General features: G+C 43.0%; 5 protein-coding genes and 2 long non-coding RNA genes across 10 annotated transcripts in view; 3 read left to right on the forward strand and 4 right to left on the reverse strand.

Moving 5' to 3' along the window:
- Positions 1 to 33,156, reverse strand: part of LOC138973178 (coiled-coil domain-containing protein 191-like) — a 34,280-nt gene extending 1,124 nt beyond the window's left edge. The window contains exons 1-19 of the mRNA XM_070345867.1: positions 33,021 to 33,156; positions 25,842 to 25,880; positions 25,543 to 25,690; positions 24,905 to 25,123; positions 24,229 to 24,503; positions 23,503 to 23,621; positions 22,879 to 23,053; positions 21,031 to 21,221; positions 16,857 to 17,124; positions 15,870 to 16,139; positions 7,479 to 7,698; positions 6,928 to 7,087; positions 6,412 to 6,524; positions 5,592 to 5,674; positions 5,059 to 5,160; positions 4,160 to 4,338; positions 3,868 to 3,985; positions 3,333 to 3,487; positions 1 to 3,021 (exon numbers count right to left, since the gene is read on the reverse strand). The exon at positions 1 to 3,021 is cut by the window's left edge and continues 1,124 nt beyond it. Coding sequence (XP_070201968.1) covers positions 2,853 to 3,021; positions 3,333 to 3,487; positions 3,868 to 3,985; positions 4,160 to 4,338; positions 5,059 to 5,160; positions 5,592 to 5,674; positions 6,412 to 6,524; positions 6,928 to 7,087; positions 7,479 to 7,698; positions 15,870 to 16,139; positions 16,857 to 17,124; positions 21,031 to 21,221; positions 22,879 to 23,053; positions 23,503 to 23,621; positions 24,229 to 24,503; positions 24,905 to 25,123; positions 25,543 to 25,690; positions 25,842 to 25,880; positions 33,021 to 33,098 — 3,081 coding nt within the window. The 5' untranslated portion in view covers positions 33,099 to 33,156 and the 3' untranslated portion in view covers positions 1 to 2,852. The remainder of the gene's footprint in view (positions 3,022 to 3,332; positions 3,488 to 3,867; positions 3,986 to 4,159; positions 4,339 to 5,058; positions 5,161 to 5,591; positions 5,675 to 6,411; positions 6,525 to 6,927; positions 7,088 to 7,478; positions 7,699 to 15,869; positions 16,140 to 16,856; positions 17,125 to 21,030; positions 21,222 to 22,878; positions 23,054 to 23,502; positions 23,622 to 24,228; positions 24,504 to 24,904; positions 25,124 to 25,542; positions 25,691 to 25,841; positions 25,881 to 33,020) is intronic.
- Positions 26,748 to 28,664, reverse strand: LOC138973169 (uncharacterized). Its single transcript, XR_011457904.1, has 3 exons — positions 28,532 to 28,664; positions 27,772 to 27,897; positions 26,748 to 27,423 (listed from the first exon to the last, which is right to left on the reverse strand). It is a non-coding gene; the product is annotated as an uncharacterized lncRNA (long non-coding RNA).
- Positions 33,157 to 33,728: 572 nt separating the features above from the next.
- On the reverse strand, positions 33,729 to 42,161 carry LOC138973180 (out at first protein-like). The gene is made up of 4 exons (XM_070345869.1): positions 41,875 to 42,161; positions 38,528 to 38,662; positions 37,476 to 37,653; positions 33,729 to 36,837 (listed from the first exon to the last, which is right to left on the reverse strand). Exons 1-4 carry the CDS (start codon positions 42,121 to 42,123, stop codon positions 36,563 to 36,565), a joined length of 837 nt encoding a protein of 278 aa, XP_070201970.1. The 5' UTR covers positions 42,124 to 42,161; the 3' UTR covers positions 33,729 to 36,562.
- Positions 42,162 to 56,554: 14,393 nt separating this feature from the next.
- LOC138973191 (uncharacterized) lies at positions 56,555 to 65,586 on the forward strand. 2 transcript variants are annotated; one of them, XR_011457913.1, is made up of 5 exons: positions 56,555 to 56,788; positions 57,597 to 57,747; positions 58,549 to 58,778; positions 59,693 to 59,857; positions 61,759 to 65,586. It is a non-coding gene; the product is annotated as an uncharacterized lncRNA (long non-coding RNA). The 2 variants fall into 2 exon arrangements; XR_011457912.1 differs by lacking the exons at positions 56,555 to 56,788; positions 57,597 to 57,747 and having other exon boundaries at positions 58,153 to 58,778.
- A 1,012-nt stretch (positions 65,587 to 66,598) lies between these two features.
- On the forward strand, positions 66,599 to 82,316 carry LOC138973182 (uncharacterized). 2 transcript variants are annotated; one of them, XM_070345871.1, is made up of 3 exons: positions 74,809 to 75,272; positions 78,120 to 78,524; positions 81,485 to 82,316. In XM_070345871.1, exons 2-3 carry the CDS (start codon positions 78,476 to 78,478, stop codon positions 81,916 to 81,918), a joined length of 483 nt encoding a protein of 160 aa, XP_070201972.1. In that variant the 5' UTR covers positions 74,809 to 75,272; positions 78,120 to 78,475; the 3' UTR covers positions 81,919 to 82,316. The 2 variants fall into 2 exon arrangements, with proteins under 2 accessions (XP_070201973.1, XP_070201972.1); XM_070345872.1 differs by lacking the exons at positions 74,809 to 75,272; positions 78,120 to 78,524 and adding an exon at positions 66,599 to 66,733.
- Positions 82,317 to 83,070: 754 nt separating this feature from the next.
- Positions 83,071 to 87,386, forward strand: LOC138973181 (uncharacterized). Its single transcript, XM_070345870.1, has 7 exons — positions 83,071 to 83,452; positions 84,283 to 84,458; positions 84,809 to 85,036; positions 85,496 to 85,731; positions 86,247 to 86,398; positions 86,660 to 86,767; positions 87,089 to 87,386. Exons 1-7 carry the CDS (start codon positions 83,313 to 83,315, stop codon positions 87,303 to 87,305), a joined length of 1,257 nt encoding a protein of 418 aa, XP_070201971.1. The 5' UTR covers positions 83,071 to 83,312; the 3' UTR covers positions 87,306 to 87,386.
- A 314-nt stretch (positions 87,387 to 87,700) lies between these two features.
- Positions 87,701 to 121,321, reverse strand: LOC138973183 (hemicentin-1-like). 2 transcript variants are annotated; one of them, XM_070345873.1, is made up of 21 exons: positions 120,697 to 121,321; positions 119,707 to 119,828; positions 118,853 to 118,988; positions 117,899 to 118,021; positions 117,149 to 117,307; positions 116,216 to 116,488; positions 115,134 to 115,268; positions 113,652 to 113,786; positions 111,114 to 111,358; positions 110,058 to 110,151; positions 107,631 to 107,906; positions 106,950 to 107,192; positions 106,342 to 106,554; positions 105,501 to 105,716; positions 104,916 to 105,008; positions 104,289 to 104,489; positions 103,929 to 103,999; positions 103,319 to 103,547; positions 102,728 to 102,938; positions 102,321 to 102,378; positions 99,334 to 99,473 (listed from the first exon to the last, which is right to left on the reverse strand). In XM_070345873.1, exons 1-20 carry the CDS (start codon positions 120,791 to 120,793, stop codon positions 102,336 to 102,338), a joined length of 3,315 nt encoding a protein of 1,104 aa, XP_070201974.1. In that variant the 5' UTR covers positions 120,794 to 121,321; the 3' UTR covers positions 99,334 to 99,473; positions 102,321 to 102,335. The 2 variants fall into 2 exon arrangements, with proteins under 2 accessions (XP_070201975.1, XP_070201974.1); XM_070345874.1 differs by lacking the exons at positions 103,319 to 103,547; positions 103,929 to 103,999; positions 104,289 to 104,489; ... (13 more) ...; positions 119,707 to 119,828; positions 120,697 to 121,321 and adding exons at positions 87,701 to 89,266; positions 92,850 to 95,288 and having other exon boundaries at positions 99,180 to 99,473; positions 102,728 to 102,919.
- Positions 121,322 to 144,179: the final 22,858 nt, after the last annotated feature.

Genomic DNA, 144,179 nt, shown 5'->3' on the forward strand with positions numbered 1-144,179 from the left:
CTTTAAAGAGCATAAAGCGGTTTCATACACTGTTTTCCCCCAGAAAACCGGACTTCATATAGTATTCAACATTGGAACACGGGTGCAAAAGTTCGTCTGCTATAAAATTCGACGAAAGAAAATGTCCTTAGCGATACCAAAAAATGAACTGAACACACACTATCTGCCTTTACCTCAACAGCAGAATAATAACATGACTGTGTACCTGATTTTAGTCCAAAACAGGGAAACTGACATGAAGTGTTAACAGAATTGAATGATTTTCACGGAACTATACAACCGCGCATTTATCAGTCACCTGCGCAGGTAGGCTGGTTGAGTGAATAGGATTCGATCAAACAGTAGCACAAAAACACCTTTTTTTCCTCGAAAAACTGGAGAAAGGAGGAATAAAGAGGTTACATACCTTGTCTCAGTGAATATTAAACAAGTCGCGTGAGGCGAAAATACAACATTTAGTCAAGCTATCGAACTCACAGAATGAAACTGAACGCACTGCAATTTTTCACCAAGAACAGTATAATTATACTCGTAGCATCGTCAGTCCACCGCTCGTGGCAAAGGCAGTGACATTAACAAGCCAGAATAGCGCGGTAGTGGTTGCGCTGAGCAGGATAGCACGCTTTATTCTTTTTAACTTTCTGAGCTTGTTTTTAATCCAAACATATCATATCTACATGTTTTTGGAATCAGGAACCGACAAGAAATAATATGAAATTGTTTTTAAATCGATTTAGAAAATGTAATTTTAATCATAAGTTTCATACTTTTAATTTTCAGAGCTTGTTTTTCATCCGAATATAACATATTTATATGTTTTTTGAATCAGAAAATAATGAAGAATAAGATAAAATTGTTTTTGGATCGTTTTATAAAAAAATTATTTTAATTACAATTTTCAGATTTTTAATGACCAAACTCATTAATCAATTTCTAAGCCTCCAAGCTGAAATGCAATACCAAAGTCCGGCCTTCATCGAAGATCGCTTGGCCAAAATTTCAAACAATTTTATCGAAAAATTTTACAACTAGCCGGATATGACGTCATCAAAGACATTTATCCAAAAAATGAAAAAAACGTCTGGGGATATCATACCCAGACACTCTCTTGTAAAGTTTCATGAAGATCGGTCTAGTAGTTTTCTCTGTACCGCTCTACACACACACACAGACACACAAACACACACACACACACAGACACCATGACTCTCTTCTCGATTCCCCGTCTATGTAAAAACATTGTCAAAACTTGACTAAATGTAAAAAAAAAAAGTCTCAGTTCGCGGTCATGAAAAAGCTCGCTGAAGCTCGCAATTTTTCATGATCCACGAACTATGACCATTATTTTTGATATTCACTGAGACTCGGCATGTAACCTCTACGTATTAGTATGTACATTGTACAACCTTGCATCTTTGGTGACTTTTAGAGACACAATCAGCTTTGAACTTGATACAGTCTTCTTTTTGCTTTACCTAAATCCAGTTGAAAATATAATTCTTGCATTAACTTCTTTTTTTTATAAACATTTTTACAGTCAAGTGCATGCAATGATGGCTTTAAAGCTTTGAAAAAAACTTGTAAACTACTAATTAAATATGTATGTCACGTCAAAACCATATTTGCCTTCTTCTCCACACACACACTAATTAACTAACTCATACATAATTTAAGTGAAACAAGCTAAAGCAAGGAAACTATCAAACATGTTGATGAACAAACCATTTTGGACGGATCAAACCACTGAGATCAACCACAATTGATAAGATTCGGCAGACATTTGAAATGCAACTAGACTTACCAAAGCATTTTTAGTGTAACATTACACAGCGAAGAATGCGGCCTTATGCACAACGTTTACCCCTCCTCATTGCATATGTACTATGCCGAACCAGATTCAACACTCACACTCATTATATACATGCGCACCATTCCATGCTGCAAACGGTTTTTCATGCGGACGGTATTGGATGGTATTAACAAAACTACTAAATTTCGACAATAAATGCCATCTTATGGTGAAGTCACAACTAGTGGAACAGTGAATACTGCAACAGTTCCATGCTTAAAAAGTGAAATAAATACAAGATTCAGCTTTTACATAAAAAATGAGTTAAAAGAATTAAGGAAAGAAAAGGTGTTCTGTACAAATGAGCAATAAGGCCTTGTCACAGGAGATTCATGTGTGACATGTCAAAAAGGTGTAGGTTAATCGCACAGCGTTGCTGTAAATGTACTGTTCATGACATAGACAACCCTTGTCAGTCCATGGCCCGGGTAGACAACCCCTGTCAGTCCATGGCCCGGGGAGACAACCCTTGTCAGTCCATGGCCCGGGTAGACAACCCCTGTCAGTCCATAGCCCGGGTAGACAATTCCTGGAAGTCCATAGCCAGTAGTCCTCATCACAATCTGCTGTTTGCTGGGATGCTCTCTGGCAAAGTTGATTTTTCTCTCCCACATACTACACATCTCACTATTGGTCGTAAAACACTGTGATGTGCAGTTCGCCATTTTCTTGCTTTCTCAATGTCGCCAAAACTAGGTAACACAGCCGTGATTTGATCGCACAAACCAATAATGCCCATTAAAGAAACCCTATCCTTAAAAGCAGGAATTTGTGTTGTCCAGATGAGTGAAAGGCACAATATCACTGGGCCATGACCCATGTAATGATTGGTGGAGCTGGCAAAAACCACTGCAGCTGAAGGATCCTACTGCGGCATTTAGAACAGGCTCTATGTGATGGCATCATATGAAATTTCATCACAATGTAGGTGTGACACATAACTGTGACCAAACCGAGATGTGTGACAGGGTAAATGGCAACAACATGGCAGCGCCTGACACCCTCATGGTACAGAGTCAGTGCTATGTGACACACTGACAGTGGGCTTGAAGTCTGGCAGCAGGTCGGCCACTTTCTTCCTCATCTCGCTGCGCAGCTTTTCACGCTCGGCTTCACGCTTCAGCTCCTGGGGTAGTCTGCGCCACGCGTGAAACACTTTCCTCTGCACACTCCTGCAAAACAGACAAGGACTTCGCTGGCAACAGTCATACAATTAGAAACAAACAATGCTTCTTCCTCTAACCATAACAGGGATGAAAGTTCCCATCAGGAAACCAGGGATTCCTAAATCACAAGATGATTTCACTGTAGAAATCATGACATGAACAGCATCCAAGAGGGAAAGAAAAACAAAAACTAAAAAGCTCAGGACTGCTTTAAATCCGGACAGGTTTTACTGATATTGAGAAGTCTCAAATTGCTACCTGCCATAATTCTTACATCAGCTTTTTTTTTCTCCAGATTAATGACAAAGAAGACTGACCTTGGATAAAAGTGATCAGCAACACGCCGTCTCTCCTGGTCCTGTGTCTTTTCTTCAGCAGTGTGCCGGGACCAGGCCTGGAACAGCTGGGGCAGAATCACATCTCTGTGGTGTCGCTCGGCACGCCTCTCCAGGAACACCATGCGGTATTTGAACTGAAAAACATCAACACCCAATACCCTGTGTAATCACTCACAACAGTGTAACCTTCAAACATAGGCAACCAAGTGGTATAGATCGCCTGTCTAAGACAACAAACTCAGCATGTTAAGATACATGCCTACTAGTAAAATAAAAACAATCATAAAAACAAAAAGCACAGAAAAAATGATACTACTTTCTCTAATCACAGAGAAAAACACAAGTCAAATTCTACAAAGCTAGATACACAGTTTGTCCCAAACGCCTCACTTCCACCTCCCTGGCCCATCTGACAACCACCACCAGAGCCTGACACACTAACATAATGACAGACAGACAGACACACACACACACACACACACACACACACACACACACACAAAGATAAACGTACGTTTTTCCATGACTGGAAGCAGCGTCGCACCACAATGTAACCATGGAGATCATCGGCTAGCTGTTTCTTTTCTGCTGTCAGCTCGTCAGTGTGACTCTTCCACGCCCTCATCACTTGTCTGCACACACAAAGTATCACAGTCTTCAACCTAAGACCTAAGATAAAGCACTGGCCGAACAAGAGACTGTCATCCTCTTTCCTGAATCAAGAGAATTTAGTGTAGGCAAGAAACAATAGTAAAGACCTTAGAATGTGGTGATTGTGATGTTGTTCAGAGAAATAGAGTGAAGACCTTAGAATGTGGTGATTGTGATGTTGTTCAGCTCTGTGCGTCTCTTCCTTAGCCATGTGGATCATCTTCTTCATGGGGAACAAGACACGGAACTTCATGAGCGCCTTGAGGTAATGGTCGTCTGCCTTCATGGTTAGCTCCCTCTCTCGCTCCTGCCCTTTCTTCTTCTCTTCTTCTTTCTGCAAAGCAAATCTTACTTCAATGTCTACAACATGTGCAGGAATAAAACAGCACAAAGCAAATCTTACTTCAATGTCTACAACATGTGCAGGAATGAAACAGCACAAAGCAAATCTTACTTCAATGTCTACAACATGTGCAGGAATAAAACAGCACAAAGCAAATCTTACTTCAATGTCTACAACATGTGCAGGAATAAAACAGCACAAAGCAAATCTTACTTCAATGTCTACAACATGTGCAGGAATGAAACAGCACAAAGCAAATCTTACTTCAATGTCTACAACATGTGCAGGAATGAAACAGCACAAAGCAAATCTTACTTCAATGTCTACAACATGTGCAGGAATGAAACAGCACTATGCAAATAAGCGTACTTAGAAGAACTGTACTGGGGAATCTACCCATGCAGACATTGCACTAGCAAAACTAAAATCAAACACCATTAGTTGCCCAAAAGTTCCCTTAATTTCCTTAATGGAAACAGTTACAGCATTTTATCATTTGTAAAACTGCCAGCAAATCTCCTGAAACTGAGTGTTGAAATTCACTACACCTATATCATCCTGTGACTTGAAAAACTAAAATTACTGTTAACAAATTTAAGAAAACTCAACTCGCTGAAGAAAAGTTTCAATTTAAAGTGCCCATCCTCCAAGCATCTCCACCCCCATCTCTCCCTCTGCTTACCATGCCCAACAAAGAAGTGATGGGTTTACCTGTTTCTCAAGCCGTTTCCTATCTCGGTACGCCTGCACTCTAGCTTGTTTTTCTTCCTCTGCTTTCCTCTTTAGCTCTTCTTCCTCTGCCTTCAGCCTTTCCTGAAAGTGCAGAAAAAGAAAAAAGGGTAAAAAAAAAGCTCGCTACATCCATCTCTGATACTTTTGTATCTTAGGTTATACAAAAAAGAAAGGTTAATGATGTTGTTTTTGTACTTTGCAAGATCTGAAAAACCAAGGGATGTAACCACTCTAAACATGGACAACATTAAGTGAGAGTAATGCTGAAACCATGCAGTCTCCTGGCACCCGAAAGAATCAGAAGAATTGAAATAAACACATAACTTTCATCCTTTTCTTTATTTTTTGTGAAAATCAACCTTTTATTTACCAACAAGATTTGTTCAGATATAATCAGGTCTGTAGGCCAAAGTAGGAATAAAAACAGTCAGTTATATCACGACAGAATGCATCTTCTATTCTGCAATTCCCCCAGACACACACACATGTAGATAATTTAGTGCTGGAATTACCAGTCTTTCGTCTTCAGCTTGTCTGCGTTTCTCGTCTCTCTCTGCCTTCAGCCTTGTTCGTTCAGCAGCCCTGTCATCCATATCTGTGGGACAACCAGGTCTCCTTTGATTACACATGTACCAGACAAACATCTGTGGGACAACCAGGTCTCCTTTGATTACACATGTACCAGACAGACATCTGTGGGACAACCAGGTCTCCTTTGATTACACATGTACCAGACAGACATCTGTGGGACAACCAGGTCTCTTTTGATTACACATGTACCAGACAAACATCTGTGGGACAACCAGGTCTCTTTTGATTACACATGTACCAGACAGACATCTGTGGGACAACCAGGTCTCTTTTGATTACACATGTACCAGACAAACATCTGTGGGACAACCAGGTCTCCTTTGATTACACATGTACCAGACAGACACCTGCAGGACAACCAGGTCTCCTTTGAATATAAATGTACCAGACAGACATCTGTGGGACAACCAGGTCTCCTTTGATTATACCAGACATATACCAGACAGACAATAAATATGGGAGTTGAAACAGTGGTCACGTGAGGACTAACAATTTCCCTCATGCACCCACTCTTTGTAAGACAATTCTTATTTTTCCACTTGTTTTTTTCCAGACCTTTTCTAAAATCTGCCATTAAACTGCCTGTATTTAAGAACCACCAGCTCTGTACGTTTCACCAGTCCATTCATTTTCTTTCTCCTTTAAACATACCGCTTACAATGTAATTCCTCCGTGGAAATTAAGATGCCCAAAAGAGAGATGTGAATAACATATAAAAATGCCCCTGGAGTTACTACTCACTCTTGAGAACCTGCAAGTACTTGGTGTTCTGCGTCTTGGATGTGGCGGCTGATGCGGCAGTGGATGTCGAGGTGACCTCACTGTGGCCTGACCTTGCTGTGGATGAATCTGTCCTGTAGACAAGGAAACCAACATCAAATGCTTCGTAAGCACACTTTGAAAACTCAGTTGACATCTCAATGCATGTCTGTACAAGGGCATTAATGTGTCATCTGAAAAAAGAACAATACCAGTGCCTGCTTTTGTAACAGGAAATCACTATTTCTCAAAGTGCATACTTTTGGAAACTGAACAGAAAAGAAACTTGAACATGGAGCAGAACTAAAAAGCTTTTTTCCTTGTAACATTTGACTGCAGTAAGCATGAATGTATTCACCTGCATGTAAAAGTGGAATTTAAGCCAACCACTAACTAAGCTACAGTAAAGTCAAAACTAATATAATGCCAACAACAGCAATCAACCATCAGTAATAGTTTTATAGTTGTCCTATGCTGTGGAGAGCTTTGCGTAAGTACCTATGTGTGTCTCCTCCATCAGAGAGAGGGTGACGTGAGGCAGGTTGAGCAGAGGCCTGTGCTGGCGCAGCACTGCTGGGTCTGGCCTTGTCGCCGCTGGCTTTCCCCTGCTCCCCTCTCTCCGTCTGCTGCACTGCTTGCTGGAAAGGACCGTCACTTCCTGCAACGATGCAATACAGCAATCACCTCAACAGCGCACATTTTGATTTCACCTAGCACACTCTCTAAACACCTAATCTCTGGGACTGGGTTGCAGACAGTTCCGTCATTCTATTGACTGGGGCCGTCATTTCTTGGGGCATGCTATGACATTTGTTATAGCCTGTGCTCCATGCTCACTCCTTATGCTCTGAAATAAGTCATCCTAGCTATGCATGCTTCAAAACACTGAGGTTGCATTCTAAACACATTTTCAAATCTTAGCTTCCTGCCAGCTTTGGTCTGACCTGTGCAATGCCAGGATGTGAATATACCCAGATCATAAGGCTAAATATTTTCACAACAGCAGTTCATTGTCTTACTGCAACATAAAAGGGTCTAAATAAACCCACCAGTAACTGCTGGCTGTTTGTCAGGTGAAATTTGCTGGAGCTGTTCTTGATGTTCCTGTGTCTGTTGTGTAAACACCAAGTCCTGTATCATACGTTTCTGTTCCTTGATGGCAGCCTGCTGCTCTTTCAGCAACTTCTGCTGCGCATTGAAGCGATGCTCCATGTTGTTGACTGTGTAATGACGGTTCATCCACGGCTGTGTGCCAAACCGACGACGAATCTGTCACGCACACATCAATTAAGAATGTCGCACAGATACGGCTGAGATAGAAAATACCTCATTTTCATATTCACATGGCATAGATGTGTGAAGAATTGTCACAAAGATGTGAGTAGCATAATTTGTGATGTGAACAACGTCGTGATTTTAACCTCCCTAAATGTTGTAGCGCGAGGCGTAGAGACTGGAGAGCGTTATTCTCGTGTTTTGTGCGTTCCACGCAAAACTGGCTTTAGCTTGAGATGAGCTGTGTTTTGAGACATGTAGCTGGTCTGGGGTTAATAACGTCACAGCGTTTGAGATTTTCAACCGGGAAGGTTGTCGGCGCGTGTCGGTCTTGTTCTGGGAACAAGTACTCTTTCAAGAGACGGGTCTCTTAAGGTAAATGATTTACTATGTTGTATATTAGTGACGTTGGAATACATAGCTGGAGTGTAAAGGTTAGTGTATACAAAGGGCACTGAATCTTAGTGTGAAGCTTTGAGAGAATTCTTGATGTAATTGTATCACGGTTTTTCATGGGGAATTTCTTGAACATAAATGTTATGCATTTATGTTATGTTTAAGACGGTGATGCTTTGTATGGTAGTGTTATTCATAGATTAAGTATTAGTTTGGATATTGAATGTGGACGGAATGTGAACGTAGAATGAACGAGAATGTATGAGTTGGTACATGAACGTTTGGAAGAAGAGATGGTTTTAGAGAATGTTGTATTAAGACTTGGTTAAATTCTTTAGGAGTTTCCATGAGGGTTTTCCATGGCGTGTACAAGGGAGGGACCTTACACGGAAGAGCGCGGGACGATGGTGGCGAGCAAGGGACCACATCGGCGCAGGATGACTAGACGAAGGAGTCTTCATCGTTACCGGTCGTAGCTGACGACGGTTGCTTTCGCTAATGGCGGAAGGGTTTCTCGGGGAGAAACGTGAAAGGTGTGTGTTGGCATCTACAGTGAGAGTTTTTGGGAATTCATTATTCTACGAGGATTCAGCGACACAAGGAAGTGAAACTGGCGACATGCAGTGAGCCGTGATTCGAACTCGTGAGTGTCTGTCAGTACCTTCTTGTGTGCGTTAATCTATATTTGAGAAAGTATCTTTATAATCGAAAATTTCTTAATAAATTTTCATTTAATTAATATACTTACCCAACTCACATAAATAGCATTAACTTCAGTTTGATGCGTAAGACTTGAAGTACTAACCCTGGAAACAGGGGGAGGTAACTCCCAAAACAAAACAAAACCTTGACAACAAGGTCCTGGTAGTTACCTCCCCTCACCGGCCGCCCGCGCATGCGCGGCACATATCGCCGGTATACTCATTCCCAATGAAACACCACCTTCAACCATAAAAAACGATTGCGGGGTAGGTTGGGAGGGTATTTACTATGTGAGTTGGGTAAGTATATTAATTAAATGAAAATTTATTAAGAAATTTTCGATTAAATCACATATTCTTACTCCAACTCACATAAATAGCAGATTGCTACATAAGGTGGCGGGAAACTCACTTAAATCTGATAAGAAACCGGCCTGCTTCAACCATGACTGGAAAGCAACTACTACCATTGTAGTGGGTACTAAACAAGAAGAGCAAACGCTCGATCGAGTCACTTTCGCAGTTCTGAATATTATATGAGGCATCAGATGGACAGGAAGAAATTGCTATTCACAACACAATACAGATGTAAATAATTTGATGTAAAGAATAATCCTATAAAGTTTGAATCAAATCCGATGAATAGTTTCAGAGATATGATATTTCAATTTTTTTCCTTCAAGACATACCTGTGACCTTGAAAAAGGTCAAAGGTCACCAAAGCAGACGTCAAAGTGTAGAGGTCACTGGGAGTCACGTTCACATAAAATTTGAGCCCGGTCACTTTTATAGTTTCCGAGAAAAGCCCAACGTTAAGTTGTGTGTTGCCGAACAGAAAAGGCTAGTTATCTCCCTTGTTTTTCTGATAACGTTCGTAAAAGGCTACAGATGTAAATACTTTGATGTAAAGAATAATCCTACAAAGTTTCAATCACATCCGATGAACTTTGTCAAAGATATAAAATGTCTAATTTTTCCTTTGACGCTGACCTGTGACCTTGAAAAAGGTCAAAGGTCAACGAAACCATCGTTAAAGTGTAGAGGTCATTGGAGGTCACGACTAAACAAAATATGAGCCCGATCGCTTTGATAGTTTCCGAGAAAAGTCCAACGTTAAGGTGGTGTCTACGGACGGCCGGCCGGACTAACACTGACCGATTACATAGAGTCACTTTTTCTCAAGTGACTCAAAAACCCACAAAAAGTAGTTAAAGAAAGACGTTTTAACATAACGTCCAAACACCACTGAGGTGCCATACCAGAATTGTCTGGTAGCAGAACCGCCGAATAAAGGGTCCAAGCTCAGGCCCCATGAATTCTAGACAACGCAGAGGAAGGAAAGAATGCTCCCCCCCCCCCCCCCCATTTGACTGCCGCACTCATAAGCTTGTTAATGAGTGTGAAAGCCCATCTAGCCAGGGCTGCTTAGCAATAATTTGATTCTATCCGTCTAAACGCAAGAACCAAAAGGAGCCATGCAAGATGAGTATGTCAAAATACTCAATATCTTGCGTGAGACCCAGAAAGTATGAAAAATGCTGCCCCTTCAAGGGGAAGTGAACACCGACAAAAAAGAGTCTGAGAGCCTTCCTATAAAGAAAGGATAGCATGTCTCAAAATCTATGGCTCTTAAAAAAGAGCTTAAAAGAAAAAGAAATCCCAAGCTGGAATTAATATTCAAAAGACAAAAGTTTTGACGACAGGGCCCTTTCCACGCAGGGCGTAGAAAGAGAAAAGTCTTGTCAAGACCTGACGACGTTTCTCCAGACTAACGAAACATAGTCTTCCGACAACAACAAAGTTCGTGGAACCTCTTAGCATCCTCCTGAACTGGAGAATGCTAAAGCCGATGCCCAGAACCTAGAACTTGCACTAATGCAGGTGCTGGAGGAAGGGCTGACTGCCCCCCCCCCCCCTTTTGTTTGCACTCATGGATTGTTAATGATGGCAAAAAAACCACCAGGTAAGATCAACTTAGATAAATAACCCTTTTCACGTCAAGCCTGTTGAGACCTAGGCTAAGTGAAAAAGATTAAGATACGCTGTCTTGATCGTGACTGACGAAAAGAGAGAACAATCTCTTACAAACAGCTAGACCAGAAAGACAGCTCTAACTCAAAAGAGAGCCGTGCAAGTTCGGAAGACAACCAGATATGTCCTCCGAGGCGAGCGAGTAATAAAAAACGAACCTTTGCGTCTCCCACTTGAAGAGAACACGGAGTTCCAAAAGACCACAAGTGAAACACCCTCCGCGGAGTGAAGCACTAAAAGATTATGGCTTGAGTAAACCACAGCACCATAGTCCATGAGGAAAACGCTAAATGTTCGCAATGAACCAGAGGCAAGAACTTGTCCCTTGTTCAATGAATAGAGCAAGACAAATGTCGGAAAACATCTGGCCTTACTAGACTCTTACACAAAAGAGTCGAAAGACTTAAAGCCGAAAACAAAGGAAACAATTTGCAGATCGGCGAGAATGCAACCTCTTATCAAAAGATGAACCGAGATTGCTCATCAAGAACCAATGCGGCTTTGATCAAAAGCGGCAAAAGTCTTAACTCAATTCTCACTAGCAAGAAGCTATGAAATTTAATCGACAAGTAAGGAAGCAAGCATCAAGTGGGAGCTTGCTGTAGTGCCGAACGTGGAACGATCAGAGCCTAAGGTTGTCCACACAGAACTGATTAGGACGAACCCTGTAGCGACCGTTAAAGCATAATGTCACTATGTTACACCTTGGGAGGGCGTGAAGCCCGCCAGGCTTAGGAGATGACGTCAGTTCGTGACCGATCTCCTCCCGATAAACGAGTGATGCCTGAGAAAAAGATATCAAGCCCTCATCGGTGAGAGAAAGCTCAAGAAAGAGCATACGTGTTCCTGAAGTACCCAAACTACCAGGAACACTCACCCTCCAATGAACCAAGCTGTGAACCCAGCTTGATTCAAACGGTTAGCCAAAGTAAACAAGACCGAGCGGATGACGCAGTAAAACATCCTGCGTTAGGAGTCCAAGTCTAGCAAAGACAAGTACTCATAACTTCGTGGGTCGTGGCAGAAAGTACCAATGAATGACTAAGACTAAGAACTGGACTGTCGTTATCCGTAGGTAAGACAAGGTCGCCGTAACCGGCAGTCATGTTGCCCCCAAACTGACTTCAGACACTTCTTGTCAAAACAGAGGAAGTTAAAAGAAAGTCCGAACAACCTCCTCGAGAGGACAAAAAGATGAATGCTCATAGACCGACAGCTGTCGTGAATGACCTCGCCACTCGAAAGAAAGTCTGTTAACCGATTCTAACGTAAGTAGAATGCTGATCAGATTCGTAGTCATCCTGAGTAGCAGCAGGAAAAGACCAGAAAGATCCTGACAAAAGGAGATGTACGGTGTGCCCAGTGAACGGAAAACAATAAGTACACCTGACCCAGTAATCTTCTCCAGCCCCTGCAAGAGCAGATGGAGATAGCACGAGAAAGCCGCGATTCTGGTCGTACGTTAGCAACCGAAAGAGCGGAAAAACAATGGCCGAAGCCTGGAGTGGCATGAACAAAGGAGCAACCTCAAGAAAAATCCGGAATTAATTTCGCCGCCAATCAAGAAACACCCTGAGTATGGCCGAAAATCCAGAACGCGTCTGTTCCGCTGAGAGACCAAAAGTCAGACGCGAGGACCGACGCAAGCAGTAATCATAGATGCCATCACGTACAAAACCTTACCATCCTAAACAGCCGCAGCGGAACAGGAAGTAAGATACATGGCATCACTGCCCCCAACAACCTGGACCCCAAAGGGTTGACATCAGAAGTTGCGGACAGGCAAGAACAAAGTGCTACGATTACCTGGAACGTCGAAAGACGAACCAGAATTAGCCGAAATCCCTAGTGCAAAACACCCGCAACACCGTGGCAGTGTGAGATGATGCTAATGCGTACAGTCCTTCACTCCGAAAACAGAAGTGAGAGACAGGATACCAATACCACCGACAACCTGAAACCCAAAGGGTTGACATTGGAAGTCTACTTGGCAAAGAGTCATTGTTCCCAGAACCATCATTGGCCGAAGCCGGAAATGATTGTCCCCCAGTACCGGAACCCCGTGCAGCCACACTGTGCGGAACCGGTAAAGAAAGAACGCTACCGCAGCCCGAAACCGACTAAGCGGAAACGGAGGTGGCCGGCAATGTGACAAATGCAGAAGACGGTGGAGCTGCAAGTGAGAAGCAGCCATCACACCTTCCACAAATCAAAGTAACCCCAGCGGCCAAAACCAATGGCCGAGGAAGTCTCTTCTAGACTCGAAAGGTAGACTCGACCTAAGAAGAGTCGACCCGATCTTCGTCAAAGTCTGTACCGTCTGAAACAACAAAGTCATCCGACGTAGACTGACCAATCCCGGAACCACCATTGATCCGCACCGGAAATGATGATCCCCAGTACCGAAACCTCATGCAGCTGCACTATGAGGAACCAGTAAGGAAAGGTAGCTGGCAATCCCGAGTGAAAGCAACCGGAAACGCAGCAGTGTTCTGCCCGGAAGCTGACACGTTCAGTCCCCCACCATCCGACCGAACGAGCGAAAGCGGCAGTGAGAGACAGATTGACGTTGCCACCAACCACCGGAAACCCCGTAGGAACGAAGCCGGAAGCTGATGGCAACAAACGGAAAGTGCCACGATCACATGCAAGTGATATTGTGGCCGGAAACCCTTTGCCGAAGCAGTAGAACCTGTCACGAGAAGCCGAGCTCATCGACCCCAAATAGACAGGTAGGGTTTCCGTCGAGACGAACTACAACCTTAGTGTGCAGACACATCGAACTTTCCAAAATTCTACCCCGGAACCGGCGAACCGGAACCGGGGTAGCGGGCAATCCGGACGGGAAAGCGACCGGAAACACACCGTGTTCTGACCGGAAGCTGACACATCCAGTCCCCCACCGTCCGCAACCGCCTGAGCGGAAGCGTAGGCAGGAAACGGATTGCCCTTACCACCAACGACCGGAACCCCCGCAGGATTCGAACCGGAAGTCGATGGTAACGAAATGAAAGTGCCACGATCCCTCGAAAGTGATCCTGTGGCCGGAAACCCCTTTGCCGAAGCAGTAGAACCCATGTACGAGGAGCCGGACTGACCGACCCCCACGCCACAGGTGGGGTTTCCGTCGAGACGAGCACCACTCCTGGTGCCGAACGCAACGAACTTTCAAAAGTACGTACCTCGTCGGCAGAACCCGACGGTAGAGGGAAAGCCACATCCGCAGAGAACACGGCAGCTGACGGCGTAAAACCCCGACAGCGTCAGCAGAATAGCCGACACCGGGTGGAACGCCGCGAAGACGGCACAACCAAGCCTTCCCTGACCTACTGACCAGGAGCAAAGTAGGCAATAACACAACAAAAGGGTCGAACGACCATAACGATTCTATGCTAACCCGGTCAAAAGATCTCGACCAGATAAAAGGCAAGGAACCCCTTAATAGAGTGTTATAAATTAGCATAGCTAAAAGAAGATCTCTACAGAAAAATCATTTCGGCCTAAGCAAAATAAAGACGAACTGCTCAGCAGGTAACAAAGTACCTGCCTGGCACGTCACAACTCATGCCCGCCATGTTGAAGACTAGAACTCCGTGAATACGGAGACATCCAGTAAACAACACAATACCAAAACGCAAAAGGCGGTACAGCTAAAGCCAAACATAATCTGTAAAAGATAAGTCATTAGACCTAAGCTTTACACAACAGAACGAACTGCTCAGCAGGTAAACAAGGTCACCTGTCTAACAGCGCTACAGCTTATGTCCGCCATGTTGAAACTACAACTCCGTGAACGGAGAACAAGCTTTAACATAAATTAGGAAAACCAAGGCGGCGCAAGCTCAACCAAAAACCTGTAAAAGATAAGTCACTAGACTTAAGCTTAAACAACAGAACAAACCGCTCAGCAGGAAAACAAATGTCGCCTGCCTGGCAGCACTACAGTAATGTCGCCATGTTAAAAGTACAACTCCGTAAGACGGAGCACAAAGTACAACACCATTTACCAACAAATGCAAATGGCGGCACAAACTATAACAAGAAAAACGTTACAGATAAGTCACTAGACTTAAGCTTGAACAACAAAGTAACTGCTCGGCGGGGAAGACAAAACTCGACGGAGTGAGCAACTGCTCTCTCCCGCCATAGTGAAAATGAAACGAACTCCGTGAAAACGGAGAGAGACATTTTCACCCGTGAACAGTGACAATAAACAAACGTTGTAAACAAGAAAGATCTCACCAACAGCTAGCAAGATGTACCAGGGTCAAAGGTTCTCCTCACAGGAGACCAAAGGCTGAAAAGCCTAGCAAGTACAAACACGTCTGAACACAACCGTGTTGAAGAAGGGAATGAGTATACCGGCGATATGTGCCGCGCATGCGCGGGCGGCCGGTGAGGGGAGGTAACTACCAGGACCTTGTTGTCAAGGTTTTGTTTTGTTTTGGGAGTTACCTCCCCCTGTTTCCAGGGTTAGTACTTCAAGTCTTACGCATCAAACTGAAGTTAATGCTATTTATGTGAGTTGGAGTAAGAATATGTGATTTAATATGTATTTACATGCATTGAGTGAAAGCTAAAAGATTGTGCGAACTGTGTGTCGAAAAGTTGATTCGTATTGATGTATTTGAAGTGAAGAAGTATGTTGTTTTTGGTTGAGGAAATAATGAGCCTGTATCCTCCCAAATTCTGTTGTTGAAGTGTTTGGTGTGAAAAGGGTAGAGACAGTGCAATAGGGCAGAACACGTACATATGAAAGTAATTTCATTTATTTCACATGCAAACCACTTTATGACATATGGTTATCGCAGAGACATGTTACATTCTTCTTTTCTACTAAAATGTGCCAGTCTGTGCAAAAGTAATTATACAAAAGAATGGTGCAGCACTGGTGCCACTACAAAAAGTGGCAAGTTTTGGGAAACGAAACAGCCTTGAGAAATGTTGGGACACGAAACAGCCATCAGGAAAAAATGGGACACAAACCAGCCGTCAAAAATGTTCAGACACGAAACAGCGGACAGTGTTAATACTGACCTTGGTGTCTGAGTGTTGACTGGTGACCTCTGACCCCTCCTCCCCTAGCTGTGGAGATCCTGCGTGCATCAGTCTGGCCATCTCCTCCTTGCTGAGCTGGGCGTGTTTGCGTGTGATCTGCCACGGTTCCATGGGGATTCTCTGCCCCTGGCCCATTCTGCTGGCACTGGCACTGCTGAGGGAGGACTGGGGGCGGGAGGAGGAGAAGGGGGACGTGTCGCTGTCCTCTTCCCACGCCGTGCGGCGTGCCGGCTGCTTGAACAGTTCATGCTTCACAGAGAAATACACGAGTGCAGTGAAACCCCTTTTTCAAGAGAGAGAAAATGTTTTACGCTCTCACAGCAGAGCCATTTGCGGCATGCGACCCCCCCCCCCCCCTGGCCATTATTTAATACTTCTGTCCTTTTAAGATCTTGTTTAAGATTTTCTGTTGTAATCTCTCTGTACTCTCTCCTTTTTCAGACCTGATTTCTCAAATTTGTAAAGTTCCATGGAGGTTCCAGTCTGTACTTGAGCTGAGGTGAACTGAGTGTTTTGAGTATCCCCAGATGTTGTCTTGAATTAACAAAACTTCTGCCCAACCAAGAACAAAATCTACTATGTTCTTACTAACGCCCAGCTCAGAACAAAATCTAATAGTTTTTCACTAACATTATCACGTCAGTGGGAAACTATCAAAGAAATGATAAGAAATCTTGCAGGAACAATGCCTGGGACAAAATCAGTCTTCAGGAACAGATTTGAAAGAAATAATTAAAATGATAACCAAGTGAGACAGAGCGCTATGATGACAAGATCTAAGCAAACAATGGGCTCACTGTGGACACTGAAAACACACAACAGTGCTGGCACCCGATGCTTCTTATTTTCTCAGGTGCCAGGTGACCAGTTTTACTTTACTTTCACTTACTGTTGTTGTCTATATATATTCAGAGAGCTTAGGTGCATTCGTTGATTAGTACACGTAACAAAATTCAAAAGACTCACCAACTCATCCACCACTTTGTGAGCACCACCATGAGCAGTAGTCTTCTCTTTTCTATCGCTCTCCATTATTCCGGTTTCCCCCTGTCTTCCTTCCCCCAAAGATCCATCGGCCACGGCAGACAGCAGCTTCATCATCTTGGAGCGCGTGGCTTCCTGGGCTTGCTCCAGGCGCTGCTTCTCCTCCTGCTGACTGACAAAGTCTCGCCACGCACAGAAATGCTTGCGCAGCTGGTACAGGTAGTGGTGCTTCTTGGCCACCATGGCTTTTCTGAGAACAAATGTTCAAAACGTCTTGCTGGACATTTTCTAAACACACAACAAAACAAGTTGTGTGAAGAGATATAACAACATTTAGTCAATATGTCGGCTTGAAACTAAAAGATCAACACTTACAAAAAACAGCCATCACCGAGACTACATGTACTAAGGCTTCGCTAGGCTTCGCTAGGCTTAACCCGAAGACTGAGACGGGTCTAGCTTGTCTCCACGAAGCATGCAAACTTAGTGCCTAATTAACCTATTTTCTTCAATTGTGAGTACGTTTTCTGAGTAACATGGCATATTAAGGGCAGAGGTGGCACGGAATTTTGATCCAAAATAGTACCATGATGTGATTTGGGTTTTCAGCATATTTAGGTACTTTGAACACCCTAGAATAACTGCATGTTGTTTCTTTTGTCAATTGCATCCCCTTTTTTTTTCAATAAAGTGATGATTTGCAAAGTGAATGAATGCTAAAAATCTGCAAACTTTGTGAAAAATCGATTTTTTCACGGCAGAGCAGCAGCAACATATTGATGAGTTTGTCAGATTTATTGCATGCACCGTACTCAGCGAGAAATCCCGTTTTTTTGACGATGTCACAGTCATGAAAATAAAGTCTGTTTATACCGCTCAACGGACACAATACAGAGCTAGCGAAGGATACTTTCACAGGCAAAATGTTCCATGTTTGGAAAAGTGACCTTCACCTTTTAAAATCTATTCGCTGATTGGTCATTACCAATAACTTTTAGCCGGGAAGTCGTTCTGCGCATGCGCGCGCACCATATCCGCATAAACACGCGAACGTTATTTTGAATCGGTTCGACGTCTCGGACAGCAATGTTTCTCTCAACTCGGCCTCTAAAAGATAAATTCGGCGGGTATCCATCATGCAAGAGGCAGAGGAAGTTACAAAGTGCGGCAGATCGAGCAGCGAAGAAGAATAAGCTTAGCGGTCGGTGTGAATGTTGAGTCCGCGATGTCTGAATAACAGGTAGGACGTCAGGCCTTGTTTATCTCACATAAACTCCACCCTGACTGTCCCAGTTACACCCTAAAGTACTGCTAATCGAACTTCGGACCCATCTTCCACTCATGTATCTAATTCTTGGTGAGACAATGATATTTTGACTTAGATATTTGCTTCGTTGCAAAATCCAACTTTTCTCATTCAAGGAACGCAACAACTGATAGGTGCATTTTAAAATCTGTCGGATTTCATCCCGAATCTATTTTACTAATAAGAACTTGATATTCTTTTCTCCCTCTAGATCATTGAATCCCTTGAACTTGTCAGGGAAGCATTCTGTCTAGAGTTTATTTTGGCAGAAGCTCGACTTAACCTATAGCTGCATGAGTTTTGGAAAAAAATAATGCTTACTTTGAAGCAATTTCCGATCAAAACTCGACCAGTTTTTGTGTGATGGAAACAAGAATTAGCAGAAACCATATGCCTGCTCCTGCGATAAAACTGAGAACATCGAGAGTTGCAAATAAAATTCCAAACGCCTTATTTCCAGCTGATCATAATCACTGTACTTGATGTTTTATTGAGTGTAGCATCAGTCTGATGTCCATAAGTGCAACTTTGGACTGATAGGGGATTGTGAAGAGTACTTGGAGAATGGTTTGTTTGTTTGCTTAACGCCCAGCCGACCACGAAGGGCCATATCAGGGCGGTGCTGCTTTGACATTTAACGTGCGCCACACACAAGACAGAAGTCGCAACACAGGCTTCATGTCTCACCCAGTCACATTATTCTGACACCGGACCAACCAGTACTTGGAGAATGGGAAAATGTCAGTGAAAAGTACCCGAATGCACACAATCATACTCTTGGTTTGTCAATCTGTCTTCACTGTGCGCAGCAAAACACTTCACAAACTTTCAAATGCAATTTCCTCAGAATGTGAATGATTTTCAAGGACGTTAACCACACGATGATGGTCTTCATTTCCCATCTACTTGTGGTAGACTACTAATTTTTTCCCCCCAATCATTGTTAATGAATTATTCCAGTAGTTACAGGAGCGCTTTTTGAAAAAAACATTACCAATATTTTTTTATGAATTTAGAATGAAAGCCTGACATACCATTTTCATGCAAAAATATAATGTCGCCCAATATTTTTTCCTAACTGAGAACTAAGGCTGATATTCATTAAAAAAAAGAAGAAAAAGCTCTGCAACTACTGGTAATAGCTACTTGTCAACACATTATGACATTTTTTGAACCTGCAGCTTCAACTATTTTTTTACAAAGAGTTGCAGCAAAACGTCTATTTTGGGGACCTTTTTGAAAATGTATGAAAGATGATAATAGCTCATCATAAGTATCAACCTTCACAGAAATCAAATGACACATGTTCACTTCTCCCTTCACTCTCTCTTGAAATGATTTTAGGTAATGTATTCTTAACTAAATCAAGAGGAAATCAAACAAAGACAAAATGACCAGTATTGGTATCTGGTGACTGTTCTTTACAGTACAGCAGACTTCCACTAACTCGCGGTCCACTAAATCGCGAATTCGGCTATATCGCGGAGACCTCTTGGACCCCGAAAAAACCAGGACCGACCTTTTAAAAAAAAATTTACAAAATTAGTCACGTAAGGGCCAAAAAATAGTACAGATCATGAAAAAATGTTCTAAATTAGTCACGTAAAGGCCAAAAAATAGTACAGATCATGAAAATTTTTCTATCATAACCACCACTTCTGCCCGATGGGTCCGATGGCCTTTCATCATGCAGTAAATTGTCATTTCATCTTATCAGTCTCTCTCTCTTTCTCTCCCTCAGTCTCTGCAAATAGTGTTCTACGTGTGTACGTGTGTGTTTTCAGGTTGTGTACATTACGGGTTGATCTAGACCTGCGAACAAAAGAAAAACAAACCTTTCACGCGCACGTGCCCCACTCAGTCAAGAACTTTCATGCCACGATCGGTATCGTCAAATTGGCCACGTGCCTATAGAGGTTAGTATCTGACCAGTCAGTATGGCCAGTCAGGCGTGCAGTTGAACACTCGAGTCCAGCTAATTGCGATCTCTGCTAGACGGTCCGGGTGGCCACAGGCGCCAATCAAGTCCTTAAACTGCGCTTCAGTCTTCTGCAATCTAGTCAGGCATGCAATTTAACACTCGAGTCCCGCTAATCGCGATCTCAGCTAGACGCCCCGGATTTTCTACAGGCGCCATGAAGTGCTTCAGCTTCTTGCGTTTCCAAACGAAATAAAAAAATGTGGTAATTCACTATGGCTTGCGTTCTGTTCATTGTCAGTTAGTGTGTGTGTGTGCAGCAGTGAGTCGCTATACGCGTACAGTGTACACACACGCACGCACATACACACATGCACGCACACACACACATGCACTTACACGGCAAACGCACACACGCCAACGTGACGCTCACAGGCTTTTTGTGACCAACAAGGGAAATAACCGCGGTTTCTTCCCTTTAATTGGACCCCAAACTGCATCGCGAATCGGATATATCGCGATCAAAAATCTTTGGACCCCAAAGACCGCGAGTTAGTGGAAGTCTGCTGTATTATTATCTTACTCTAGGATAAATAGACATTTTCCCCAAATAGCTCTGCCAATCACATGGCTGCCAAATCAAAAGTTGCCATGTGTGTTGATCATTCATTAGTCATCGTTTCAATCGGCAGCCAAGTGATCATCGAGGCAGTGATCATGAGCTCCGATTTGCTTATTTTTGAATAAAAAGTGCATTATATCAATTAGACACCCCATAAAATAAATACACATCAGAGCTTATTTTTCACTGTGATGATCACGGTTGTTAGACTAAACATAATTGTAAGTTTACCTCATTTTTAAGGCACACCACAAAAAATAAAACGAACTCAACAGAACTATTTCTGAACATTGACTATTGACAGCAGTACCTGTTCTCTTCCACAACATTGTGTTCATGTTGTTTTGTTTCAATGGTGATGCGCTGTGATCGTGTGTAAGAGTGCCAAGCATTAAACATCCGGAGGGTCAGTTTCCAGTCAGCCATGGCCCGTGCCTTGCCATAACACAACCGTCGGTACAACACCACGTCATACCATGCGGTGAAGTTCTTATGAAGTATCTGTAACAAACAGAACGAACATTAGAGAACATAATTTACTTGTGACTTCAGCTTAAATTAATAGAATAGAAAGGATGTTTTGAGAGTCAAAACATTACCTAAACTCATGGCATACTGTTGAAAGACACCAAAGACCATTCTCATGTTTACTGGACTCTCTGTGTGCTTACCATCCTAGTAGCAATACATAGGTAAAGGGAAATGGTATAGGTAGTCCTGTAACAAGTCAGTAAAGGCACACTCCTTCCCGTGAAAACAGTTTGGCTGACCATCTCAGATGTAGCCAGGATTTAACATAGACCGTCCTTCCACTTGGACACATGCCAACAGTCAACACCCTGACTGCTTGCTGTGGCGAGTTGACATTTTTGTTGAAATACTAGTTTCTTCCAAAATATTACAAACTTAACTCTGTGCACAGTAAGATTCAAGGCTGTTGATTTTTGCATTTAGTCAAGTTTTGACTAAATGTTTTAACATAGAGGGGGAATCGAGACGAGGGTCGTGGTGTATGTGTGTGTGTGTGTGTGTGTGTGTGTGTGTGTCTGTCTGTGTGTCTGTCTGTCTGTGCGTGTGTGTGTGTAGAGCGATTCAGACTAAACTACTGGACCGATCTTTATGAAATTTTACATGAGAGTTCCTGGGAATGATATCCCCGGACGTTTTTTTCTTTTTTTCGATAAATGTCTTTCATGACGTCATATCCGACTTTTTGTAAAAGTTGAGGCGGCACTGTCACATCCTCATTTTTCAATCAAATTGATTGAAATTTTTGTAAAGCAATCTTCGACGAAGGCCGGACTTCGGTATTGCATTTCAGCTTGGTGGCTTAAAAATTAATTAATGACTTTGGTCATTAAAAATCTGAAAATTGTAAAAAAAAAATTTTTTTTATAAAACGATCCAAATTTATGTTCATCTTATTCTTCATCATTTCCTGATTCCAAAAACATATAAATATGTCATATTTGGATTAGAAACAAGCTCTGAAAATTAAAAATATAAAAATTATGATCAAAATTAAATTTTCGAAATCAATTTAAAAACACTTTCATCTTATTCCTTGTCGGTTCCTGATTCCAAAAACATATAGATATGATATGTTTGGATTAAAAACACTCTCAGAAAGTTAAAACGAAGAGAGGTACAGAAAAGCGTGCTATCCTTCTCAGCACAACTACTACCCCGCTCTTCTTGTCAATTTCACTGCCTTTGCCACAAGTGGTGGACTGACGATGCTACGAGTATACGGTCTTGCTGAAAAATTGCAGTGCGTTCAGTTTCATTCTGTGAGTTCGACAGCTTGACTAAATGTTGTATTTTCGCCTTACGCGACTTGTTTTATATGTGACCAAGATGACTGGTCTTATCCCAATGTAAAATCCTGGCAAGATCTGAAAAGTGTTCCTTTTAAAGGGAAGCAAGATGTCAGAGACTTCTCCTGAGCAAATGTTACAAGGCGTTGTCCGCTTCTCTTCTTTACAGCCTGAACTTTCCCCCTCCCTCAACACCACCAGATACCCACTCTCAGCTGAGTACACTGGAGTGACCAAACAAGTTAGTGGGGACCGAACCCAGTCCACATGTGTGAGAAGTATGTGCTCTATTCATTGCACAGTGAACTCCCTGATTCAGCTCTCTTAGCACCACTACTCACCCTCAACTTGTGTGCTGCCTGCCTCGCCTTTTCCAGCTCTCTCTGGGCAAGCTTGGCCTGCTTTCTCTCTTTCATCTCGTGTGCTCTGTGAAACATTTCTTGCCTTTCGGCCGCCTCTTGACGCTCCACCTCTTCTCTGGCCCGTCGCGCTTTCTCCTCTGCCTCCTGCTGGCTCCTACAATGACAACAACCCCTAGAGACGTTATGACATGCCTGGCTGACATTGAAGGCACATTTCAAAAGAAGAAAACAACCAAAGACAGAGAATCAAATGGAATTAAAATTTTTTTACACGTTTAAACAGTAGTTTGTTCACAGGGTACTAACATTTCTCATTAGAACAAAGTACTTATTCACAAAATCATTTCTGCAAAATGCGTTTTGTTCAGTAAATTACAGCGGACAAAGAAACTTCAGAACTATAGAGCTTGAACACTTTCTGTACATATTCAAACTTCAACTCCACTTATATGAAAATAAAGTAAGAGATTAGTTTACAAATGCCTTGACAAAACAGATATCCCTTGCTGCTGGAAACAGAAACACCTAGACACAGACAACCACACACACACACACACATAACTCATTCATAACATGGTTGCAGCAGAAAAATAAGCGCCTTGCCTGAGTCTTTCCTCAGCCTCCTGTCTGCGTGTCTCTTGCATCTCTTTGCGTATCTGGGTCATCTGCTTGCGCACCTCATGTTCTTCTCTCTTCACTTTTATCTCTTTCACTTTCTCCTCCTAAGCACAGAAAACCAACCATTTCCTGAAATATACCCAATACACAAAAGACCAAATACATCTGGAAAGAAAAACTGACAAGAGTCAACATATTTCTCTTATTTAACCCCAATTATCCACTACTAGATGAATACCCGCTTTGCCGGGTAGCCGGCTTCGCCGGAAAGAAGTAGAGCACGTGTTGAAAATTCTCATCGACCAGGTTGTGTCCGGGGTCTACTTGAATATGCCCACCAAATTTGAAGCAGATCCATCGAGAACTTTGGCCGTGCATCGCGAACAGACACACACACACACACACACACACACACACACACACACACAGACAGACACAAGTCGTATATATATATAGAAGCAGCAAAACATATGAGGAATTCCCTCCCGATTTCCTCAATACATACATTGCTGTTTAAACATCAGCCAATTTACCTCAAGATAACACGCCCACACACACAGAGTGTCAGTTTAACTCATTGGTTAAATGGTTGCATGGTTGCATCAAGTAAATAACTCCTGACCCAAGTCTTTTCTCAGCTGAAAGTAACAAGAAAACATACACTCAATCAAAGACCCGACTACCTACAACACCCTCCGCTGATCTCCTGACCTTCATGACAATGTGTCTGGCAGCCAGCCTGGCTTGTTTCTTGGTCTCGGCATCATTGCGCTGTCTTTTCAGCTCCTTCTCTCGCTTCTCTCGGTTCTCCTTCACCCTCTGGTGTCGCAGGGCCATCTTGGTGCGAGGATCATGGGCCTTGGTGTCGTGGTCAAAACCCAGGTCTCGGCGCACCGAATCCTTGACCAGGTCCTTGTCCAGCATGGTCCTTAGCACCGTGGACACCGCTTCGTCGTCTTCAAGGTCATACAGGTTGGCGTACGGGTCTGAAACATTTACCAACAATTGTCTCAAACATTGATAAACAATTCTTTTGATTTAAAAAGGAAACATAAACAAAACATTGAGAAAAATGGCCTGGATCAAGCATTTAGACACATACACATGTACAAAAGACTTTGATCACAGATGGCAGAAAAAAACCTGTGCTGTAATATTTGTGGAACTTGATGAAATTATTGAAATTGCCCATAAATGTCTCCAAAACCAATCACATGCTGAAAAGTATGTTAACTTAAAGCTGGAAATGATTTACAATGTCTATATCCATTTCTCATTAGCTTTAGCAATATAACCAGTAACAATGCCACTCCTTTTTTTCAAATGACTCACGCAAAAGACCAAATGTACACTATCGTTTAGCATGGTAGCCTAGACGGATGCTTACCGCCTTCATCTGTGTGTGTCAAGGTAAACCTTGGTGTGGGCTGATCAGTTCCCAGTTCATCAAGGTTCCCATTCAACAGCTGATCCCATTCCCGCCGTGCCTTTGACCCCAATTCTTCTTTCCTCCATGGATCATGCTCTGCAAGGTCAGGGTCATCCTCAAGGTCATCATCATGCAGACTGACCTTCTGCGTAATCCACTCATTCAGCAAATCTTGGGCTAGTCAACACAAAGAAAATGACAAAATGACAATTAATAATAACAAAAATAGAGACTGTCACTGCTAGTGCTAATCTACTCCCTAAATGTACCTTTTGTATGAAAATCTCAATGTTTACATTTAATTGAAATGAGGGGAGCTCTATTTAGGAAAATAAATGTAAGACTAATCATTTAATTTTTTTTCTGGACAAAATAATGGTCTAACCCCCATAGTTTTTGTGTGTGTGTGTATGTAAATGATGGAGACTATATTCTCTGCTATGATGACTCAATGGATATATATCTATATATATATATATATACATGTATATATGTAACAAGAATGCCCTGCATCTGTTTTGGTTTAAGGTATCAAATTTACACTAGCAAGAATCAATACACACACACACACACACACGCACACACACAAAACCAACCTTCACTGTAAGCTTCGTCCTGGATCCTGGCATGGTCAGACGCCCCTTTCACTCTTGCGTGACCCCTGTGTCGACCAGCTGTGTAGGGGGAAACACCTTCACAGCCTAACACTGTCTCTGCTGCCTTACTGGAGGCCTGCTCCACTTTCTGTACCAGGAATTAGAAAAACATTAGGGATAGATAAACTCGTCCTTACCATCGGTTATGTGTATGAGATAAATTAATGCAAATAAAGACCAGTTTTAAAATTTTATTTTTTTTTACAAATTGTGACAAATATAAATACGTACAAACTTACCTGCAACCAGTCTTGAATATCATCTGTCGTTGCAACTTTCTAAAACAAAGAAAATATCAGAATTAGTATGTTCATGTTAAACTTCTTCTTCTTCTGCGTTCGTGGGCTGAAACTCCCACGTATACTACGTGTTTTTTGCACGAGTGGAATTTTACGTGTATGACCGTTTTTACCCCGCCATTTAGGCAGCCATACGCCGCTTTCGGGGGAAGCATGCTGGGTATTTTCGTGTTTCTATAACTAGGTGCCAGCAGTGAAAATTTTCATTTATGTGAGCACTGTTGAAATGTGTTTTTTTGAAAACTACACACAAATACAAGAAACACAAACAAAACAGTAAGTGTCTAGCTTTATTAGGTCCTGAGATATTGCCCATCAAAGTCGGGACCCAGCGCCCATGTCACGATCGACAAATATTTCATCATATTTACACCCCTGTCATTTCATACAATAACAAAGTACAGTACAGAGAATGGCATATTTGTAAAATATAAGTACATGACAGCACACATCAGAAAAAACAGTAGTGTCAGCGTGAAGGTATTGGGAGAAATGCCATGCTAAAGTGGCTTCAAAATCAATTGGAAAGCGTGTAAAAATTGTTCAGGGTACCATGTTGGCAGGTCTGCAGTTCAAAATGTATGGGACACAAATGTCTCACAATAAATTTCCTTGCACAGTAGTACATATTAACTTAGCCTATTTTTTTTCAGGCCCTACACTTCATTTGAAAAAAAGTTACAGAGCTTCAAACTTGGCAAAAACATCAATTTGCACAATGGAAAAAACGCTATTTTACCCAAATGTACACTTGGTGGACCAATATCTTCAAATCTATTGCAGATAGAGATTTCAAAATGGGCCTGCAGTTTCCATACATACTAAGCAACACATATTCATGCTTAAACAGTGCTTAGTGTCAGTATTTTACAAAGTATTTGCTTCTGAAGACAATTTTTAGTCAATTTTCAGTGGCCGCACAGTATAAAAAGTCAACTTTGAAAATCAGTATCTTCAAATCTATTGCACGCAGAGCTTTCATTTTTGGTCAACAGCTTGTGTACAACCTAAGCAACATATACACATGCTAAAATAAGACAAAATGTCAATTATTAAAACAAAATTCCTTCTGAAGGCGATTTAGTCATGATATCTAGTCGCCTCATGGTAAAAAAAAAGTCAACTTTAAATACGCATATCTTCAGAACTTTTGTAGATGGAATTTTCACATTAGGCCTCCAGTCTCTGTTCATCATAAGGAACACATACTGTTAGTCATGAATAAAATGCCTCTGAAGGTTACTTGTATAATATATTTTTCCAGTAGACGCTTTGTTCAGGCTCCAAGCTTCAGGAGACGATCGTTCACTTTCAGTGTACAATACGCAAACATTTTTCATTCCTGCCTTCAATACAGGTCGCTAAGCTTGTCTGAAGAAACGCAGGAAAATCTTCATCTGTACTCCGTGTTGCATCCTTCACCACTCCTTCAATTTCACTTTTCAGCTGCAAACCTCCCAGCAGATTTCTGTCAGCCACTTTTTCGAAAACCTCATCAACAGCTTGCCAGCTAAGCTCCAGCCTGCAACATATATTGATTGCCTTATAAGTTGTAAGCTGGTGTGTTACAAAATGTTGACAAAACAAAACACTTGGTACTTTGGAAGGCCAGCTTTCAGTAAATACACACTTGATGACTTTTAAAATGACAGGTTTTACACATTACAGAATTTGATCATGAAATATACTTACTCGTGACGCAGTAGTCCCAAGTTGTAACAACAACTTCAATGACAGGTTTTACACATTGCAGAATTTGATAATGAAATATACTTACTCGTGACGCAGTACGCCAGTAGTTCAAGTTGTAACAACTACACTGACAGGTTTTACACATTGCAGAATTTGATCATAAAAATAATTTACTTACTCGTGACGCAGTAGTTCAAGTTGTAACAACTTCACTGTGAGTGGCTGCTTGTCGACAACTTGGGGCGTCGACCTCTCCCAGTACAGCTCAAGTACTTTCTCATTATGTCCAGCTCAGCATCATTCTCTTGAAAACAAAGCAAATTCAAGGTTTAAAAACAAATCAATATGCAGATAGTGTGACTAAAACAGCATGGGGAACTCTTAAGTTTGTAAAACATGTTAAGTTTCAACAGCTCGAAGTAACATGAACTTACTGTATTCTTTTGATCGTTAATCAAATGAAGACAGCTTGATTTCTATTAATGAAATCCAAAACATGAGAGAGGACGCTAAATAGGCTTCACGGCCTAAGCAAGTCCTTCGCCAAAAACTAAACCTAACCTTGAGTGTCAGTTCGAATGCAGTAGCAGACGACACAGACGAGTAACAACTTACGACACACCACTTCCGGTATTTCATCGTTACGTTTTATATCAATATTTTAGGCAGCAAATCCACAAAATGAACTGCATCGAAGTTAGAACTCTTCCTAATGCATCTGCCTTTCAATTTCAATAATTTTTTAACAGGTTTTATGAAACAAAACAAAAAAAATCTCCGAAGTTGGAAACAAGCACATCGGGATTTCTAGAAGCCTCTGTTCTAAAATTGAGAGCGTCTTCGATTTGCTTTTTCTTGATTTTTTCAGCAAATAACCACAAATCCTTCGACAATAATAATCATATGCCAATTCTTTATGAAATAATTGTTATGCTTACCGAAAAACCTTTCAATTTTCTGGAGAAATGACGCTGAATGAGGGTCAGGTGGATCGCGTGAATGTTCGGTAGACGCCATGCTTGCACATTCAGCTTTTGAGGTGGTCGACGTTGGTTGGCTGGCTGGCGTTTTGTGCGCATGCGTCCCACACATTAGTTTCGCATCTCATTAAATTCAGTGAAAAACAAGCTTTCCGACGCTACCCGTAATGTATAGGTTATCTTTTGTAAATAATGACAAAAAGTTCTTTAAAGTTAGATGTTTTCTGAGCGTTACTTTTAATCGACAATCTTTCTTACTGGAAATAATTGTTGATGAAAGAAAAAATACGAAAATACGGCTCAATCATTACTCTTTGAACTGCGCACATTTGCATAGCATGAATGGAACTTTTAGGCGGTGAAACCGGAGTTTTTCGATGACACCCGACTGCGTCCCGAGTGCAAACATATGGCGGCCATTGCAGCGTGCGCTTTGTTCACGGCGCATCGATGGTATATCTATTTAATTTTTACACTCACATTCTCGCACAATATGGACAAACGAACACTGCAATCGACAGATAAATGTTCAATCTTTATTTCTCAAGAAGTTTTAAACACGGGGGTGAACAATGAAGGGAGAAATCTCGTCTCAAACAAACACATTTTTTCAGGAGTTTTGTCAGTTTCCCGCATAGCTGTATAGAGTAGTGCTGGCACCTACTATAACCCACCGAACTCTGACATGGATTACAGGATCTTTTTCGTGCGCACTTGGTCTTGTGATTGCGTGTACACACGGGGGTGTTCGGACACCGAGGAGAGTCTGCACACAAAGTTGACTCTGAGAAATAAATCTCTCGCCGAACGTGGGGACGAACTCACGCCGACAGCGGCCAACTGGATACAAATCCAGCGCGCTACCGACTGAGCTATATCCCCGCCCCGGTTCATGTTAAACAACAAGTGAGGGAAAACTAACAAAAACAAACTTAAAAGAAAAACCAGAAATGAAACCAAAATTAATTCACAGTTTTAAAAGTGACAAAATCAGGGTACTACTTGACTCCGAAAATCCCTGAAAACCCCATCTAAAATGACTAAATCTAACTTTAAATTGAGGTTTTTGACATGTCTATTAGAACTAGAAGTCATGTCTGATTCAAGCTATTTGCATATCGGGCCAACCGTTCTGTGGACGACGCAGTAGCCTTAGGTCTACATCATATTGTTGAGCACCTGGAGAAGGCTGGTAGCTATGCTAGAGTTCTTTTCATTGACTATAGCTCTGCCTCTAACACCATTGTTCCACATAAACTGTTCTCCAAGCTCACTGGCATGTGCGTCGAGGAATCCCTTTGTAAGTGGGTTCTAGATTTTTTGTTGGATAGGCCTCAGGTTGTAAGAGTAGGCAGCAGTACTTCTAGCTCAATCACCTTGAACATTGGTGCCCCACAGGGGTGTGTTCTCTCCCCACTGTTGTTCTCCCTCTTCACCAACGACAACGTGAGCCATGACCCCTCAGTAGTCATCCTGAAGTTCTCCGATGACACTACTCTGGAAGGCCTGATCAGTGTCGGTGATGAGTCGGGGTACCGAGCGGAGGTTGCGAGAGTGTCGGGCTGGTGTGTGGCTAATGACCTTGACCTGAACGTCACCAAAACCAAGGAGATGGTCTTTGACCGTAGGAAGAAAAAGACTCCCCTCTTACCACTCACCATCAGCGGCGAGAACGTAGAGCAGGTTGATTCCTTCAAATTTCTAGGGGTGACCATCTCCAATGACCTTAGCTGGGCTGTTCATACTGACCTTTCAGTAAAGAAGGCCCATCAGCGTCTCTACTTCCTAAGACAGCTGAGGAAGTTCAAAGTGTCCTCCTCCATCATGTCCCAGTTCTACAGGGCTGCTGTAGAGAGTCTCCTTACCTTTTCTATCACGGTTTGGTACAGCAGCTCCTGCCAGTTTGAGAAAGAAAAACTGGAGAAGGTCGTTAGGGCTGCCAGCAGGATCATTGGCAGAGATCTCCCCTCTATAGACTCCCTTCACATCCTGCGCATGATGAGGAAATGTAGGTCCATCATGCAGGATCCCACACACCCGGCTGGTCATCTCTTCCAGCCTCTGCTCTCGGGGCGCAGGCTCAGAACCCTCAGATGCCGTACGGCAAGACTCAGAAACAGTTTCTACCCCCAGGCTGTCCTGGCTTTTAATAACCGGTAAATGAACTCTACAGATTGTGACACGTTGTAGGATGTTCTAGGAGTATGCTTTTAGTAGCTGACATTACATACTGTGATCTATAGAGTGGGTTTTAGTATGGTGACCCCACTGTGACGCGATGAAGCCAGACTATGTTTTAGCAGCTGGTTATATTACCGGAATACACATCTAGTATGTTAGTAGTTTTAGTCGTTTTTTAACCACTGTGATGTGTTGGAAGAGTTTATTTTTATGTGCTGTTTTAGAGGTACATTTTATCAGTATGGAACATGTTCAGTTCTTACAGCAGTTGATAGTGGGGGGGGGGGGGGGGACCCTATCTTATTCTGCGTACTTTTATTGTGGGACGGCGGGGGGAGGGGAGGGGGGGGAGGGATGTATGTTACCAGTGCGGGAACAGGGGTTGGAGAGGGGGGGGGGGGGGAGTGGTGGGGGGGTCCTAGGGGTTCCGATAGCTCTTAGAGTTTCATAGTTTTCATCATGTCTGTATAGTGTACGTATTAGTTACTGTGATACCAAATTGTCTTACCCATGTATGTATGATGCTATGCGCCAGTGATGTATGAATGCTATTTATTTTTGTTTTTATCACACAGCAAGCTGCTTTCCTCGTGTATTTTTTATGTTCATTCATGTATTGTACACTTGGCAATAAATTATCTATCTATCTATCTACCCTTGTTTGTGTGTTTTTAGAGACAGATGTTTGACAAAGTCGATTTGAATGCAAGGGAGGTTACTCTGAAGCACAAGTATTGATGATGTCATACACACATGGATACATACACGCGGGTGCACGCACATGGATATCTTTCATCAGTGATAAAACAAAAGATTCTCTTTTTTTCTGTCGAAAACCATGCTCAAATCATAAACGAAATCAGCAATGACGCTCACAACGTCTGTTTTAAGTGTTTCCGTGCATTAGAATTTAATTCCTTTGCGAGATACGGAAAAGGTCTATTACTTCTGCTCCTTTGTAAATCCTCACACAAACACAAAATAATTCCATGAACGGTGGAAGTTGCAGATGTAAGTTATGATTTCATACAAACATGTCAACGAAACAATATCTAAGGATTAATTTTGTTCATTACTGATGAGGTTTTCTGGGGTTTTCTGAGTCAAAATTGAGCATCTAGCGCTCATACTTTCCTAATCATTTGTTCATTACCATTATGCCAACTTGAGTAAATACTCTATTAATTGATACACCCTCTGTGATGCAGATGTGAGAAATTTCAAGAAATCTTTTTATTTTTTTATTTTAACCAGTTGGTTATTCCCTTTGGAACACGACCCCACTGGTAAGCCCAAAAAAAAAAAATTGTCTGTTTCTGGTAACATGGCTAAAAAAAATAGGGTCGGTCGGGAGGGATTTTTTTTTTATTTTTTTTTATTTTTATTTTTTTTACCCCAAATGTAGACCAATAAAACTAACTTTAAAAATCGCGCAAAGAGACTGGATTCACTATACATAGAGACAAGACACTCAACACATTTACAAATCGTCAGCGGACTTTCGTTTTCACACGTTTTTGTTGTTCATTTTCTCACCCTGTCCTTTACCACCAAAAAAAATTGTAAAAAAATTTGAGTTTGGAAAAAAAAAGTTTAGGGTCGGCGCCGAAATTTAGGGTCGGTCGGGTGACCAGAAACAGACAATTTTTGTTTGTTGCCTAATCTTGAACTTTAGCGTGTTAAATTCATAGCTCATAATTCATAGGCATTTAAGTCTCCAAATGTGTAGAACCTGCACTTGTAATCATAACAAGTCATTTTAGATCCCTTTGAAGTTACGGAATGAACTCCGATGAACTGTACGAATGCATTTCGTTTACATGGGTCAAAGAAGGAATTATCCGTATGAGCGGACAAGGGAGACAACTCTTTCGTGTAAATGATGTCCCATGGTTGACAACGTATGCCATTTTCGGTGCATTTTCGTCGATTGAACAACCAAATTAATTAATTATGCTTAAGTTTGGAGCTCAATCCGTCAATTAATTTCACGACAAATGTTCTTTGGCTTGCTTGCTTACATGGACTTGTAAAAGTTGTATCAAAAATAAGTAAAGAATGTCACTGGATTCTGAGCTATGAATTTAACACGCTAAAGTTCAAGATTACCCCACTCTAATATTGACGAAACAGTAGCTTCCTTGTGTACTTGAGCCACTAATGGGAAGCCTCTTCAAATTTCAATCTTCCGTTTGTTTAATGCGTCAGTCAAAGACTTAAGAGGCTTTTTTTGCCGCAATACGGATACACCTGACCGGCGACTCACCTGCGCTCTAGAGTACACTCTCGGCTTGGCCTGTCTTTGCCATCTGTACAGCCCTGGCTTGTGGATATCGTCCTCCATTATGACAGATTGTGTGGTGAAGCTGAGAGTCACTAAAACACCGTAACATGGGACGCCATCTTTGAAATTCACCCAGCTAAACCAAGGCTAAAGCATTTGGAGATATTTTGTACATTTTGCGGATTTTGCCATTTAAGAATAATGCCATGCGCACTACCAGCCGTACACTGTCACTTACATACTGATCAGGCCATACAGATACAATGCATATGTGTGTGTGTGTGTGTGTGTGTGTGTGTGTGTGTGTGTGTGTGTGCATCGTTGTCTGTGTGCAGGGTAGACTACTTATTTTGAGTGGATGTAGCCCATGTTTTTGTATTGCAATGCACATTGATGACCAGCTGACAATGTTAGCTGAGTGGATGCCAGGTGACATCAGGCATTAATTGCTTCCTGACTAAATGGTCTGTCGATTCCTGTCCTGCTTTTATGAGGGCATTGCATCTACCCCACATCATACTCAATGCCCACTGGCCCAAACGCACCACACACATGCGTACACTCACACAACGTATCTTTATACATACATCCACCGGTACCCACATAAGCATACACACACATGCAAACACACACACATGCATTATAAACACACATATGCAATTACACACGTACACAACACACACACAGACAGACAGATTTTGACACAATTGGTTGTGTAATTCTTGAGGATACATTTCAGAGACTGTTATATACATCTGAACTGATATACCTAAGACAATCTCAAAAATTTCTTAACTTGAATGTTCTATTTTGTTTTCAATCTGAACAGGAAACATTTAGCTGATTTGCTACACCAACAGAATCCACACAGTCATGATGAACACAAGTGAAAGTTGCGGCTCTAATAGTTTGTAGTCCACATTTTTTCAGAATTTGCGTTTCACTAAGTAACAAAGTGAACAAGTTACTTTTTTCTAATCCACAAGCTGTTTACCTTAAGCTGGTAATGCATGCCTCAAGTTGTGCAATGCCTGTGCCAGAAATAAGTCTTCGACCAAATTGATCAGTCCATGACACAGTTTCAGCTGACTCAACTCTTTCCTAATATGGTACAAGTCATGGACATAATTGTATAAACACATTTAATCCAATGTTTCACTATCAGAAATGGCCAAATCGTTTTGAATATATAAAGATAAAAAAGTCGATGAATATACATGTGTTGATGAAGCCATAGGATATCAGTAAAAGAGTCCACATGGAAACTCATGTAGAACAGCATACATCATGATTGCATAGATCACTTTACAAATGCTTAGAATAAAATGTATTATTGCCATAAGATATACTATATACACATGAACAAATGCTGTACATGTACCAAAGAGACAAATGATAAAAGAATGCCACAGTGCATGATCATACACAATACTGCAAATACATACATGTACATGTACCAACATGAAGATAATGACATCAAACTCCAACATTTTTGTTAGTCAGTGTTCTCCTGTAAACAACCCATATCATACAGAAGTTTACTTTCAATTCATTCACCTCTCTTCAATCTAACACTGAACACAACCAAGCACTTATGCATGTACATCTCTTTCTCACGCATGCAAACACACACACGAATGCATGTACAGACACAAGAACACACACACACACACACACACACACACAAACACTAACACACACAAACACACTAACACACACCGTGGCTCAATTCCACAGCACACCCATTTCACACATTTCTTTCACCTTTTACCTTGTTGGATAAACCGCACTAACTACTCATTTGGCACAGAGCATAATGATTATAAATACAAGAAATATATACAATGCACCACTATTTTTCTTTTCAAAGCTGCATGTGATCTGAATCTGTCCATGCTCAAAATTGTATGAGATAACATGACGGGCGCAGTGACGTGGTGGTAAGACGTCGGCCTCTTAATCGGAAGGTCGTGTGTTCGAATCCCGGTCACTGCCGCCTGGTAGGTTAAAAGTGGAGATTTTTCCGATCTCCCAGGTCAACTTATGTGCAGACCTGCTAGTGACTTAACCCACTTTGTGTGCGCACGGAAAAGATCCTGTAATCCATGTCAGAGTTCGGTGGGTTATAGAAACACGAAAATACCCAGCATGCTTCCCCCGAAATATAGAGTGCTGTCCCATCTGCGCCGAGCGGCTGCATTTCAGGGCTCTCTCATATTTCGTACTGTGCGCCTTGAGTCGCCTTGTGGTGAGATATGTGCGCGATATAAATTCTCGTATTATTATTATTATAACAATGACTTATTTTCTTAAAATTTTGGAAGATGAAAGTCATCTGTTCATTTTAATGCTTTTAAATGTACGCACTGGCTATATGCACTCGGAGTGTATACAAGATTCTGCCCCCCTGTATACATTCCGACGCTAACTTCCGCGAAGCGAATTTGCCATCCGGCACCACTTAGTGATAGGAACGCAGAGCAGTTGATTATAAGAGTACAAAAAAAACAAACTGTCTGATTCTGCACAGCCTTTGCTGAAATGTAGAAATACATTCTTGGAGTGTACATAAAAGACCAGATAACTGCATTAACACTCGGAGTGTCTTTCAACACCATTTAGCAAAGGAACGCTGTGTGTTTTTGATTCATAGTATCAAAGTGTGCTGGGGACAAACACACGCACACACAACTGATGCTGCACAGCAGTTTATTGTTGAAGTTTGGAACACACTTGGAGTGTGTATCGACCTACAAGTGGCTGAATACTATGTGATTGTACATTATCGCCAGCCCTGTATACACTCCAAAAAAGATATGGCACAAGTCAATACGTCAGATTGATTTTCATTGGCTACTTCCTAATGACTTGTAAGGGGGCATTTCATTGGCTTATTAGATTTGTAACAGAGCTTTTCATTGTCGGAGTGTATACATTGCCTTTAATTTATTCTCTCATGTACCAGGAGACTGGTTCTACATAACTCTCTGACTTAATACTCTTGTTGCACATATGTCTTGTGCACTTAGAGGGCCTACCTCACTCTGTTTCTCAGATCTTGTTCTCTTGACTCTAGAGGCATGACATGAGGGAGGGGGGGGGGGGGGGGGGGCAAATGCTGTGTCTGACATCTTCTGACATCTTATTTTTATGACCTCTGAAACCTGGCAGTCCCAACTGAAACTGAAAAACTTCACATCAATATGCTGGCTCTATTTGCTATAATACCACAATCTGGGCATGTCAATTGTCATGGAAGAACAAAAACAAAACATAAACATGGATACCATGATTAGCTTATTTATTGTGCACTGTACACTGTGTCAAAAATGGGGAGTGTTAGACATTTAAATTGAAAATGTCTGTTAACCAGCCAAACCATACAATTCAGTCACCAAACATCAGAATGAAGAAATTATCTCAACAGACAACAAAGGTCAATAGATCAACCTCTTCCAAGCACTGTAATCTTTTCACTGTGTCCTGTGCAGATAAGACAGAATGCAGTGAGTAATGCTGTTCTGCTACACGTCCCACAAGCACCCTCGCTTGGTGTCCACGACATGGAAGAAAGTCAGACATCGCTTGCAGGTCTTGATTCCACACCTGTAACTGACCACCTTGCCAACAGTGTCTTTGCCCCGGCAGTACTTGAGGCCACACGGGTACCAACCAATACACAGGTCGAAACGACACAAACATGGCCTGTCGATCTCCTGAGTGTCCATACAGCGAGCGTACTTGGTAGGTTCATGTTTCTCCATTGCAGACATCATTGTGGCGTAGTCCTTGGACAGTGCTATAATTACAGCAAATGTGACAAGATGTTATTACACAAGATTACATGCTGCACAGATATTGAGCATATACTACAAAAAAGTCACTCCTTGGTCAGAAATTGTACAGAACACTAATTTATATGTTTTTGGAATCAGGAAATGATGTAGAATAAGATGAACGTAAATTTGGATCGTTTTATATATAAAAAAAAAAAATTATTACAATTTTCAGATTTTTAATGACCAAAATCATTAACTAACTTTTAAGCCACCAAACTGAAATGCAATACCGAAGTCCAGCCTTCGTAGAAGATTGCTTTACAAAAATTTCAATCAATTTGATTGAAAAATGAGGGTGTGACAGTGCCGCCTCAACTTTTACAAAAAGTCGGATATGACGTCATCAAAAGTATTTATCGAAAAAAAGAAAAAAACGTCCGGGGATATCATTCCCAGGAACTCTCATGTCAAATTTCATAAAGATCGGTTCAGTAGTTTGGTCTGAATCGCTCTACACACACACACGCACAGACAGACAGACACACACACACATACACCACGACCCTCGTCTCGATTCCCCCTCTATGTTAAAACATTTAGTCAAAACTTGACTAAATGTAAAAAGGCTGGAGGAAAATGACAGAACCTTAAAACTTACATCTCGAAATGGTGCGCAGGTCCGACTCCGTAAAGTGAATGGAATCCACCGCATCCTGACACACATTGTAAATGTGAGGACTAATCACATGGCTCTTCACAAGGTCAACTCGAAGGTCATGAGTGTAGGTGCCTGGCGCTTTCTCCTCCTCTGGTGTGCGAATTGCAGTGGGATTTTTCTAATAACAGGGAACAGGGAGGAAAACATTATCGTTACACAAATATTTTCTGAATTATGGGCAAGCCAAAACTGAGTATGATGCCGAGAGATCAATTTAACACTTTCCTAGATGTATTTTTCAAGGTACATGTATAACTTAAATAAATTATTCAATTTCTTTAAATTAAAAATGGTGATGACGCTGCATTATTGATCATGAATAATTCAACATTCAGCATAACTGTGGACTGGGTGGCCGAGTGGTAACGCACTTGCGCTCGGAAGCGAGAGGTTGCGAGTTCGACCCTGGGTCAGGGCGTTAGCAATTTTCTCCTCCCTTTCCTAACCTAGGTGGTGGGTTCAAGTGCTAGTCTTTCGGATGAGACGAAAAACCGAGGTCCCTTCGTGTACACTACATTGGGGTGTGCACGTTAAAGATCCCACAATTGACAAAAGGGTCTTTCCTGGCAAAATTGTATAGGCATAAATAAAAATGTCCACCAAAATACCCGTGTGACTTGGAATAATAGGACGTGAAAAGTAGGATATGCGCCGAAATGGCTGCGATCTGCTGGCCGATGTGAATGCGTGATGTATTGTGTAAAAAAATTCCATCTCACACGGCATAAATAAATCCCTGCGCCTTGAATATGTGCACGATATAAATTGCATAAAAACTAAAAAATAAAAAAATAAAAAATAAAAAAATCCCTGCGCTTAGAACTGTACCCACGGAATACGCGCGATATAAGCCTCATATTGATTGATTGATTGATTGATAACTGCAAAATGCGTCATTAAGAAAAGGTCTCAAAGAAAGCATGACAATGTGATACAAAAGATGAAACCTCCAGATTATGTTGAAAATAAGGAAAGACTGCCTGGGTGTATACCTGTCTGAGTTTGGACATAGCATCAGATGAGATGAAGTCGCTGTGACTGAAGCGTGTGATGAAACAGATGGTCTGTGGCTGAGTGTCTCCTAACTCCTCCTCTCCTGGCATGATCACTTTGAACAATTGTGCCTCCTGAAATCATGATAAAAGTGCACATGAACACCATTTCTTTTTTTGTTGCTTTTTCAATCTACAAGTATAACTGCCCTAAAATCAAAACTCGAAGTTGCAAAGAAAAGTATGCTGGGTAGAATAAATGTGTGAAGGAAAATCTATCCATAATCAAGGTCTTTCTGACCACAAAAAACAAATTCATGAAATTGCTCTGCTGTTATAAATACATAAGCCTAAGACAAGCTTTTTTGTTGGTCCGAGGGGAGCATATTGTCTCCTGTTTCATCTTTATCGACCAAGGCCAAAGGCCAAGGTTAATAAATATATGAAAACCGAAGGCGATATGCTCCCTGAGGCCTCAAAGTCACGAAAGTCAAACAATCAGCCTGAGTGGCTTTTACTTTGACAATCCACATTTTGCCTGAAAGCCCAAACCCATTCATCACCTTGATTTGTTACATTGGGAACAGTGTTATTTATTCCCAAGCTGGTTATGATCATGAATGAAAACTTGTGAAAATGATGACAAATATATCTGCAAGCACGTTTTTTTAAAATTTATCCCAGATAGCATTCACAATCACATTTCACGGAATTGACAGATTTGGAATATTATTATAGTTTACACTGTGAGATTCATATTTAGTACAGGATAGCCAGCTGTGTTGTTACTACAGTATAAGTGTGTTTTTTGGATCTTAACTTATGCAAAAATTTTTTATAATGCACAGGAAATCTAAGAAATGTCAGTGTTTTTCATAGAGAGATCAAATCAAATCAAATCAAATTTTATTTTTCTAGGGTTGTGGCATAAGCAATACAACGAGCTTTTTTTCAACCAGCCCTCGCCCAAAGAGGGGACTAAGGGGGATCAAGGGGGAGGTCGTAGAGAAGGTAGAGCAGTATAAGTATTTGGGGGTGATTATAGACAATAAGTTGACATGGAAACCAAACTCTGATGCCCTTGTGAAGAAACTCCACTCTCGCCTGTACTTTTTGAGAAAACTCAGGTCTTTTAACATCAGACAAGAAATCCTTCAGATGTTTTACACTTCAACGTGCAATAGTGTGTTGTACTTTGGCTCCGTGTGTTGGGGTGGCAACATCAACAAGCAAGACAGGGATAGATTAGATAAATTCATCAGGAAAGCAAGTGGGGTGGTAGGGAGGAAGCAGGACAATTTCACATCAACACATGAACGACGACTGACTGACAAGGTACAGAAGATTTTGGCTGACGACTCGCACCCACTCAGACCGGAATTTGACAGTAGACGGACAGACAGGAGCAACAGATTCAGACAACCAACCGCAAGATCCACACGCTACAGAAATTCGTTCATTCCATCTGCAATTCACATCTTCAATTCTCAGGTGGGGCGGTAGATGCTGGTGTTGTCGCTCTGATGCACGGGGTCAGTGTTCTGTATTGTTTCAGTATTGTTGATTTTGTTTTGCATTCTACTCTCTTAATCTTAGACAACATGTGATAACCGGCAAGGTGCTGACTTTCTTTTGTGCATTGTTGATGGTGAATGCATGTTAATTTATTTTTAATATACTTTCTTATGTGATAACCAATGTGCTATATTTTCTCAGGACAAAGAACAAATGTTTATTTTGAATGTTTTATGTATGTTATTATTACGGACACAAACGCTCAGCAATGTAATTTCTCTTTTAGAGATTAATAAAGTTATTGTATTGTTGTATTGTATTGTAATCTAATCACATATTTACACGGATATTCACGTAGAAAAAAAGGTAGAGAAAAACAACAACTGACAAAATCAATCTTGATCTAAGGACTATGTCCGGTCGACAATAAAAGTTGGTTCTTGTATACATATATATGACTGTGTACGTAGGTGTTAGTTGGAGTGCCTTAGAGAATGATGAGCATATGAGCTTGCGGTGATCATCCTTTTTTGAGGATGAAAGTCGCTTGTTCATTTCAATGCTTGTTATTCTCTCAGGTGCCAGGAGATAAGGTTCCGTACAACTCTCGCTTACTCTATTACACATGTCGTATGCATGTTGGGCGCAAAGTAAGAATCCGGGGCAGAGTTGGAATAATCGGGATTTCCCGAAACCTCATTTGATTTCCAACAAAGCGCCGCATTTCCGGAAACGAGCTGCCTCGTTCTAGAAATGGCAACCCTTCGACTGGCACAAAAAAAGTATACCCTTTTCACAGGTCATGAATAAGGTATGAAAAAGCAAGGTCTTATACAGGGGAAGTCTTGAATTGGGGGGGGGGGGGGGGGGGTACACTGTGTAACAATTCTCTCAGTGACACTCAGCGCATGCAGCTAGCTAGTTGCTGCTGTCTCCATCTATTTTGAACACAATGATTTTTTTTTCTCAGAGTAGAGTGTTAGTTTGTTACAACAGGCTGAAATCATCTTTAATTTGAATCAACATTTTGCAACTATCACATCAATATAGCGCACAGACTTGCACATCACGTTTTAAGAGCCTAGATTACTATGCAGTGACAAGAGCCTACTCAGTAAAGGGACGTAATGCTGTATCTGCAGCCCAGAGAGACTGTGTGAGTTTAATAATTATATATAATCAGTTAAGACTGAGTAAAAACGGTTATCAAAATCGATAGTTACCAGTGAAAAGTAACTTGTATCGGAACACTCTTGTTGTGTTTTGGTTGTTGTAAAATGTAAGATCTGAAACGTTAAAAATTACGTAAAATTGGTGCGTTTTGGTCGAGTGGGATGGGTCGTTGAACTGTGTTGTTACCCGCCGAAGTTATCAAAAGCGTTTTTGCTTTTCGTAATTCGGTTGGTTTGGTGCGTTATAAAAGGCATCTGCTTTTTCAAGACTAAGCATTGATCACTTTAAAACACAAGGATCATCATAGGCCATCATGACTTGTATCATTTTACATCGCATTCTAAGAAAGAGCAGAATTCTCACTATGCGCGCGGTACATTTCTAGAATCGCGTAGCGCAAAGTTGGAATTCCTACAATGGCGGCCATTGTTGGAATTCCAACAAAGCGCAGGTCATTTCTGGAAAAGCGCCGATGACGAGATGGGTCGCAACATGCATAAAGAGCGATTACTTCCCTTTGGTTATTTGATATTACATATTATACACAATGTAACGTAGTGAAAACAATGAGAGTGAGAGAGAGAGAGAGAGAGAGAGAGAGAGAGAGAGAGAGAGAGAGAGAGAGAGAGAGAGAGAGAGAGAGAATAAATGATACATACAGACTTAAAGTCAATGAAGAGAGTAACGAGTGTGCCATCAGTGTTGAGATACTCCAGTGTCACCGTGTCAGACGTCGTGTTGGCGTGAATGCTCTCAACGATCACCTCATCGCCTTTATTTTTCACGTTCACCACAAGCTGACATAGCAGCGTGGAACAGCAAAATGTCAGGAAGATGAACACACGAATAAATGCTTTGGAAGACATTATTGTAACTCGGACACGCTCATAGCAGACAAATCCTTTCATCGGCAGCCATTTTGGTTATTTTCATACTCTCTAAAATAAAACAAACGTTTTTATATCATTCAAATAGAGAAATTCTGCTAAGAAAGCAAATATTTTTTGTTGTTGTAACAATAAAAGATTACGGGTGCATCATAACAACGACCAGAATAGTTATCAAACACGAAAATCAATGTTACAACAATTTGGTTAGTAAGGGAGATGACTTCGTAAAGTAGCTGCGATTAAAGTAATCTTGTCGAAGTTTACTCCCCTCTTCATTTATCAAGCACCGGTTGGGAGGGTAAGACAAGCTGATTTACAATAATTATGTTAAAACAAAAACAAATTAAAAAACAACTAGTCCATAAGCATTTGTTTTTGGTCTGATGTAAAGAGTTAATACAAAAAAAGTTGGTTTTGTTTTCGTTTTGTGTGTGCGTATTTAAGTTTAATCAGAGCCGCAAATTAATTAGCTTTGATAGGCATCAAGCAAGAAAAACAATGCACAACTCAGTGGTCAAACAGAAATTGACAATACATAATAGCAGGGTAAACGATTTTTTAAGGTGTTTTAGTTCTATCAACTGTGCCTCCACCCAGGCCTCTCCTAACAGATCTCTAATCTCTTCCCACGGTCTGGTCCGATCAGTCAGTCTTTGAGCGAGTTTTCGCGAGGAACAGGGTTGAGCTACGGTAGGGTCACTGCGCATGTCTGGTTTTTTTCTTCGCGGAAACGCTGTTGGGTTGTGTCCAGTCGCGTCCCTTGCAACAAGATGGCGACAAGCGCGTTACGGATTTACTGTTGTGGAGAGTTGATGGACGACGATGATGAACAAGCAGTACTGTTTTATTGTTGATGTGAATGTAATGCCAAAACATCGAACTATCGATTCGAACGTCAATGAAGAAGTGAGCGTGAAAATCGAGCGCAAAACAGCCGGGTAAAAGTTCAGGGCGCTAAAGTACATTTGAGCCGAAATCGCACCCAAACTCCTGTTGACCTCATTTCTTCCCAAAATAAACATCACTGCTAAAATAAAATGCATTAAAACCAAGACAGTATCCAACCCAGTATCCTTAATTTTTGAAAGGCTAAGTGATTTACAACAAATGTCTTCTCACAATCCGTAACTTTGTCAAAAAATATTTGCAGAAGTTTCTCACCTCGCCTTGGCAGCCATCTTGGAACTGGAGAGACCCTACGCAGGAAGCAAGGTTGAAAGTTGGTTAACCGGTGACGTCACTCCAGTCGTACCGGACCGAGTTTTTGCGACCTCCGGTTCGACTCGAGTCACCTTAGTTGACGCTAAAACTCGCTCAAAATAAGAGCCTCTGCACCCTCGACTTTCTTGCCAGCACAGCATCCTTATGCTAATGAGTTTCACTGACTCTGTACCAAGATCTAATACTGTGTAGTTGCTTTTCCTTTATTCTCTATTCTAGTGAATAAACCTATAGAATAGATATTCGTCTGATGTTCAACCGAGTGCGGCTGAGAGTGTGAACCTATGCAATATAGCCTCTGAATACTGACCAACATCATCATAAACACCAAACATCATATTAATTATTACATGGTGGCAGCTCTGGTGCCCCAGTGTTATGAACATCTTACAATTTGTTTTTTTCTGTGCCAGCCCCTGTGTGTGAGTGACACTGACAGTTTCTGATCATTGGAACTTTACTACCTGGAACTTTGTGACTGTGATAGTGATACTATACGTAAGTGAGTCTGGAACAGCGTCTGACCATTAGTAACCAGGGGCCTGCGGAGCAGTTAAGCCAGAGGGGGGGGGGTTACAACATGGGGTCCAGGGGTAGACCCATTGTGGGGTACATGGGCAAGGCTGAAGCTGAAGAGTTTTAGCTATTTTATGAACAATTTATGACTTGTCCTTGATTTTAAACATGATCAACTGGTGTCAGCAGCCACTCATTATTTCTTTTAAAGTTAGTATTAATTTTTTTTGACAGCCCGGGGGGGGGGGGGGGGGTTCCGGAACCCCTGTACCCCCCCCCCCCCCCCCCATCCGCCCCTGGTAACTGTGTCAAGTTGTTTCCTGTCAGGCCGCTTCAACTGGATTACGGAATACTAGCTAGGGTGGCCGAGTGGTAACGCACTTGCGCTCGGAAGCGAGAGGTTGCGAGTTCGACCCTGGGTCAGGGCGTTAGCAATTTTCTCCCCCCTTTCCTAACCTAGGTGGTGGGTTCAAGTGCTAGTCTTTCGGATGAGACGAAAAACCGAGGTCCCTTCGTGTACACTACATTGGGGTGTGCACGTTAAAGATCCCACGATTGACAAAAGGGTCTTTCCTGGCAAAATTGTATAGGCATAGACAAAAATGTCCACCAAAATACCAGTGTGACTTGGAATAATAGGCCGTGAAAAGTAGGATATGCGCCGACGTGATGGCTGCGATCTGCTGGCCGATGTGAATGCGTGATGTATTGTGTAAAAAAATTCCATCTCACACGGCATAAATAAATCCCTGCACCTTGAATATGTGCGCGATATAAATTGCATAAAATAAAAATAAAAAAATAAAAAAATAAATCCCTGCGCTTAGAACTGTACCCACGGAATACGCGCGATATAAGCCTCATATTGATTGATTGATTGATACCGCTTTTCCTGGACACTATCTTGACCACCAGTGACTGTGTCTCTGACAGTAATATTAGCGTTGCACACGGATACAAACCCCACTCCATTACCCTCACTTCGCACAATTCGGTAAGGGGTATCTTTTTCACTTTTACCACTCACACACAACCAACATGACTGATGCACCATTGCCACGCCCAAACATGGACTTGTCTTCAGATGACAGGGCACTAGCATTACAAGATTTTAAGCAGCTCCGTCTGTGACATGTGGTTTCTAGTGAAGAACATTGACAAAAAATGGAACATAACTACATCATGTTATGGCTTGGCAGTGAGGGCCTGCGACTACCCAACACATGGAGCCTCACTGCTGCACAGCTCAAAGACCCACACACACATCTGGGACAGATTGCAGCTACTCAAATCATCACAGAACTTCCGCATTCATCGCCTCGAAATGCAGCGATTGACGCAACGAGCAGGGAAGTCGGTGGAAGATTTTTGCACAAGATGCAGAGCAAAGGCCATCAAGTGCAAATACACAGACAAAGCCGCAGAATATGAGAAGTTTTAGAACAACTCATCGCTGGGACATATATTCCCACCGTCCAGCGTGAACTCTCCTCCAGAGACGGCACCCTAACCCTCGCCACAGCCCCAGTACTAGCAAGTTCACACGAGGCTACAGCGAACTATAAGCGTCAGATGGTGGAATTGACAGCTACAGGCTCCACCATCGACGCCATCACAACAAAGCACAGCAGACCATCGCGAGTGCGGCAACTGCGGTGGCAAACACCAACCTCGACAATGCCCAGCCTACGGCACCAAGTGCTCAAAATGCCTCAAGCCCAACCACTGGTAGAAGGTATGCCGCTCAAGCACCAGCGGTAGCACAGACAGAGCTGGATATGCCACACAGAGTCACGGCAAACTGCAACACAGACCCAGAGGATGACGACGTAACAGACCTGGCCACCGGCAAGGCGGCAGGACGCACATTAACGTCGTCCAGGACCTCAGCGATGATGACCTTGCCGACAACATCGACTGCCTAGATTTCTCGAGCATCGAGAGAAACGACGGTGACAATCGGGATGAGCTATACGCCAGCCTGCATATCAAGTACCTGCAACCGGCATCCCTGAAAGTCACGGTCGATACGGGAGCACAGGGCAACATCCTTCCTCTCCGCATCTTTCGGCGGATGTTTCCGGAGCAGCTCAACCCTGGGGGCTTCCCGGCACCAGGCGCCACAGAACAACACCGCACTGTCCTACAATCATACAGCGGGACGCTCATCAAGCAGTTTGGAGTCATCACGATCTAATGCAAATTCAAGAACACAGAATGGCATGACGCAGAATGTTTTGTGACAGACAGTAACGGTCCAGCGATCCTGGACCCAGCAGCGGACAACAGCAGCACCGGCACTGAAGCCCGCCACGAACGCCAGTAACCTGGAGCATGCATACCCTGACAGATTTGAGAGTACAGGCGACTTTGAAGGTGAGCTACACATCACGCTCAAGGAGGGAGCCCAAGCTGTAGTGCAGCCCCCACGCAAGTATACTGTAGTGTCTTTGAATGCTAGAGTGTATGTATGAGTGGAACTATTGCTATGTGCCTTCGCTCGCAGCCTTCCAACATGCACACGGATTCCGCCATTAGTCTCCAACTGATTTAATATTCATGAACCACGTGATACACCAGAACCAATCGTGGTGGAACAATATTACATCTCTTCCTTTCTTCCAGGAATAAAACAAGAACATCAGAACAAAACATAACATTCCGAAGAAACAAACAAAAACTTCTGAAGCACAAAGTCAAATCAATGATTAAAACATTTTCGCATCGCTTATCAATTTACTCTCATTTTCTCTCCCCAAGCGCACAGAAGTACAACAGTTTGTAGGAACAAGAGAAACAAATACAACCAAAACGCTAATAATGTAGGCTACCAATGCAATACTGAGTCGACAATCTTTGTAGGCAAAAACATTATAAGACAAGAAGAGCAAACGCTCGATCGAGTCACTTTCGCAGTTCTGAATATTATATGAGGCATCAGATGGACAGGAAGAAATTGCTATTCACAACACAATGAGTCACGTTCACATAAAATTTGAGCCCGGTCACTTTTATAGTTTCCGAGAAAAGCCCAACGTTAAGTTGTGTGTTGCCGAACAGAAAAGGCTAGTTATCTCCCTTGTTTTTCTGATAACGTTCGTAAAAGGCTACAGATGTAAATACTTTGATGTAAAGAATAATCCTACAAAGTTTCAATCACATCCGATGAACTTTGTCAAAGATATAAAATGTCTAATTTTTCCTTTGACGCTGACCTGTGACCTTGAAAAAGGTCAAAGGTCAACGAAACCATCGTTAAAGTGTAGAGGTCATTGGAGGTCACGACTAAACAAAATATGAGCCGGATCGCTTTGATAGTTTCCGAGAAAAGTCCAACGTTAAGGTGGTGTCTACGGACGGCCGGCCGGACGGCCGGCCGGACAGACTAACACTGACCGATTACATAGAGTCACTTTTTCTCAAGTGACTCAAAAACCAAAACCAAAACAACAGTTGGCATGGAAGATAGAAAATCAATAATCTGGCATTGATAATGCGCTAATACAGTACCACGTCAACGCTGTTTGTTGACAATAAAGCAAAAACAAATATTGTGCACGCACATCTGAGTGCATTACTTAATGCATAATCAGCTAAAAAGAAGAAAAAAAAATGGGGGAAATTTTTTTATTTTTTTTTAACTTCTGATGTGATAGCGTTTGAATCTCAAAAATCAGTCACATAGTCTTTGAAACGAGTTGGGGATTTCTTTTGACGGGTTGACCGCCTTGGATATGAGGTCATAGAGGGGGCAATACTGACAGTCTGTGAGGTGATAGGAGATGTTTGTGTCTGTGGTTGCGTGAGAGAACATGGTTGTGTTGACGATGCTGATGGACCGCATGCTGTTTGTGTCTGTGATTGCGTGAGAGAACATGGTTGTGTTGACGATGTTGCTTGACCGCATGCCTCTTTCACGCCAGTATCTGGGACAGTGTTCTGAGGGACAATACTTTTTTGAACGTCTAAGGGAGGTTCATCTACGTCATCAGCAGACTGATGGTGATCTGGTGGCGCATGCTTTAGCTTTTTGAAATATGAGCTGTTGCGGGTGAGTGTGACTGGCTGTCCCTGTGAGGACTGAGCGGTTATCATGGAACCGTTTGTGGCAGTGACCACCATGGGAGTCGGGTTGAACGGCGGTGTGAGTTTGTTCCTTTTCCTTTGCTTTGCTAGAACAAAATCACCACTGGCGATTTCAGCACGTTTGGCGTGATTTCGTTTGTCTGCATAGAGCTTCATCTTCTGTTTTGCGCAAGCGTCATGCTTTCGGGCAAGCTCTTCGGTTGCTCTGTTTTGGGGATGTGCATATATTGGTGGCTCTGGAAGTTTGGTTTTCGGGTCGCGTCCCAGTAAGAGCCTGAAGGGTGTAAACAGTGTCGAAGGGTGCGGTGTCGCCCTGTATGTGCGAATAAACGAAGTGAGCTCTAATCGCCAATTTTTGTGTTGTGCGTGTGCCGCACGGATGGCTTTCTCTAGTGGCTTGTTAAAAGCTTCTGCTTGAGCATTAGCCTGTGGCCAAAGTGGCGTGACTCTGCGGTGTTTGACGCCCGATCTTTTCATAAATGACCTCCATTGGTGGCTTTGGAATGGGGGCCCGTTGTCCGTTTTGATCACCTCCGGGTACCCGAACATGGCAAAGGCTTTGTCAACTATTGGAATCACGCAATCCGCTGAAGTGCTGCGAATGATTTCTGCGATTGGATAACGTGAGTATTCATCGACCAGCACAAGTATGTAATCGCCGCTTGGCAGAGGGCCACAGAAATCAAGAGACAATTCAAGCCAAGGGCCTCTTGGAAGGTCGGACATGTTCATGGGTTCTTTCTGACTACGATTTGTGTTGGCCTGACACGGAATGCAACTCTCGACTTCCAGTTCTACTGCTTTGTCTATGCCTGGGAACCAGACTTTGCTGCGTATGAACGATTTCGTTTTCGTTATACCCTGGTGCCCTTCATGGGCCACTTGAACGACCCGTTTTCGCAAAGAGGCGGGAATCACGAGCTGCGTACCTTTTAGAATGACATTGTGTTCGGCATTGACGCAGAGATCATCTTTAACGTTGCGAAAACGTATCAAGTCTTCCAAGTTTGCCTCAGGATCTGCGAGTTCTTTGAGTGCATGCCATTTGCCTGTGCTGATGATTTTCATGACTGTTTGCAGTGTGGCGTCTTGTACGGTTTCTGCTTTAATCTCATCAAGCGTGACCGCAGAGAGTGTGTCAGTGTCAGCGAGAAAACTGATGTATGCTTCTGCCATCTTTTCATGTTTTGATGCAGCGACTGCATGCGTTGGGTGTCTGGACATGTAAGTCAGCGGGGTTTTCTTTTCCCGGCTTGTACTTCATCGTAAGTAAGTACGGTTGAAGGCGCAACGACCATCGTGCGATCCGAGTGGGAGGTGATGGCTTCTGCCAGATGTTGAGTAGAGGGCGGTGGTCGGTTATGACTGTGAACGGCGCACCGCTGACATAAATGTCGAAGTGCTCGCATGCCCAAACGACAGCAAGGGCCTCGCGTTCGGTCTGAGAGTACCTCTGCTCCACTGCGGTGAGAGCACGGCTCGCGTAAGCAATCGTGCGACCTTCCTGACATAGAAGGCCTGCGACGCCAACGGGACTGGCGTCGACGTATATTTCTGTGTGTTTCTTTGGGTCGAAGTATGCGAGAGTGGTTGTCGCTGACAGAGCTTGTTTGATCGTATCAAATGCGGTCTCGTGCGTTTCGGTCCACGCCCATGGCGTGTTTTGTTTTGTAAGAGAGCGAAGTGGCTCGGTGATGGTCGCAAAGTTGTTGATGAAACGCGAGCTGTATTGGACCATGCCAAGAAACGAGCGGACCTCGGATGCATTTTGCGGCCTGGGCATGTCATGAAGTGCTTGCACTTTTTTGGGATCTGGGCGGAGGCCTGCAGCGGAGAAGATGAAACCGAAGAATTCGATCTCGTCCTTGTTGAATTCACATTTCTGTCTGTGAACGGTTAGCCCAGCCTGATGGAGCCGTTTCAAAGTCTCATCGAGGGCCCGATCGTGATCTGCTTGATCTGACCCGAAGACAATGATGTCATCAGAGACATTTCTGGCACCGGAAACGCCAGAGATCACTTCTTGAATAGTGTGCTGGAAAATTTCCGCAGCTGAGTTTAGGCCAAATGGGAGTCTTTTGTACCTGTACAGGCCCAAGTGTGTGGAAAATGTGGTGAACTGTCTAGATGCTGGGTCAAGCTCAAGTTGGTGATAGCCTGAACGCAGATCGATCTTGCTGAAAACCTTTGCACCATTTAAGTCTGACACTAGCTCTTCAATAGTGGGTGTGATGTGTCTTGTGCGAAGTACGGCCTTGTTTACGTCACGCATGTCGCAGCAAACGCGTATTTCTGACGGGTTTTTGGGCTTTGGCGGTGTGACAATGCGTGAGACCCACTCTGTAGGTCCTGTGACCTTTTCAATGATATCCTGTTCTTGCAGTTTGTTCAGCTCTTTTTCCACTTTATCACGTAAATGGAACGGGACACGGTTGTGTTTTCTGGCAACAGGTGGAACACTTTTGTCAACGTGAACTGTGACTGTGTGGCTTTTGAGCTTGCCTATTCCTTGGTCAATTCCCGGGAATCTGTCCAGTGGGGATGACGGAGATGTCGGTGTTGTGGGGTTCGGGATGTTCACTGCATTTACAATGAACAAGATTTTAAGCTTCTCTGCAGTTTGTCTACCGAGTAGTGACACATGTGTGCCCGGGATTATCAGAAACTTTGTTCTGACTACAGTGTCTGCAAATTGAACATCTGCGGTGATGTATTCAGTGACATGTATGGGGTCTGATCTGTATGGTCGCACACGCCTGTTACACTTGTGTATTTTGATACCTCTGTCAATCAATTTCTTTGAATCAGCTGTGTTCAGAACGTTGCAAGACGCACCAGAATCAATCAACAAACGAGTTTCTGTACCAGAGATATTCACCGCTGTTGTCGACGCGTCATCATCAAGTGAAAACAATGCTTGTACTGCGTCCTCGTCAGTGTCGGAGGACTCAAAATCTGATTGTGCAATGTCGGGATCGAGTGCGCGTACCGAACGACGAGCAGAATCATTCTTGTTTTGTGACGAACGTTGCTTGTTTTGATTTGAACTTCGGCACGCGGATGCAAAGTGATTGAGGCCATCGCATGCAAAACAACGTTTCCCGCGAGTGCATCTGCACTCTTCCGACGTGTGACCCCGGCGGCCACAGCGCCCACATTGTTTGATTTTTCTCGGCGGCGAGTTGGAGTTGGCGGAATCCTGCTTTGCGTTAGATCTGCTACCCGACGGTGCATGCCGCGTTTGTCTGCGTGAGCGACTGACTGAGAACGCTTGGTCTGACTCGGCCATTTGTGCAGCTTGCAACTGACTAGCTTCTTTGGCCTGCGAGATTTCGATTACTTTCTTGAGCGTCAGTTCGGGCTCGGACAAAAGCTTTTCTCGCAATTTCCTTGACTTGCACTTGTCAATGACCTGATCGCGAATAAAGTTATCAACTTCGTCTTCAGGAAATGCACAGGTCTGGGCAAGCTTACGCAATCGCACAACAAATTGGGTCACGGTTTCGTCATCTTTTTGACATTCCTTTCTGAACAAATGCCGCTGGTATGAGATGTTCTTTTTCGGCTTGAAATGCGCGTCAAGTTTTTCTCTGGCAGCGTTATAGGTAGTGCCTGTATCACCGAATGTCTTGAATAACTCTTGCACCTCTTTCCCGGCACAGTGAAGTAGAAGCGCGCGTTTTTGCACACCTGAATCAACGCCGGAAGCGGCGGCATAGATTTCGAATGAATCTACCCAATCTTCCCAACGAATCGAGAGGCTTGACACGTCGCCGTGAATGTCAAAATTACTGACCTGTGTCACCGAAATGGCCTTTGCCATTATGTGCGCGTGATGCTCGGAATCCTCGTCGCCAAAATGTAGTGTCTTTGAATGCTAGAGTGTATGTATGAGTGGAACTATTGCTATGTGCCTTCGCTCGCAGCCTTCCAATATGCACACGGATTCCGCCATTAGTCTCCAACTGATTTAATATTCATGAACCACGTGATACACCAGAACCAATCGTGGTGGAACAATATTACATATACCATCCAGCTTCTAGATGAAATCAAAACGGAACTGAAGAAGATGGAGAACATTGGCGTAATCAACCCCGTCACGGAGCCCACAGACTGGGTTAACGCACTAGCTTTCAGCAGGAAACCTAGTGGCGGTCTGCGTGTGTGCCTGGACCCTAGATCACTGAATCAGTGCATCAAGAGGACCCACTACAAGACCCCTACAATCGAGATCACCAATTGCCTCAGTGGCTCCAAGGTTTTCAACAAACCAGACGCCAAACACGGCTACTGGGCCATCAAACTTGACGAGGAGTCCTCTATGTTCACCGCCTTCAACAGCCCTGTCGGCCGATTCCGCTTCAAGCGCCTTCCCTTTGGCCTCAAGATGCGTTCCAGCAAGCCATGGACCGCATCCTCAGCCAGTGTCATGGTACCATCGGGATCACCGATGACGTCATCGTTCATGGCAAGGATGAAGAGGACCACGACAGGAACCTTCATCATCTGATGGACGTGGCAAGAAAATGTGGACTCGTCATCAACAACGACAAATGCCACATCAAGACATCTCAAATCAAGTTCTTCTGAATGATCAATGACCAAGAAGGAGTCCATCCTGATCCAGACAAATGCTCAGAGATCCAGGCCTTACCCGCCCCAAAGTCCGCCACTGATATTCAGCGTTTCCTTGGCAGTGTGCCGTTCATGTCTCCTTTCACCCACAACCTGTCCGACAAGACAGCACCCCGCCGTGCATTGACCAAGAAAGGAGTTAACTTTGAGCAGAAAGTATTCAACGACCTCAATGCATCAATCTGCAAAGACATGGCCATCTCCGACTTCGACGTATCCAAGAAGACCACCATACAGGTCGACGCATCGAAAATCGCACTTGGAGAAGCTCTATTACAAGACGGCAAATCCATAGCACTCGCCAGCAAGGCCCTGACCGACACTTTACGCAGTCCAGTTTTCACCTGACAGACTTCAGGAGCTGCGTCAGAAAACAGATGCCGACCCTGACCTTGCAGCATTGCCATTGAGGGACACCATTATCGAATGGTGGCCGGAAAACTCAAAACTTCTGCCAAAACGACTGCGAGATTACTGGTCATGCAGAGATGAGCTCAGTGCGGAGGATGGTTTGGTGCTCAAAGGAGACCGAAAAATCATCCTTGCAGCGATGCAAGCACACATACTGGAGAACATTCATGCCGGTGTCACGAACTGAAACCTCTGCTGAACAATCCTTCTCATTGGGGTCAATGCGCATGCGCCAATATTGGACTTAAAAAATGCAACCCTTTGACCGAACGAATCATAGGTTAGGGTTAGGATTAGGGTACGGGTTAGGGTAAGGGTTAGGGTTAGTTTGTTCACGACCTGACTAACCTCCCCATGTTTGACTGCAATGAGAAGGATTGTTCAGGCAGAGTTTTCAGTTCGTGACACCGGTGAAGTGAGAAATGCAAGCTTCAGGTCTATATATTTATTTTATAATATTAAATGCCTTTTTTTATTATTTTTTATTAGTGTAAGTATGGAAAAGTTGTTCCTACACTGGTAGCATTTCAACGAGATTTGAAAAAAAAGTATTTGATAGAAGAATATTTAAGTAAAATTAATTTTACGTTCAATATATTCTCTGGAATGGTACCCATTTAAACCTCTGATATTGTCAAATGATTGATTGTTTTCTGTTTTTGATCGAGTTTGCGAGGATGATGAATTTGGTGCTGATTTTGAGTCTATAGGAGATTTAGTTTTGGGTTAATAGGAGATTGATGTTTTTAGGTTTGTATTTGGACATAACACATTTCGTTTGTCAGCATGTCGATAGTTGACTTGAGCAAGATACGGATAATGTATTTGCTGCTCCTCATTATTATTCTAATTTACGATTATGTAATATAGAGAGAACAGGATTTTCTTGTGATTTGTATTATTACATAATTTTGTAATGGAAAGATAAGATGAAAAGTATGTTTATATAATTTTGAAATGAACTGAATGTGGGCTGTAAGTTTAATTGTGCTTTTTTGTTTTTCTTGTTTTGTTTTTTGAAGATGCATGTAGCATAGTCTTGGATGTTAGATGATGTTGTTGCAATGTTATATATGTACGTAAAAGAAGTAAAAACATGTGAAAAAAAAAGTTTCAGGCCACGACTTGCGTTTACTGGCGTGGAATCAATGCACACATCGATGACTGGGTGAAGAGATGCAACGTCTGCCAAAGCAACGTAAACAGCCAGCAGGCTGAGACTCTCCTCCCTCGCGACGTTCCAAAATATCGGCACAGACTTGTTTCATATTGACGAAAAGGAATACATCTTAGTCTCAGACTACTTCTCCAAGATGCCTTTCATCAGACGCCTACCCGCTCAGCCAACCAGCACTTCAGTCATCACCGCACTAAAACAACTGTTCGGTGAATACGGAGTATGACTCTACGGCATGAACACACGCACGCACGCACGCACGCACGCACGCACGCACACGCACACACACACACACACACACACACACACACACACACACACACACACACCTTTTAAGATCTTATTTGTTCATTTCATCTGTTTTAAGTCCTGATTTTCTCCAATTGTCTGAGGTCTTCCAAGGGAGGTTCCTCTGTAGCATGAACCGAACCGGGACTGGGATGACATTTATGACATGCCTATCAATTTCCACTGTAGCATGAACCGAGCCGGGACTGGGATGACATTTATGACATGCCTATCAATTTCCACTGTAGCATGAACCGACGGAGTCGGGACTGGGATGACATTTATGACATGCCTATCAATTTCCACTGTAGCATGAACCGAACCGGGACTGGGATGACATTTATGACATGCCTATCAATTTCCACTGTAGCATGAACCGAGCCGGGACTGGGATGACATTTATGATCAATTTCCACTGTAGCATGAACCGAACCGGGGACTGGGATGACATTTATGACATGCCTATCAATTTCCACCGTAGCATGAACCGAACCGGGGACTGGGATGACATTTATGACATGCCTATCAATTTCCACTGTAGCATGAACCGAGCCGGGACTGGGATGACATTTATGATCAATTTCCACTGTAGCATGAACCGAACCGGGGACTGGGATGACATTTATGACATGCCTATCATTTTCCACCGTAGCATGAACCGAACCGGGGACTGGGATGACATTTATGACATGCCAATTTCCACTGTAGCATGAACCGAACCGGGGACTGGGATGACATTTATGACATGCCTATCAATTTCCGATGAAAAACAAAATGACTTTGGGCTCAGCGAGCTGACACACAGATGTGCAGAGAGAACAGTTTGCAAGGATCACGTGAAAGCACTCCACACAAAAACCAACGTATGTCCGAAGCATCTGGGGCACAGGTGTACAGAAAACGACTAGGGTTGGCCGTTGTGTTAAGATGTTCGGTTGAACGGTGTGCTTGTCGTTATGTTAAATCCCCACTCCGCCTCACATGAGGTTTGCAGAACGATGGCATCTTTCACCAAAACAGCAATACTTACCTCATGGAACACACTCACAATAATATTTAACATCATGAAATGTCACAGTTCACGTGAATGGCTATTTAAGCATGCGTTCACACACCAGTTCTCGTGGTTTATTCCACCCCGGAGCCATCGGGGCCCCATGTGATCCACTGACTTTTTTACATGATGAAATTAGTCGTTTCTGTTTCAAGGCGTCCCTGTACCCAGCCAGCATGATTCTGCGTGACGCATGCGTTATTTCTGCGTTTTTCATGCGGGGATGCGTACGGCCTCGTGACACCTTCGCTTCGCGCGCGTTACTTTTCGCCAACTTTTACGCAGATTGTCGCATTCGAAACGACTTCACCACGCAGTGTTTAGCACGCATGGATTCAATGAAAAGGTGATTGCAATTTTTGTTTTTCCTAATTTTATACCGTGGGTTTATGCATTTACTTCATGAAATAATTTATTATATTTTATGTTATTAAAAAATATTTACTTTTAAATTTTGGTCATGAATAGTTATTCTTCTTCAAAAACTTCTTTTTTTTTTGTTTTAGAAAAAAAATTGCATAAAAACTTTCAATCCGTTATTTTTCAGTTTATCTTAAGACAGTTTCGGTTAAAAAAAAAAATGCATTTAAAAGTTTAATAAAAATATTTTTATTTTATGTTTACAATGGTTTTCCCATTTTACTAACATTTATTTGCTTAATTGTTATCCTGATTATTTTTATCTTAAAATAAATATGATTATTTTAATTTGTATTATCATTATAATTGTTTTAGCATGTAATATAATTATTGTAATGGGGATTTGGTATTGTTGTAGGAATCAGCTTTCCACAAAATAATGTCGTGGAAAAATCTAGGCAAAGCATAATAAAAATATTATATGAACAGAAAAGATAACTGAAATCTATATGAACACCCATAACAAAACGATAAAAACATTTAAAAAATTCAGATTAAACAAAAAAATGTAAACTAAAGTAACTTTGAAACTAATTATCTACTCAAAATAAAGGCTGATGTTAATGGTTACATAAAATTTGTTCTCAGCATATTTTCATTTTATTTTATTTTGCTTTGGAAGAAAATCTCTATGAAAGTTCAATTTCAGGGGAGACAGTTACCTTGACTGAAAAGAGCAATTTATTGAAGTTATTTCCCTTGTCTGTCAGACAATCTCCAACTTCCTGTTGGCAAGAAGTCTGTCAAATCCACATTGTATCGGCGTTTTTTTGCTTTTTCTTCATATTGACTTGTATTTTTGACTTGCTTATTGGATGCAAGGTAATCTTATCCTTCTCTCTGAAATGAAGATTGACTTCTTGCAAGAATAGGTAAGTTGATCAACTGAAGGAAAGATTTGGGAATTTGAATTTTTGATAGCTCGCGGCTTCGGCTTCCGAGTTTGATGGCAGAGAGAATTTCTCACACTTTCGATTTTTTTTTCGCCTAGAAGAACACTGTTCTATTCATTCATGTTTGTTTTGTCTGAAAGATGGATGAATGAACTAACTTTTCCAAAAACATAAAGTTGATTGATGCAGTGGTTTGTTTTTAAGGAGTTGTGGAAGAGTGAAAATACCATCCGAATCCCGATTCGCGGGTCGCTCACGGCACCATAAAAACTGAATTTTCGTTTATCATTGTATGTCTCATTGTCTGTTTCTTGGTGAACTTTGGTTGGTTCCTAATCTGGTCGAGTCATTGCGGCAGCAGTTGTCAGGAGCTTTAGTAGTAATACTAATAGGCTCTTCATAAATCTGTTTTTTTTTTATTTGTATCTTTTTATTTTTCCACAGATGTTCAACTTTCAGTTCCGCATACTGACATAGACTCATAGTGGAATATTCTGTGTCTGAGTCTCGGAAAAGAGAAAAATTACCCTTGTTCCCGAGGCATGCATAGACTAGAGAGGCAGGCAGAGGCTGTGTCAGCGTGTGCAGTGATAAAGTTGAAAAACAGATTTTTTTTAAATAAAAATAAAAAATACATCACAGAGAAAATAAATATACTAATTTAGTGAAATTGAGATGCTTATATTTAATAATTAATATTCCAGTTTTGATGTTTGCGTGTTACTGTTACTGTTAGGTTTGGGAATCAATGTGATCCTATTTAACTTCCAAGTATTTATTTTTTCAGAAAGCTTTGACTTGAGTATGACGGTGCTCACTCAGTCACTGCTTGTTTGAACTGAAGGTGAAGAAAGCTGAGATGGACAGTGACCTTAACACCGCCACCGATGCCAGTAACGCAGACTGTCGTTCCGTCCCGGCAAGGTGAAGATGAACAGGTATGGCTCGATAGCAATGAGTGTCTCATTCAGAGTCATTGATAGTGACACTGACAGCGTCTTTTTGTTCTGTGACTTTGGCTTATTTTGTGTTTTATTCTTTTAGTTATAACCAGATGTGTCAAACAAATTCAGCTGATCTCTTTTACTGTTTTAGTGAAACAAATGTATTGTTTCCAGCAAAGGGAAAAAAAATCGGGTGGGGGCGGTTGGTCGATTTTATTTTTATATTTAAATTTTTATTTTATTTTAATAGTTTTATTGATGTTTGTTTTTAATTAACACAGGCATCTCATTGATGAGAAAGTGTGAACTGTGTCCGCGGGATGCCAGAGAAGAGTAACTTTTCATCCAAAGTCTGCAAAATTGAATTTAAAATTTAACCTTTTTGGTGAATATTTTTGAATGAATACAAAAAGTTCTAGTGTTTGGAGGAAAAGTTAAGGTCAGTTCAACTTTAAACAATGATTTTTAGTGTGTGTTTGTTCTTCTGTCTAAAAAAAAAAAAAAAAAAAAATCTGCTTGAAGTAAATACACACAAAAATTTTCATCTCCAACTGCTGAGTCCCTACATCTTTTTACCCCATCAAATGCCACTCTGTATGCCCCTTTAAAAATTGATTGCAATATATATATTCCTCATCTTCTCCTGAATTCAAAAATATAGAGATGTCACGTTTACTTTGAACATTTGCTCAGATTGTTTTTTAGTGCTGATGGTTTCTTTTCAGGCCGACAGATTGTCTAAAATATGTATTGCTTCATGTAAATGTCTTTTTGTTCTTCTTTTCTTCCATTCAGCGGACACAAGACTACGAGCAGAGCAGAGCGGCAAGATAAACATCAGTTCTTGCTGCTGGAGAAGGTTCTACAGGAGCAGATGGACCTGATGCGACTAATTTAGTAATTGGTCGCCAAAGAATCATGGTGGAGCCAGAGCCTGTGCTACTGTTCGATGGAGTCATCTTTTTACTGTTGAGTGTGGAAGATGTTGAAGGCACATGATGGATCTGTCGAAGGAGTGATCACTGGTAGGTGGCTTTGAATGCTATTGTTGAAGCAGACCAGTCATGCCTGCGCTATTTTCCCCAGATAACTGTAGCAAGATCTTGTGAGAGTGACATGTTATTGTTAGACGCTCTTTAGGCTTTAAATGTTACCTTGAGTGTGTGCTTTTTGGAGGATGCCAGATGTCATCACGGTTCACGGGTGTATCTTAACTGTTCATCAGTTCTCAGTCATGACCAGTTTCCCATTATCCTGGGAATTCATGCAAGGTTTATGCGTATTGGTCACATTTGTGAATTTAACCAACACATTTTGATGATAAAACTATGCTTATGGGTACGCACAATGATGGGCCTCTTTTTCTCATGTGGGGTGCGGAAAATGCATGCACCACTTTGTTTTCTGTGATCATTGCATCTGTGAGAAATAATGCAAATATTGCTCTGTGGCCAGAGCTGCCATCTGCTAGGTTTTCAGGGATGTAACAGAAATTGCTACGCTGTTTCCTCAAGTTCAAAATTGCAAGTGCTACACTCAAGCAAATAATCACAAACATGCAACAGTGCCTTCTTGTGAGTTCTGATTCTCACTTTGTGTAGGCATCGGATTATGGGTCAGAAAAAAATTGTCCACACTGAATAGTATCACGGTTGACGCTCTCTTCTAACTATGTTTGTGCTTTCCAAATGAAGATTTGTGAGATAGTATTGAATGATTGATGCAGGTCACCTGAGGTGTGTGATTACATTTTATGACAATGCTACACTCAATCACCATTTGCTCTTCTGAAAACTTTTTTTTTTAAAGCAAGTGCGATTATTGATTTTTTGTTCCAGGTGACAGTATGATGCTTCCAGATTGAATTGTTTGTATGTGAAGAAGAGCTGTCTGAATATTTGATTTTTGGAATTCAGTTGGCTTGTTTTGTTTGTTTCAGATCCATGACCATGAGCTCGGTGTGGTTGGTGGACATGAACTAAAGACGACTACTGATGCTGTGATGACGAAGGTGTTCCATAGGCTACACGGTTGCTGACAGGGGGCTCTGGGGGAGGGCAGGGAAAGAGACCATGGTGTACGCTGCGACTAAAAGCCATCGACAGTGAGTTGTTTTTCATAATTTGTAAAATCATCCTGGTCCTTTTAGGAAGAAGATAAAATCCATGTCTACAAAACAAGTTATTTCTGTCTCAAATTTTGTTCTTTGGAATCAATTTTAAATTTGCCATGTTTCACATGTGAATGATAGTTGTCAAAGCTTTTACGCTTAACATTAAATTGCTAGAAGCCAAGTTCCTGAGCTCATTTGTCAGTGTCATGGATTTTCGACTACATACGAAATAAGGATGTTAGCAAACGGTATGATGTCGTCACATATGCGTCTGCACGTCACAGTACATGTATTATGAATTTCCGAAGGCCCCCAAAGAAAAAGTCATAGTAAAGGTAACTTTAACCACTTGACTGCCTTATGACGGGTATACCAGTCATGTGCTTGTGCAGCCGCAGCGCCTTAGGACGGGTAAACCCGTCTTCTCCGTTCCGGGATTTTCCAGAAATGCTACGTCACTGCTGACACACAAATAGCAGCCAATGGCTTGGTAGGATACCTCATTCTCATGAATAAACATAAATGGTGACGCGGTTTTGCGTTTGAAGGCTATTTTCGGCCTTGTCGACAGGGTATGGGAGAGAAATCTCGACTCGTCAAAATAGCTAACGGTGACTGTCGACCGGGCCCTAGTAGGGAAAAACAAAGCCGGACTGACGCTACAGGCGGTGCAAATGATTATGGATACTGACAGGGGAAGGGGGAGATCTTCTTTCGGACAATTCGTTGGAAACAGGTAGATGACAGTGATTATAATCCTTTCTTGGAGCGAGCAAAACAGCCACCTGTGTTTGATCCACAGGCACCGGAAGATGCGCCGGGCTGATTTTTCAAAAGTTCATATTTAAACATCATTATAAGCCAAACTAATTATCATTTCCATGATTAGACACTAAAAACAGATTCTTGGTTCAATTTCCTTTAAAAACAACATAGGTTCAGGCATGGGAATTGTCCGCCGAATGGCGGATTTCCGCCGAATTTTTTTTTTGTTCCGCCGAAAATGCAAAAGTGTCCGCCGAAAAAATAAAGGGGGGAGGCACACAAAAAAAGCACCGGTTACTTTGGCCTTTGGGCAAAAGCCCGCGAAAACTTTCCGTACTTTGTTCACGCACTGCTACCGCCCGCCTCAGTTATTGAACTTTTATGTTTGAAAGTAAACCAGATTGCACAGATTGTGTTACAAGTTACATTTTCCTGTTTGTCTCAACAGATCAATTTTTTTACAAATTTAAACCATATATAATACATGTATATATTTTTTTTCTTCAAAAAAGCAAAAATTGGTACATTTTTGTACTAAAAACTCTGATTCTAAAAACAGAATTTAATGGCAAACTTGGAGCTCAGATGACACCAGATTGCACCATCTGGGTTCTTTGGAGAGAAAAAATTTCCGGGGTTGCATGCCCCCGGTCCCCCCTAGTAAGGCTAGGCGCTTCGCGCCGTCGACTTGACGCTTCGCGTCTACAGTTATAAATTTTCCGCCTTTTTTACAATTTTTAATTCCCATGCCTGTAGGTTTTACTTACCTACCTACTGCCAGTTTGAAGCTAGATTTTTTTGTGAATTATTACACCCCAAACTCCAATATTCCCTGGCAGTCAGGAATGCACATACCCAAGTTTTGATTGGCAGCGAAAGGGTTAAAACAAATATTAGGGTAGGTATTTTTTTTTACTTCTCTTCTACAAGGATTACAATGTGTTGTAATTTCCTAACTCAAGTATAGTTGGTGTGTTGTAAAAGCGTATGGTGTGTATGCAAGTTTTTGTGTCTGTATGATTTTTAGCAAGTTTACAGGCGTCAGGAAATAAACTTGAGACTTTTCTCAAATCAGTGATAGTTGTTTGATGATCTAAGTTCATGTTATTTTTTGTTTTGTCATGCAGAGGCTGTTCCGTGAAGCTGTACGGGTGCCACAGGTCAAGACCTTGAAGACGGCCGTTCAAGACTGGTTTTTGGAAGCCTGTGATAAAAGAAAGAGACAACAGGCCATGGAAGAGCCTTCATGATTTGGTTTGCAGTAATTGAACTTTGTAATCTCTGTAGGCTTATTTACAATGCTAGTTGCAAAAATTTGATGAATGTAAGATTTGACTCGCCTGAGAAATAGCTAGTGAGTAATTGTATTTCACAGTTCAGGTCTGTGTGGCTGATGGGTAATGTACAGAAGAGTCTGGGGTTTTGTTGGACATTATTTAAGCTAAGCTTTAAACTTCACACTCTTCTACAGATGATGTTCAGACATGATGTACCCTTTTAGGTTGTGTCAGAACGACAGAAGACTAAACTGGAAGTGCTCAACTACCATTACTATATCAGTGGAGACGCATGGATGCATTTGAACTTTTCTTGTGGGTATCCCATACTAAAAATATAGAATACATGATTCTGGAAAAGCTGTTCAAGGGCACTTACACACTATATTCGATTTTTAATACACGACTCAAACCTTCAGGCTAAATTAAAATGAATAAAATACAAGTATAAAGAGTTCAGAAAAGAAGAAAACAAAAAGTGAACAAATAGAAAGAAAAGGTTTTAACAATTCCTTGTCATTTATGGGAGTCGAACGCAAACAACCTAGGCAGCTTGAAGGAGACAATGCATGATGCGGGTTTTTGTTGTTCTTTATTATTTTTTGGAGTTGAGTTGAGAATTTAGAAGCGAGACTAGAAATATATTTTTTTTTTGCTGCTGTTAAAACCGTTATGATTGGATTTCTATAGATGTAAGTCTTGGTGCACCTGATAAAAATTTAGCCCTTGAATGCAGGCAGTGTAAGGTAAATGAAGCAAAGTTCTCCCCGAAACAGCAAAAAAAATGCATTTCAATTATATTGATCCTTGCCACCTTATTTTGTTTGCTGAGCAGCTGGCCGCTGGAGACTTGTCTATCATTTTGTGAGTAAGCTGCGTGTTTTACATCCATTTTGAGATGGCAAACCTATGTTTTACGCAGTCTGATAAGTTTTTTTTAATTTATGAGTTTTATGTCATGGTTTTTTTTAAATTTATGAGTTTATGTCATGTTGGTGTGCTTATACATATCAGTGGAGAAGGGGCATTGAATAAGTGTTTCTTTTTGATATCATTGTTCTGAATTTTGACTATTAGCTGGCATTTTACCTTTTGTTTCATTATTGTAGTTGTTACTTTTGTGTAGTGAAACTTGATAACTCACTGCTGCCCATGTCTAGGTTGTGTCAATTGTTTTTTCTTCACTGAACGTACCACTGATTATCAATGATGACATCAGGGTTTTGTTCTGTTTTTTCTCTGGCATTTGAATTTGCTTCAAATCATTGTGAACTTTTTTTTTCCATGCAAAGTTACTGGTATATGTGAATATGTTAACACACTTCAAATCAAAACCTGAAATGTCTCCTTTTTAAAAGTAATTTTTTTAATTTCTTTTATTTAAATGGTACACATTCATATGATTGTCTCCCTTTTTTTTCCTTTTTTTTTTTTCCTTTTTTTTTTCTCTCTCCTTCTCTTATTTTGTTTTTTTTCTTTCTTATTCTTCGGTTTGTTCTTCCTTTTATCTTCTTATCCTCTTTCTCTTGCTTGTTCCTTGTCCCAGTATGCTTTCACGCCGCCCCATCTAATTATTTTGTGCTCCATCCACATCTGAATTTCGTTCAGCTGCCTTGTCCGAAATGTGTGTGGGGCACATATGTATGTTTAATGTCAATGTTCATGTTTCAAGTTCCTTGCTTTGTGAATTGCATACCAATGTTTTATGCAGTCGTGATAGATTCTAAATGTATGTGTTATCCTAGTTTGGTGTACATTGACTGGATTTCGATCCCTGGAGAATGGGCATTAACTAAGTGTTTGTTTGTAATATCATTAGTAATCTGAAGTTCAACTATTAGCTGGCTTGTAGAACTTTTTTTCTCTTTTTGTTGCTGTTCTGTATTCAAACATGTTGATACAACTCACTGCTGCCTATGCCTAGGCTGTGCCAATTATTTATTTATTTGTTTACATCAATGTGATATAGTGACGAGTGTACATCAAAATTCTCTCTTATAAGTTATACTGGATTCTTCACTGCATGTACTACGGCGTATCGATGATGACTATCAGGGTTTTGTTATATTTATTCTTTGTTCTGCCAATTTGAATTCTGCTTTGAATAGTATTTTGATCATTTTTGTTTCCGTGCTGCTGGTATGTCAAAATGCAGTGAAATTAAAACCTGGAAGTCACAATGGCAATAAGCGAGATTCAAATCTCTCCTTTGTTTTAATCAATTTATTTTACTGCATTTTTGACTCACATGCGAAGCAAAAGTGAGTCTATGTACTCACCCGAGTCGTCCGTCCGTCCGTCCGGACGTCCGTCCGGACGTCCGTCCGGACGTCCGTCCGTCCGTCCGGAAAACTTTAACGTTGGATATTTCTTGGACACTATTCAGTCTATCAGTACCAAATTTGGCAAGATGGTGTATGATGACAAGGCCCAAAAAAACATACATAGCATCTTGACCTTGCTTCAAGGTCAAGGTCGCAGGGGCCATAAATGTTGTCTAAAAAACAGCTATTTTTCATATTTTTCCCATTTTCTCTGAAGTTTTTGAGATTCAATACCTCACCTATATATGATATATAGGGCAAAGTAAGCCCCATCTTTTGATACCAGTTTGGTTTACTTTGCTTCAAGGTCAAGGTCACAGGAGCTCTTCAAAGTTGGATTGTATACATATTTTGAAGTGACCTTGACCCTGAACTATGGAAGATAACTGTTTCAAACTTAAAAATTATGTGGGGCACATGTTATGCTTTCATCATGAGACACATTCGGTCACATATGATCCAGGTCAAGGTCACTTTGACCCTTATGAAATGTGACCAAAATAAGGTAGTGAACCACTAAAAGTGACCATATCTCATGGTAGAAAGAGCCAATAAGCACCATTGTACTTCCTATGTCTTGAATTAACAGCTTTGTGTTGCATGACCTTGGATGACCTTGACCTTGGGTCAAGGTCACATGTATTTTGGTAGGAAAAATGTGAGTCGTATGGGCTTTGCCCTTCTTGTTGTTTTAGAACTTGTACATAATTATGATCATCTCTGTTATCGAACCTGCACGCTTGACCTTTGTCTTTCTGGATCAATACAATGTTGTGCACTGCCCATTATTTGTTTGTGAGTGCGTAAAGCGGTTGTGTGGTCTGCGTAAAATTGTGTGGTCAATCGTGACATCTGCGTGGAGAGTGCGTCAAATGCGTGAGAATGCGTAAAGCAATTGTGACATCTGCGTGGAGAGTGCGTCAAATGCGTGAGAATGCGTACAGCAATTGTGACATCTGCGTGAAGAGAGCGTAAAAAGCGCGTAAGAATGCCTGAGAATGCGTCAATAATTTGTGACATCTGCGTGGAGAGTGCGTAAGATGATCAGGACATCTGCGTCAAGAGCGCGTTAAATGCGTAAAGCAATCGTGTCGTCTGCGTGGAGAGCGCGTTAATAGCGTGAGAATGCGTAAAGCAATCGTGACGTCTGCGTGGAGAGTGCGAATTTGTCTTGGTGTCAAATAAGCGTGCGCTGGAGGTGCGTATGGTCTGCGTAATCTGAGGGAAAACGAGTGTGTCACGCATGTATTTCGCTTTGCAAAATCGCGCGCGTTACGCATGCGTCCAGTGCAGTTGTTACGCAGAGTTTGGCGACTGCGACACGCATTCGCTGCGCAAAATTTTGCTGGCTGGGTATCTGCAACAGCATGTTATTCTGTACATCTGAATAAAAAACACAAGAAATAACTGATAATGACACAAACGGCTGTCAAACCGAGTGGCGGCGTCTTCAAAGAAATTGTATCGGTTTGCTGAAACTCGATCTGCTTGGGCAATGATAAGATACAGCTCATTTGAAGTAATAGTAGCATGGCGCGGACGTTCGTGTGTATGCGCGCAATACTCAATCTACACAGGCACAGCAACAAACAGTATCAAATGGTTGTGTGTATGCGCGCAATACTCAATCTACACAGGCACAGCAACAAACAGTATCAAATGTTTAAAATCTCAGTCGAACAGCATTTAAAAAAGCCAAAGTTGTATCTTTTTCAGTAGCCCACTTCCCCGTCATCAAATCAAAATAGCTGCAACTTACACGCACCAATACACTTATTCACCCACTTGACATACTTTCGGGCTTCCTATTTTCAAACTTCTAACTGTACTGACTTTGTTTTGATGATAAAAGACTTCTTTTGTGTTTTAACAATGTTTGTCTAACAAGCTGTCAATTTATTATTCAAATTTTAAAAGTTATGCTTGGCGCCATAACGAAGCGTCCGATTCACACCCTTCTGTCCACGCAAACTAAATTCTTTGAAAAATGCTCGCTCTCTATGGAGGGCACCTAGAGTGTTCTCTAGCGGTAAGTGTTTGTACTGTGTGTAAATGCCTGACAGTGTCCGTGGCTAGAAACGGATGGTTTACGGGAGGAGGAGTGTGCCTATTCATATGTTGGCTTGTCAGATTCTTATTTTCTTCGGCCATTTGCATAAGGCATAACTACACTGGCGTGTCTCTGCGGTAAGTTTATAATACATATATATATTAAAAAATGAAAATGTGATTTTACAGGCGCCGGGATAATTATGAACGTAAAGCATTTGGTGGCTGAGAGACCGATGACTAACTGAACGAGGCGAGTGTATTGATTAAAAGATTCACTTTTCGCACACACCATATGACAGCAACCACTTGGAACCCGCAATAAAGTTGTACATTGTTTTTTTCACCAGGCTGCAGCATTAGATAGGGTAGGCCCAATGTTCTCCCACCTCTCGCCTGGCGTGGAATCAGCTGGACCGCTACTCTACATGCCTTTACGCTGTCCCTTTTAGGTAAGTCAGCACATACACAAAGATCGACTTCAACATTATTTCATCGCAGTCATTTGCCAATGCAACTTTATTTATGCTTACTACATCAAAGAGGCTGGTGTTGTTGTTGTTGTGTTGCGTGTGTGTTTTGTGTGTGTGTGCTGCAGACATAAAATACCATCACGCAAATGTACATTTGCCAAAGAGGAAAATGAAGCCGTCAAGGATGCACTCTTTTTGCGATGTGCGACAAAACCGATGAGTTTTGTAACAGTGATTTTTTCTGAAAGTTCAAGAAGTTCTTAGGCATAAATAACAAATAAAATAAGGTTTAACGTGCTTATTTTTAAGATAACGACTACAATTTGAGTACGGGGTATCATACTTTGTCAAATACTACTGTACTGGTACTACTGAAGAAACTTCTAAGATTCTACTGAAAATACGTAAACAAATCAACATTCAACTAATCACACACGAAGAACACTGATAGAGGAAAAGAACAGAACACAAAACACAAATACTTGACTGGTTAATTGAAAAAAACAATTGTGTACCCAATTTAGAAGTTAAATGTCAGGCATGAAACACAAACGAACATGAAATTAAACGTGTAAAAATGACAAGCAATTTCTGCAACTTGTCACATCCAAGCTTACGATAAACCACGATACAAAATATGAATATTCCTAGGCATTAATACGCTGGTATTTGAAATGTGGTGCTTCTACTTAATTACTACCCCTTCCTCCTACATTTGGACAGAAAACATGCTCATAGTCTACCCCTGAGAAAAGGTTTAAAAAACCCGACATGACAGTTTTTAAATAAGAAATTTAATGTACGAGGCTTACGTAAGTTCAATGATTGCTTTGGAGAGAAATAAAAAGAAAGAAGGCGTTATGCGTTATGAAATAATGTATGACATTTGGAATATATAGTAGCAGATTTTTGTTCAGGAATCACCACTGAATAAATGTGTAAAATCGAAAAAACAAACAACAGATTTAAGCTTAATAACCAGATTTTGATAAGTACTTTATCAATGCTGTAGATCTATCTTTATTCTAATTCTACTTCCTGTTCTCAGGGGTAGATTCCAGCCTTCAGTCTCCTTTTAAAGGCACATACTTGATTCAATCTTATCAGATTAAAGGCACAGTAAGCCTCTCGTAAACCATCACAGATACTGTCAGGCTTTTACACACAGTACAAACACCATTTCATTTAAACACTCACCGCTTGAGAACATTCTAGGTGCCCTCCGTAAAGAGCGAGCAATTTTCAAAGAATTTATTTTTGCGTGGTTTATCTTACCTCTGAGCCATCGTCAACCCGTGTAATCCAGTTTCCCTTTTTTTTCACAATAATTATTTAGCCGCCAGTTTGTCATTTCAATGCAAATCTCTGTAAGCTGATCTGCAATAGCACGTTATTGTGTACCTTTGAATCTGAAATGCAACATTGAAACGGCTGTTAACGGCTGTGGCGGTTAACGGTTCAGAGGAACTGGCGCCAGGCAGCGTCGTCTGCTACGAGAACCACGACCTTGCGTGACCCTGCTTCCTGGCTATCTTTTTTTTAAACTTTCAAAACTTCGTATTGTTCTGATCTTGTCTTGATAAAAAAAAGATTTCTTCTATGATTTAAGAATGTTTGTGTAACAAGCTGTCAATTTATTATTTAGATTTCAAAAGTTAGGTCAGAAGCGCAAAAAGCACCGTCCGATTGTCTGATAGACAATCCGCAAAATTAATTCTTTGAAAATTGCTAGCTCTTTACGTAGGGCACCTAGGATGTTCCCGTTCGGTGAGCGTTCATATGGAAGGGTGTTTGTACTGTGTGTAAAAGCCTGACAGTATCTGTGATGGTTTACGGGAGGCTTACTGTGCCTTTAACATTTTTATTGAGACATTTCCTCCATTTCGATTTTTGTTTTACGTACTTGTCAGGGCCGGATCTGGGGGGGGGGGGGGGGGGGGTCCTGGGTTCCGGAACCCTCCCCCCTGGAGGATGTACCTCTCAGAGAAAAGAAAAAAAAATATGTGGACTTTTTAAGCTCTTCCCCCAACTCCCTTAGTTTATTTGGTCTTCTAAAACTATTTCAAATTATGAACAACATCAAGTCGACAACAGCCTGCCCTCCCCGTTATAATTCCATCATCATAGGCCACAAGTCAAGTCACACGCTACACTATCACTAGTATTAATAGTATCAGAGAACCGATTGCAACAAGATATCATCTGCGCTATCGGGGAACCGATGTTTCGGAAAGGGACTGTACTGCACACTGTGAGATCATTGAGTGCTCGCCCCTATACCTTTCCCACTTCCGCGTGTTTTGTTACTGTTGAAAATGTGTAATTTTGATTCCCAGTTGCAAGGAAAGACCAAAAAATGACCTCACAAATGCAAAATTTTCTCGGCTTCTGGGAGGCTATACCCCCCAGACCCCCCAGCGGGGCGTTGCCCCTGCACCCCACCCGGGGGCCTCGACTGACGGCCCCTGGACCCCCCCCCCCCCCCCCCCCTCAAACGAACTTGGTCCGGCCCTGCTTGTCTACGTTATATGTGAAGTAACTGATCAAAAAATACGGAAATATAGGCAAACGAGTGTAAAATATCCGAGAAGACGAAGTTACATCGTCTTAGTCGTATTATATGTCATCCTGATTTGCTTCTTACTTTGGTCGTGTGTCGTTCTTTTGTTGGTTGGCCATAGATCCTGTAGAGGGGCTTGCTACATTCTCTCTGGGTTGGCTGATCAGACAATGAACCGTCGATTACCTTTATTGTTTGTTTGTTTGTGTATGTGGGTATGTGCGTGTGTGTGCGCGCGCTTCAGTTTCTACTTGTCTTTAGCTTTCAGTTTTGTTTGCCAACTCAGATTTCAGCTGGACGTGAATCGCCCTGTCGTCCAGGCACCGATCCATGTTTGTTGTTTCTTTCTTTAGTGAACATTCGCTCACGGAAAACCTCATGTATTCTCATTTTCCACACATTTCCTAGCGAGCAGATTGGCGCCGGGGATAAGAACTTCAGTATTCAAACACTGTTAGGTCCCGAGTCGTGGGTTCGAATCCCACTCAGGTCAATATGGCTGAGTAAGTGTTTGTTTCTCGACCAGAATGAAAACGGTGGTTCTAGTCCTGTGCCAGCTAGTGAGTGTGTGTGTGTGGTGGGGGGGCCGGGTTTCAGAGTGTATGTGGAGTGAAGGGTGGATCCAGACCGCCTAAAGACCAGTGCCAGACATGTGTCAGAGTAATAGATGTTGGTGCCAGAGCGAGAATGCTTCATTTTTAAAACCAGAACATTTGTGTGGCAGAAGAGGCCATTATAATTGTACAATGCTCGTTTCCATCTGCCACTCGGATTGAAATATTACCGTGTGGGCGGGACTCTGTCGACTTGAAAAAGCAGTTCCGGCGAGCATTATGTGCCATATTTTCAAACATAGCCAGTCTGGGCGCATGCCACCTCTGAGCTGATGTGCACGAGAAAGTTACCATCCGGGTAAGGATTAGCCGCGGTTTCAGATTGGTTGAATTTGAGATTTCTTTGGGATTTCAACCAATCTGTCTCTGCGGCTGGTGCCCACCCAGTTGGTAACTTTCTCCTGCACATCACCATTGGTCTCTTTACTCCAGTTACAGTCGTGACCGTAGGCACGCACCATTTGTCAGCCTACTCCCCCAGCCCCTGCCCGCCCACAGTATACATATAGAGGGGAAGTACTTGGCAAGGCCCAAGAGTTTTGATTGGGCCCGAGGTTTTGGTCAAACAGCTCAGGTCCGGTTCAATTATTTGTGCACAAAAAACTGCCAGTCCCATGTCTGGCTATCTGAAAAACATGTCATTTCCGATATATGCAATGTCCGGTGTCACGAACTGAAACCTCTTCTGAACAATCCTTCTCATTGCGCCAATCTTGGACTTAAAAAATGCGACCCTTTGACCGAACGAACCATGGGTTAGGGTTAGGGTTAGGATTAGCGTTAGGATTAGCGTTAGGATTAAGGTGAGGGTTAGGGTTAGGGTTAGGTTGTTCACGACCTGATTAATCTCCCCATGTTAGCGCATACGCATTGACCGCAATGAGAAGGATTGTTCAGGCAGAGTTTTCAGTTCGTGACACCGGGACTGCTTGTCGGCTACCCCCTGCATAATATATTATATAGCTAATGTTTGTGCTAGGCGCGAACATTGGGCTATAAGTGGCTAGTGATTACGACGATATAGCTAGGTAGAACGTAAGTGCCTACAAAAACAACTGCCTGGTATTTGTGTGTCAAACTTGCACCTCAAGTTTTTATGCATACATGCATTATGTTGCACAGGTAGCTAAAGTGGTGCTGAGAGACAGAATCATCTACAGCGTGAATGATGCAATTGCTCGCTATATGATAAGTATAAGTTACAGCTCCGTCCATCCATGGTATCGCCTGATATTTTGTCGAGACTGGGTCAATGAATATGATGACGTCACTCGAGGCTCTGCTGAGAGTGACGTCATTATATTCTTTCACCCCGTCGAGACAAAATATCACGCGATACCATGGATGGACGTAGCTGTAACGTATATATGGCATGACCAAAGTAAAGAGAATTTGTCATGGGATGTGGAAACAAATCATTGGAAATTCACCATGGGCAATCAACCCAAGCCTAGAAGTTGTAGAACTATATTTTGTTTCAGTCTTGGCAAGGCCAGTTTTGTCCAGTTCCGGAAAAGACATCATGAATTCATTCACCCTGCTGCCGAGACGAAAAAAAACAATTCCATGGATGAAAACGTATAAGCTTATATCCCGTGACCCATCAAAGCTAAATTTTGTTTTGAAATGTCTTCACAACGTACAGATAACTTATAACGACATAATCGCCTTCACAAGACAGGAAAAACGCACACTTTGTTTTTCGTCTGCTACAAATCTAGTCTTGTTGGTTGACGGAGAGAATAAAGCTTCAATCGTACCTTCATCAACAGGAATAAATGCTCAATCCGCTGTCAGTTCGCAACTGAACCTTGTTTTTTTTTCTTTAACTTTTTGGTTAACATTGAAACGGCAATCCAAAAGAGTGTTTCAGCTGTTTCAAGACACAGGCTTAGCTCCTTGTTTTGAGTTGCTTTTCAGTCTAAAATGACACCGGAAGCGAACACATTGTCGCGTATACTGTCGTCACAAAAAGACGTCATGACAAAGTTACACGCAAAGCGAAAGAGACTTTGACGTCATTTACTTTTATTCGGAATTTTCCGTCTGTTACTAGCTTTTCAGTGAAGACCTGACGTGAGTAAGCTTACCCAAAACGTCTTTGTTCTCTATTCACATTGCAGCTGTGAAATAATCAGTCTTGTGTCTCGGTCGTGTAGGTACAGAGTTTGCTTCTGCAATCATTGTGTTCGTGTTGATGACGGCTTCATAAGACAAATCAGCGAATCTATCGTGAGGAAGACGTTTATGTACAAATCACCGAACCCAACCCATTTTGTGTGTGCATTTTTCTGAAGAATAAACTGCATGTGGTTAATTTCATTCGTTTAATGCTTGTCGAAACGAGCCATAAGGCTTTAGAATAAAAGATTTCACGCATTGCTTGGCCATCTGATCACAGATGAGGTCGCAGTTTGTAGGTTGAATCTATGAATCGGCCAGAGATAGATCTGCATTTCTGGTACGACCTTCCAGATTATCAACAGCGGGTTCATGGTCGGAATCAAGAGGTCAAATTTGCGTGGCTCCCAATCATTTCATAAAAGATTTCCATTTTCTTGTTTCTGCGGCTGCGCAAGTTATTTTGCCTAGGTCATGGCCGAACTTTAGGCCTACGGAGAAATATCGCTGGATATTTTCTCCCTAGATTAACAGAGACAAAGAAGGGAAGTCATGCTGTATTATTCGATATAAGTTAGACAATAATCACATTCAATTTCTTTTATCAAGACAGATACGCACTTAAAGTTAGTGAGACAGACAGACAGACAGACAGAAGCAGACAGACAGACAGACAGACAAATAAGAAAAGGTACATCTTGATTTGTCGAGGGTTATGAAATAAGCACTTTCGTACTTGTTTGCATCCAGCACCCACCCTAACTTACTATAACTTTTTATGACAAGCAACACATTTTACGAGGGTTGTGGTATAAGCATTAGAGACGAGCTTTTTTTCAACCTGCCCTCGCTCAGAGAGGGACTTGTCTAATCTTATAATTACACGGACATTGAGAGAGAGAGAGAGAGAGAGAGAGAGAGAGAGAGAGAGAGAGAGAGAGAGAGAGAGAGAGAGAGAGAGAGAGAGAGAGAGAGAGAGAGAGAGAGAGAGAGAGAGAGAGAGAGAGAGAGACAATGACAAATCTTTATTTTTCGAGGGTGACAAGAATAAGCATAGATATGCTTTTTTGCATCTGGCCCTCGCCCTAAAGAGGGACTAACCTATTTTACTACAACTATGACTAGGGGAGAAAAAAGAGAGAAAAAAAGTGGTTACATAAAAACATCATTAATGGTAGAACATATATGTTTATGTACATGAAGAGGTTATGTATTCTGAAAAGTTTCAAAGCAATCCACCAAGTCATTGCTATAGTACAGCGCTTTTTGTTATGACACCCCTAAAAATGATGCAAAAAGTCCCGTTTTTGACGGCTCTTGCGATCGACACCTGCATCATTAGGAATAGCATGGCACACGACATACGCAAGCTAGTTAAACAAATCAACCTGTTCAAGGTAGATAATTGATTTGACTTTCTTCTCGTATTTAAATGTTGCAAAGTTTTGCCTATTGTGATTTTTGGTCTATTTTTAATTGGGCCCTTCCGTTTTTGTCTGGTCGATTTTGAGGGTACCCTTATTTGAGCGGCGGTCACGTGATCCCTGTAAAAGATGTCTTGAATCCTGATAGTCAAGTGAACGCCCTCAACTGGCATATAAAGTTTTAATGAAGTTACACGGGAATTAATGCTTTAATTTGGGTGCGAAATTTGTTGCAATAATTTGGCCACACACACACACAAACACACACACACACACAGAGAAGCCGTATATATATATCTATATCTATAAATATATAGAGATAGATGACAGTGTATTTTTCGCGTGGCTATAAATTGATTCGACCTTTTCACTTTTACAGTAAGGACAACTTACGGGTGCAATGAAAGCGTTCTGGACAGTGCAGTGACATTCTAAAAATAGTAACGTAGTAACGGGAATATGGATTGACGCCACACGAAGGAAGGGAGATAAACGCTGAAAACACTGGAGAAGATAAGGAAGAGTTACTGGGAATGGATACAGAGAAAAACCAAAATCGGTTCAGCGCTGCGCGCGGAGAGCACGTGTTGAAATATCTCATCGAGCAGGTTGTGTCCGGGGTCTACCTGAATATGCCCACCAAATTTGAAACAGATCCATCGAGAACCTTGGGCGAGCATCGCGGACACACACACACACACACACACACACACACACACACACACACACAGACAGACACAAATCGTATATATATATATATAGATGTGCTCACAGGGGTTCGTGTATCAGAGATACAAAAAACAATCAACTTGTCTACTGGCAGCTGTCCAATCTAATGAAGTGGAACAGGAAATTCACACCGACCGTCGACCCCAGTAAAACAAGCCTTGTTAGCCCCGCTCTCTCACTTGGCTTTCGCCTCATATTCATCAAGAATTGATCCCGTGATATATTGCCTGTTATTGTGCCGCTGCCCATAGGGTTGTAAAGGGCTATATCCAACATCCCGTGATGCATAATTTGACTCCAGTCGACAGCTTGGCCGCATTGTGCTCAGCGCAGCGTATCCTTTGCACTGTTGTGACAAATTGAAACGAGCGATGTTCCCCCGCTGCTGGGTGGCTGATAGAAACACAGATTTCCCTGCCTGACAAAGCGATGAGTAATGATTTTGTCCGCCAAAGTGTATCCGTGCTGCTTCTGGCTTTGTTGAGGGCAGTGCACTGTGGTAAAAGCGTGAGCCTGGGACGCAGCTTCAGCTAAACGTGCTTAGCCTACTTTGTTTGTTTCAGGTAGGCTGGGAATTAGCGGAGTGTTATAACAACAAAGAGAAACGACTATTTCCACTTGAAAACTATCACAGATATTTAGATTGATAGTAGTGCAACACACGTGTTGGGAAAGTGCTTTGGAACTAGAACAAAAACAACGGTTGAAATTTAACGCTTGGTCTCTACAACATTTTCTGAAGTCGAAGTCTACTCTTCATCCAACTTCCAAAAATAAAAATAATTAAAAAATAAATACGGTAGATAATTCAAACGCCTCAAATACAGCAGCCTTCCACCATTACAGCAAGATTATTGGACATATTATGCAATACCTGAAGTCGTGAAAAAGGAACTTCTATACATGCGGACGAAATCTTTTCTTTCAAATCACGGAACACTGACTGAGACGTACGTTTTTTGCTGAAAAGACACGAGGGCATTTCACATGTCAATCTGTTGCACGAATAATATGACTGGCACCTTTTATTAGTTCTAGCTTATTACTCTAGTGTGACAGCTGCTCAGTGGGTAGGTCGTAGTGCTTTTTTATTATTATTATTATTATTATTATTGAAGTTATTGAGACATCATAGTGTGCTAAGAGATTTATAGAGCAAATCGAGAAAATGAATTATTGAACGAAGCGTGTAGCGCTTAGTTCAATAATTATTTTCAAGATTTGCTCTATAAATCTCTTAGCGCACTGTGATTGTTTCAATAACGATATTGTCAGTAACTACAAGAGATCAGAACGTTTGACAAGGCACATTTTTCTGCAGGCTAATATACTGTTCAAAAAAAGAAACGCATAGTTGCTACTTGCCAAATTTGTTTTATTTTTCGAAAAAATTAACAGAAAATCCAATATTTAGATTATTTGTTTGAAATTTGGTATGGACACAGTTGAATGCACACACAGTTCATTTGCATCTTCAAATCAATCAGTCAATCAATACGATTGGGTGCCGAGGCTGTCAAGTCAGTAGGGGGTGTGACTGCCTTGAGCAGCAACAACTGCCCGGCACCTTCTGGGCATGGACTGGATCAGATGCCGGATATCTTGCTGTGGGATGGTGTCCCACTCCTCCTGAAGTGCCTGCAATAGATCGCGGTGATTTGCCGGCGCTTCTTCTCGCCTGCGCACACGTCTGTCCAATTCATCCCAGAGGTGTTCTATCGGGTTCATGTCTGGCGACATGGATGGCCAGGGAAGCACCTGGACATGGTGGTCGGTGAGGAACTGGGTGGTGAGTCGTGCTGTGTGCGGGTGAGCGTTGTCCTGCTGGAATATGGCATCCTGGTCAGCCAGAAGAGGAAGGGCGTGTGGGCGCAGAATTTCCTCCACGTATCGCTGGGCAGTTTTGCGCCCTTGGACGTGCACCAGGGTGCTCCTTCCAGCGGTATTGATCGCCCCCCACACCATGACGCCTCCACCACCATGAACGGGTGCCTCATCCACACAGTTGGGCGCGTAACGTTCGTTTACTCTCCTGTAGACCCTCCTCCGACCATCATGTCGCTGGAGCAGGAAGTAGGACTCGTCGCTGAACCACACGTGTCTCCAGTGATTCCGGACGGTCCAGCGAAGGTGCTGGTTGCCCCACTGCACTCGGTTCTGGCGATGGCGGCGGGTGAGGACAGCTCCTCTGTGAGGTCTGCGAGCTCTCAAACCAGCTTCATGCAGGCGGTTCCGCACGGTCTGGTCCGATAATCGGTGTGGCCCGGGGAGAGCCTGGACAGAAGATGAGGCCGACAGGAAACGATTCCGGAGGTGGCGGAGCCGTATGAAGCGGTCGTGAGCAGCAGTTGTCGCCCTTGGTCTTCCCGCTCGTGGCAAGTCAGCAACGGAGCCAGTGGCTTGAAACCTGACCCACAGTCTACTGATGGTGCTCTGGGACACGTGGAAGTGCCTGGCGATTGCACTTTGACTTTGGCCTGCTTGTAAACGACCCAATGCAATTTGGCGGTCTTCTCTGCTCAATCGGGCCATCTTTCGTCGCTGAATTGTCGTCTGATTTCTTTGTGGCGAACAATCCGCTTTTATGGGTTTTGGAAGACATGGTGAGAGCTCAATATTCCCCGAGTTTCACGAGATTACACTGAAGCATGACGAGTGGTCATGCCAAATGAGCAATTTTGACATTGTAGCCACTGATAACGCATGCGTCACGTGCAGAGCTCACTTGTGGCAATGGACGAAAGGTCGACGACCAGATAAACATTTTCTGCAGTTTGGTGGATATCCTTGTAGCCATATAACTAAATTAACCAAATATTACAAGCTATGCGTTTCTTTTTTTGAACAGTATATATAACTGTGTGGACAGGTCGAGTTAGATCTACTTTTGTGTGTGTGCCGGGATTGCCATGTCTGTTTTATCGATTAGCCACCAACAGTATGCCTAATGTACCCGTAAGCATACAGTTTCAGTTTTATGTTCAGTTAATTATTGGTAGCGGGACACCCACAAGATCTTCCACTCGCTCTCAATAATTGAACAACCCCCAAGCAACTGAGTGACGTCCCCTGATGTCAAAGTGACACGATCGTTCGCTCATTCGCAAAAAATAAAGTTGGCATGTTATTTCGTGTAATGTATCTGCATTCAGCTGGGAGGCTGGTGCTATGATTACACGGTAAGACTGTTTTGAAGGCTTGACGTTTTCTGTTTTCATCGTTGTTCTGAAATATGCGAAAACCGTTCTTTTCAGTACTGAACTGCGGGGAATTTTAGGGTCAAGCATCATTTGGTAATGTTGAGACGATAAGCTACATGTCACTAACACGGAGGATGAGAAGAATCTTCTCGTAACACTGAATAGGCTGCCTGGGTTTGTTCACTCTTGGAGTGCACTAACAGTTTTAAGCGTATTGCCATTAGCCAATCAACTGTTTCAAATCAGTCATGTGACACCAGTAGGCCTACTTACTGACAATTATAATTATCATTTTATTATAATCACAAACATAGATAGCAGTATTGTTGGGTATGAAAACAGAAGGTAAACTTGGGTGATGATAACGAGTGGTATGTTTGTCACCCTGTGTCAGTTCTCACCTATACTGCTGATGTGAGAACAGCTGACAGATATGTCGGTGTGCTTTGTGATCACGAGCACACTTGCTCTGTGTTATATTTACTGTTGGCACTGATATTCACAGCCGTCAGCCCAAAGGTTATAAAAATGCTGTGAGTTTCAGGAACTGAGATTTCAGTGGAGTTGGACATGTAAAAACAAAGTAAACTTTGTTAATGATAACGAGTCAATGCAACAACTGTACATATTTCTCATTGCATTATTCAGCAAGAGCGCGGACAAATGAAATGGGGTTTAAGAAATACATCTTTAACGCGAGGTTGCTTTCCACTGCAGTAAGCTCCTTACTGTGTGAAACACAACACGCCGAGCACCAAACCAACTTTATAAGGCGCTGTGAAGAACCCGTCATTGTTGATATCTGTTTCACACAGTGCGCAATAAAGTGCGAGAGCCACTAATTAGGCGTAAGGAAGTGGACGGCTCATTATTGAGTGACATCTGAGGGAACAAGAGTCCAGGGTCAAAGTCGCTATTACTTTGTGTGTCATCGCCGCCAGCGCGTGCCTGTGAATACGCCAATATAGCGTTCATAACTGACATTGCCTCTCGCCCGGCACCATACTGCACACGAGATATTCCGAGGGAGAAAGCTTTCACTTTCACGTGAGATTTGTGTTAACGTTTCCATCATGAAGCTGCTTCAGTTGATCTGCAGAAAAGACAAACATGACGATGAAGGTTGGTTTCATTACTTTAGAGTTGTGTTGAAACTTATCATGACCCCCCCCCCCCCCTCCTTTTTGTTTTCTTCCCATATTTTTTTTCAGCGTTTGTGAGGATTCAAAGGTGGTGAGGGTCGTCATCATCATCACCATCTTTGAAATTATCATATTGAAAAACGCACGATTTACAAAACTGAAAAGTTAAATGATTATAAAAAAAAAATTTCAAGTTTGGGAAGACGCTTAAGCGTGCTTTTTTAATCGATAAACAATAAAATTATATAACACACTTGGTATCTGTATGTTTAACTGTACATTAATCTGTGGCACAGCAAATTTAACATTAACTTTTGGCGCGAATTCTTACAATACATAAATGGACAAGAATGTATTAATCAATGCTGTTGTGTCTGCGGTGTCAAAATTTGCGACATCAACATAATCATGTATCCACACACACACATACATACGCATATACACATATACTTAAACATTTTCATTTACAAAATACTCAAACGTCTCAACCCTAATTCGCAATTAAACATTACATTTAAATCAATAGGCCTACCATATCTAAACTTACTGACACACATTTTTGCTATCAACAAAATGTGATTTATAATTTTGTTTGTTGGGGTATGCATTCTTGGTAAATAACCAAACAATACATCCTGTTCTGTTAATATAACATTTTCTTTCGTATTAACAAAAATACATCTAATAACATGTTCCAAATGTTTCTACATTTCCAAAAAAAGTGTTCAATATAATCTATTTCGTTACAAAGACTACACAAATTATTTTCTTTCAACTTCATCTTGTGGAGTAAAATATTTGTGGGGTAAATATTATGTAATAATTTCCATTGAAGCAACTTTAATCTTTCCTCGCTTGTACATTTAGTTGCCAAGAGCCAATATTTCTCGTCAATGGACATATTATATTTATGTAACCAAAATTGTACAGAACATGGTGCGCTTGCTTTTGCTAACGCGGAACTGTTTGGAGGAAGGTTTTTTTTAACAGGTCTTGTAGACAGGGCCCAGATTCGTCGCTCGCGTTTCCGTTAGCCGTGTCCTCTCGCAGCGCACGCGCGCGGAGGGCCGCGTGCAAAGCATTATACTCAAGAAGCCGTGTGGCGCTATAACCAACAGTGGTACAAATCTGTTCATACGGGACAATATTATCGTTTATCCATAAATATATCACGTACAACATTCACATCAGCTTTAATCCAATTTTTAAAAAACACAAAACATTCTTTTTGAAAACAATACCTGCATTATTCCACAAACATTGATCGATAAATCGTTCTTTTTCTACAAAAAACAAATGTCTATTCAGTCTCAATCCATTTTTTTTAAACATATTGCCAAAATTTCGATTTTATTCTAATCAGGACTACAAACTGTCTCGGGGTTGATTGAAAACAACACAGACGACTTCCTAGAGCGTCATAATAATGTCTTGGAAATAATTTCCAATTTTGAAAATCTGTTTGCTGTAGCCTAGCTGCCCAGCATAACAAAAAGGATGTCTGCATATCATGCATACTTATCATGTTAATACCACCCATTTCTAATTTATCACACAAAACTGTTCGTTTAACTTTTTCAAATGCTTTAGTGTTTGAATACTTACGTTTCCAAATTTGTGTTAGAGTTGTGTTGAAACTTATCATGACCTCCCCCCCCCCCCCCTTTTTTTTTCTTCACATATATTTTTCAGCGATTGTGAGGATTAAAAGGTGGTGAGGGTCGTCATCATCATCACCATATTTGAAATTATCATATTGAAAAACGCACGATTTACAAAACTGAAAAGTTAAATGATTATACATATATGGTTTTAACACACTCGCACGAAGAGAGAGAGAGAGAGAGAGAGAGAGAGAGAGAGAGAGAGAGAGAGAGAGAGAGAGAGAGAGAGAGAGAGAGAGAGAGAGAGAGAGAGAGAGAGAGAGAGAGAGAGAGAGAGAAAGAGATCAAATCAAATCAAATCAGATTTTATTTTACGATAGTTGTGGCATAAGCATTACAAACGAGCGTTTTTTCATCCATCCCTCGCCAAGAGAGGGACTACTCTAATCACATGAATGAGAGAGAGAGAGAGAGAGAGAGAGAGAGAGAGAGAGAGTGACAGAGACGGAGAGACAGAGAGACAGACAGAGATATACAGAGACAGACAGAGGGAGACAGAGAGAGAGAGGGACACAGAGAGAGATAGAGGGGACAGAGAGAGAGAGAGAGAGAGAGAGAGAGAGAGAGAGAGAGAGAGAGAGAGAGAGAGAGAGAGAGAGAGAGAGAGAGACTCTGAGAGATAGACACAGAGAGACAGACAGAGCGAGAGACAGAGAGAGTGTTAGAGAGAAACAGAGAGACAGACAGAGAGACAAACAGACAGAGCAGTCCCTATTCATATCCCCAGATGGAAATCAAGAGTCCCAGTTTGAAATCACTTTCAACTTCCCTTCTAGTGTGTGTGTGTGTGTGTGTGTGTGTGTGTGTGTGTGTGTGTGTGTGTGTGTGTGTGTGTCTGTGTGTGTGTGTGTGTGAGTGTGTGTGTGTGTGTTAGTGTGTGTGTGTGTGTGTGTGTGTGTGTGTGTGTGCGGGAGTACGTATGTGTGGGCATATAATCATTTTCAACTTTCCGTCATGATTTTAACGCGAGAGAAATGCATATAATGAACTATGGTCTCAGTCAATGCCTCCGTTTCTCTTTAATCTTTTCCGGTTCTGTGTGTGTGTGTGTGTGTGTGTGTGTGTGTGTGTGTGTGTGTGTAAAGACTTCGTAGCTCAATATTCATTTCATGAATGTGCTTTCGTCTGATCTTCATCATTCTTCATATTACCTGCTATAAATTCAGGCATTTCGAGTGCTGACGATGCGGTCCCTATCTACGGCAGTCATTTGAGGCTATGGGGTTTGTTTTCCTCCTTAAAGCAATGCTAATACTGTCACTTTTCTTCCTCCTAGATTCCAAACGAGATATGGACAAGGCGCCGCGGTTCATCCCGACGAGCCAGTCACCGCTGGACCTCGTCCTTCTTCTGGACAAGGTCAACCAGCGACTCAAGGTCAAGGAGGCCGTCATCCTGGATCTCCATGGCAACGTACTGCACGCCACGCCCAGCTGGCCACTGCTGTTGGACGACGGCCACAAGATGGCCAAAGTGCTGAGCGTGGCCCCCACCCCGGGCCTATGGAAGGTCTTCATCTTCGGCCAGGACTTCCACTGCTTCCACTGCGACAGTGACCAGACTGTGCTCGGCACCTCCGCCACCAAGGTCATGGCCGCTCACATGACCCGGAAGCATATTGTGGTGGGCCTGGCGTCTGAGCGGGACCCCGGTTCGTGTCTGTACGAGATGAAGTTGGTGTGGTCCGAGCTTGAAGCCCGCGGTCTTTGACCTGTGCTGTACGAGATGAAGTTGGTGTGGTCCGAGCTTGAAGCCCGCGGTCTTTGACCTGTGCTGGCCTCACGGGCACAGGGAGACAACGCTCCCAGACAACATTGACAGTCTATGCAAAAAAACATGGGACGATCGATATGGCTGGTTGGGCTTATTGACCCTTCCAACAGCCCCCCTCGCCCCCTCTCCATACGTTGGGATTGCACTGAACTCATGTGTTGGTGTTACACTGAACTCATAAGCTGGTATTATATTGAACTCATATGTTGGGATTAGACTGAACTCATATGTTGGGGGGTGTGTGTGTTTGTGTGTGTGTGTGTGTGTGTGTGTGTGTTAAATGGTCGTGATTCGATTGAGGGCGAGTGACTCAAATATGAGAGAGACACGGAGGGTGGGGGTGGGGGGGGGGGGGATGGATGCGGGGGGTCGGTGAGTTGGAGACAAAAGGAAGTTTCCTGTACACGATCGTAATGTAAAACAATGAAGTTTGAATTGTTGCAACACAGAATATAACTTATGTGTTACGCGTTATTTAAAAGTAGTTTGGACTGACATTCATTGCTCACCGTGGCAGCATGGCAGCTTGGCAGCTGGCCCTTGAATATTTCCTTGTATTTTGCGTGTGTCTGTGCTTACCCACTAAATCCAAGGGTGGGTTGATAAATAAATTCATTTTTATGCAACACATCTTGTGTTTTTGAACCTTTTCTTTCGGAACAGAAAAGAACACAAATATAACAACACACGCTCACACACACACACACACATACACACACACACACACACACACACACACACACACACACACACACACGCGGACACACACGCACATATACACATATACACCGTCACGCACGAAAGGCACACACACACACACACACAAACACACACACACACACACACACACACGCACGCACGCACATACACACACATACATATACACGCACGAAAGGCACACACACACAAACACACACACACACGCACACACAAACACACACACACACTACTATCTTACATACTAACACAGGGTATTCCTAATGTTTTCCTGTCTCAAGATAAGCCGCAGAAGATGTGGAGTAAGTAATTGTTAAGAACGTAAGCTTACATTTTTGCATTCGTTCGAAACGTGCCCCTATACCGGTACTTCTTAACATTGATGCTTATCAGTCTTTGCCAACTTGTGGCCCAGAGTGGGGCCTGTGTCAGCCAGTAACAGGGTTAAGAGAAAGGTGAGCAGGAACATTTAAAACTGTGAACAGAGTTAAATCAGCGAGCATTTCTGTGGCACTGTTTGACCGAGACAAGCAGGAACTGTGACTGTGTGTATGCTGTATACAGGCTGCACACGATCATAACCGCTTTTAGAGAATTCCCACCCCGACAGTGATATGGAATTAATTGCAAGATCAGGTCTATTTGTGGGTGTGCTCTTGCTGAATATTGTGACACCGCCATGTTGCGGACTGCCCACTTTGATCGGTCAGTTCAATGTGGCCAAGCCTGCCTTCACCGCTCTCTATCCCTACAGGTAAGGCCATTGAAAGGTCAGTTAGGTTACCCTGACCTATTGTATTTCTGAATTCCTTGAGATAATGCTTTTAAAACAATGACTCATTCTCCGAATAACTCAGGCAATTAATCAATCAAGTAATCAAACAATCCATCAATCGGGGACCGTGTCATTGTCTCATTCACTGACTCAAGCAACAATTTAATTTTGTTGTTGATATTTCAACTAATCAATCAATCAATCGATCAATCAATCAAAACAGTCGGTGGCCGTTGTGACGTTTTCATCTTTCGCCGTGTTGATATTTCGCTTCTCGGCCTCGTTGATCTAGTATAAACTCTACACTGAACAAAAAAACACCCTTCGATAATACTGATGAGCGACCTTGTGTACCTTACATTCATGGGGCCAAATTTGTCCAACCAATTTGTTTTATTTAACTTAGAAATTTGATTCATCCTAAAATGTTTCCTTCTTACTCAAGGGACGTAACCACTCAGTACACGTTTTCGAAGAATTCGATTTTGGGGTTGAAATCTATTAAATTTTACCACCAATTTTCTTCACATGCAAGAAACTGACATGCTTTTCGTCCTTAAATAATTTCACTTCTTAATTTTACCAGGAAACAACATTTCAGTCTTGAGTATATGTCGAGGGGGAAATATGTACACAGGCGAAAGATGAAATCGTGACACCGTTCCTGAGGCAGTGGAAATTGGTCCTTGAACTTCACGGTTGGTAAGACAAAGTTAGTCAATATTCACATCAAAGCAACTAATTTTCCTTTTTTCCTCCTCTGCCTCCTTCTCCTACTCCTTTTCCGTCGTGTTCTTGTGTATATGTAGCAGCGGCAATGGGTCAGACCTGCTGATCTCCAACTTCGCGGCCAACCCGTTCGAGGGCGACGCCGTGTTCCGCGTGGCTAACGTGGAGAGTTACCTCCCTGGGAACGTGTTCGCCATCACCCCTGACGTCATGTCGCACAGCGTTGTGTGGCCAAACCAGATTTCTGGTGTGCCTGGTGAGAACACTGACCATTTCTCGTCGAGTTTCAAGTTGAGTTTTATCAAGAAATGGTGAAACAAAACTATCTTCGCTGAACGTGTTCCTCACCATGGCCCCAATTCTCCTTCTCTCTATCATCGGGCAATCTCTGTGCTTATTATAGACATAACATGGAACACTTTGAATTTGGACAACGTATTTTTAATGTTTTCTTCATCGCTTGAAAGAGAGCCATTACATTTTTTCTTAATTGTAATCTGAATATTTGTTCAGTTTGATTCATTAGTGCGTGTGGATCCACAGCAATAGAAGACATTTGAGTAAGCAAAATGTAAGTGACGTTTGTTTGTTTGTTTGTTTTCGAAGAATCCATATTCAAGAAACGGCTGGTGGCGGTTCCTGGCGGATTCCTCGTTCCGCTGAAAACGGAAGGGGCCGTTACTCTGTTGGACCCGTCGCTTAGCGCCCCTGAAAACGCCGTGGTGCTGACCGACAGCACAGAGAAATGGTTCTACCATCTCGTTCTGTGGAGAGACATGGACCAAGATGGCGATGCCGATGTCCTCACGTGCAGAGCTCAAAAACCCATCATAGGTACATACCTAGCACAGGGTGAACATGCCCAATCTTCCCAAAAGAGAGAGAGAGAGAGAGAGAGAGAGATGGGAGGGAGTAAGAGAATGAGCGGGGGGGGGGGGGGGGGGGGGGGGGGGAGAGAAAGAGAGCGATAGTTAAGAAGCGAAAAAAGCTAGGTCACCTAGGTTACTTATACACATGTTTTTGTGTCCTAGCTTGTCAGTGATCAAAGTAAGAAGTGGTTTTGAATAGTGCACGTTATACACTCTTTTCGTCAAGTGTTTTTTTCAAATTTTCTTTAGTCTAAAAAATAACTGAACTTCTTATTCTTAGACTAAAGAAATACACGTTCAGAGCTGTTAAGGGACAGAATTTAACAGGGTTATCCAGAGTGTTACTCTACATAGATACCATCTTCCGAAAGCCTGCATTTCGTCAAGTGCTGCTTTTTAGATTCTGTATCTTTTGCGTGTAAAGGTTCATCGAAAGGAGAACTTCTGTGGTTAGAGAACCCTGGTTCTACGCAGAAGCAAACGGGTCCATGGAAAAGTCACGTGATTGGAGAAGGCCCGGATATATTCTTTGATGAGGCTAAGCTGGTCATCCCACCATCCAGCAGTCCATTGGACGCCATTTTCATTGCGCAATTCTTCAAACCCGCTCTGCGAGTGTTCTGGGTGAACAACACCGGGAACTGGTCACAAACAAATCAAGTAGGTCACGTGAAGTTTCTAGTTCATATCAAAAGTATTGATATCTTGTAGGCTACCTAGGTTTTGTGTTTAGATGGCAACTACAGTAAAATAAGGGCTTTGAGGTGAACTTTCCGCATGCAGGAGTTTTTTTCTCTTTTGTAATGATCAAGAGGAACCATAGTGTGCATTAACATAGAACAAGTTTTTGTAGGCCTACTTCCCACTTGGAATTAGTCTTTTTTTGGTCAGTAGAAGTAAAAGTAAAAGTGGGGAAAGTAAAGATTTCCCGCTTTGACCAGTAACAGTGTGTGCGAGTGATGTCATGTGTATGACTTCATAAATCATGTCTGCTCCAATTACAACAGAGACAGTCAGTAATTTGATATCTAGACCGGTTATTTATGAAAGCGTTGTACGACTTTCTCGTGCATTTCTGTTCTTGTAGATTTACATCGCGGCAAACCAGACACAAGCATTGACTTTGCGTGTATTGTTTCAGTTTTTCAGATAATGTCTATTTTATATTATTGCAGATTTTCCATCGTGACATAGACACAAGCATTGGTCCTGTGTTTGATGTCAAAGTGTGTGATGTCAACTTGGACGGCCGGAATGACCTTCTAGTGACCACAAATGACGCAAAGAATGGAAGCGTCTTGGTCTACGAAATCCCAGATGACTTCAGGTTACCAATTAAAAAATAAAAAAAAAGAGAGAGAGAGAGAGAGAGAGAGAGAGAGAGTGTGTGTGTGTGTGTGTGTGTGTGTGTGTGTGTGTGTGTGTGTGTGTGTGTGTGTGTGTGTGAATTTCTACTTATCTAGCCAGTCCCTATCGACAATATATTTGTGCCATCATTATAACTTCTTTGAGACTTTCATCTCTTGAAGACGTTGCATTTGCTGGCTCTGTAGCATACAACACTTTTTCGCGCTGCGTGTGTTTGCAGGACAGGCGAGTACAAACGCCATCTCCTGGCCTCAGGCTTCAGCAGCCGGTCAGGGCAGGTGGGGAAAGGTGCCCCTGGCGCCGCCCAGCTCTTCCATCCCTCCACGCAGTGAGTGTTGGCTTGCCGTGTATATTTTGTGGAATCTGTCATAGCTTCGCCGTTGAATCACGAGAACTTTCAAGTGGACCTTCACTTGACATAGTTGCTATGGCTAGATAATTACAAGAAGTTTTGTTCTCCTCATTCCCATTTGTATATGAAATGTACATATGTGCTGAGTACGCGCAATGTGGCTTTTGTGCGCGTGCATGCGTGTGTATGTGTTTGTGTGTGTGAGGGGGGGGGGGCTTTGGTGCGTCAGGTATGATGAAGGAAAATGCACATAACTATGCTTGTTAAAAATAAACCTCTATCTGTTCATCGTCCCAGGGGCAACACGACCAGACCGTCCATCGTTCTGTCCGGAGACGATGGCGGCCAGGCGTTTGTCTTCACCCCAAGGTCACAGGTCAAGGACGACTGGAACTACACCGTGACCCCATTCTTGGACGTTGGAAGCGGGACGGTCGGAGGGATATCTATTGGTGGGGACTATATGTTCGTTCCCAGCTACAACCAGAACAAAATGTATGTGTATCGGCTTTGAAAATATTTGTGTATCGCTGTGCCCAGTCTTATTGGACGATATAGGCTCGGGGTATATAAATAAAGTTCATTGTTAAATCCATGGATTCGTGAGTTGGTGTACTATTCTGTCTCGCACACTGTCCTTGTCTTAAAATGAATGGTGTTAACACAGTTGTCTGATATGTGTGATATGAACACACACACACACACACACACACACACACTCACACACACACACACACACTCTCCCCCGCCCCTCGTTCTCTATCTCTGATCTCGTGTACACATCATATGCTTATTATGAGTGCAAATAGTTTCTGTAACACAGACGTCAATGTAAAAACACAAAAAGCACCCAACCACCACTATCACCACCACCACCAAAATAAGGAAGTCGACGACGGAGCAATAGTATATTATGAACTCGTTTATTTTATTAAAATATGGATGCTGAACAGACAAAGAATGATTCATACCTCATTGTAGTTTATTCTTTTTGTCTCAGCACTCTATTCCATCGAAAACTTCTCATTCTTGCATGTGTACCTTTTCATTGCTTTGAAGCAATAACAGTAATATTGTTGATACGTTTCAAGGGAACCATGCAGGAGCTGTATGATTTGTTTCCTGTCACAATGTTTGAGATAAAAATCAATCAAAACAACAACAACAAACAACAAACAAACGATGGGTGGGCGCACAGCACGAAGAAGAATGAGGAGTAAACACATACCTGGAACACTTCCAATTTGCACAAACAACAAACAAACGATGGGTGGGCGCACAGCACGAAGAAGAATGAGGAGTAAACACATACCTGGAACATTTCCAATTTGCACAAACAACAAACAAAACCGTGTTGAATTATTCTAGTATCAATGCGCGTCCGGCAGTGTGTGAAGCATCAGGTCCTTCTTGAACAAATAGAAGGAATGAATTGTAATTATTGTTTGTTATTACAGTTATGCCTCTGTGTTAAAACCTACTAACACCTGAGAAATTCACGTCTTAAGAGAGGGGGTCTCATATTAGAGGTTAATTTAGTTACACAGTGAAGAAAACATAAAAAAGGTCTTATATAGAAAGTCTTATAATGGGGGGTCTTACAAGAGACGTCCCACAGTATAAGGCTATACTGGGCATGCCGGGCTGACAGGTTTGGGCCAGAGAGTTAGATAATACATGATCAAGACAATAGATAATTCGGGTAAATCCGAAGTGGATCTGTTGTTCACAGTGAGCTGGCATGATACATACACATCTGAAAGTCCACTTACAGATTGTGCACTGTGCGGTTAGAACGGCGAACGTGTCAAGACAGGACATATTCATCAGCGTGACTGCTGTTACTAATTTAACGTGTCCAAAAATATATGAAAATGAGAATATATTTTTGCTAACCTATTTGAAAGGATTATGAGAAAAATAAGAGTATGAAATCTAAACAAAGAAGTGACTGTGGTAAGATGAACAAAGTTAAAAAACAAAGGAATAAACTGTACTCACCAATACAAGAACGAGACAAGACGGTACGAATTTTCGCTTATGGAAGCTTCATCAGGAAAAACAAGAACACAAAAGACAACAAAAAGCAGACGCAACACGGAACGAACAAGGTTTGAAAGAAAATGGAGGGGAAACACGCAAAAAAAGAGTATGAATACAAAATTATGTACAACGGGTCATCCAACCAGCTCACAGGTGCTCACAATTTCTATTTGTATTAGACAGGTTGTAAGAAAAGGCGTGACCTCTAAACTTCTGAAATAAACTTCCATCATCATCGTCATCATCATCATCATCACAGAACGTTGCAAAAGCTGCGAAAGTTGGGTTGAAACACAATATGTATCAAACTATGGTAGCATTTTAATGTACCAAGATACACGTCACAATATACTCTCTTCACAATATGTCTGTCAGTAGAGAGTGGCCGTTTCGGACCCGACGCTGTTCGATCCAAAAACAACATCCTCTTTTCTTAGTGTGATAGGGTGGAGTGGAAGGGGGGGAATAGGCCAGGAAGCATAAATGAGACGCCAAGACAGAGGTTGCGATAACGTGACTTTTACTTAACGTACACCAGAAGCAAACACCAGAAAGTTAACACCAGAAAGTTAACACCAGAAAGTTAACACCAGAAAGTTAACACCAGAAAGTTAACACCAGAAAGTTAACACCAGAAAGTTAACACCAGAAAGCAGTGTAGATTCTCCCCAGTGAGCACACTCAGTGAAACGTAAACACAAGAGCACAGGTATCGGAATCTAACACCACAAGTCGACTGATTACAACTTCGCGACAAATTTGGTCAGCACTTCGACCGTTCACGTCAACCGACACAATCGAGCAGCACACAGCTCAGTATATCACAAATCGTGTTCTCTCCTCTAGCCTAAATACTCAGTCTTTTAAAGGCTGGTCACTTCTGATAGCCAATAGGAAGAATACCTAGGTGTCAGGCAACGGGGGGTGTCGTCTTAAAATTGCCTGCCCAATGAAAGGGATCGTTACCAAGGCATGAAGCCGGGTCGGTGTCAAGCACAGGAAATATTACGCACACCGGATAAGGCTCATTATATTACAACCAGTTACAAAGAAGGGGGAGAGGGGTAAGAGACTAAAACCTCTTCTATGATATACCCTGTCAAAAGAAATGACACCCACTTGACAAAACGCCGTCCAACGATACCCAGACAGTCCGGCGGCACATTACATAACGACCACCTAAATCTGGGATAAGAGGTTAGAAATGCATCCGGTCAAGAGTCTACCCTACGATAGTAGACACACAATAATCCTCGCTGGAGACACAACTTGGGTCAGGGGAAGATAATAGACAGGGGAGGCAACTGGGTCGGGCTGGGGATAATTACACAAAAAGACTGTGTACGCCACTTGACTACATCCCCCCCAGCTCTATACCAACTGCGTCCTCGCAGGTACAGCGCCTCGGGAATAGCTGAAAATGACATCTATAAATCAAACACAAGTTCACCCAAGTGAAACAACAAATAAAATCAGAAACAGTCACGGATGACACTCACAGTCACCCAACCCATTCATACAAGACACAATACAACAGGCAATCAATACTCATAGTGTACACACAGTCTCTTAGCAGAACACGAACAGTCTCACAAATGACACATTGCCCACATGACAGCAGCACATTGTTTTCCTGACTGTTCACTATAGACGGATGGCGGGGTTATGACAGCGGCACACTTATTATATTACACACAAGTCCGTCTGTTCAAAATAAATAAAATCAAGTTAATCCCATGACTGCTCAGAACGACGACAATCTCTGCCGTATACGCTGTGAGCGGCGCACAGGCACAGCAGCTGGAGGAGGAACCAGAGGTTCTGGGTCTCTAGCCAGAGGCTGGTCTGGGACTCGCAGTACTAGCACTGGAAGCTCCTGGGCCCGAGGAACAGGTGCAGGGGCCGCTGGCTGCACCGGATGAGGCTGGACGGGTGGGGGGAAGACAGGGCGTGCGATGCAGACAGTGCCTCGGTCCGGGAACGTTGGGGTAGCAGGGACTTGGGGTAAAGGGGCAAGATTGAGCATGGAATCCCAAAATGTGACCTGCTGAGTGTCGTGTAGCTGCACGGGGACTGGCAGTGTCACATTTTGATGCTCTTCCTCTGTCTGGCAGCTTTGCTCACGGAGAGGTTGCGCCGTGATGGATGTTGACTGATGACTCGCGCGTTTCTCACTTGGCTGTCTCCATGACAACGGTTGTTGGTCTCTTTGACGCTTGGTAGGGCACCTGTTCTGCAGATGCCCGTGGCGGTTGCAAAGCCAACAACGTGGCTTCGCGGATGGTTGCTGTTGACGTAAGGCAGCTCGAGGGTGTTGGTCCAGGGCAGCTCGAAGCTCTGCTGAGCTGACGGCGAGTTCGTTGACTGGGACCTGCAGCCTGCTTAACCCGGCACTCCTCTCTTTGGAAACAGGAGTTGCTTGGTCAGCCACTACATCGACATCTTCCCTCATCCACCTGAGAGCTTCGGCACGGACTGCCGCAAAAGTGACAGCCTCACGCCCTCTCACAAAGCGCAGCAGATCTCGTCGTAGAGGATGCAAAAACAGTCCATGGCTGAAATGATCCCGGAGAGCATCATCTGTCAATGTATCAGGAACAAGAGAATTAATCTTGACATGCAGAGACTGCAAACTGTGGGCATATGAAAGAAGGCCCTCCTCTTGTCCCTGGTAACGCGTGAAGAATGACGAAAGCAGTGAAGAAATGCTGGCGTGGTCTCCAAACGTGTCCTGCAGAATGGTCAGGACTAGGTCAGCCGTAGCGGTCGCCTGAGGGGGGTGCAGGTTAACCTCCTTCCTGGCAGCCCCAGCGAGTGACTGGATCAGCCACTCTGCTCCCTCCCCTCCAAGTGCCGCCATGTTGAAATGGGAAATGACGCGACGTGCCTCGGTGCTGAAATCGTCGAGCTGACAGCCATCGTCACCACCAGTGAAGACAGGAAGCCTGGGAGGGGGGAACATCTGCCACCGGGGTCTAGGAACCCCGTCGACCGCCATCTTGGATACGCCGAGTACCTCCTACACTGCTACCCCTGCTTTCTGGTGTTAAACTACGGCGTCTCTACTTCCTGAATCCTGCTCCGCATGCGCCAGATGTGATAGGGTGGAGTGGAAGGGGGGAATAGGCCAGGAAGCATAAATGAGACGCCAAGACAGAGGTTGCGATAACGTGACTTTTACTTAACGTACACCAGAAGCAAACACCAGAAAGTTAACACCAGAAAGTTAACACCAGAAAGTTAACACCAGAAAGTTAACACCAGAAAGTTAACACCAGAAAGTTAACACCAGAAAGTTAACACCAGAAAGCAGTGTAGATTCTCCCCAGTGAGCACACTCAGTGAAACGTAAACACAAGAGCACAGGTATCGGAATCTAACACCACAAGTCGACTGATTACAACTTCGCGACAAATTTGGTCAGCACTTCGACCGTTCACGTCAACCGACACAATCGAGCAGCACACAGCTCAGTATATCACAAATCGTGTTCTCTCCTCTAGCCTAAATACTCAGTCTTTTAAAGGCTGGTCACTTCTGATAGCCAATAGGAAGAATACCTAGGTGTCAGGCAACGGGGGGTGTCGTCTTAAAATTGCCTGCCCAATGAAAGGGATCGTTACCAAGGCATGAAGCCGGGTCGGTGTCAAGCACAGGAAATATTACGCACACCGGATAAGGCTCATTATATTACAACCAGTTACAAAGAAGGGGGAGAGGGGTAAGAGACTAAAACCTCTTCTATGATATACCCTGTCAAAAGAAATGACACCCACTTGACAAACCGCCGTCCAACGATACCCAGACAGTCCGGCGGCACATTACATAACGACCACCTAAATCTGGGATAAGAGGTTAGAAATGCATCCGGTCAAGAGTCTACCCTACGATAGTAGACACACAATAATCCTCGCTGGAGACACAACTTGGGTCAGGGGAAGATAATAGACAGGGGAGGCAACTGGGTCGGGCTGGGGATAATTACACAAAAAGACTGTGTACGCCACTTGACTACATTAGCGTGCCTGAGGTAGCTTTATCCCTGGGGTTCACGTGTGATATCTCTCTCCGGCCCGTGCCCAGAGATCTCTCATCTGAACCCAGGGTTGAACTAACACTGGACGACGGCGAAGAACTGGGATTGCTCGCTGGACGGGGAAACCACCATCTTGGCATCGTCAGGCCTTTACGTCTGCTGTTCCCTTTCTCTCTCGCAATGTCACATTTGCGTAGAGTATTGTGCGATCTCTTCGGAAACACATAGCTTCTGAGACTTGCCGTGGAAACTGCCGATTGTTTACGACCAGGCAGAGTCATGTTTGTCTTACCAGTGAAAAGGCCTGCCGATATACCAGACGGATGACTGCTACTGAGTGAATGGCTGTGTGTGTCTAGGGAACGAATGGTTCCGAACACTCTGTCACTTCTCGAAGAAGAGGTATCAGACTTCTTCCTCTGGACAGTGTAAAACTTGAGCTGCATTTGTTCTGCTTTTCCTTGACTCCGCGAACCCTGCGACGAATGTGTTGAGCTTGAGCTCTTTCTCTGAAGGGTGTAAAACCGTGGCCGTTTGTTGGGTCGTTTGAAGCTCGGCCCTAGGGAGTCTAGGGTACTGACCAGCTCTTGTAGCACCTTCTTGTCTGACCGGTCCAGTGCTGTGGCAGGATGGCAGTACACTCTGCGAACGAACGACGTGTCATTGGCACTTGCAGAAGAGTGGAGCGAGACCAGACTGGGTGAGGACGGACACGCGCTCTTTATGCTGCGAGCTTCAGGGTAAAAGTTGGTCTGTGTGGGTGTGGTGTTGGGAGCTGGGGATTTGAGAGGATTCACGTCATAGCCATCTAACTCGGCGTTGAACATCTGCGTCGTGGATGAAGACATGTCACTTCCGCTGGAAGAATGAACGTTTTCTTCCATACATTTGCTGTCAGTTAAATCAGTTGCAGCGGCTTTCGGCGTGCTGGTGCTTTGTTCTGTCCTGAGAACAGATGAAGGTGTCTTCCACAACTGAAAAGACCTCTCGTAACTCCATCTCTGGGCAGGAAGCGCCTCTGGTATCGCCCCTTGTTGGTTTTGATTAGGACGTGATTGCTGAAGGTCTGTTGACGAAGAGCCGTCCAGACTGTCCAGGTCCACGGTGTTCTCCTGAGTCTCTGTGGCTGTGTGTGCCTCCAGCTCCTCGTCCAGACGCTGCAAGATGTGATACACGCTCTCGCCGTCTGTCACCGTCACGTTCCTCTCTGTGCCGACCTCGTCCTCCGCATACTGCCCTCGTGGCGGCTGGGCAGTGTTGTCACTGCGTGCTTCCTCTCTTGTTGCCCAGACCAGGTTAGCGTCCCGTGTGTCTTCTTTGTCGTCAGCGTTCAGTTGAGGGCCGTCGTGACTCCAGTCCTCAGCACGCTGCCCTGTTGGTGACTGTACATTGAAATCACTGCTTGTTTCCTCTGTTGTTGCCCCGATCAGGTTGACACCAGGCTTCCCCAGTGCCTGTCCCTTGTCACTGTCTGTCAGTTGAAGGTCTGTGTCGTTTCTACGCTGGACACAGTCCTCGCTGGTCACATTCTCTCTTGCGGATGTAGCTTGGTTAAAATCTGGTGTTATCAATGTCCCACCTTCGTTAATGTCTGTCAGTTGACACTGGACATCACTGTCGTGTGTTGGCTCTGGCTTTCCAGTGCGAACCCAATCGGGGGCCCTCCGCTCACGCTCCAGAGAGCTGCGTTTGGGGTTTACGTTCCTACCCTTGATCGCACCGACAGGTACGTCTTCCTTGAAAGTAGCAGCAATCTCCTCAGGTATTTTTCTCGCGCTTATATACAGGTTTTCAATGTCTTTCACAGTTGCAGTTTTGCTCTTTTCATGCACTTCAGAATCTTTGTGTCTCGGCCCAGAGATCTTCTGATTGAGGTTACCACTCTCTTCGGCTTGCTTCTTTTCGGAATGTTTGGTATTTTTCTCCTGCAATGTGGACGCTTCAGTCGTGTAAAGTGAACTCCTGCCATCTGCACCCATCTCATGCTTTGCACTTCGATTCTGAATCCCAGAACATCGTCTAAGCACATTTTCATCGGTGGACTCCAGACTGCAGGGAACGTTGGTGGCACTAATAATACTTTCCACGCACATCTTGCAGTTTTCACCCGACGCGGAGGCCTCACTGAGATCCTCGGATACGATGGTCAACGAGTCCGAGAGGGAGGAGAGACTGACCCCATCAGGAAACTCCTCCCCGAACGACAGGCGATGAGACAAGTGTTTGGACGGAAGACAGTCGTGTTGGTGATGGCGGTTGGAGGATGCATCCCCGGCGTGCTCGGTTTTCGTGGTGACGGTGGCACCCTGACCAGAGAAGTGGGGGTGGGAGATGGTCAGCTTGGACCTTCGTGTCCTCCGGCGCTTTGAAGGCAGCACTGATTTCAGTGAGGGCACTTTGCTGAAAGACATCGGCAACCTGAAACACAGAAGGTTCGGTACGTGATTAAATAAGAGGGGAAAGAAACTGAAACAAAGTCACTCAGAAGAAAATAGATATCCTGCTGCGACCTTTGCTTCACAGCTAAACATGCTGTAATCCATTCAGTGGAAGGCAGACAATGCGATTAGTGCCACGGATTTCCCCAACGCCTAATAGGCCTAGTGTGAAACATTCGTACAGAACTTTCTTTAGCATACTTGAATGTACCTCATACCAAATTCTCAGGGAAACCGCCTGAAAGCGCAGACTAAGGCCGGCAAGATATTTTTTTAAGAAACGCTAAGTGAGATTCGAAACCAGTCTTCTGGCACCCAAGAAAATAAGACGCATTGCTAATCCAATGTCATTGAACTGGACAAACGATTTTCATTGGACTGATGCTTTTCACGCCGGGGAAAGGTGTACGCCCGGTGAAATGCCTATCGCCTTCTCCGCTTGGTCTCGCAGCAATTTCTTGAACAGATGCAGGTATGTTGCTGCATTAAAGACACATTTGGTTGCCTAACTGCAAGTAAGTCGATTAGCAGTTACATAACACATAATATGCAGATACTCCTCAATGCAGCTACGTCACAAAATATGCGTATTTATACCTTTAAAGTATAGTACGTTTTGTGGTGGGAAGTGCGGCATTCTGGATTAAATTTCCGCCATTTGCCTTTCCCTGCAGTTGTACTATACACATGCAAAAACACTTTTACATTCATAATATTGCATCATATATCCCTTTTCTTGTCTTATAATTTGGGTTTTACTGTACAATGACGCACTGCGACACAATAAGGTATTGTATAACAGTACCCTCAAATTTTGGGATACGGTGCCAAACCCCCTTCACACAACTTGGTGTACGCTTCCATTCCCAGTGGGTGTACGTTTCAGTATCCTTCAGTTTGTGTGTTATGTGCTTAAAGGCACAGTAAGCCTCCCGTAAACCATCACAGATACGGTCAGGCTTTTACACACAGTACAAACACCCTTTCATTTAAACACTCACCGATTGAGAACATCCTAGGTGCCCTCCGTAAAGAGCGAACAATTTTCAAAGAATTTATTTTTGCGTGGTTTATCTTACCCCTGAGCCATCGTGAACCCGTGTGATCCAGTTTCCCTTTTTCACAATGTAGTCGTCAGTTAGACATTTGAATGCGACTCGATGTGAGCTTATTTACAATAGCACATTTTAATGCACGAAACAAACGGCTGTGGTTCACAAGAACTCTAGCGATGGCTTTTGACTGTTGAGAGGAACGGCGATTTGCATAAACCGTCGTCTGCTACGACCCTTGCGTGACCCTGCTTCCGGGCTTTTCTTTTTTCAAACTTTCACACCTTTGAATTGTACTGATCTTGTCTTGATGAAAAAAGAATTCTTTTATGATTAAAGAATGTTTGAGTAACAAGCTGTCAATTTCTGTATTTAGATTTTAAAAGTTAGGTCTAGCGCAAAAACGCACCGTTCGGTCCAAAAACATTTTGATAATCATCGATTCACGGCTATCGCCAGTTTACATCGATAGAATGAGACCCGAAGGGAATTAACTCATGTTTGACCTGAGTTCAGGATGGGTCCAAAAAGTGCTCGAGACAATCTGCAAAATTAATTCTTTAAAAATTGCTCGTTCTTTACGTAGGGCACCTAGGATGTTCCCGTTTGGTGAGCGTTCAAATGGAAGGGTGTTTGTACTGTGTGTAAAAGCCTGACAGTATCTGTGATGGTTTACGGGAGGTTTACTGTCCGGGCGTGATTTCCGGTATTGAATACTCATAACAGCCGTCCAGCACCAAAACGAGGCGCCATTGTTGTAGAGGACCAAGTCCACAAAAATAAATTCTTTGAAAATTTCTCACGCTCGACAGAAAGCAGCCAGGATGTTCCCGTTCGGTGAGCGTTCAAATGGAAGTATGCTTGTACTGTATGTACGGTTTACGGGAGGCTTACTGTGCCTTTAATTCGTGCAAAGAAACGGATCTAGCATGTTTAAATCGTGCAAATATGTATGCTAGCTGGAATATATCACATCGAAACATTCCCAACATGTCCAATATTTTGTCCGAAACTGCTCCGACCACACACACACACGCACACACACACGCACGTACACACACACAAACACACACACACACACAGACGCACACACACACAGACGCACGCACACAAACGCATGCAAACACATATATATTTCGTTCTGTTAATAACCGTATAACCAGAGACTGCCTACGTGACTTCTATAATATTACACAATCTCTCGCAAAACACTTGCTGACCTGAACTGCAATGAACTTTTTTTTACAAGGACGCATATACACACACACACACACACACACACACACACACACACACACACACACACACACACACACACACACACACACACACGCGCGCGCGCACACACACACACCGACACACACACAATGAAATAGGAGAAGCGGAGATTGTGCATTTGTGAATATCGTCAAACGAAATGAGTAGAGTTCACTAGTTGACCACGACTACTATTTTTGTTGTTATGCGCTGGGCCAACACAACGTTTTGGGAACGTAACATTATTAGATTTTGATTTTTAATGGGATATTCCAACGATTAGAGACATTTTAACATACAAAAGTAAAACGACAAAAGTCATTAGTGCAAGAGTTTCTGTTTACAGACACAATTACAGTTCTGTTTCAAACAAGTTGCCCTAAAGTCACCTGGAAAATTTGAGAAAGGGTTTGAAGTGGGGTAATAATTTCTAGTAAGAGGGAGTAGAGAGGGAACCTGTCGACCCTTTCTCCATCTCAGTCTTCTCACTGCACCCATCGCATAGGGAAGCGGCGGGATGTGATGGTTCGCCGTGTTCCCATCTCGCTATGAGATACGAGAGAGGAGGTTCTGTCAAACCGTCCCTTCCCCTTGCACGTCTGATAAAGACGGAGGAGAAGCAATGGGATGATGCGATGAGCTCTCCTGTTTTTAGCCTCCACCCCCTTTTTAGGGGGAATATGAGGCTGGGGAAGGGCAGGCGTAGAATGGGAGGGGGGAGAATGGCGAGTAGGATGGGCTAGGGGAGGGTAGGATGGGCTAGTGCATACATTAACCTAGTTATTACGTGGTGTTTGGTCGGAGTTCGATTCAACTGAGTGATTCCGGCCTCCATTTTGTTTTACACAAACTCATGATGACGTCTGACATAGTTTGCTAGTGACGTGTCTTTTTGTGCATGATGTGGTAATCTACCTGATCTAAATTTAGATCCAAAAATAGGCCAAGACCAGCCGGGTCCGAGTACGAAATTAATTCGTAAAAAAATCGCAGTTCTTGACTCTTTGGGTGCAAGTCAATGAAACTTGGTAGTTTTTCTAACGGATAGCTGCCTGAGGTATGACTAAAAGCCCCAGGGGCTCCGTGCACCTGGATTTGACAAGTTCAGTACCTTTAAAGAGAGGGTACTATGGAAAAAGTTCACGCATTTGATAGAGAAAGGGTTTCTGTAATTGCCACCTTAAAATTGCCAGTATAAAAAAAACAGGGCCCGCATTCTAGCACATTTTGTTCGAGAATGTACCTTCAATCCGCCTTCTCTCGCCTCAGATTGTCAGCGGCGCGGGCGATTTGCATTGAACCGGGCGTACACCTTCCTCTGGCGTGTTTACGGTACATTTTAACCACACTCATCTATTTTATTTTATGACCATATCAATACTTTTTATTCTTTCCGGTCCCAGGAGACTGTTTCTGCCTAACTCTCATTTACTGTTTTCTGTATTCAAAACGCTTACTTCCCTTTGTTTCTCAGAACGTGTCTGCCTCGAGTGGTTGTGATTAACGTAGGGAAGGCGTAACGTGCAAAGAGCGAGTGATAAACACAATGTGAGGTGCTGCACCTGAGGCGTCTCCACCATGGTCTGCCCTTTTCTCTCGTCTCTCCCCGGGGGGTGTCCCCAGGTCGTTCTGTAGAGGGCGTTTCCATGGTGACCACTGCCACGTCTGCTTCTGCAACAACGTTGTTTGGCTTGCCATCGTTCGTTGTATCGTCGTTGCTGTTGGTGATGGTGGCGGTGGTTGGGTTGGCGGTGGTGGAGATGGCGGCTGCAGCGGTAGTTGTCCCGAACAGACGACCAGGATGAAAGCTCCTCAGCCATTTCACTTTACTCCAGTGGGGTGTTTTATACAGTCCCCTGAAGACAAAAAGCAGAACGTTTTGTTCAGTTTTGTTAAAACATATTTTTGATGTTATCAGCTTTTAGATCTCATATTGAACGGAACAGTCCGTCCAATGTACACGGCCATGCATATTGACAGCCACAGACCTGACCAGGCTTCAACGTGCACCCTTTCACTTGGACACACACACACACACACACACACACACACACACACACATACACACACACACACACACATGCATACACACACACACATACACACACACACACACACATGCATACACACACACACACATACACACACACACACACACACACATACATACACACACACACACACACACATGCATACACACACACACATACACACACACATACACACACACACACACATACACACACACACACATACACACACACACATACACACACACATACACACACACACACACATACACACACACACATACACACACACATACACACACATATATACATACACACACACATACACACACACACACACACACACACACACACACACACACACTAAAAAATAAAAAATAAAAAAAGTAAAACCTATAGCGTGGAAGCATTGTGTGCAAGGTTGACATTATTGGCTGAATACATTTAGCAAGTTGGCATAACTGTGTGTCCCTTACCAACTTCATTAAACAACAAGTTCCAACTGGGCACAGGGAGCAGCAATGTTGGCTTAAGGCGTTTGGGGTTTTGCTTCCAGGATAAGCTGTCTCGTGTACATGCCTCAAGAGACCTGTGACGGTCACCTACATTGCTCACACGAGAAGGAATGTATATATATATAGCTTTGACCGTCACACCATCCCCAGCAATGTATAGAGCAGAAAGACACAGCGCTTAGAAAAAATTACACAAATAGTGCAGGATAGAAAAAACCAACAAAACACAGGTCTGAACAATCTCAGAATGCAAACCAAACTTCATGATCCCCGCATTACACACAGAGAACATTCGGTAAGTACATTAATGTCAAGCATTTTCTTTCATTCTTTTTGGTCATAACTTTCATTGTAATTGTTTTTGGACTAAAAGTAAGCTACAACGTTTGCACGCACATTTCACGGTAACGATTGTCTCTTGGACAGCAATATAAGCACAATGGTTGAAATCATTATTTTAAATAGAATAATGAATAATGCAAAGAAATGCGTAAAAGGATAAAGCACTGTTCCGTCTCTCAGTCTAATCAAGCGTTTAATACCAAAAAGCGAAACAAAAGAAAGCAAAGAGTAAATACCCACTTTGGAAAACATGCGTACTATCCCTTAGTAACGATGGGGACCTGCTAAATACGATTTTGACAGAACGGGAGAAAGAAAAAAAACATTTCTTGTTTCCGAAGCAAAGCCAACCATGTGCAGACAGGGGCATAGAACGCACATAACACGTCCCCTCTCTCTCTCTCTCTCTCTCTCTCTCTCTCTCTCTCTCTCTCTCTCTCTCTCTCTCTCTCTCTCTCTCTCTCTCTCTCCTATTTGTATTAGAAGTAAGGACCGGTTGTAAGAAAAGGCGTCGCCTTAAACCTCTATCATTGAAAAATAAAGTTCCATCATCATCATCATCTCTCTCTCTCTCTGGCGATCTTTCTTTCCCTCTGGTTCTCTGTCTCTCACTCTGTGTTTCCTTCCTTATTTCATCCTTTTTTCTCTATCCCTCTCTCTATCTACCTATCCTATCTCCCCCCTCCTCTGTAGACCCCCTGTCTCTCTCTACAGCACGCACACACACACACACACACACACACACACACACACACACACACACACACACACACACACACACACACATGGTGACAGACCTGAAGTTGTCAGTATAAGTGCAGACGCCCTGCTTCTATTCGTGGTGTAGGAGTCAACGACTCAGACTAAGAACCCTAAAGGTGCCGCAGATACGATACATCCCATTTCTGCCCTCACAAGATAACAAAATCTCGTAGAGTAAAGCAGAATGGAACACTTTTTCTATGAGTGTCCCCGAATTAGAAGGTTTTGGACTTTTATTGAAAAAATGTTGAACAGTCTGACAGGTCGGGCTTTCTTATTGTCTATTACAGATGTATTATTCGGAATCGAAAAATGTCAGGAATCAGCGTTAATTAACCATGTTTTATTGATAGCAAAAATGTGCATTAGCAAAGTTAAGAAAACTAAATCGCATATTCCATTGGAAATTGTATTTCAACAAGAACTTGCGCTACGAAAGGTGTATCCCCATTGTCCTTAGTTAGATTGTTGTTGAATTAAAAAGTAATTTAATGGAAATGTAACCTGTAATGCAAAAGAAAACAAAATTAAAATTTCATTGAAACAAAAATGAAAAAAAAGACCAATGAAGAAGGATATGCTCACCGCCCAAAAAGAAAGAAAAAAAAAAGGAAAAAAAAAAAAAAAAAAAAAGACGAAAGAGGCAAAAAAGATGGGTTGAAGCAACCTTGCATGCAACTGAGGTCAAAAAAAAAAAAAAGAGTAAAGCAGAATGGATTGGTTGATTGATAGATCCTTAACGAATAAGGAAAAAGGTTTTAGGCACCAGCGATCAGTCTTTCAACCTGCCCTTCAAGTACTACATGTAAAGCACATACACAAGTACGCCAAGTAGAGGAATAGGGAGACAGCGCTGTTTCATGCGCTTAAAATGATGGCCATCTGCGTCAACTTTGCAACATGTATAATGTCACACATTGTTCTGACTGATAACTTTGTTTGATATCATAAAAAGAGCGGGCATCAAAACAAAAACAAAATATACACGCAGGCAAAATAAAAACTATCCCAAACCCTCAAGAAAGCCCTTTGAACAACCCGTTGTGTTTATTACCACGTGTCGTCACTGTCAGTAGGACACCTCGTCCCAATTCTTTGAATACATCTCCATGCTGTGCAAAAGAAGACTCTCAATTGACACAACACAATTATGCATTTCCACATTTGTTTGTTTGTTTGTTTGCTTAACGCCCAGCCGACCACGAAGGGCCATATCAGGGCGGTCATTTCCACATGCATTCGATAATTCACGCACATCAATAAAAATACGCACGTACTATAACTATGTGCACTGTCTAGTCCAAATATAAAAATTATCATTTCATCATTCATACTCATTCACATGGAGTGCAAATGCAAACGCAAAGAAGCGCGCGCGCGCGCACACACACACACACACACACACACACACACACACACACACACACACACATACACACAGCAACCAATTCATATTCTTACTTAGGATTCTCCAAGTAGAGCGGGTCAAGACCGTGTGAAGGTCGCAAGAGGTCAAGGCTGTTGCCATGGTGTACTTTTCGCCAATGACGTACCGTGTAGAAGATGAGTAAAACAAGAAAAACGCCACCTACACATCCCCCAAGGGCCGCAATTCCTACTCCGGACATGGACAGTTTGATCTCCGGTGTGTAGGCTTTGCTGCTGAACAGTGCTGCAACATTTTACCGGCAGATGTAAGATGGCACTCATTAAAATACGATTCGATAGACAAAAACAACAAAAACAGCAAGAAGGATATATTCAGGCGCTTTGGGCGGCGTCAGACACACAGAGAGAGACACACAGAGACATCACGCACATCCACTTACGCACACACACATTAAAGGCACACTCGAGTCTGTCTTGTGTAGACAGTTTGGCTCACCATCTAAGATCGTATCAGGCTTTTAAATGGGATAAGACAATCCCTCGACAAATAAACAGCCATCATGTATGCTGTGGTGATTTGGACACACACACACACACTTTTTCTTTTTTTCATCGTTTTTGTTTATCCTTATTTCTTGCTTTTCTCATAAAAAAAAGACTTACCATAAAGAGTAACGGTTGTAATAGGGTCAGAGTAAGGCCCCACCCCACCAGCGTTATAGGCGGCAACAGAGCAATTGTAGTGCGTTCTCTCCGTGAGACCGCTGATGTTGTGTGAACTGACAATGCTCGTGTTGACGGTGACAGAGAGTGGAGAGCTGAGCGAGTCTGCCTGCAGTCGTACGACATACCCCTCCACCGGCCGTTCTAATGACGCAGGGTCGTTTGGAATCTGAGGCAAGAAAATAATAGCTACCACTTGCACCACCACCACAAACAACAACAACAACAACAACAACAACAACAACAACAACAACAACAACAACAACAACAACCTTCTGTCCAGGGATGTACAAGTATCATCGTGTAAACATATCAATTGTTTTGAGTAGTATGTCTTCCACCTGTTTATTTATTTTTGATTGTAAGTTTGTTTGCCATACATGTTGTTGTTTTCAAAGATATGAATTTACGTAAATTTCATGGATATGTATAAAGAAATAAAACATTGTTTAAACCGATAACAAAAACCACTAGATCTTAAAACTAATGGGTTGTATAGACAACAAGTAACAGAGTCATGCGAAAACCACAGTACAAAGAACGGACTTACCTGCCAGGTGATGGTGAGACTGACGTCACTCAATGCTGTGACATTGACGACGACCGGGACAAAGTCTGGCACTGCGGAACAAAATATACAACACTGCCTCACACGGACGAAATACATCCTGTTATCAAAGCGAAAACAGCTATATATACAAACACACTTTAACTGCCGGGATCTATTAACGACTGTATAGCTGAACTTTTAAAATTGTAGTAAATAAGTACGGTGAAACGTTATCTTGCCTCGTAAACCGATTCGCTCTTTTCTCAATTCACCGCCTCTGCCATCAACCCCCAGCCCCTCCCAACATGTTTCCAGCCGTATGACCCCTTGACCCTCAAATAAAAAATAAAACCTAAATACCTGGTTGCCTAACAATGACAAAGATGGTGACGGATGCACTGGACAACTGTAATTGAGAGTTGACGGTTTCCACGGAAACGCTATGGTTCCCAAGGTCAAGGTCAGGGAAGACGACACCGGCTGGCTGGCTTGCAGGCACTGAAGTCTGCGACACTGTTACTCGGGATGAATTCAAAATTCTGACCTCGAAGTAGATGTTATCTGGGGGGAAAATGTAAAATATGTCAAATAACAAGTAAAATAAAAACAAATAGCACAAAAGTGAGCTGGTCTTATCCAAAGGAAAATAGAATTGATACACACGCATAACAAGATGTTGATAAGGGTTATGCTTCTTGACATTGAATTCCATGTTCTTTTCAAGCTATTTATTTTTGATGGAGAGTCTCTTGACACACTGACAGTATGCACCACCTGCTATCAACTGGAGAACTTCACAAGCGCCATGCTCCTTTAGTTTCATATCATGTTCCCCACATCTGCTAGCTGGGCCGAGAACAGCAACACCAGGCGCTGAACCACACGCCGTAACAGTTGCACAAAGTCAGATGGCTCCAATTGAAACAAATGTTCGTTCCATGTAAACACTCAGCATGTCACTGTCATATGATGTGAGAACATGATTACCTTTGTTTCCATTAAGATGTTGAGGGACGGTCCATGTGACGGTCAGATCTCGGTTTTCTGACGTTGCAGTGACGTCAATGGGTGGAGGTGGGGCTGTTGAGTAACAAACACTCATAACAAGAGGAACAGCTTCGAGTAATCATACGCCGCCAAATCAGGGTGGAAAATAATCTGCAAACCTAACTCACAGGAAATATTGTGGTTTTCTTTTACTGAAACTCTTCCTCAGTATTTAATCTTGTTTTCTGAATCGTTGGTTTTAATTTGTTTGCTTACTGTGTTGTTTTTTGTTTGTTTGTTCTTTTGCCTTTTGGGGGTGGGGGGGCGGGGGTCCCAGAGATTCTATGTATGATGTTGCAGAAGGTGCCAGAAGAATCGAAACTGCTATATTTTAATACTGATCTTGAATTTAGTTCTCAATCGAACTTCAGGGGAGAAAACCCCACTTCATTTTTCTTCCACCAAAAGCAATGTATAGCAGCTACTGGGTATTGCATCCAATCACAGTATCAAGTATTGGGGAACCTGAACAGCAAGCATACTGAAGTACAAGCCAGTTAACCTAACACAACAAGTCATACTGACCGTCAGGCAAAGTGAAGAAGCGAACGCTGGTCTGGCTGACAGGCCCTTGCCCCAGCACGTTGACCAGCATGACCCGCATGTAGTACAGCGTGTAGGGGACCAAGCCAGTGACCCTGACCTCCACGGCCCCTGACCCTCCTCCCAAGGTGCTCACTCCACTGCCGCTTTCTGCTGGTCCGCCTGGCCCCGCTCCCACCTCGCGGACACTGTCCCTGTCTGCAGATGAGATAAAAATGAAGTTTTTCATAAAATAAGAAATAAACAAAGAAATAAATGCCGGTGAAGGTTAGAAACTCTTTCATGTTTTCATGTTCGTGTCAACAATGACATTACCGATATACTTTTGTCATTCAAGTGAACCTGTTTCCTTGCTGATATTTTCAACGGTTGTTTAAAGTTGCTTGTCAAATGAAACAGAAGTGCACAAGAAATGCAACTCGATGTGTATTTTTGGTGAAGGAAAAATGTGCCTCCACTTTCATGCCTGAAGGGTGTGTCATACGCGACACAGCTTTCGCTGAACTGCTATTTGAAGATTTAGCTTCACCTGAGTTCTGAGTTTGTAGAAGACCGGAGTAAAAGTCAATGTTCACATCCATTTTCGTCTGGATATGTTTTGCTTTATATTAAATTTAGTTTTCACATCCATTTTCGTCTGAATATGTTTTGCAAAATCAAAGTTAGTTTCCTCATCCATTTTCGTCTGGATATGTTTTGCAAAATCAAACCTAGTTTCCACATCCATTTTCGTCTGGAAATGTTTTGCATTATATCACAGTCAGTTTCCACATCCATTTTTGTCTTGATATGTTTTGCGTGGTCATGTTTCAGTAAACCCGACCTTCTGTCGCTGTCCCGGGTGCTGCATCAGCCTTTGCTGGCTGACTGTATGTGGCTGAGATGTGTCTGGAGGTCCACGTGCTGCTGGCGGACGTCCTGTACTCCACGCTGACGCCGTCCAGAGGCAGCGAGCCCAGTCTGCTGACAACGTTGACGGGGAGCAAGGCGGACCGTGCAGAAGGCGTTACCCCTTTCAGTTCTGGGTCCGAGGGGCCTGACAAAGCAGATACAAGGCGAAAGAAAAAATCCGAAGGTTACGCTGAATAAACCTCTTAGTCTAAAATATTTGTGAATAAGTGTTTTACAATACAAAAAACATGTTTAAAAGAACAACCATTCTGCATTCACACGGTGGATCCATGCAGCAGAACAAACTGGCTAAACAATCGTGACATCGTTTAGGTGTGTTGAAAACCATTTCCATTATTTGTTCTCACTAGTACGGTACCCTTATCTTTTGCAGACAGTTGAGTGCCACTAGCACACACACACACACACACACACACACACACACACACACACACACACACACACACACACACACACACACACACACACACACACACACACACACACACACACACACACACACACAACCGATTTACTTACTTGACATTGTTACGTGATGTTCACCATGCTCATTTCTCGCAGTACAGTTGTAGACTGTTTTCAGCAAGGTCCTGTTTATGTACATTTGACCGTCAATGACCTCGTGACCTTGAAAGCTGTCGACGCTGCTGCCCCCTGTCTGGCCGTAGGTCACTACTGGGGGAGGTAAGCCTACTGGTCGACAAGCAATGCGGATAGTGGACATATTTTGTTCGGCTTCCACTTTTCGAACAAGTGGTTTACCTGAAAGAAGAAAGACATCGCAACACAACTCCATGAATAAGAAACGAGCATCTTTCTCTGTACCGGCAAAACAATACAGTACTAGTTTTTCCTAAAGAGAGTATTCAGACAAACGCAACCAAATGTTCAAATACCTTAAATCGTTATTGGTATTCTAACGCCTTTTCACTGACATTGAGAGACAGACAGACGGACCGTGACACACACACACACACACACACACACACACACACACACACACACACACACACACACACACATACATACACACACACACACACACACACACACTCACACACACACTCACACTCACACACACACACACACACACATACATATACACACTCACACACACACACACACACACACACACACACACACACACACACACACACACACACACACACACACACACACACACACACACACACTTCATACCTTGAATACCAAGGTAGATATCCGCAGTGTCACAGCCCAACACATTGCACGCAACACACAGCCATGTCCCTCCGTCCTTCTGATTGGTTGCAGCCGTTATGTTGAGTACACCATCAACCAATCCGTAGCCATCTTCGTTGACCTTGATTTCGCGACCTTCAGGTGACCTCCACCAGACCTCGGGGTCAGGGTCACCACTGACTGTGCACATGAAGGTAACCTGACTATTTTCGGGGGTTGCAGCTGGGTTTGAAATGGCTTCAATCATGGGAGGTACTGAAAAGAGACAAATAAATAACCAATACAGAACGTGTTATTAAAATGATAGATGTACTGATTAACATGATTTCAAACATTTAAAACAAACATAAGAAAAGCAAATTATAGACAAAAAGAAACATTTTATCTTTTGATATTTAAAGTTGACGAACAAGATACACAACAGACACCTAATAACGAAGGGTGATCACTTAGCTTCGGCTGATCAAATATGGCAAAAAAAACCTCAAGAAATGATTGAAGAAGGGAATGAACTCGTGAACAAACAACAAGTCGCGTAAGGCGAAAATACAATATTTAGTCAAGTAGCTGTCGAACTCACAGAATGAAACTGAACGCAATGTAATTTTTCAGCAAGACCGTATACTCGTAGCATCGTCAGTCCACCGCTCATGGCAAAGGCAGTGAAATTGACAAGAAGAGCGGGGTAGTAGTTGCGCTAAGAAGGATAGCACGCTTTTCTGTACCTCTCTTTGTTTTAACTTTCTGAGCGTGTTTTTAATCCAAACATATCATATCTATATGTTTTTGGAATCAGGAACCGACAAGGAATAAGATGAAAGTGTTTTTAAATTGATTTGGACAATTTAATTTTGATAATAATTTTTATATATTTAATTTTCAGAGCTTGTTTTTAATCCGAATATAACATATTTATATGTTTTTGGAATCAGCAAATGATGGAGAATAAGATAAACGTAAATTTGGATCGTTTTATAAATTTTTATTTTTTTTTACAATTTTCAGATTTTTAATGACCAAAGTCATTAATTAATTTTTAAGCCACCAAGCTGAAATGCAATACCGAACCCCGGGCTTCGTCGAAGATTACTTGACCAACATTTCAACCAATTTGGTTGAAAAATGAGGGCGTGACAGTGCCGCCTCAACTTTCACGAAAAGCCGGATATGACGTCATCAAAGACATTTATCAAAAAAATGAAAAAAACGTTCGGGGATTTCATACCCAGGAACTCTCATGTCAAATTTCATAAAGATCGGTCCAGTAGTTTAGTCTGAATCGCTCTACACACACACACACACGCACACACGCACGCACACACACACGCACATACACCACGACCCTCGTTTCGATTCCCCCTCGATGTTAAAATATTTAGTCAAAACTTGACTAAATATAAAAAGCAGAAAGAAAGAAACAAGTCGCGTAAGGCGAAATTACTACATTTAGTCAAGCTGTGGAACTCACAGAATGAAACTGAACGCACTGCATTTTTTTCACAGTGACCGTAGTCCGCCGCTCGTGCAAAACGCAGTGAAACTGACGAGACTGTTTAGCGCGGAAGTGGTTTCGCTGTGCTGCATAGCACGCTTTTCTGTACCTCTCTTCGTTTTAACTTTCTGAGCGTGTTTTTAATCCAAACATATCATATCTATATGTTTTTGGAATCAGGAACCGACAAGGAATAAGATGAAAGTGTTTTTAAATCGATTTCGGAAATATGATTTTGATCATAATTTTTATATTTTTAATTTTGAGAGCTTGTTTTTAATCCGAATATAACATATGTATATGTTTTTGGAATCAGAAAATAATGAAGAATAAGATGAACGTAAATTTGGATCGTTTTATAAAAAAATAGATTTTAATTACAATTTTCTGATTTTTAATGACCAAAGTCATTAATTAATTTTTAAGCCACCAAGCTGAAATGCAATACCAAAGTCCGGCCTTTGTCGAAGATTGCTTGGCCAAAATTTCAATCAATTTGATTGAAAAATGAGGGTGTGACAGTGCCGCCTCAACTTTTACAAAAAGCCGAATATGACGTCATCAAAGGTATTTATCGAAAAAAAGAAAAAAACGTCCGGGGATATCATTCCCAGGAACTCTCATGTCAAATTTCATAAAGATCGGTCCAGTAGTTTACTCTGAACTGCTCTACACACACACACACGCACAGACAGACAGACAGACAGACAGACAGACACACACACACACACAGACACACACACACACACACACACACACACATACACCACGACCCTCGTCTCGATTCCCCCTCTATGTCAAAACTTGACTAAATGTAAACAGAAAGACATAACCAAGTAAAGAAACGAAGAAGGTGAGAGAAAAGAACACGATACGAATTGTGGCAAGGCACCTGAGCCAGCTAGCTAACATACCTTGCACGTTGATGTGGACAGGGTCGGAGAAGACGGGGTCCTTGACGTAGGTAGCCGTGCAGTAGTACCAGCCTTCGTCCTCGCTCGTCACTCTCTGTACGTTACACAGTATCGCTTGTTTTCATCACTTGCATTTAGAGCTGACAAAGTGAAGGGAGAGTGAGAGAGAGAGAGAGAGAGAGAGAGAGAGAGAGACAGAGAGAGAGAGACAGAGACAGAGACAGAGACAGACAGACAGACAGACAGAGACAGACAGACAGACAGACAGAGACAGAGACAGAGAGAGAGACAGAGAGAGACAGAGAAAGAGATGATGATGATGATGATGATGATGGAACTTTATTTTTCAAGGATAGAGGTTTAAGGCAACGCCTTTTCTTACAACCGGTCCTTACTTCTAATACAAATGTCCAATAAATTTTTGTTTGTTTGTTTGTTTGCTTAACGCCCAGCCGACCACGAAGGGCCATATCAGGGCGGTGCTGCTTTGACATATAACGTGCGCCACACACAAGACAGAAGTCGCAGCACAGGCTTCATGTCTCACCCAGTCATATTATTCTGACACCGGACCAACCAGTCCTAGCACTAACCCCATAATGCCAGACGCCAGGCGGAGCAGCCATTAGATTGCCAATTTTAAAGTCTTAGGTATGACCCGGCCGGGGTTCGAACCCACGACCTCCCGATCACGGGGCGGACGCCTTACCACTAGGCCAACCGTGCCGGTGTCTAATAAATGATAAACAAGTAAAGCAACATGACAAATAAACAAAGTAAACGAACGAACCAGCAAACAATCGAAGAGAGAGTGAGAGAGAGGGGTATTGATTACAGAGACAACGAAATCTTTTGGTAAAATGTGGACAATGACAGGAAACGAAAAACAAGTTTACAAAAAGACACACAACACCAATAAACTGTTGAAAAAACAAACTCTCTGTGAGACTGTTTACATTCGTTACGAACAGAAATCTGGAAAAGAAGTATTAAAAGGGGGAAGAATCTCTTAAAAGCAGGGAGTCCCAAAATGGGGGTTACACTGTATTTCCCTACCTTGAAAACCAAGTCTCCTTGTGTGGTGGCCCAGTAACGCGGTACGCCAGTCCCGCTGTCCGCCCCGTCGTTCCTGCCAATGGTGTGGATCAGGATGTTTGCCCCTTGAGCTCGTAACGACCGGTACCAGCGCATGACAGGGGTCAAGGTCATGTTGAGCCGAGCGCGACAGGAGAGGGTTAAGGGTTCCGAGACGTTGACTGAGGCGTTGACGGGCTGGTCAGTGAAATACGAGTCGGGCTGCCCTGTGACACATGGAAAGGTTATCTATCAGAAATGTTTACAAAAGTCTCTTGGGATTTGGTCGTCTCTGAACTCTCCTTTACGTCTTGTTGCTGAAGTTTTGGTATCATTTGCATCCTGTGCTCTCCACAAAAAAAAGCTTTCACATTGCAGACAGACTAAGTAACAATTAACAGATATATTATGAAACCAGATGAATACCCGCTTCGCCGGGCACCCGGCTTTGCCGGGAAGAAGTAGAGCCGAATACCCGGCTTCGCCGGGGACCCGGCTTTGCCGGCGCACCGTACGAAGGAAGGGAGATAAACGCGCAAAACACTGGAGAAGATAAGGAAGAGTTACTGGGAATGGATGTACAGAAAAACCAAAATCGGTTCAGCGCTGCGCGCTGAGAGCACGTGTTGAAAATTTTCATCGACCAGATTGTGTTTTGGGCCTACCTGAATATGCCCACCAAATTTGAAGCAGATCCATCGAGAACTGACAGACAGACAGACACAGACAAGCCGTATATAGATATAGATACTTAAAGCCACTACTCCAGATGTGCCCAGGCAGTTTCATGGGATAAGACAATCCCTCCACTTGGACCTCTACAAAAAACAAATAACATCTTGACTGCTTCCTGTTAAAAAGGTTTGAATCATCAATTAATTTACCAGATTAACACTATTGGCTTTTTTCTTCTTCTTTTTAGAAATCAACTGACAACAGATCCCTACACTGTATATAATAAGCCACCAGGCTGTTGATTGTGTCTGAGGAAAGAGATGGACTTATCCCATATAAAAGCGTTGGCAGGTAGCATTATTGACGAGCCGCAGGAGCGGCGAGTCATATGGTCTCGGCTCGAAAGCTGTCTGTGGAGGCTGCGTGCTATAATTAGCTGACCTGCTGCGCGAGCAGTCACTGCAGAGTTTTGAGATAACTTTGTAACACGTTTTATTTTATGCTCCTCAAGAATACAACTTTGGGCAACGTGCCACGTAAAACTACACGCAACAAGGATTCAGTAGGTACCAAACATGCCTTGGTCAGAAGTAGAATGTAAATGAATCTTTATAAAGAAGTAGGCTACTTCAAACGACAGCCACAGCCACGGTTGGGTTCACGGCATCAAACCGATGCGACTCTCCGTCATATCATACACGTAATCAATCAAATAGATGACTAATAAACATGTAAACTACATGTATACGTCTATGGTCGGACATAAGAAAGGAGAGCTTCCCCCGGGCCTGTGCATGTGTTGTTCGTTGTGCGTGTGTAAATGTACACAACAAACTGACGACAAAACTGAGACAGACCTCTTTCGCTTCAGTCTTGCAGAATTTAAAGACGAATACAGGTAGAGCGTGCATTATACTAACTGTTTGGTAAAAGTATCAAACGTTTCTTTTTATAAATAAGTGGCAGGCTTACAGGAATACAAAGAGGCGCAAGTTGAAAGTTTTAATGATAGTTTTTAGCGGTAAACTTTTAGCTAAAGCTGACGGCAATTAACCTATTTGGAATCATGTTACTATTCCTGTTAGTGTACATATGCGTGCGCGAGTGTAGTAATGCTTCGTATGGTATTTTTATCTGTTGTCTTATTATTTGTTTTGTCTTTTAATGTGCACCACACTGAAATTTCTCTGTATGAGATAATAAAGTATTCGTATTCGTATTCGTATTCGTAAAGTAATGGATATATTTCTGGAAGATGCCATCAGTCCAAGTTGTCAAATGAAATCAAAGATGACAGAAACAGAAGTTTTCCATACAAATGTTGGTGTTTCAAAGGAAGTTTGCATTCTTTCAGATAATGATATAGACGAGGTGGCTGTTTGTTATGAAGTTTCAACAAGCCAACATTCAAATGATTTTACTTCATCTACAGATTTTCTAAATTCAGCACTTCATAACTGTCATTATGAACTTGGAATCAGAGAGAGACCGTCTTTCCATTGTCATTCATGCCATAGATTTTTGTTTCAGAATCAATGTTTCACATGGCGTTCACAAGAGAGCATGCGAAGTTTCCGACAGTCTTTAGGATTTGTAAAAAAGGCCGTGTTTTGCTGTACATGCAAAAACTACCTGTCAAAAGGGAAAGTGCCTAACAGATTGCAACAACATTCCTATTTTAAGCTCAGCCACACGCCGACATGGAAGTTCAATGGTACTTTCAAACTTTTTCTTCTCTTCGTCGTATTTGATTTCTTTCTATTTCATAAGTCGAGTGCATATGATTTCGGCTCGTGTTCATCGTGAGATGGACTTAGTTTCTTGTACATCGTTGGTGCCACATACCGGAGAGGTGTATGGTGGCGGTGGCGGTGACATCCCCGGCCTGGTTGTGCGCCTGACAGCTGTAGCGACCCAGCTGACCCGCTCTGATGGACTCGATGGTCAGTGTGTGGTCATCGCCCTCCGACATGTTGTCGTCTGGAGGAGTACACGTAGCATTTCCAGCGCAGTAAAACAGACGTAGCAAAATGAAAGGTAATGTTGAAGAACAGTGTCCCAAATTTCAGGTTGCTGTGGCAAGGAACTAAGGACAGCAGGCAGAGAGAACCGTAGAAGTGTGATGACACTGAGGCAAAATCCTGATATAAATATAATTATGGGAGATTCTTGTCGGAGAGAGTTCATTCGGGACACTTTCCTGGAATTTTACAGGGAAATTATAGCAAGAAGGAATAAGACGCCAGGGGAAAAGGATTCCGGAAATAGATATGGAGGGGTGGACTTGATGTTACGTGTACGTAGTAATTCAGTTTCGTGATTGTTGTTGTTGTTGTTGTTGTCGTTGTTTGTTTGTTTGTTTGGTTGTTTGGTTGGTTGTTTGGTTCTTGGTTGTTTTTATATTTAGTCAAGTTTTGACTAAATGTTTTAACATAGAGGGTGAATCGAGACGAGGGTCGTGGTGTATGTGTGTGTGTGTATGTGTGTGTGTGTGTGCGTGTGTGTGTGTAGAGCGATTCAGAGTAAACTACTGGACCGATCTTTGTGACATTTTACATGAGAGTTTCTGGGTATGATATCCCCAGATATATTTTTTCATTTTTTTTATAAACGTCTTTTATGACGTCATATCCGGCTTTTTGTAAAAGTTGAGGCGGCACTGTCACACCCTCATTTTTCAATCAAATTGATTGAAATTTTGGCCAAGCAATCTTCGATGAAGGCCGGACTTTGGTATTGCATTTCTGCTTGGTGGCTTAAAAATTAATTAATGACTTTGGTCATTAAAAATCCCAAAATTGTAATTAAATTTTTTCTTTTTTAAACGATCCAAAATTACGTTTATGTTATTCTTCATCATGTTCTGATTCCAAAAACATATAAATATGTTATATTCGGATTAAAAACAAGCTCTGAAAATTAAAAAAATTTAAAATTATGATTAAAATCAAATTTCTGAAATCGATTTAAAAACACTTTCATCTTATTCCTTGTCGGTTCCTGATTCCAAAAACATATATATATGATATGTTTGGATTAAAAACACGCTCAGAAAGTTAAAACGAAGAGAGGTACAGAAAAACGTGCTATGCAGCACAGCTCAACCGCTACCGCGCTAAACAGGCTCGTCAATTACCTGCCTTTTGTGCGAGCGGCGGACTACGGTCGTTGTGAAAAAATGCAGTGCGTTCAGTTTCATTCTGTGAATTCCACAGCTTGACTAAATGTAGTAATTTCGCCTTACGCGACTTGTTTGTTGTTGTTTTTGTTTGAGGGGGGGGGGGGGGCAGTTGTTCAGTTGATAAAACGATGTGACAAGAGTCTCACCCAGCGAGAGGGTCAGCCCAGCCCGGACCCAGCGTTGTGAGGGCACAGGTACGCCCGTCACCTGACACCTGAGTGTCACCGTCTGTCCCAGCTCCACGCTCTGTGACGATGGCGCCACCGCCAACACTGGGGGCGCTGAAAGACACAGCACCAGGAACCGTCATACTCACTGCAACCACCTTCAATATATAGTGCAGTCAAGATATCATTTAGGACAAGGTTTCTAGTGAAGTAAACCTTGAGAATTCAAAGTGACATTCGCGGTGGTGTGATTCAGACTATGATAAATTTGAAAAAGATGGAGGTACATTTGAAGACGTTATGAACAAACAAAAATTCTTTCTTTATTTATTTGGTGTTTAACGTCGTTTTCAACCACGAAGGTTATATCGCGACGGGGGAAGGGGGGAGATGGGATAGAGCCACTTGTCAATTGTTTCTTGTTCACAAAAGCACTAATCAAAAATTTGCTCCAGGGGCTTGCAACGTAGTACAATATATTACCTTACTGGGAGAATGCAAGTTTCCAGTACAAAGGACTTAACATTTCTTACATACTGCTTGACTAAAATCTTTACAAAAATTGACTATATTCTATACAAGAAACACTTAACAAGGGTAAAAGGAGAAACAGAATCCGTTAGTCGCCTCTTACGACATGCTGGGGAGCATCGGGTAAATTCTTTCTCGTCCCAACCAATATGGGACTCCCCCTAACCCGCGGGGGGTACAAACAAAAATGAGAAATCAGGATCTTTTAGATGTTTTTGTAGGGAGGGGGGTGTTAAACTGGGGGGGGGGGGGGGTATACAATATGGGGGGGGGGGGGTGTCTTAAAAGGGGGTTCTACTTTGCAGTTATTACTGTGGAACCAGCGCTGGCTACCGCCTCTCGATAACGACCGCCTTGCCCATTACAACCACCCTAAAAGATCCTTGACGAGTTGGTTTCTATATAATTAACCTTTCTAGTACAGCGACCATCTGTCTTTAACAATAACTTTTGAATGCTCGCTTGGCTGGTCGTTAAAGACAGGTTCGACTCAAGTGAAAACATTTGTTTAAAACTCTGTTGTTTCTGACCATGCACGGTGAGCACGGCGAGGGCCTGAATGGTGCCCCTGGTGTTGTTGACCACACATCGGTACGTCCCGTCGTCACTCAGCGCCACAGACACCATCGTCAGGTCGCCGTAAGGGGACACAAGTAGGCGCGACGTCTGCTGCACCTGCATCCGGTCGTCCCTGTACCACGTGATCGCAGGGGGAGGATAACCCGCGGCATGACAGGAGAAGGTGTTTTTCTCCCCTTGGAGAACTATGCGACTCATTGGTTGCTGGGTGAAGTGAGGTGGACCTGAAAGGAAACCAGTGGGTCACACAGTTTGGACATTAAGCTCAACAGGGGAACTTTCGCTTAGTGTCAGATCCACTTCAACAGCTGTTCTAACTTATCGAAAGTCTAGCTCTTCAGAACTTGTCATGATTAAATTAAATATAACCATTTAAACGTCTATGTAAATAAGCTGACTGTCTTCCTATTGATGTCTTCAACACTGTCCTGGCTCTTGACAGTCCCGCAAAGAAACGCAATGCTAAAGACGAGCAACACAATTCAAGAATATCTGCAGCAGCTGATTGCACAAGCAGTCAGCGGGGGAACTGCATGAAGAAATTTCCGTTTAATCAGACGATAACAGGCAAACAGAGCAACTTTCCTAGCATGACGTACGTTGCCGTCGGATCCCGTTATCCTCCTTCTGAACTGAGAGCCATAACAACGACAAAGGAAGATCTCTAAGTGACACAAACCCAGTCTGATGACATGGCAGATAACAAGGATCCGAACGAGGAATGTTATGACTTTTTATTGCAACATTCTCAGATCTACATCACCAACAAGGAGAGAATGTCAAATGATAAGTCCGTTCTCTCTTTTCATTATTGGCCTTGTCACTGACTGTATAATTGCCGCTTTTGGATGTGTTGACAATGTAGGCAACAACACAGCAGATACCTTCCACCGTGATGATAACGACAGCAGTGACGGAGGCCGCGTTGTTGGTGGCAAAGCACGTGTACCTGCCCTGGTCCTCTGACACCACGTCACTGATGGTCAGTGTTCCCGCTTCGTCCACAGTCAAGTTCCCGGATGTGCTGGACACTGGCAGAACCACTAGCACAGAAGACAAGGAAGCAATATATTTGTTCACGTCAGCGTTTTGACCAGGCGTCGATAATCGGCAATTGACGTCTTCCGATTTGAAATGACTGATTGTTGTGGCGAGGAACATAAACATGTCAAAGGATGACCCATGACACTGTTGACGTGCTGGTCGAGAATGTAAGAGGCTGTCCCATTGCATTTCAACATTACACACTCATTCTCTCTGATGAGTTATTCAAATAACCTGTTTTCGCGCGCACGCACGCACGCGAGTAAACACACACACACACACACACACACACACACACACACACACACACACACACACACACACACACACACACACACACACACACCGAAAGCCCTTCTTAGCATCAACTTCAACGGGAGTGGTGTTACTGATATAGTTATGTTTGCCACTGAACAAAAATTAGCCGCACCTAGTATGTTGTAAAAACACACTTATTTCTTGGTATATAATGATTGTTTTCGTAACGATAAGGTCCGATATGAATGGCAATACGCACAAACAGACGTTTGGCATTGCATAGCATCAATCAAGGTATGAAGGTGCGTGCACATCAAACTAAAGTGGTTTACCTGACTGAGGTGTGATCCACTGCAGCACGGGTGGGGGGTAGCCGGTCACCTGACACGCCACACTGACGTTCTGTCCCACCCCCACCGTCACGTTGTCTGGACGTCTTGTAAACACCGGCCCGTCTAAAACGACACATGCACAAACATCCACACCCTGCTTGACTAAATGTAAAAACGACATCTAACTTGAGCACCACAGTCCTGCCTCATTGGCCGTAATCTCGAGAGAAAATCCAAATTGTAACATTGTGTGAATGGGTCCAGCATTTCGACAGAAGTACACACATACACACATTGCAAACTACACATTAATGTCTTTGGCAACCCCCTTTTTTTTCTCTCACTAAATCGGGTCAATAGCATAGTAAATGGCAAGAAGGACAGACAACGGGACACAGAAAAAAGCTAGTTTCGTCAAGAATCTCGAATCACAAATGTAATTTTTTTTCATTTAAAAATAAAACAAGGTCAAGACTAGGTCAAGTCCACACTAAGTTGTAATTTTCGAAAGAAAGATAAAAAAAATAGAACATTTTTCTGTATCCAATGTGCACGTACAGAGTAACTTCTTCTTCTTCTTCTTCGTTCATGGGCTAAGACTCCCACGTTCACTCATGTGTTTAGCACGTGTATGACCGTTTTTACCCCGCCATTCAGACAGCATACGCCGATTTCGGGGGAGGCATGCTGGGTATTTTCGGGTTTCTATAACCCACCGAACTCTGACATGGTTTACAGGATCTTTTCCGTGCGCACTTGGTCTTGTGCTTGCGTGTACACACGAAGGGGGTTAAGTCACTAGCAGGTCTGCACATCAGTTGACCTGGGAGATCGGAAAAATCTCCACTCTTAACCCACCAGGCGGCAGCGACCGGGATTCGAACTCACGACCTCCCGATTAGGAGGCCGACGTCTTACCACCACGCCACTGCGCCCGTCAGCAGAGTAACTTACAGAACACAGTGACGACAGCGGAAGCAGTGGCCGAGCCCTGCGTGTTGTTGGCCACACAGCTGTAGTTCCCCGCGTCCTCCACACCCACACTGCTGACCTCCACACCGCCTGCCGTGGACACGACTGGACGCCCATCCTGTAGGCCAAAGTCAACTTGACACATAAAAGGAGAAGGAAGAGGAGAGGGAGAAAGACAAAAACCGCGAGTTTGTTTGTTTGTTTGTTCGTTCATGGGCTGAAACTCCCACGGCTTTTACGTGTATGACCGTTTTTTACCCCGCCATTTAGGCAGCCATACGCCGCTTTCGGAGGAAGCATGCTGGGTATTTTCGTGTTTCTATAACCCACCGAACTCTGACATGGATTACAGGATCTTTTTCGTGCGCACTTGGTCTTGTGCTTGCGTGTACACACGGGGGTGTTCGGACACCGAGGAGAGTCTGCACACAAAGTTGACTCTGAGAAATAAATCTCTCGCCGAACGTGGGGACGAACTCACGCTGACAGCGGCCAACTGGATACAAATCCAGCGCGCTACCGACTGAGCTACATCCCCGCCCAGGAAAACCGCGAGTGAAAAATGCTAAAAAAATGTTTTATAAAAAAGGAGATCAACAAAAGAAAGAAAACAACGACGGGAAAACTATCTTCTACATGTAGATTCAACGAACGAGGACTTATGCAAACATCCACACATGTTAAGACTCAAAAGTTATGAAATTAACAATTCTAATCGGCCAAACAAGCTTCTATAATTCTGCCTGTGAGTGTGTTCCTCCTTGCACAGTACGTGGCGACTAATGTCCACCATACCGCGAACCAAGGAAAACAAGTCAAAGGAAAGTGTGACGTACCTTGAGCCACTCAATGCGGGGGGTGGGATCACCAGTTGCTGAACAGTTTAGCCGCAAAGCGTCACTGATGTTCAAAGTCTGATTCCCTGGGGTCACTGTCAAAGTTGGCGCAGCAGGTAAACCTAGCATAACAGAACATTGACGTGAGAAATCAAAACTTATCCGCCACCACCTCCTTCTCCTCCTCTTCCTCCTCCTCCTCCTCATTATCATCATCATCATCATCATTATCATCATCATCATCATCATCATCATCATCATCGTCATTGTCATCCATCATCATCATCTTCATCACCATCTTCATCATAACCATCACCAACCACCACCACCACGTACCATCACAACCACGCCACCATCACTTTATCGCAGCTTTTCCAATCGCAAAATAATCACAGCAATTATTGTCGTTAAAGAAACAGAAGAAACAGGGCGAAATGCAGATACCCAAAATCAAAAATCGAACCAAAATGATTAAATGTGCGATCCAAACAGTACCAATAAAAAGATCATGGGAGAGAAGTTTAACCTGCCTCTTTCAAATGAAACACAAAATCAATCCAGTGACAGATTTATTCGTACCAATTGAAACCAAGCCCTCGAAAAATGCAGTTGATGAGAATCGACAGAAACTAGCAAGTTTTATGTATACAAGTCACTGAGTATCTGCTCGGGATCAAAAGAGATCTCCACGCAGAGATGGGAAAAGGCTTTCAGGAAATATAGAGTGATTCAAAGACGAGGGACAAATTATAGAATCTCTTCTTGCTTGGCAAAAAACTCGCTGGGTGCTGAGCGATGAAAAATAAATCCCCCTTACACATGTACTTTATTAGAATGGGAAGGACAGACCTGAGCAACAAACCTTTCGCCACAAAACTGTCACTTTAAAGCGCTGAATCTCCCACATTATACTTCAACTCTATAGTACACTTGGTCTTACTTCAAATTACTTCTTTTTTTCTAAACCTTATTCGTGTGCACTTTTCTTACCGTAAACAGTAGTTCTGTGCACCAGGAAGAGTGCAAGGGCCAGAAGTCGTGGCGGTGCCAGTGGTCCGGTGGTGCATCGAGGAGCATGTAACTCCATCGTGTTATCGTGTCAGACAAATGGCAGCGTCGTGTGTCGTCCAAGGTTGCACAGTTGAGCATCTAATTCCATAGTGTTACTCTCTTGGACAACACTGACATGGCAGCATTTATCAGTAGAACAGGATTGCCGATTCCATTGTGTTCATCTGTCCTACAAACGGCAGCATGGTTTATCGCCCTGAGTTGCAAAGTAGAGCATCTACTTCCATCGTGTTAGTCTGTCAGACACGGATTACATACGTATTAACCTTTAGTCGTTCAGTGTCGCAGAGTAGAATCTAATGTCATTGCGTTAGTCTATCAGACACAAATAGTCACATCTTTGATTAGTCCAGGGTCGCAGAAATGCGTGTCTTGTTCTGGACACTATAGCTTTACATGCTTGAGCGTTTGGTTTCAGGCTGTTCTACTGTCCAGGCGGTTCTGCTCGGATCGCAGAGTGACCGCTGGTAGCCAAGCTGCACTGGCTCGCACGCAACTGGTGTAGTCACAGCTCTGTTTCTTCGTCCACTCACAGTACATGAACCTGGCATGACAGACATGAACCTGGCATGACAGACATGAACCTGGCATGACAGACATGAACCTGGCATGACAGACATGAACCTGGCATGACAGACATGCATATTTACAATCAGCAGCACAATTCAGAAAGGCAGTGAAATATATCAAATGATGTTGAATTTCTGCAATCAAACTGCAGTACTGATTTGTCCTGCTCTTTGCTTCAACTAATTGCAATAGAAAATGGTGTAGACTGGCTGTTATCAAACTTAATCCCAGTCCTGATTTGACCTACTGTTAACTTCCACTAATTAAAAAGTTAATAATAAAATGGTGTAGACTGGCTAAAATCAAATTTAATCCCAGTCCTAATTTGTCCTACTGTTTGTTTCCACTCATTGCGTGTGCTGAGCTGATGAAGACGGCAAGACATCAATGAGCAGGTCTGAAGTACCTGGGTCCACTTATTCCTCGGTCATCACCATCAACCTCCACTTATTGGCAATGAGCAGGCTGTACATATGTTTGTTTTATGACATGATGGGTAGTTGGGTGTGTGTGTGTGTGTGTGTGTGTGTGTGTGTGTGTGTGTGTGTGTGTGTGTGTGCGCGTGTGTGTGTGTCTGTGTGTGTGTGTGGGGGTGGGGAGAATGTGTGTGTGTGTGTGTGGGGGGGAATGTGTGTGTGTGTGTGTGTGTGTGTGTGTGCGTGTGCTTGCGTGCGTACGTGCGTACGTGGTTGTGGGAGTGTGTGTGGTGGAAGAGTGGGTAGTGTAGATGGGTGTGCGCGAATTGGTGATTGGGTTTAGGTTTGGATTAACATACGCACTCTTGTGCGAGTGTATGTCTCTGCCTGTCTGTACTATGCATGCCAGTCTCTACGTGTATTTCCTATCTGTGTACGCTTTTATCACGACCTACTTCTTCAACAGCGCCTTCTTTTAGTCACCACAATTCCTGCGAAAAAAGCAAACTGGCATTCATTGGGTTTCGAACAAAACAGAGGCAAAATGAAAAGGCAATGCGGAATAAACCGACAACGCTTTACTCCAAATCTACGTGTTGACAGATTATGAAAACTGACCATCTGTAAACCAAGTTAGGGCAGCTCAAAACTGACTTCAAACAAAATGAATTGCAACCGATTGAAAGAAATTGTTTTCCCAAACCTGGCAAGTTGTGTTCAGTGGGAGCCAGGAGCGTGAAAGACACACACAGCCAGAAGCGTGAAAGACACACACAGCCAGGAGCGTGAAAGACACACACAACCAGGAGCGTGAAAGACACACACAGCCAGGAGCGTGAAAGACACACACAGCCAGGAGCGTGAAAGACACACACAGCCAGGAGCGTGACAGACACACACAGCCAGGAGCGTGACAGACACACACAGCCAGACAGGCACGAGATGCCGTGTGATCGAACCGAGGAGGGGCGGTGCTTCACAGTCATACTACACTGGTACCTGTCACGTGAGGTCTCTCCGATGAGTGGACACCTCCCATCAAAGGACACCTACTGTTGTATCTTTGTTTGCTATCTTGACCAAAATATAAGTGCTGTGACAGGGCGTATACAATGTAGGGACACGTTTGACTGGTCCCGAGGGAATCCTTTTGCCACATGTACCACTGTACATCCAACGCTGACGGACACTTCATTCATCTTTCATGCGAGACGCTCCCTCACACTTGATTGCTTTTCTAGCTCAGCCACAAACAATATGTCCACAACAGCTGAGCTAAAAACCTCTCCAAGATCACATAGAATCGTTTTACCGAATGCAATTAAAGCTGTGCTTCCATGCATGTCTTTCTGATATCATGCACTTCACATTCACACACATTCCCAAAAAACGTTGTTTATCAGGAAACAGGGTTTCCCGGATAAACATGAAGCAGACGAAGTGCAGTGTAGTATCCCTTGCATCTTGAACACGCGGCCAGTACAACTGGCCTTGACACGGAACGATTCAAGGGGGGCAATCTCAAGTCATCTGAAAGAGGGAAATCCAAACGCAATCCGCCTTGTTCGATTTTATGGGCTTGGACGATAGAGAAAAATAAGAAAAGCAAAAGCTGGAGTCCAGTCTGGACGAAACTGCTATCAAGAACGCAGAATTGATTTTTTCTGAGTTTTTTTTAGCCGTAAGCGCCATGTTTATCGGAGCAGGAAACTCTTCCAGAGTGAGGCCCCTTTGTTGGTTTCACTGCGGTGAACAGCAGTTATGAGAAATTCGAAATGAGAAATGGCGCTTACGGCTAAAAAAAAAACTCAGAAAAAATCAATTCTGCGTTCTTGATAGCAGTTTCGTCCAGACTGGACTCCAGCTTTTGCTTTTCTTATTTGTCTCTATCGTCCAAGCCCATAAAATCGAACAAGGCGGATTGCGTTTGGATTTCCCTCTTTCAGATGACTTGAGATTGCCCCCCTTGAATCGTTCCGTGTCAAGGCCAGTTGTACTGGCCGCGTGTTCAAGATGTATCCCTTGCAGCTGTGACCGCCTCAATTCATTGCATGGCCCGTCTGTGTAATCTTGAGGTAAGCAGCAACCCACTGTTGCTACCTGGCATAAGGACGCAGGTACAGATTAATAAAATATGATCTCATGCCGTTACGGGTTGGAAGGAGGGCGTGCCACATCCCTCACATGTGTTGCGAATAAAATCAATAGAACATTAGGTCTCGACTTGAGCAACAAGTTCTTCACAGTATTCCCTCCAGTGCTGCTTTGAGTAGCTAGTGACCCCTCCCCCCCCCCCCTCCCTTTTTACGCTGTCAATATTAACAGTGATAGAGCCACTAAATTGATGGATGAGAGACATCAATCTTAGCCTTTGGGAGGCTGCTTGCGACATTGTGTGACTCGTTTTGACAGAGCCACTACATTGTCGGAATAATGATGACCGAGTGACAATTGTTAACCGGCCGTGATTTGTAAAAAATGTAAAAACATTTTACAAATTACGTCGAACCTAAAACCGCGATTTGTAAAAATGTAAAAATACAAAAATATCGCATTCCACAAAGTAATACATGCCTTTTATTATTATTATTATTATTATTATTATTATTATTTGTTGTTTAGAGACTCAATGCTGGGTGGTGGGGGGTGGTTTGGGCCCGATAGATAAAATATTACGATTTTTAGCATAACAAAGTAATAGATCACTTGACTTTGGGGTAGCGCGACACTGTTGCTGCTAGCTTTCCACTGGGAGGAAGCGACCCGAATTTCCCAGCGATGGGACAATAAAGTAATGAAGAAAAAAATCTAATACATGTAGATCCCTTGACTTTGGGGTAGCGCGACTTTGTTGCTGTTAGCTTACCACTTACCAAGAAACGACCCGAATTTCCCAGCGATAAAGTAATGAGAAAAAAAAAGAAACAAAATCTAAAAGATTATTTGACTTTGGAGATGACAAGAAAATATCGGGCGCATTTACGTGATTTGTAAAACATTCTACATTTTTACAAATCACGGGTTAACAACAATATACCTGAGAGGCTTTTTCTCTGTCCGAGGCACTCGGAGCACGGTGGCTGCTTGCGACACTGTGTCATCTGATTTGAAGAGCGAAGTGTGCGAAATGCTTATAATAGTGTAGTGTGCCTCTATCTGTGACACTCTTCTTCCTTTTTCATGGTAATCACAGCCACTGCTTGGTAATCACAGCCACTGCTTGGTAATCACAGCCACTGCTTGGTAATCACAGCCACTGCTTAGTAATCACAGCCACTGCTTGGTAATCACAGCCACTGCTTGGTAATCACAGCCACTGCTTGGTAATCACAGCCACTGCTTGGGCGCTATTGCTCTTGTTTTCTCCAACCATTTATCCTGACCCCCAAGGCTATCTTATCCCAACCCGTGCCCATTCATAAACACCCTACACGCATTGCAAATCACACACGAACACACAGAACAAACATGGAAACATACACACCCATGCAAGCACACACATACACACACACACACACGCGCGCGCACGCACGCACACACGCACGCACGGAAGCATGCACGCACGCACACACGCACACCACACGCACGCACGCACACACACACACACACACACACACACACACACACACACACACACGCTCGCACTCACTCACCTGCGGAGTCTTTAAATTTGTCGGTTCGTTTATGTTGTTCTTTGTGTGTTTTTGTTTATCTTTATGTACTCTTTTCAACGTCAGCAACGATGTTGGTTCTGTAAAATAACTCGTGAAATAACTCTTGCTAATCCAGTCTTGTATCATGATCGCTTACTTCCCTTCATTTGATCATGTATTCGGCTCCTTGTACCAGTGTCAATACACTAGCGCTGCAGAACTGCTGTCTCTTTCATCCTAAGCATTCAAACTGCAGTAAAGATAAAATACTCGCGCTCTGAAATCCCCCGCACAATATTCCGTTACCACATCAAAACACACACACACACCAGGGGCGGAGCATGCAGTTAAGTCAGACTGAGGGGGGGACCCCTTGTGGGGTACTTGGGGTCCAGGGGTAGATCCCTTGTGGGGTACTTGGGCAGGCCTCATCCAGACTCAGCACGAGTAATTCACTGCAGTTGCTGGCCCTAGAGTGCGTCTTTCACAAGCAGACATGCTGATTACATAGCGACTGCTTTAACGTACCTCGAGCTTACATAGCCAAGTCAGTGCTCAAAAAACGATTTCCTCCCGAATTCCTGATGGTAAAGGGGGACAATCACATTTTGAGTGTGTTTTAACACACGACACAGCTCTCTTGGCATAGACCCAGAGAGGGCGTTAACTGCCCTTGGTGGCTTTTCCACTCGCCCTGCAGGGGTCCTCGTGATTCTCGGGAGAGAAGTGAAAGTCACTAGAGGGTGAGCTTCAGCTCTTTGTCAAGGGACGCTTCTGTCATCCCTTCTTTTATTCTTTTAACAGTGCGAGACGCCTGCTCATAGCAAAGCTCATTTCTTAGTCATTTCGCTTTTAGAGGGTCCTCTACCAAGGTCGCTCACAACTACACACAAACACACTGCTCTCTGAGTACTCCTCACTGCATTTGAACACCAAAAGGCCCTCACAATGGCCACTGCCACCTTTGTCATAAGCGACAAACCACCTTTGGCTACCTCTACCCCTGCTGACTCTATGGACAGCACAGTGTGTTGCACACCCCGAAAAAGGTTAAGAGATTCCGACAGCTTCTCTCCAACAAGTTCAAAAAAGACAAAAGAGAGCTCAAACAACCACTCTGACGCTGACGCCAGTGTCAATAACCACAACGCAGTAGTGCCCTCAGAAGACGGGAACATTTCACCGTCCCAAAGCACAGAAGGCGATGACATTTTTAAAACTCAACGCCGCCGTCAGCGGAAGAAAAAAGCACCCATTGCTAACAGTGATGCCGAACAGGCTCTGCCTCAGCCACAGTCAATAGTCTCACAACCAGTCAAAACTGGGCCCCCAAGACACACAAAGTCAAAAAAGGTGACACCAAGTCTTCCTCCAACCTTTGCACAATACCCAGTCATTCTCACCAACGCGGCTACAGGTCCAGCTATGTTCTCGAAACTTGGGCCATCACTCCAGTGTCGTGTTTTGGTTGACGCGGTCGATCAGATAGAAGGTGTACGACCTCTACCCTCGGGCAAATTCTTGATTGCCTGCTGCAGTGAAAAACAACAACATAAACTTTCCAATCTCACCAGTCTCGCTCAAGTGCAAATAAGATGCACTATACCAGAGGCAACAACGGAAGGTGTCATCAGACCCATCCCACTCTCTGAAGACCTTGATAAACTTCAACAATCTCTCGAGAAAGTAAAATCTCTTCAGCGGTTAAAAAACCAGAAGGGGGAACTTACTCAAGCTGTCAAAATCACTTTTTTTTTAAAGAAAACGCTACCAGATACAGTGAAGATAGTGAAAACCTTCTTTGCTGTAGAACCCTATGTGGCCCCAGTCAGAAGGTGTACTAAGTGCCAGAGATTGGGACATGGCTCCAAACAATGTAAAGCCAGACAAGACAAATGCCCAAGATGCGGTCAAAAGAAAGACCACCCAGTTGACAACTGTCCAAATGACAAACACTGCCTAAACTGTGGCGGTCCCCACTCGGCAGCTTACTTAGGCTGTCCTGAGCTAGTGCTCCGAAGAACAGCAAACAAAATCCGAGCAGCTAAATACATCCCATATGCAGAAGCTATAAGAAGAGCAAAGTTTGAAATAATGAAAAAACAAAAGAAAGACCCAGATACATCTAATGACTCTGATTCAGAAGTCGATGAGTGCTGGGTGCTGAAAATGGCAGGGGGAAAAAGTGCTCCTCGCGGTGCCAGCAAAGCAAAGAGAAACCTGGCTACCTCCCCAGCTTTCGTGGCTGAGATTGAAAAGCAGGATTACAGCACTGTCTGGCCAGAACCAACAACAAGCCGCATACGTACAGGAAATCAAGGCGGACCAAGCAACCCTCGAAGTGAAAACCCCATTTCAGAACAAAATATTGCCCTCCAGAGACCTGGACAAAGAACTGACATAAACCCTATTAATAAGGAGTCTACTGTTGCCCAGAAACTAAAATCAACACACAATGTAAAAAAGGCCCCCACAAAAGCAGCAGACAAAACAAAGACAAACAAACAGCCAACAACAAACAATGAACAAGTCGCGTAAGGCGAAAATACAATATTTAGTCAAGTAGCTGCCATTTTTCAGCAAGACCGTATACTCGTAGCATCCTCAGTCCACCGCTCATGGCAAAGGCAGTGAAATTGACAAGAAGAGCGGGGTAGTAGTTGCGCTAAGAAGGATAGCACGCTTTTCTGTACCTCTCTTTGTTTTAACTTTCTGAGCGTGTTTTTAATCCAAACATATCATATCTATATGTTTTTGGAATCAGGAACCGACAAGGAATAAGATGAAAGTGTTTTTAAATTGATTTGGACAATTTAATTTTGATAATAATTTTTATATATTTAATTTTCAGAGCTTGTTTTTAATCCGAATATAACATATTTATATGTTTTTGGAATCAGCAAATGATGGAGAATAAGATAAACGTAAATTTGGATCGTTTTATAAATTTTTATTTTTTTTTACAATTTTCCGATTTTTAATGACCAAAGTCATTAATTAATTTTTAAGCCACCAAGCTGAAATGCAATACCGAAGTCCGGGCTTCGTCGAAGATTACTTGACCAAAATTTGAACCAATTTGGTTGAAAAATGAGGGCGTGACAGTGCCGCCTCAACTTTCACGAAAAGCCGGATATGACGTCATCAAAGACATTTATCAAAACAATGAAAAAAACGTTCGGGGATTTCATACCCAGGAACTCTCATGTCAAATTTCATAAAGATCGGTCCAGTAGTTTAGTCTGAATCGCTCTACACACACACACACACACACACACACGCACGCACGCACACACGCACGCACATACACCACGACCCTCGTTTCGATTCCCCCTCGATGTTAAAATATTTAGTCAAAACTTGACTAAATATAAAAAAAGGTTGCTGATGCAGAATCTCAAACTTCCCCCACACACGATTATGATGACTTGTTCATGGATGAACCAAAGTTGATGATTGTTGAGGAAGATGAAACACAAAACACACCAAAACCACAGTCCGAAGACTGCCTTAGACAACATATTTTAAAAGAAAGCTATGCTAAGATGAAGATGATGAGCGCCGAGAACTGCGGTGAGGTGTTCAAATTCGTCACTGGCATCCTAGCTGCACTTATTGAAGCAAAAACGAATGAAAGCCCCGAAAATGTTCTGACACTTCTGACAGGGCTATATACTGAAATATTTAAGCCAAAGGAAAATCCAACTCCACCAGCCTTAAATAAGATACTTACCACTCAATGCGCTCTTCTCGGCATTCAGGGAGGCAGATCTGTAACAGAGTCTCAACCCCTTGACAACACAATGACATCATAGAGAGTTGAGGGGCAGATCAAACGGTCACATCAGACTTTAGGTTTTCTGTGATTGAAATGGATTCCAGAGTAAATATACTGCAGTGGAACTGTCGTTCCCTTAACACTGCTCTACCGTACCTTATTAATTATCTTAACCAAAACAACATGTTCAATGTATTATTGATACAGTCCCCACTCTGTCATGCGGGAAAACTCCCCTTCATATCTGGTTTCTTTTACCCACCCGTCACAGATTATCAGGTTGATGATACGAGCGGAGCACAAACTATCAAGTACACAGTAACCTATGTCAGAGACAATCTGAAGTACAATGTTCACCCAACCCCTGTTCCGGCCGACACAAAAATACATTCAAACCTAGTTGAACTTCTGCTGAATGATGGCCCATCCATCTTCCTATTAAACATATATAACAGAAACATTACCAAAGGCCCGATTTTCAGCTGGCTCCCAGAGCTCGACGGAAGACGCACCTGGGTGATCGGAGGAGATGTTAATGGCCGAAACCCCCTGTGGGATGCCAACTTCCCCGATCAGACATGTGCCGTGGGAAAGAGCCTTGCCACCTATATAACGCAATCAAATGTGTACTTACTAAATGACGGATCAGCAACCAGAATACCCGATATCTCAAACCAACACCCCTCCGCCATTGACATAACCTTGGTTAGTCCCACTCTCGGATTAACAACGGACTGGTGCGTTGTGTCAGATAAATTAAAAAGCGACCACTTACCAATCATGATATCCATTATTGGGAAATCACCACACACAGAGCCAGGTCCAAAAGCCTTAAAATACAATTATAAAAAGGCAGACTGGGCAGTTTTCAAGGACGCTGTCACTAAGTCTGCAGATGCACATACCCTCTTGGATGGCAATCCAGAGTCCCAAGAAAGTATCGACAACAAATATAAACAGCTAAGATCAAACCTGCTGAATGCAATGGAATTGTCAATCCCCAAAACAAAACCTTTTATCGGACCCAGCAGAACTGATCAGAGCCCATGGTGGACAGAAGAATGCAGAACAGCCATCAGGTTAAAAAGAACTGCAAAAGAGAAGTATGATCGCTTCAGGTCTGCACAAAACCACAACAATATGAAATCAACTGAAGAACAATGTGACAAAACTATAGACAAAGCAAAAAAAGAATATTTTGAAAACATGTCCAGCAAAGTGAGCGATTACAGAGATGCTGGAAAAATTTGGACCAAAATAAGGAAATTCAAATGCAGACACAAGCAGGCTGAACGTCCTCTTATGCACGAAGGAAAAAAATATGAAAGCCTTCCTGAAAAAGCAGAACTGTTTGCAGATATTTTTGCAGCAGCAAGCCAAACAGATAAACTGTTATGTGAGCAGGAACTCTTCCGTAAGAAGTGGGAGGATAAACATGACTTAAACGACCCAGAACTCAACCCTTCCTTAAAAATAAATGCTCCCTTATCCATTCAAGAACTGAAAACGGCTATAGCATCGGTGACAAAAGTCCGATCCGCCTGTGGTTCTGATCCAATAAACTATCAGGTCATACAACATTTACCAAACCAAGGATTAAATCTTTTACTGGATTTTTATTCAACATGCTGGAAGTCTGGCCTGATTCCCACAGCTTGGAAAGAGGCTGTTGTGATTCCCATTTTAAAGCCTGGAAAACCAAGAGCTGACCCTTCCAACTGGCGCCCTATATCTCTGACCTCCCATCTGAGCAAAATCTATGAAAGAATACTAAAATCCAGACTAGAAGATGAAATGGAAAGAAAAAAGGTAATACCCCTGTGTCAAGCCGGTTTCCGTCGAGGCAGGGGTGTCTCGGATCACATTGTAAAACTGTCCTCCAAAATTAAGAAAGCTCTCTCACGCAAGAAGTCTCTCTTTGCTGTCTTTTTTGACATCAAAAAAGCCTACGATACAGTATGGCACCAACGATTGTTGTTCAAATTGAAGCAATTAGGCATCAGTGGTAATATGTTTCAATACATAAAAAGCTTTCTACTGAACAGATCCTTTCAAACTGATTATAAAGGTGCCAAATCATCCACTCGCAAAGTTGACATGGGAGTGCCACAGGGCTCAGTAATAGCACCACTGCTTTTTAGCATTATGCTGCATGACATATCGACAATTAAAACACATGGAGCCGAACTGACGCTTTATGCGGATGATATTGCTCTATGCAAAGAGTATCAAAACAAAACCTATAAAACAGAACACAAATTCTCTAAAGAGTGGCAAACAGCTATAGATAACATTGCGAACTATATGCGGGAGAATGGCTTCACTCTCTCTGCCGAGAAAACTGTATTCGTTGTCTTTACAAACCGAAAACTGGAAGATCGAGAAAAGATACAGTTCTCACTAGATAAATCTGTTGTCTCACCCAGTCAGCAGGTGAAATATCTGGGCGTACTTTTCACCTCAAATGGACTATGGACTGCTCACTTAAAGTATCTTTTAAGTAAAGCAAATAAGACCATCAACCTTCTTAAAATACTGGCTGCCCAACTATGGGCAAAGTGCCCAGTTATTACACCCCCGGTATAGGGGTGTGTATAGGATTCGGTCGATGTGTTTGTTTGTGTGTTTGTGTTCGCATATAGATCTCAAGAATGAACGGACCGATCGTCACCAAACTTGGTGAACAGGTGCTATACATTCCTGAGACGGTCCTTACAAAAATTGGGACCAGTCAAACACACGGTTAGGGAGTTATTGGTGGATTAAGATTCTACAAGGACTTATAGAGGGACATATTAATGGTCAAAGGGAAATAACCTTCTCAGTTGGTGGCAGTGAGAATGGTTATTTCCCTTTGACCAACGGGGGTGTTTTTCCTACCTCGGAGGAATTTCTTGTTCTAACAAACATCACCAGAGCTCTTATAAGATCAAGACTATCATATGGACAGGAGGCCTACTTCTCGTCGGCTCGAAAATGGCTTGATAAGCTACAGTCAGCGGAATGGCGTGCCCTTCGGCTTGCCCTTGGACACCCAAGGCATTCAAAGCAGGCCATTGTATACCACCAAGCAGGATTCCTCCCTCTTGACATGTGGCGACGTAAGTGCTGCGCAGATTACAATGTTCGAGCCAACACAGTGCAAAACTCAACAAAAGAGGAGCTACAACCGCATTACAACCATGTCCAAAACAAAAAGGCCCACTTTGGCACTACTTTCACCTCACTGGCTCAATTCAATGCTTCACTCTTTAGTGAAATCAGTGTCGACCCAAATGATGTGGCCCAAAACCCCATATCTCGTGATCCCTCATGGACAATGAAAGAAATGAATTTTGACACAGAATATTGCACAGCTACGAAGGATGATCAGTTATTACTCAGGATACAAGCCCTTGAGCACATTGATATCGTATACAAAGGCCATGTTCATGTTTACACAGACGGGTCAGTGTTGGATGACAAGAAGGCTGGCGCAGCTTTTGTAATCCCCAGCGATGACATGACTGGGAAATTTAAACTGTGCAACAGAAACTCGATCTTCTCAGCTGAGCTCCTTGCCATCTGCATGTCGCTTGTTCATCTCAATCTCAAGAACACTCCTCCTCAAAAGATAGCTATATTTTCTGACTCCAAAGCAGCCATTGAAGCATTAAGATCTAACAAAAGATCAAAAAGACATGATCTTGTCAATGCCATAAAGGAGCTGGCAAATAAAATTAGGCGAAAATACAATATTTAGTCAAGTAGCTGTCTGTTAGGAAACGCTACCGTTGCTGAGCTTTGGTTCAGTTTTGTGTGTTGCATGTAGTTGACTTATTTGTACTTTGTGGGAAAGTATCGATATTATATTTTGTAAACATAATATTTATGCGTGGACGAGAATGCAGGTGAACTTTCTAGTCCTGTCAAAACAAGTTGTTTACCATGCTGTTTTAGTCGTGAGTTCGTGGCGTTCGTTCGGATTAAGTGTGTCGGCGCTTTTGATGTACGTCAGAGAGAATGTCGCTAGTTTAGTCCATGCACGGCTCGTATAATGTAGTTGTATCGTGTTCGGTCTGGAATATTCTCGAGATTGAGTATTTACTATATATGCCAGCGCGATTTGAATGTTAAAAAAAGCTTCTATTTGAGTTCTGCTACGTTGTGCAGTTGTATGTATTGAATGCTGAATAAATCCTCGAACTCAATTTGACGAGTTGTTTTCTGCTGCTGCGAAGACGGGCGACGTAGAATAAAAGAACACAACTATACAACATTTGAGAACTTGTGGCAATCTCAAGTGTCGTGTAACAATTGGGGGCCAAGCCAAGGATCTACGTTTAACGCCAAGGGTTTTCCAGCAACAAGGACCAGTGTCAAGACAGTCACAGGAGGTAGCCATCAATCGGGTGTATCCTGAGGGATCAGTATTGAGACTACGGAACCGTGGATTCGGTGTGACTGGTGAAGAGTTTGGTAATCGCCGCAGCTCGGTACGGTGAGCGATGCCGGAGTGTATCGGGATTACAGAGGTTAGCTGCCGTTTGGACGAGACGGACTTCGTCGCGGAGCTAGTGCATTAATACTACGAAATACGACTGGGGTACGTCGTGTACGTATCGTGAGCAGAGTGCGCCGTCACGTTAGACGAGGAGGGTGGCAGCCTGCGTCTACGAAGGTGACCAGCGACGAGAGAAGCATCGGAGGTGCAGTAGAGACTGTTCTTTTAGAAGACTACATTCGTCTACGTTCGGGGCTGTGAAAGAATACAGACAAACGCACCGGAAAAGACCAGAATGGCTGAGTTCTGGGCAAAAGGAGTTGAACTGGGACTGAAAGGCAAGCAGCTGACGGAGTTCGTCGAGTCCCAGACACGACTGCTAGCGCAGCGTGAAGAACGACAAGCGCAGCGTGAGCGTGAAGAAAGAGAAAGAGAAGCACAGCGTGAAGAAAGGCAAATTGAGCTGAAACGCTTGGAGCTCCAGATAGAAATGGAGACGAAGCGCTTAGAGCTTCAGACAGAAATGGTGCGTGTTCAAAATGAGCACGAGGCACCACGCCAAAGAGATAACCAGCAGCAAATGTTACACAGGGCACCGAAACTTCCAGCATTCACTGACGGGAAGGACCAGATCGACTGCTACCTTGCAAGATTCGAGAGGTTCGCTGAGAGTGCTAGATGGCAGCGCGACGACTGGGCGATTCTACTCAGCGCACATTTGACTGGGGCAGCACTTGAGGTCTACGCTAGACTCTCAAACGATGACGCCAGAGACTATGATGTACTGCAGGAAGCTCTTTTGCGTTGCTACAACTTCACTGAAAGGGGCTACCGTCAACGCTTCCGCGAATGCCAGCCATTGTCTGGAGAGACACCGAGCCAGTTTGTGGAGCGCCTGTCGTCATACCTGCAGAAGTGGGTGGAGTTATCAGGTGAAGAGCAGTCATACGAGAGTCTGCGGGACTTGATCGTGAAAGAGCAGTTCCTTAATGCCTGCCCGAAGGACCTGGCGACCCGCTTGGAAGAGCAAAAACTGCGGGGTTTGAAGGACATTACTGATGCTGCTGAGCGTTATCTCATTGCTCATGGAAGGACCCTGGGGACGTCAAAGTCATCGAAACCTTTCCAGAAGAGCGGGAACCAGGGAAACCAACCTGCCAAGGGACAAACTGAGTCCGCACCATCATCCAATGAAGGGCAGAACATAACGTGTTTCCATTGCAATGCCAAGGGCCACCGAGTCGCCAACTGTCCCCAAAAGAAAAATAACGGACATGTTAATGACAAAGCGCAAGAACATCGACGGAGATATTACGACAACAAGAGGCAAACGAGTGGCTCGAACCAACAAGTATGTGCGAGCAGCGTCATACTTCCAAGGGCTGCCGAGCAAGTGGCTACACCATCGGACGTGGAAGAATGTATTTCTGATGGCCAGCTTCTACTCGCCAATGGCAAGTCAATCTCTGTCGTCGCCAGCGCAGCTGTGTCAGTGTCGAACATGCCGGTGTCGAAGGGATTTGTTGAGAAGCAGGAAGTGACTGTTCTCAGAGATTCGGGCTGCAATGGGGTCATCGTCAAAGAGGATCTGGTGCCAACAAAGAAGTTCACTGGTGACTTCAAGTGGACGCTCATGGCTGACAGCAAATGCGTGAAGGCACCAGTGGTAAAAATCCAGATCGATACTCCATACTTCACCGGAGAAGTTGAGGCCGTCTGCCTGAAGAAGCCCTTGTACGATCTATTAATTGGGAACATTGGGGGTGCGAGACGTCCTGATGACCCTGATGTCGAATGGAGAATGGGCGCAGCTCAGCCTGCTGTTGAGGAGGAAGACCCACTGCCATTCGCGAATGAAGATATCAGCGAACTGTTACGAGATGACAGAGCAACTGTGCATCGCCGCGACCAGCCGCAGGTTGTAAGCGCTGTGACGACCAGAGCCCAGGCGAAGAAGGACAAAACAACTACGCCACTCAGGGTCACCAACAGTTCTGCAACTGCTGTCGTGGACAGGGATCAGCTGATTCAGCTACAGGAAGCTGATTTGACCTTGACAAAGTACAGGAGTCGTCCTGTCAAGGAGATGACTAAGGGCGAAGGCACTGTGCACTTTGAAGTAAAGGCCAAGATCCTGTACAGAGTGTTCCAGCACCCGAGAGTCAACGGTGGGAAGCCATTACGTCAAGTTCTGGTGCCTCAACCACTTAGGCGCCAGGTGATGGAGGTGGCCCACGACTCTATTATGGGAGGTCACCTGGGTGTCAAGAAGACATCGGACAGAATCCAGGCTGCGTTTTACTGGCCAGGACTGCATGCAGATGTGACTCGATTCTGCCGATCGTGCGATATTTGCCAGAAAACCATACCTCGAGGAAGGGTCCCGAAAGTGCCGTTGCAGAAGATGCCTTTGATCGACCGACCTTTCAAGAGGGTGGCCATTGACCTCATCGGCGAGATCAAACCGCCAAGTGAAGAGGGTCATCGTTGGGTACTGACCCTGGTAGACTATGCAACCAGGTACCCAGAAGCCGTGCCTCTGAAGAAAATTGACACCGAGACTGTTGCCGAGGCACTTGTGGACATTTTCAGCAGAATTGGGGTTCCTGAAGAGATCCTCACAGACCTGGGGACACAGTTTGTCTCTGAATGCATGGAAGAGGTCAACAGGCTGCTGAGCATTCGTCACTTGACTACGACACCCTATCACCCGATGTGTAATGGGCTGGTCGAAAAATTCAATGCGACGCTGAAGTCCACGCTGAAGAAACTATGCAGTGAGCAGCCAAGGCAGTGGCATCGCTACATCAATGCCTTGCTGTTTGCATACAGGGAGGTGCCCCAAGAGTCCACTGGATTCTCCCCGTTCGAGCTGATGTACGGGCGGACCGTGAGAGGCCCGATGCAGATACTAAAGGAATTGTGGACGAAAGATGTGGACACACCTGAAGTGAAGAACAGTTACCAGTACGTGTTCGAGTTGCGAGAGAAACTGGAGGAGACTCTCGAGATTGCGAGAGAAAACTTGAGAAAGTCTCAGGATAGTGGAAAGCACTACTACGACCGCAAAGCCGTAAACAGGAAGTTTACACCAGGTAACAAAGTGCTGATACTGCTTCCCACTGATCACAACAAACTACTGATGCAGTGGAAAGGCCCATACGAGGTTGAGGCCGTGGTAGGGATCAACGACTACAAGGTGAATGTCGGCAAGAAGTCCAAGATCTACCACGCTAACCTCCTGAAACTGTATGTGGAGAGACCTCCGGAAGCAGTACAGGTCGCAGCAATGGTGGAAGAACCAGCCGAACTAGACGAGTTCGACGGTGAGGAACTACTGGAGTTGGGAGACCTCCACAAGAAAGAGGGAGTGGATGACGTCAAGCTAGGACCTGACCTGACAGAAGATCAGCAGAAGGAGCTGCATGATTTTATGGGCGACTTCACCCATAGGTTCTGTGATGTTCCAGGCTCTACGTCCTTGGTCGAACATGAAGTCCACCTCACATCTGACGTTCCTGTTCGGTCAAAACCATACCCTATCCCGTTTCAGGCTCGGGAATCCTTGAAGAAGGACATCGACAACATGTTGAAGATGGGGGTCATCCGTGAGTCATCATCCCCTTACTCATCTCCCGTTGTTGTGGTCAAGAAGAAAGACGGCACAAACAGGGTATGCATTGGCTTCAGGAAAGTGAATAAGATCACCGTGTTTGACCCTGAACCAATGCCGACAGCGGCTGATCTGTTCCGACAGTTAACCGGCAGTAAGATCTTCTCAAAGATCGATCTCAGCAAGGGATATTGGCAGATTCCTGTGCGCGAAGAGGACATACCAAAGACTGCCTTTGCAACTCCAGACGGAACGTATGAGTGCCTGCGGATGTCTTTTGGCATGGTGAACAGTGGTGCTACCCTGAAGAGGGGAATGCGAAAAATGCTCAAAGGAATGAAGAATGTTGTGTACTACTGGGATGATCTGCTAGTCCACACGGAGACCTTTGCGGAGCATCTGGAGACTTTGAGGGAACTGTTTTCCCGCCTGACAAAAGCCAATCTGACCGTGAGACCCAGCAAGTGCATTTTGGGGACCGACAACGTTGACTTCATAGGTCATTCACTGAAGGAAGGTCAAAAGGGGCTTTTGTTGGAAAACGTCACCAAGATCCTCAATGCGCCACGTCCTGAAACCAAGAAGCAGGTGCGATCCTTCCTTGGATTGGCTGGGTACTACAGAGAGTTCATTCCAAACTTCGCCGCCATAACGGCGCCTTTGTCGGACATGACCCGAAAAGGATGCCCCAACCGAATACTCTGGGGACCAGCTCAGGAGAAGGCATATCAGACTGTGCGCGACCTGATGTCACGAGACCCGGTGCTACGCCTTCCTGATACTGCCAAAGAGTTCATCTTGCGTACAGACGCATCGGACGAAGGGATCGGCGCCATGCTGATGCAAGAACATGGAGGTAAACCGTTTCCGGTCAGCTATGCCAGCAAGAAGCTGTCAGGAGCCGAGAAGAACTACTCGACCATGGAGAAAGAGTGTTTAGCCATCGTGTGGGGAATCAAGAAATTTGAACTCTACCTCCAAGGGGTGAAATTCGTGCTTCAGACTGATCACAAACCCCTCACCTACCTGAACTCTGCGAAGTTTGTGAATAATCGTATCATGAGGTGGGTGATGTACTTGCAGAACTTTGATATGCGAGTGGAATCGATTAAGGGTTCAGACAATGTTGGAGCAGATTTTCTCAGCCGAGTATGTGAGTAAAACGGTGTTCATTCTCCAACAGACTAATGTACATACCTGGATTTCAATCTGTTATGTATACATAATATGTGTACAGGTAGCGTTTCAATGATTGAAAGAAATTAGGTAAATTTCTTCTGGTGTTGGGGGTAATGTTAGGAAACGCTACCGTTGCTGAGCCTTGGTTCAGTTTTGTGTGTTGCATGTAGTTGACTTATTTGTACTTTGTGGGAAAGTATCGATATTATATTTTGTAAACATAATATTTATGCGTGGACGAGAATGCAGGTGAACTTTCTAGTCCTGTCAAAACAAGTTGTTTACCATGCTGTTTTAGTCGTGAGTTCGTGGCGTTCGTTCGGATTAAGTGTGTCGGCGCTTTTGATGTACGTCAGAGAGAATGTCGCTAGTTTAGTCCATGCACGGCTCGTATAATGTAGTTGTATCGTGTTCGGTCTGGAATATTCTCGAGATTGAGTATTTACTATATATGCCAGCGCGATTTGAATGTTAAAAAAAGCTTCTATTTGAGTTCTGCTACGTTGTGCAGTTGTATGTATTGAATGCTGAATAAATCCTCGAACTCAATTTGACGAGTTGTTTTCTGCTGCTGCGAAGACGGGCGACGTAGAATAAAAGAACACAACTATACAACATTTGAGAACTTGTGGCAATCTCAAGTGTCGTGTAACACTGTCGAACTCACAGAATGAAACTGAACGCAACGCAACGCAGCAAGACCGTACACTCGTAGCATCGTCACTCCACCGCCCGTGGCAAAGGCAGTGCCCGTGGAATTGACAAGAAGAGCGGGGTATTCGTTGCGCTGAGAAGGATAGCACGTTTTTCTGTACCTCTCTTCGTTTTAACTTTCTGAGCGTGTTTTTAATCCAAACATATCATATCTATATATTTTTGGAATCAGGAACCGACAAGGAATAAGATGAAAGTGTTTTTAAATTGATTTCGAAAAAAAAAATTTGATAATAATTTTTATATATTTAATTTTCAGAGCTTGTTTTTAATCCGAATATAACATATTTATATGTTTTTGGAATCAGCAAATGATGGAGAATAAGATAAACGTAAATTTGGATCGTTTTATAAATTTTTATTTTTTTTTACAATTTTCAGATTTTTAATGACCAAAGTCATTAATTAATTTTTAAGCCACCAAGCTGAAATGCAATACCGAAGTCCGGGCTTCGTCGAAGATTACTTGACCAAAATTTCAACCAATTTGGTTGAAAAATGAGGGCGTGACAGTGCCGCCTCAACTTTCACGAAAAGCCGGATATGACGTCATCAAAGACATTTATCAAAAAAATGAAAAAAACGTTCGGGGATTTCACACCCAGGAACTCTCATGTCAAATTTCATAAAGATCGGTCCAGTAGTTTAGTCTGAATCGCTCTACACACACACACACACACAGACAGACAGACAGACAGACAGACAGACAGACAGACAGACAGACACACGCACATACACCACGACCCTCGTTTCGATTCCCCCTCGATGTTAAAGTATTTAGTCAAAACTTGACTAAATATAAAAAGGAAGCGAGATTAAAGGACCAGACCACGCTGTTTTAGCGTCAAAAACGCTTCGAATCGTGTTCCTGCGCGACCGAACACTTCCCGATGTTTGCAGTTAGTTAGAAAACCACTTTCTTACCGTCTTCAACAATGTTTGGTTTACTTCGGAATCTTCTAAGGCCGTAATCCGACGAATTTTGTGACCGAAGCGACGGATTTCTTCTCCAAAACGACCCGCCATTGTGCCGCGTGATCTTCGCGAGACTGGCTTATGAATAAATTATCCGTGACGTCACACCGTGTGGAGATGGTAGTTTACCAACATCATGAACATGACAACAACAAGCGTAACTGCAGACGAAATTGAACCGTACATGTTCGAACTACCGGTTTCTCTCCTCGAATCAAGCATGAAAGATGAGGGCGGAGTTCCAGCAGTAGTGAAACAGTGACGATGAAAATTGCGACACTGTTTGTCTCAGCGATCAAAGGTAAACACGCCCGCTCTCTGTGCTGAACTTATCGTCTGCTTTCGAGTCTGTGCTATTTTTTCACTCTCGCCTTGTCAACGCACTCGCGAATAAGTGGGATATTGTTTAAGTGTTCATGCATTGCATTCACGAGTAAAAGAACAACAGCTCATCGCAGTTTTAACTGTTCTTGATTATTTCAGAGACTGGTGTCAGAGTGGCCACTGTACCTGTTGTATTGTGTGGGAGGGGCAGATTTGAGAGAGAGAGGAAGCTAGCCTGAGGTACATTGTAGAATGAAAACTTGCAGGGGAGCAAGAATGCATCACCAGCCACGAAGGTGTACATACAACTTTTTTTGAGGTGCCTATATTTGTTTGATTGTTAAATGTATGTATTTGTTGTTGTTTTTAAAGGCTATCAAGAAAACTGTTGTCATTTAAATTTGTAATACTCAGTCACATATAGTTTCACACACACACACACACAAGATTAACTCACTTGCATGCCCACAGAAGAAGTTTGCTCTTCACATTGTTCTGTTGTTGTTTTTATAATGTAATCATTGTAACATCAACACTCAGTAATAACCAATATTACAACACAATCACTTTTTCATCAGAACTAAGACCTATTTTGAGCCTTAATTTAAGTTGACTAGTAATGATATTAATCATAATGTATTTATTTTTATAATGTACAAACTAGAGTATGTATGTGGATATGTGTGTGATGGTGCTGGTATGGATATGTGTGGTTTGGGTTATGTGTGTACTGATGTGTACATTTTATGTGTTTTGTATGTTTTGCGAGTGCGATTTTATGTGATGTTATTCTGTACACCAGCCAAAACAAAATGTCTGGTATATTAGATAATAAACGCACCTTTAAATTTATTAGCGACTACACCCCGTCACCCTCCAGTCCCCCTCCCCCCCATTACACCCTACACTTTTAACATTGTATAAAAAATCATGCCCCAATATAGGTCCCTAGTTACCTGGGAGGACGTTAAGCTCCATAATCAACATCAACAACGTATTGAATTGAATTGAAAAGCTGGGGTTAGGAGGTCTAACTTCTTGATTTAAAGTGTGTTTTTTTCTCAGGTGCATGTAGTTTTTTTATTTGCTTGAAATCATGGTGTATTCTGGTTGTAAGAGGAGTCAATTTCCTTGTAAGCCTGCAAAATTAAGATTTGTCATTTTTGAAGTAGCCTACATTTTTATTTGCTTGAAATCATGGTGTATTCTGGTTGTAAGAGAAGAGTCAATTTCCTTGTAAGCCTGCAAAATTAAGATTTGTCATTTTTGAAGTAGCCTGCATTTTTGTAAGAGTCCAAAATAGTCCAGGATAAGGAGGAAAAACATAGGGTGGGTCAGGAAATCTGAAACATTGCATAGTTTTGTTTTGCCTATGTAGACACAAAAAGTACTTAGAGCACTTTTCCCCCCCCCAAGAGAGCATAGCTTAGTTTTAATTATTTTAATGCCACTGTTAGCAAGAGGAGTACTACAGACAGCAATCAAACAGTGGATTTTTTCTGTAGACATTGTTATTTCTGTTTAGGTGTTTCAGTAGTTTTCTATGCGGATAAATCATGCTGCATGATCACTAGAAACAATCCAGCTCTGTTGCATGCAAGTTTTTAAAAGGTTTTTTTCCCATGTTACTCTGAGAGAAAAAAACAACCCACAGAGATAAAGTTGAACTGGCAGTTTGACTGAATCAGTGGTAATAACACAGAGTGCTCTTCCTACAATCAATTTTTTTATGTGGATGATGATGTCCATACATGTACTTGGTTGTATTATTTTGCTAGACTATTTGTTTCTGTTAGATATATCTGCTCACATGATTGTTGTTCATAATTTGACATTACATTTACTGCTGATCAAAATGTATTGTTGGAATAGGTCTGCTTAATATTCTGACTGCAGTTTTGTAATAAAATCAAATAACACAGATGTTTTAAGTATCAAAGTGCTTTTCACACACACACACACACACACACACACACTCACACACTCACACACTATGAGTATGACTGCAAACATGAATTTGTACTTGTATTAATTATAATTACTGTATTACAGAACCTGATCTGAAAAAAAGGACAACAGCAAATTATTCATGCAAGCTTGCTGTATTAACGATTTCTTTATCTATTTAATACAACACTGAATTAGATAACAACTATAACAACGTGTGTGTGTTTGTGTGAATGTCTATGTGTATATGGACGGACACTGATTAAACCTGAGACTCATCGATTACCCAGGTGAGTGTAAAAGAGGGAGAGAGAGAGGGAACTTTAAGGTGGGTGCATGGGGACGGACATGTAGTAACAGATATATGTTTTAATCTGTAATCTTAACACATGTGCTTAAAATTAGGAACAGATGCCATTCCACTACAAATACTGTCAGTCTGACAAAAACGCCCAGTGACACTGAACCCCTATCCCTTACAGAACACATTCAGTATACATGTACTCACTTCCTTTCGTCTGCGTTTAGTGAAAGCAGATCGTTCTGATGACATTGGTATCCGGTTTCTGACCTCCTGTGAGTGGTCAACAATTGTCGGAACTGGAACTGCGTTAGGCAACAGCTGTTTTGTGTGTGCCAGGTTTTCTTGCCGGCTTAACTGCGTTCGCATTGGAAGAAAGTGTCGCGAAACACAGCACATCGTGTTGGCCGTTTCCAGTTAATCAGTCTTGCTGCAGAAGTTGTAAGCCCATCGGAAAAAGGTGACAACTGATGCCTGAACCTTTTTTCTATACTTCATAGCTATCAGCAGCCGTGCGCATTCCTTCGGCGTGCTGTTGATGCTCGATTTAGGCAAACGCCCACTTGAGCGTAAGCTGTAACTTTCGGTTTCCAAACACTAAGTGACGTCACAGCCGGTTCTCGTCTACTGGCGGCCATTTCGAAATCTCGTTTAGCAGACGAATTTGGCGGAACGTTTTTAATTAAATCACAATGATTAAGCTACGAATCGGTGAATTTCTTTACATTTTTGGAATCTTTAGGTGCATTTCTCTAACCTTCAGTCATCGGTTAGTGGTTCTAATAACCTTTAAAACAGCGTGGTCTGGTCCTTTAACCTGGTCTGGTGTCCAGCACACGTGAACGTTGTCTGCTTCTGAGATCAGTAGCCTTACAGACTCTCTTCTCTGGAGAGAATGGAGGAACAAATATATGCACACGGCTATAAGCTCTGGCTGGCTCATTCGGGAAGCCCCATCAAAACAGATGAACACCTATAATGCATGCCCACGTGTAATAAAAAGGATTAACCGCCTAAGGGCAGAAGCTGGGAACTACCAATTTCTAGAGCTTAAATGCACCTGTCAATCCGACCTCACCATTGCTCATTTGACTTTGGAGTGTGATTTGAACTCATGCCACTTTCAACCCCTGACTTGGTCCCTGGATATGAAGAGACATTGCTGCGGCTGACGTCATTGCTTCTCATACAGCTACTATATATTTTTATCAGAACTTTTAAAAATACCATTTTATATCCAAGTATCTCTTAACACACTTTTTAATTAGATGAGCGAGAGTGTGCGGGGGGCGGGAGGGTGGTGAACCACTGTACATAAAGGGAAAGTTTGTGTGCGTGCCTGTGTGTGTTCTTAACCTAAGACGAATGTCACCAATGTTTTTACAGAGTGACGTTAAATAAACGATTTTATCATCATCATGGGCAGGCCCCGTTGGGGGGTCTGGGGGG

This window comes from Littorina saxatilis, linkage group LG8 (genome assembly GCF_037325665.1).
Source record: "Littorina saxatilis isolate snail1 linkage group LG8, US_GU_Lsax_2.0, whole genome shotgun sequence".
Classification (NCBI taxonomy): Eukaryota; Metazoa; Mollusca; class Gastropoda; order Littorinimorpha; family Littorinidae; genus Littorina; species Littorina saxatilis.

Bases quoted from the DNA above. Each gene is read 5' to 3' on its own strand.
- LOC138973183 (XM_070345873.1), bottom strand. From the start codon at position 120,793: ATGGAGTTACATGCTCCTCGATGCACCACCGGACCACTGGCACCGCCA. The intron at 118,022-118,852 runs GTAAGTTACTCT...GTGTCGTTTTAG, and splicing joins CGCTGTCGTCACTGTGTTCT to ACGGGCCGGTGTTTACAAGA. The intron at 107,907-110,057 runs GTATGTTAGCTA...GTCTCTTTTCAG, and splicing joins TGTCCACATCAACGTGCAAG to TACCTCCCATGATTGAAGCC.
- LOC138973181 (XM_070345870.1), top strand. From the start codon at position 83,313: ATGGAATTAATTGCAAGATCAGGTCTATTTGTGGGTGTGCTCTTGCTG. The intron at 83,453-84,282 runs GTAAGGCCATTG...GTGTATATGTAG, and splicing joins ACCGCTCTCTATCCCTACAG to CAGCGGCAATGGGTCAGACC. The intron at 86,399-86,659 runs GTTACCAATTAA...GTGTGTTTGCAG, and splicing joins GAAATCCCAGATGACTTCAG to GACAGGCGAGTACAAACGCC.
- LOC138973182 (XM_070345871.1), top strand. From the start codon at position 78,476: ATGAAGCTGCTTCAGTTGATCTGCAGAAAAGACAAACATGACGATGAA. The intron at 78,525-81,484 runs GTTGGTTTCATT...TCTTCCTCCTAG, and splicing joins AGACAAACATGACGATGAAG to ATTCCAAACGAGATATGGAC.
- LOC138973180 (XM_070345869.1), bottom strand. From the start codon at position 42,123: ATGAAAGGATTTGTCTGCTATGAGCGTGTCCGAGTTACAATAATGTCT. The intron at 37,654-38,527 runs GTATACACCCAG...CCCTGTTATTAG, and splicing joins CTATGTCCAAACTCAGACAG to AAAAATCCCACTGCAATTCG. The intron at 36,838-37,475 runs GTAAGTTTTAAG...CTGTAATTATAG, and splicing joins CCTGCGCACCATTTCGAGAT to CACTGTCCAAGGACTACGCC.